We start from the raw sequence: 121,896 nt of genomic DNA, 5'->3' as shown, positions 1-121,896 counted from the left end.
TCCAAAGTGAAATGCGTACCAAGTTTCATTGGAATATATTAATTTCTGCTCGAGTTATCGTGGACGAACAGATATGGCTAAATGGACTCCTCTCATCATTCTGAGTGCGTAAGTATGTATATGTAGGTCTATATCTATCTCGATTCCTTAATGCACACAACAGTTATGTAAGCAAAATTAAAATACCCTTGCGCAAAAGTGCGCGGGCATAACAATAATTATTGTACAAACTAAACTACGCCGCGCTATATAGAGCAATTATTTTGCAATATAGCGAGCCGTATCTTAGTAGCAGTGGGACTAGTTTTGCGCAAACCCAATAAGTGGTTTGCTGTTTACTCCTTCCACGCCGTTTTACAATAATGACCTTGGTCGTAGATTTCCATCAGAAGCCACAACTATGTATGTACATAGAAAATATTTACATTTATAAGTTCGTCCAAATTTGTAGTTTAAAATACTGATTCTAATTTTTTTATTGTGAGAATTTGTGTTCTGTTTTGTACAACCCACAACAACACGGTGCGCATGCACACATATTCATCAATAAATATATTTGTTTTCATATGCAAGCACAACTGTCGAAAATATTCGAATGGGTCATCAAGCGTTAAGAGTAGCTGAGCGAAGTACTCGCATAAACTGCCCAAACTTCTTTTTGCTTAGGAATTTTCTAAGAGAGCAGTATACGATCACTTGCTGAAAGAACGCATTGGAAATGTAGCCGAGCAGAAATCGAATGAGTGCGGCAATATTGCATTGTGTATTGCAGTGAGCACCTGTAAAGAAAGTAGCCGAAGTGAACGAAATATGCTTTGAGACACCTGAGCGGCTGGTAAAAATAGAGGTAATGTGATGTGAAGCAGTTATTTAGTCAGTGAACGTACCGCTCGGCTATCAAAATGGACGAGCACATTGATCTTTCCAATAGAGAAGCAATAGTACTTTTATTTATTTTAAAGAGCGCTCCGTGCTCTTAGTTTTAGTTAGCGCGCAGTTGACGTGATCCAGTTCCAGTTCCAGTTTGAGAGTTTGAGAATTTTAATCACCAGCTATCCTCTCCGAGTATTGTGAGCTCAATTACTTCACTACTCCAACATTACTGCCGTACCGCATAGCCGACTCTGAAAAGGCGATGAACACATTTGGAAGCAAAGCAGAGTTTAGTGATTTTGGAAGTGTCGATCGTTTTGGTTGTGTACAGCGCGTGAAGACGTTCTTTTGTGTATTTTCATTTATTTTGTGACGTCGTTTGCACTTGCGACTACTTTCCTCAGTAAAGAGCCAAAAGCAAAGCAACAACTTGAAATTATGTACTTGTTGGCCACTTTTCCAATGCAACTATAACCGACAGCAAACGATTGCTATTACAACAAGTGCAAAGTGAGGTGCGTGTTAACTGGCAAAGCCAAAGTGTAATGTACATACATGTACGTAGTATAAGAATGTACACATATATGTATGTATGTATATAAATCTATGTATGGTTATACATGCGCATATTCGAGTTTTACTTGGGAGCAAAGAGTTGCGGAGCAGGTCGTCGATTGCTTGCTTTGTACACACACATACGTAATTCGTATGAATATACACAAACATGTACCCGACATACATATGTATGAGGGGAATTTGACGCGACGGTATATTATTCATGTATTGGAGTTTATGCTGAGTGTTTAAATTGCGATTTTGATCTTTCTTATGTCGCTTTTGGCATTTGTTTTCTCCATTCTTTATCACGTTCTTGGCACTGCGAAAAGCTAAAAGTCGGAATAAATTAAACAATACATAGCGATTTTTAAGTGATCATCCAGAAATGGTCACTTTATAAAAAAGACGAAACGCTTCATTGAGCCGTGAGTGAACTGTTGGTGTTTGCACAGATTTAAATGTTACCATATCAAATTGAAATATGTACATATGTGTTTAACGGTGTGATCTTACAAAGTTCGGAATAAGTACTCAAATATATATACTTACATACATAGATGCATATAGTATATGTATGTATGTATGGTGATAGGTTGCAATAAAAAAGTAATGCATGTTTTGTATTTGTGTTAATCTATTGTACGTGCTTTTCGTTTTGCCTGTATCACTCAGTGTAGCCATACCATACATATGTATGTATGTATGTATGCATGTAGTTTTGTGAAAGTGTTCGTAGCAGAGTTGGTATTATTAAGGCATTATTTTACTGTTTAAATTGAAGTGGCGGGAAAGGGGAGAAATGCAAACTAAAAATTAAAAATTATAAATGAGGAGCAAATCCAAAAAAGTGAGTAAAAACTTGCCAACTCTAAGTGTTTTCACTTTTTCAAACGAAAACGTTGAATGGTGCAAATGACAAATAAGAAGTTGCCAAAAAAACCTTGGTGTCGTGTTAAAACAAAAAACGCTAGGCAATCGACAAAAAAAAAAAACAAGAATAACTCATGTTTGTATGGTTTATCATATGTATATGTATGTATGTGTGTATGTATGCATGTGCAAAGCACCTCGACATTCATACATACATATGGTATATGTACATACTGATGTGTGTATGCATTTTTATATAATGAAATAATATTAACAGCAACAGGTATAGCAAGGGAATGAATAATCCGTATGAAAAAATATAAGTACATATGTATGTGCATATGCACATTTACTAGGGCGCCACATGCCTCATAAAAAGGGGCTTTGGTAAGTTAACCCCTTAGCCTACACGATATCTACCAATTGCGCGAGCTATAATACGCAAGAAATTCGTTCGCGCGCCGTGCCATTCAACTGTTCAGCCGTGTACCCGAACTGGCGCAAAGTGTATACTTTTCGTAACATATATATTTCAATGCAACGAAAGGAATTGTGAAATAATAAACAATGTTTAGGTACAAATAGTAATTTTAAGATGTCTAGGAAGTAATCATAATCAATTGATCACAAAGTCTTTACCACGAGTCAGACTCGTGGCTATAGGCTAAAGGGTTAATTCCTGATTACTTTTAGGACCTCCATCGAAATATTTTAGATCTTCAAATATCGTATTTTTATTTTTTTTTTAGTAAAAAGGGAAACTTTTGCTTGCACTGCACCAAAGCTAAAAAACAGTTTTTTTGTTTACAATTAGTTTTATAATTATTTATCGAGGATATATACAATATAACCCTAACTTAATTGGCACACTGGCTACAAGGGCCTTCGGTGCTACTCGTAGTATTTACTTGTCATGTTTCCTTTAAATATAATATTTCGTACACATTGGAAGAATATCGTGTTTTTCGCAGTACTTTTTCGCGTAGATCCAATATCGTCAGTGCAAATAACATTGCAAAGCGGTTATTTCCTGTATCTCTTAGTGATATATTTTTCTTTTGTTTTTGGGAGGAAAAATAATAAATATTTAGTTCAATTTTTTTATGTGGAAAATTCATTTTTTTTGAAGTGAAACTTCTTTTGTCTCGAAGGATGAAACGCTGTGAGGAGTAAAACCATAGCGTTTCATCGATATGTGACGCTACGCCAGCGCCATCTGTTAAAAGCGTGGCGTGGATGAAACGCTGTGAGGAGTAAAACTACGCTAAACTACGTAAAACTCACGCTATGCCAGCGCCATCTGTTACATTCTTATCGAATGTAATTTGTAAATATGACATTTGATTGACGGCCGCCGTAGCCGAGTGGGTTGGTGCGTGATCACCATTCGGAATTCACAGAGAGGTCGTTGGTTCGAATCTCGGTGAAAGCAAAATTAATGAAAACATTTTTCTAATAGCGGTCGCCCCTCGGCAGGCAATGGCAAACCTCCGAGTGTATTTCTGCCATGAAAAAAATCTGCTCATAAACATATCATAAAACAAAATGAAATAAATGCATAAAAAAAAAAAAAAAAAAAATTTTCTTGTGATTCGAACCAAGGATTTCGGATCGGAAGCCCACATTGCTAGCCGCTGGGCTATCGCGCTGTGCTGTCGCCGCAAAATAATGTATCATAAAGCTGTTTACCATACCAAAGACCATACACTTTGCGAACGCATTTCGGTGGAAACAGTTGACAGTTATCCCAAACACAATATTATATTAGTAACGCGAGACGCGTCATAGAGTGTGTGTGTAGTTTTGAGCAAATCTTACAAACATATTTTGTTTTGTTGATTGATTTCTGTTAAATATGGCATCAAATCAACAAAAACGGAAACCGAAAACAGGTGCTGAACGGCAACGTGAGTATTTGGAGCGTAAAAAATTAAGAGCTACTGTTGAACACCGTGACAGTGAATCCTCCGGTTGTACGATAAGTGATAATTTGTAGTACCAACAACAAGATGCGGAACTACCATTGATGCAGTATTTCATCGATACCTTGATAGATTAGAATGTAGATCATTTTTTACGTATTTCAGTTACCATAAAGCCCTTGTTTCATTTTTGGAAAACGAATCCAATAATGATAATGACAATGCCGAGAACCAAATGTAATTGAGTACAATAAATTCATTTCTTTTTATATTAAAATAAATAAATAATTCTGTTTAATAAAATTCCATTCCATGCTTTCCATGACTTCTGCATGCATTATATTGAAATAATAGTTAAATTATTGATTTGTTGATAAAAGAAGTTTCACTTCAATCGTGCGGGTTCCGTGAACTACCACACACTTTCTTTTTTTTTAAGCACGGTTTTACCTGATCTAACCAAAACTACTACTTTGAAATTACCTGGGCAAAAATTGTTTTAAAGATTACTTCAAGGATATTCAAGACGTGAAAGATTAAGCTAGAAACTAAAATAATTTTTTTTAGAAATTGCCTTTCAGAGACAGGCGTCAGGCATATAAAATTACTTTCGAAATTTAATCCATAAACTTATAGTTATTACTTTGGTGCTTTCTTCATTGTTGTGCAGAAAGCAAAACAGACGGGATATTGTAGCAGGTTATATTCCTACTTATGCAGAATCGATCCCGACACATTTAAGCCGGGGCTTGTCGCTATATAGGTGTGTAATTAATTAAATATTTATTTTACGTAGGGAGCGCGGCTTCTGTTTCTATGCAGAAAGGTAGTGGAAGCGGCAGGTTACGATATTTTGGGGAAAAAAAGTTAGAAGTGGTTTTATTACCTATGTAGTATTTTTTACATGTCCGCTTAAATCCACTCACCTAACACCTATCTAACTTTGGACCTAGCCGGTCTATTCAGCACGTTTTCTGGGCTTACAGTTTGATAAAATAGAGGATGACTACCGGTGACTACGTCGTACTGGCATGGCTTGAGGAACTGCTACTGCTACTACAACAACAACAGACGAGAAACCATAAACCCTTAAATTCAAACGGGATGTTGATAGGAGACCATACAAATTCTTAGAATCGAATCATCCCTTCCCTTACATTTTCCGTGCACCAAGTAAAGTTTTCTATGTATTATGCGAAGTTTTTATAGAAAAAAAAGAAGTGACATTTCTGACTTTCATTTTATGGACCAAATCTCGATCGCAGCAATAGCGGCTCAATTTAGGAACGTGAATATTTATTTTAATATCCGGACTCCAATGTCACATAGTGGGTAAATTTTCTGTAAAAAAAATATTTCTTAGAGCATTGACAAACGGCGGCGTTAATCCGGATTGCCGCTGATTTGTTTATTGGAAAGTTTAAGCAGTAAAAGATGGACCGCAGGTAACAAATACCCGTATTAGCTGCACTGATACTAAAAAATAATTATTTATTAAAAAAGATCTTAAATTGCAATTTCTCCTACTGCTCCGAAATATAGAAATATTCAACGTTATTTCTTATGTGTTAGTCCAAACTGGCCTTCGTCTTTCTTGTTATTCTTTTTAATGTTTTTGTTTTTCGTTCACAAACTAACTGCCGTTTTTCGGCTATGTTGCCATCGAAAATTCCCCTAATCCGCCTAAATTATGGGATTTAGGTCTAGTAGTTACTCCGGAGTAGTTGCACTTAATTCCTGAAATAGTTTCGAATTAAGTCGTTAATCGCGTTTAACGTCTATGCAATTAGATGCCCGACTCAAATCTCGTGTTAAATTGAACCATGAATCCGATTTCTACTTCTGCGCCACCTAGTGGACCTTTTTATCGCAAAAATATTGACTTAAATTTAATATTTATTTCATGCATTCTGAAATGAACGAAATCAGCCTAAGTAGACTGTTACTAATAACTGGACTCCAGCGCCACTAGCGCGTCAAAATAGACTTATAAACTGCCTCTGTAATACCTGTACCAATACACCAAAATTTTATCAAAATCCGTTTAGAGGTTTCGGAATTCATAGGTAACGCACAAAAATGGATCCTCCCATGCTTTAGCGAACTTTTCTATCTCTTGACAACGTCCACACGTCATTCTGTTCCCAGCTTGTTGAGGCCTTTTTATTGGCTATTTATTAATTTGCGGCTTGGTTGTCGTTAATCCGCAGAAAAAACGTCGCTACTCGCACCCATCTATAAATAATTATAAATACCATCTCGCATTTGTTGAATGCATAAATTTGATCATTTATTTACATATAAGTAAAGTCGCATACATACATACATACATACATGCATACACACACCTCGTATGTAAACAACAACAGAGTTTATTTATTATTGATTGTCACTTCTATGCGAATCAGGCTGGACTGTTTGGTCATCGAAGCGGGTGCTTGGGCTATGCCGCCACTTAGCATTAAGTATTGGCGGCGACGATATCACAAATGTGGTTTGCATATAAATATAAAATGATATATACAAACTCTTGAAACTTGATGGTGCTCATATGTGGGCAATGAGATAGACAACATACGGACTTTATGTACGCAAATAAATACATGAATAAATTTTATAAACTCTGTACCAGGGTTGCCAGAAGGTATGTATATTGTAGGTGTGTATGCTGCAAATAAAATTGTCAACAAAACCTGATAGGCTCAATTTTACTTACAAAACATAAAAATATGTTTTTTATCTACACCAAGCTCGATGTGCGATACCTCGAATGCTTCACAAGCGATGCAGGGACATTTTGTTCATAAAGGTTTCAAGTTCCATACAAGCCCGAATAAAACAATAATTCATAAAAATGAATACATTTCCACTTTTTTTTAGAGCAACACACTTTCTTGATCGAGTGCAAGAGCTCTATGAATATGCTAAGCCCCGATTTAAACACAGATACTGGAAATTCTTTTTTGATGTTTCATTCGCGGTTACATTGGCAAAATTGATTTCGACAAGTTTCGTTGCTTTTGACGTTTACTTCTTATGCTTGACAATACGAATTAGAAGCACAAAACGTGTCGCCAGTACGGGCAACAAAAACGTCTCCCTCTTCCCCGTCCGAACTGCTCTCACGAACAAAATGTTTCTTTCTAATGTTTCCCTGTGTAAATCGGGACTAAGCAGAATATGGCATTATTATAAGCAGCCGCCGTAGCCGAATGGGGTGGTGTGTGACTAACATTCGGGAGGTTTGAATCTCCGTACATGAAACAGTAAAATAATAGGAAAAGTTATTCCTAATAGCGGCCGCCCCTCGGGAGGCAATGGCAAACCTCCGAGTGTATTTTTGCCATGAAAAAGTTGCTTATAAAAAATATCTGCCGTTCAGGGTCGGCTTAAAACTGTAGGTGCCTCCACTTGTGGAATAACATCAAGACGCACATCACAAATAGAAGTGGAGATCGGGTAAACCCCTAACAGAAGGGAACGCGTCAATTATTTAAACCTGTGTAAAAAACGCAAAAAATTGTTTTTTTTTTTGGAAACGGTGACCATCCATAGTTTCATGCACGCGGTGATTTTCGAACCCTGGTCCTACCGAATGGTGGCCATGCGCTACGGATGCCTATCAATTTGAATAAAACATAGAAATAAGTGGAGAAAACTTTTAATGCTCACTGTACATGCATATGTACATATGTAAATTCATTAATATCCACTTCAAAATACAAGTATACGCATAAAATTGATATAGCACAAATGTGAATATTATTTATATATCTTCAATTAAATTGGATTACCTTCTGTCTTTGTAAGCCTCAACTCAATAGAGGCTACCCTACCTACCCTATTTTATATACAAAATCAACGAAATAAAGCTGCTGCATGAATTCAAAAAAATGATTAATTCAAATGCTTTCGCTTACCATTTCTCTGTTTGTATACGATAACAACAAAAAAATAAGCCAGCAGGAGCTTAGCTCGCAAGCAACTTGCTTAGATCGATGCTTCCAATCACTTATCTACGTATGTTCTTATTGTAAAAGCCTATGTATGTTTGTATATACTTATATATTCACAATCGAAAATAAAAATTTGGTTTCTTAGCGAAGTTTGTCTATTTTTGGTATTAATTTTGTTATGTTCACTTTTATTGCTCGCAACGAGAAACTCGTAATTCTTTTCTTTGCCAACTGTCAACGAAATAGTTCAGTGCTGCCAAATACATACATATATACTCGTATGTGTGTATATGCAAATATATAGGCGATTTATTGGTTTATTTGCAAGTCGCTAAGTGGTTGGCAAATGAAATGCAGATTTTTTTTTGATAAATCATTGTCTGGAGTTAAGCTTTTTGCACCTCATATTTTAATGTGCGCTTGCACGCAGATGGACTTACATACCTATGTATGTATGTATGTATGTATGTATGTATGTGCGTGAAGCAGCAGATTGTAAATATTCTTAATAAACTGGCGGTGATAAGAACTCAAGTGGTTAGTTTTGGTCTCAAATGAACCGATAATACTAAAACCTCATGAAAACTTGCAAATGCGTGGCAAAAGTACAATATTTGCATCTAACACATTCACTCTCAAGAGTGCATATATGTATGCATATGGTCGCACAGTATTGTGCATAACATAAGCAACTTTTTATTATTTATATATTAATATAATATTATATTTGCGTCTACACTCGTATACATATATATTGCATATATTTGTACATAATTGACATTCATATTTGGATTGATTTCGCCCACATTTTTAATGTGTCGCTTAATTATTATATTTTTGAATATCTAAATAAGTTACACTACTCTATGTTACACTAGCCAACGGATTTTACCATTCCAGTGTAGGTAGAAAACAAATTGTATTATCCTGCGAGTATTAAAATAGGCCAACATTACACAAAATTAGAATTTGTTCAATCATTCATATGGATCATAATCAATTTGTTACCAGATGTGCTTCGTCGATTTAAAAAAAAAAAATTGTAGATGGTAATGTGCATTTTCTTCCTTATAAAACACAAGCAAAACAAAAATATTGTCAGAAACCAATGCGATTTTGAGAGATACCTTGAAAGGCAACTCCAATCTTTACTTTTTTATACTGAAATTCAATGGGCTATAAAACAGAATGCTCAAAATTTTTCTAAGATTCCGATTAAAAGGAAGGAATTTTTATGAAAATTAGCTTTGGAAACGCAGTCGATGTGGCAACACTCAACCTCATACATAACTGCCAAAATTATGCTAAGGACTTGGAATACGAAAACTATAAACCTTATTTTATCACTCTCTAGAAAAGACTGTAAAATATTGGTTGGAATACTAATGGGATACTGTCTCACCCCCATCAAGCAGCAAAAATGGGATTGGTCCAGATCGATGCGTGTAACACATGCAACGAAGTGTATACTAGGGGTACTTTTGAATACCTACTCTGCCACTGTCCTGATCTTTGTCGGACTCGACAAATGTGCCTAGGATCAGCATATTTTTCATCCTTGAGGGATATTGCTGACAAAGGGCTGAACAGCTTGTTAAAACTCGCGAAGGCGTGCATTAAGAATTACATAAAATAATTCTTCGAGTCCAAATACATAGCACTGGCAACCCAATGGACCCTAGAACGCTAAGTGAGTTCTTTTGATAGATCAGCCAGCACTACCTAATCTAATCTTGATTATTATGACTTTTGTATTTTTATTAAAATTAAGTGAAAAAAACTAAATGTCAAAATTTATATTCGCAAGGGGTGTGTGGGTTTTTGTTTTTAATAAAATAACAAAAATTCGTCCAATAGTTTTCTTATTCCGACTTACGTAAGTTGAAAGAGTTGTTCAAAACAAAGCTAGGCATTGACGGGATACAATTCAAAATTCCACTTATATTCAAAAAATCGATCGAACGCAGAATCAAAGTAATTTAATAAAATATTTTCACAGTTAAATTGAATGTTTGAACGAAAATATATATGTATAGAGTATATTCTTTTAATTTCACAATAAGAGTATTTCACGTGAATTTCGGACCTGGGAATAATTTATGCTCAGCCGAAGAAGTTGCTCTTATTTTCCACAATACTGTATATTTATAAGAGCGCCGTGATTGTAAGAGAAACACCAATCGCCACGCCACCAACAACCAGCTATTCGAGGCGTTGAAGGAAATACATAAATACAAATTGCAAACAAACAATAAAATCATAAGGGCAAACGAAGAGTGAACAAAGCCAAAGAAAAAGTGTGATATTGTTGTTTGGCTATGGTCCCAGGTGCTGCGACTAATAATGGATCAAGTAGGACAAAGAGGTAGGGGGGCAAAAGTGAACCCATTTGGAGGCGAACGCGAAACGGTTGCAAATGGGGAAAACTTCTAGCTGCATGCACCTTGCCAACTCGCCATAATCCAAGCCAGACTTATGATTGCCATTGTAAGATGGAATGATTGATTGATGGACAGATGGTCTAACAGGTTGATTGGCGAAACCATCGATCAGCCGGCTGATCTAGCGGGCACGCAATGTCGTCATAGCTGTTTAATCATTATTCTTAAAACAATATAAAGTCACATAATTGTATGTTCAAGCATACATACATACATCAATACATATATGTGTGTGTGTGCATATTAGATATACTCGCATGTAGGCATATAGTAAGAAGGGAAGCAACAGGGACATATTAAAATGCTGCTCATGGAATCTATTGCCATTGTCGTAAGGTTTCATTGGTTTCAAATGGAGTCAATTTTATTTTTCGCAGTTCGCTACTCTATGTGACTTGTGCATACTAATCTAAATACGAATAAAGTCCAATTATTTTAAGAACAAAAAAAATTGAACAAAAACAACCAGAATAGCGAGAAGTGTAAAACAGCAAATCAGCAAATCTTGTCGCGAATTCCTTTAGCTGCATTTTCCTAGAAAGACTAAACGTGTGCAACGACAAACACTGCAAATCAGTGGAATAAACGCGATTTCTGTGCTGCTAGTTTTGCCTGTGGGATACACTAAATCCTGAATTGTGGGCATTGAAAGAGTGGACTCGTAGGTAAGTGAATGCTAATGAAATATAAATGAAAATAATGGGTAAATGGATTTGATACATATGTGTATATACAAGAATGTAGGCACATAACACAATTGGTGAGACATACGGACTAAAGTTTGTTATATATACCCAGTGCAAACGCATACATTAGGGGCATTCCCTAAGTTTTGCATAATTAAATAAATAATTGGCACGTACATATATTAATTCCAAATATTAAAATAAGTGAGCAAAATGGTAGCAAGATTAAGGGGTTACATGGGTTTCGTCGGGTAAAAAAGGCCTATTTTCAATATATTTTTTTTTCTGTGTGAAAAATTATTTATTTAATTCAAACTTTTTTCTGTCTTATAGATACATATTTAAAAAATAATTTCTGAAATTTTCAAAAAAAAAAAAAATTAAAACTCCTCCATTGTGACGTCATTTCCGGTGACCCCTCGAAAAAAAGGTGCGTCCGCGTTGTCCGCATAACTCCTGACAGGCTCATCAAAAATGAAAAAACAAAAATAGGTGTTTTAGCTAAGACCATAAATTCGTGCTTGAACGAAGGAAAGAAAAAAAGTAAAAATTGGAATTTTGGCAGACATTTTTCCAAAAAAAATGAAAATTTCGGTCAAATTTGCTTGACATTTTGTTTTTTTTAAATAGTTGTAATTGAAAAAAAAAAAACAAAATCCTTCATTCAAGCACGAGTAAATTGTATTTCGAACACCTGTGTAAAATTTCATCAAGATCGGTTGAGTAGTTTTCGAGAACATTTGACAATCGACTTTGAAAACACCGTTCCGAGAAAAACGCGCTTAAAGTTTTGAGTAACAATAAAAGTGGCTTGGAGCGCACACATTCCAAAGGCTGTATCTCCGAATTTATTATTCGGATCGACTTGAAAATTTAGGATAATATTCCTGAGATGTTGTAGAAATTAATAAGCCAAAAAAAAAAAAATAAATCGATTTTTTGAACCAACGAAACCCATGTAACCCCTTAAAAGAAACAACAGTAAACAGCTAGCGCAGAGTCGCATTTGTCTGCCCAGAATTTGGAATATTGCAAATATTTTCCCTCATATTTTATGCTGTTGTGTCATTGCACGTAATGAAAACTTTACAATCTTTGCACCTCCTATTATGTTTGGGAAAAAGGAATATTTTTTCGGTAGATGGCTGTAGGGATCTCCTAGATATATCGTAAAGTATCTACCATAAAACTTTAAATTATTTGCGCAAAGCTGGATTCAAAAAGAAGCTTGATGTTTGGGCGCCACACCAATTAACACCAAAAAAAAACATGATGGATCGAATTTCCATCTGCGAAGCCTAAGCCAAACGGAATGAAATCGACTCATTTCTTAAACGGTTGGTGACTGAGGATAAGAAAGGGGGTTACATAAGAAGGTTCTACTGTATATTTGGTGGGGCTTGAAATGAATAATTAATTATGGGTTGCATCCGTATGGATGCTGGACCGTTTGAAGCTAGTTGGCTCTCAGAAGAGGTGTTGTGTTTCATCAGAACAACGCAAGGCCACACACGTCTGTAGTGAACTCTGGGAGCTTGCCTGGAAAGCTTTATGCATCCATCATATAGTCTAGATCTGCCATCAAGCGATTACCAAATTTTTCTCCCACTTTAAAACTTCCTGGGTGATACGAAATTGGTATCAAGAGAAGATTCTGAAAATCCATTTCTGGAGCTTTTCGCCAATAAGGAAGCTACCTTTAAAATGGCAACAAATTATGCAACAAAAAGGTGCATTTTTTGACCCAAATTGGACAAGCCGAAACATCTTAAATGAGGATTTTATATATTTGACACTTGTCAACTAGACAGCTGCAGCATATAAACAGACAAGCAACGGAGCGCTGGAAGTCCAAATCGAGATTTTCATCACTCAAAATCATTTTCTTTTATTTATTGAAGTAAAAAGTTTTTCAGGTTTCCAACTTTTACACATCAAATTTGTGGTTTTTCTCATTTGATGTGAATATCATCCGTGACATCTTTTTCTTTTACGTTAATTAGCTGGAGAAATTGGAATCGAATCACTCGGAAAAGGCTTGATCCGTTATTTTCTTTGCACTCTAGTGATAATAACCCCGCTTCCCAGGTAATTTAGTTTGCGTCGTGCCACTGTTGGCCAGTCGCATAGAAAATGTTCTGTTGTTTCTTGTGTTTCAGAATCTACAAGAATCATTTTTTGCCACACCAATTTTTTCATGTGGTGATTAAGTTTACAATGCCCTGCTAGTAGTTCAATGTAGAGCTGTATGTTTTTTCTGCTGAGGTTTAGGATTGCCTCCACCTTTACACGTTGTGGATCAATGATTATTTTCGATCGTCGCATGCCCATTTGGGCATAGAGATTGTTGATATTGGCGCCACACGTAACTCTACGAAGACATTCTCTGGCACATAGCTTCCGTCTGAAAAATGGACGCCGTTTTTCCATTGCAAATGCCTTGTTGAAATGCGGGCCGAAAATTCCAGTCCCAGCACTGCTGTCTTCCATTTCGGACCTATCAGTATGGGACACCTGTGCGCCCTGTTTCGAAGATATTTCATTATTTCTCACTGCTGTTTTTTGTAGACAAGTATAAATTTTGGTTGCAGTTTTCAAAAATTCTGAAACTTTCCTACTAAATAAAAGACTGATTCGTAATTTTGCAGCTGCTCAGATAAACATAATCGCTTATATTCTCTCCACGCAAGCACAATTAATTTAACTCTGTTCTCATCAAGTGCAAGTGACTTGCAACATCTTTTATTGAACCACTATTGTTATGTAAACAAACGTCAAAACTTGATAGCTTTGGAAACCTTTGCCTACATATAAATACATACATATGTATATATAGATTCATATAAATAGATGCATGTATTGTATTTCTGACTGGAACGTACGCTGGCGTACATACATACATATACGCCACCCAACTGTAGAAAACCAATTTGTTCGTGTGTATGTATGTATAAATGGAAACATGTGTACCTATGTAATTTTGCTCTTGAAGACAAGGTATGTGCACTTATATATGTACAGTATAGGTGTACACACACCCCTTTTTGCCAGACAGACAGACATAAAAACATTTTTTACAGATATTGCGCGAGAAATTCGAGTTTTTAATTACACAAAACAAATCCACAGAGCAAGTCGCACAGACAGTTTCGTATGTATGTATGTGTGTGTGTGTGATCACAAATATTTGTGATCGAGCATGCACCCATACACATGTAAGCAAGCATATAATGATTTTCATCGAAAGTACATGAAAATTCAAAACAAAATGTTCAAGTCACACCCAATAGTTTTTATACTTATCTCATTAGCTTGGGGAAATTTTTGAAAAATGTGATTGTACTAAACTTATTGAATTTATGTACATTATGGAGTAATTAGCCCTCTGATTAGTGATATTTGTCCGCTAAAAGTAGTAGTAAAGTCCACCGTTGTCTATAAGCAATTGGGACACTCAAATAATGCTAGAGAAGAGAAATACGACACAAATAGAGAGAACGATATATTAGAGATGCTGTCTACTCCAGTCTGGCAACTACTCCAAAACTCTCCATAGTTTTTCGTAGGTGAGAAAAGCGTGTTGAACGAGCGTTCATAACATGATTTTGCATGGAGTTGTCAATTAGGAGTTGAACAAATACAGGAAGGCAAGCCACTTATCCATTTTTTGACCGGAATCCAATCTTATTTATAAAAGTTTGTTTATAGTTTATAGACTCTTAAAAACTGTTCATCTTATTTTGCTGAGTCATTGTGAGTATGTCTAGAAAAGTTAAGGAGTTTGTGTAGATTCGCTATAAGGTACTGAGACCGATATAGTCATAGAAATCGTATTTACGGTTCGATTTGGTTCATAAGTCATAAAATTTGAAATCATATCAAGATTTCCTCTGGGAGACTAGGAAAAACTATTTTCTGCGTTTTAGCTCGCTCTTTACAGAAATGTTGGATATAGAAAAGGTGTATGTGTTTAACATATTTGATTGCTTTTGTTTTTCTTTTCCCTTTTGCCCACAAAAAGCATTGAAAATATGATTTGCAGATTGATTTTATGAATATCAGCTGAAACCATCTTCCAGAAACCAATCATTTGAGGTGACGGGCTTTAGTTAGAGAGCAGCGCATTAAACAGCCCAATAATGTTTTATAATAAAAAATATTTGCAGACGATGTAGTAACTAGTCAGGAACACAATGTACAAAATGCAGAGGTGTGGCGAATATCAGACCGTTAGCCGGCTCTCAGCGATTTTGAAGGAATTAGCTGATTGGCTAACAAAAAAATGAGAGTGTGTTGATGATACACAAAAAAAAAAATTAACGCATTCTCGCTCATGTTACTTCTTTGTCGTCTAAACGACTGATTGGACGAGTGTGTGGATACGTGTGAAATAAGCGGAGAGGATTCTGCTGCCGCGTTCTCGGTGACGAATCGAAGTTACTCTCACAATTTTGGTTCGGAGGGCCTGGTAATCTATCTTCCTTGAGTCGGAAAGCTCCTCTTATGACAGTGCATTTCCGGAACGACCCGGGTTTATAGTTGACCAATATTTATTGGAAATATTTATGCTGTTAGAATAATAGCAACAACAACGGGACAACACTATTTTGAGTAAAAAATCTTAAATTTTTAGTCACTTTTATTTACATATATACAAAATTATGCAAAACTCTTATTTTCATACGATTGTGGCACGGTACAAAAGTACACCTAGTTTTAAAATTCATAGATTTCGTGTACACAACGCACCAAAACAAGAAAGGAAGCTTGAGAGCAAAGTGCTATTTAAATTTGAAAGAAAGCTGATAGTTTCTGTTGGATAAATTTTTACCAGAAATAAAAGCAGCTGGTTGAACACGGCTCACTATAATTTCGTGGATCAAACTACTTTTAATTTGATGTTGGAAAAAGTAAATATGAAGAAAGCGCCTTCGATTCGCCACTTTTCTGTTCGCTATCTCTACTCAGTTATGCAACAAGAAAGTTATCGAGCAAGATTCGCCGCTAGCGAGTACGATTATACCTCATAAAACTGGTATAACTCACTATTTTCACAAGCAAATGTAATTTTTGGCAGCTCTATTCCAGGGCTGCTAAGACACGTTTACTTATACTAGTTGCTTCATCTATTCGCCACTTGCTAACGTTTGGCAAAACGAAGAGATCTAGAACTTTGATATGGAAGAAGTAAGTCAATCTATTTGTGGCTCTACGGAATGTGAAAACAAATTATGTTGTGCTTTCGCATGACCGCTCGAAATGCGCGATGTGCTCAAAAATCCGGCGAAAGGTACAAAAGACGATCAGCTCGGGCCAGTCCATAATACCTTGCGTGGGCAAGACGTTTACTATTTAATCTAATGAAAAGAAATGTTACAGGCTAACCAAAATTGTTATTTTTCTCAAACTTTAACAAAAAATTATTTAATTCAAAAATTATAAAATCAAAGTATTCATTTTTATGCAGTATTTTGGTGGAGTTTTTGTTCACGGATTATTCCGTCCAACGATGCAGAAAGGTTAATTAGGTGCAGAGGGTAGAAATAATTGCGCCTTTAAATATCTAGCGGAACGAATTCTTCAATTAGTACACAATGATTTGTATGCGAAAACGTAGCGAGGACAAATAAATTATAGTGATGAATAAAAGTTGGACCCAAAACCTAATTTAAGTTTCTAATTTCGACTTTTTTTATAATCCTGGAAATATAATTTTTCCTTTACCGTATCTTATTAGCGTAGTTTATTCTGAGATTTGTTTTTATTTCGCAGACGTATATGCAGAAAATTTTCCTAACTGACAAAGCTTCAACAATAAAGATTAAATTGCGGAATATTGAAATTAGCAAAAACACATATCCGCACGTACTGTTGTTTTTATCTCCATTAAGAAATATATGCAATATTCTTATTCTATATGCATACATGCATATGCAGGCAGTGTAGACATATGCATCTTAACTTGTATAAGTACATATGCAGCCATGCATACACACGTGCATATATGGACATTAGGGTGCCTCACCAAAAAAAGTTGCGGCTTTTCCACCAGATCTATAAAACTTATTGTGTTCTAAGACCGCCGTAAAATTTCGGAAAAATATTATGATTTATTTCTTTATTTATATTTATTTAAGTCTATGAATTGCAAACCTTACAGACTATAAGCTGCTGGATCGATTTGAAAATAAAATAAGTTTTTAAAAATATGTTTCCCAAAAAATCATCTCAGATTATCGAGGAGTTTAATCCTAAGAGGCCTGCATAAAAATGTTCCAACGGAATCTAAATAAAGAAATTTTTTGTTTTTGATATTTCAGACCTTTTTTGAATGTAGTTTTAATGAAAAGTTGAATACATAATTCAGCCAGATCTTGGTCGTTTTAGATTTCTAAGGTACCGTTGGAAACGTTTTTTGTCATTATTTTCATGTTCCATTATTACTATTTTCATTCTTGAAGCTTAATTTTTTTATAATATAAGAATTTTTGGGGAAACGTATTTAAATCTTACATTATTTATAGAAAAATCCGGCCAGTTCACGCAAATGTAAATATATTTCCTAAATAATTTGGTTCAAGTTTGAAAATATAATGAATTTTATAATTTCAATGGAAAAACAATACCGATATTTTTTGTATGTGGAGTGCACTCTAATGTACATATGTATATGGGCATATGTGTGTATATATTTACTAAACTTATTATAAAATATTAACATACTCGTAATAAGGCTGCTTTGCCATATAATTTAGTTTAATGCTGACACCGATCAACATGTTGGCGCGGGCCGCCTGGCACTTCCGTTCTTATCGAACAAATAGAGAATGTGGATTGTCGGCAGCAATATCAGCTAATCAACACCATGCAACTTGCATCCACACTCTGATTTCGCGTCCTCTCGCCGCATCTACCAACCCTTTCGAGTGCTATTATATATTTTAACGATAATATTCTGTTGTCATATCCCGCCGTTGATTTGTGCTGAACATCAACGAGAATAGTTGCTTGTGATAGCGGGTTTATAAACTTACAGCAAAGTTCGAGACAACAACCGATTCCTTCCTTTACGAGCTGCAATCAAACACAACGCAAAATGCGATTAGCTACGCGTTAAGTCGGCATCTGCTCTGCATCTCAATGCCATTGAGGAGGTTGTTGGCGTCGCAACATCCGCTACATCTCCCACTGCAGTTGCCCTGCCACCGCCCTGCATATGCACATACATACAAGTAAGTACTTACTAGTCGACCACGCACGCCTAACGTAGTTCAGTGCGCAGTACAGGCTGATATACCCATTGCCCAGAAGATAGGAAAGCAACAACATAATTATACATTCGATCGATAGTTCCTCAGATGCTGTATGTCGCCAGTGCGATTACAGGATGCTGTTGCAGTAGCAGTGCAACAACAAGAACAAATATGTGTGCAGTAACATTCAAATTATTTGTTGATAGTACGTACGAGCCGAAGATTGCAGGAACTGGAGGCGGGGATCAGGAGCTGTTACAGGTCTACTTAATGGCAAGTTGATGACTTTGAAATCGACGTGTCGTTACCCACGGGAGGGACGGTAGCGGCGTCAACATTGTGAAACCACGCAGAAGTCTTAAAAGCTTGTTTAACATTGATTAAGTTAGGAGTTGATTGCGACATTTAACTGGTTGCTTTTCGCCTGCGCTTGTAGCGTTAGCTGATCAAGGCGCTGCCAGTTGGTATGGACGCAAAAAGCTTCAATTACTCCAACAGGATGTTGGACCGTGAAAATTATGATAACTAACAATAATGCCAGCGCTGATGGGTAGATTTAGTCGATCGGTGTCTTGACCGGTTGATTGCTGCATAATTGGAAATGCATTTACACATACATACACATGAATTTACTTACATATGTGCAAAAGGGAAAAGTGAATGATTTGAATATCAATGGCATTACGATGTATTTACAGAAAAGGAAGCTGTCTCTGCTGAAAGCAATGCATAAGTTTAGGTTATAGAAAGGTCCGGTTCACTTGATTAGAGGCAATACACAAATGGAATAAAATGGTTATTAAAGCCCCCGTATTTGATCTAGTAGCACAAGGTTTTCTGATAATTCAAGTGAAGACTGTACCTTGCTCGAAAATAAATATGTCTCAAAATATTATTCCATCTAACGGTATTTCAGAGCAGTAAAACTTCAGTACTGTGCTTGATTTATTGGTTCGCTTGATTAGAGGCGCCCAGTTTGCCTACATTATTGGCGCATTACAGCTGTGAAAAGATATCGGTTTTTGTGTTTGGTCAAAAACTTATTAATTCTAATAAATTGGAAAAGCTGAGAGGTTTAACAGATCGCAAAAAGGACAAATCGATATCTTGTTCGCAGAGGGGCTTTCAAATCGCCAAATTGCCAAAAATATTGGTCGAAGCCCAAACGTTGGAGATCTTTACATAAAGCATGGTGGCTCCTATGGTAAGAACTACAAAGACATAACTTCGATGATTCTATAATAACATCGAAGGAAACCCGCAAAATCGTTAGGATGGCATCGAACTCCGCCCTGCCAACAGCAAAAATTAAAGAAATGGCAAATGTTGTAACCAGCAAATCTATCGTTCGCAGGTTTATTCCAAGAGTGCTACATTTGAAGCATATAAAATTACAAAAAACCACTTTTGAGTAATTTTCACAAAGAACGCCGCTTCGATTGGGCAAGGGACCACATGGTTCAGAGTTCTGTTACAAATAACGATTCCGGTGAATGGAAAAAGTATCATTTAATTACGAAAAGAAGTTTAGTTTGGATGGGCCGGATGGATACAATTACTATTTTCATGACTGAAGAACCGAGGAAAGGTACTTGAGTTGACATCACAGCCGTGAAGGTTATGGTGATGATATGAATTGAAAATCGTACACAACAAAATGACGGGAAACAGTTATAAAGCTCTATTGGAATCATCTTTTCCCGAGGTTCTTGAAACATTTGCACCTATTAATTGGGTATTTCAACAGCATAATGCACCTGTGCACACTTCAAGTCTGGTCAAACCTTGGAATGCGTCCCAAAATGTTGAAACTTTAGCATGGCCACCGTATTCCCTAGATCTGAATATTATTGAAAATCTATGGGGATGGTTTGCTCGTAAGGTTTATGAAAATGGGCAGCAATTCGAAGATAAAAGTGTTTTAATTCGAATCATTAAAACGGTCCGGTCTGAAATTTCAGTAGGCTATTTGTGCACATCCATTCATCAACGTATTTACGAAGTAATTTATAAACAAGGTGGCAGCACAAACTATTCAGCTTTAAATAAGAAATGTAAAAAAAAAAATCTTCCTACATATATTTGTTATTTTTTTTCTTATTTGGTTAGTGCCTCTGTTCAAATGAACCAATAAATTAAACGCTTTTTAAAAACCTCGAAGAGTTTAGATACAATTTTTTTGAAATTTTTTCAATTTTGCACAAAGTTTGATTTATATGGTTCTTGGTTAAAGAATGAACAATATTAAAACAAAGGCATTCTGTTATGCTCGCTAGTGTATATATATACATGTGTAAGTATGTAATTATATAAGAATACGTATACAATATATATGATTGTACAGGGTGGGCCATATAGGTTTGCTTTTTGAACCACCTATTTTTTTGAGAATGGTAACACAAATGACATGTCAAATGTGTTCATAATTTACTTAAAGGTTTGACATTTACGAAATGGGACGCTATACGCTTGAACAAAATTGGGAAATATTGAAAACCTATTTCCAAAGTGGTGAGTCTTCTTTTTCTTTTCTGATTTTCACATCGGTGGCTACGTCAATAAGCAAAATTGTCGGATTTGAGGCTCAGAAAATCCAGACGTTACCGTAGAGAAGCAAATGCATCCACAACGAGTCACTGTTTTGTGCGGTTTTTGGTCTGGCGGCATCACCTTTTTTCGAAAATGAGCGAGGAGCCGCGGTTACAGTAAATGGCGAGCGTTACCGTGACATGCTCAACGAGTTGTTTCCAAAAATTGAAGAGGATGACATGGACGACATTTGGTTTCAGCAGGACGGTGCAACTTCTCTCACTGCCAAAGTTACACTCGAAGTTTTGGCTACCGTTTTTGAAAACCGAATAATCAGCCGAAATTCGGATATCAATTGGCCGCCTCGGAGCTGTGAATTAAGCCCGTTGGACTATTTTTTGTGGGGAGCCTTTAAGGACAAATGCTATGTGAACCATGCAGAGACGATTGATGCTTTAAAACACGAAATCGAAGTTGCCATTCATGAAATTGGAGCCCAAACAATCGAAAATGTGCTTAAAAATTGGGTTGATCGAATGGCCTACTGTAAAGCCAGTCGTGGCAGTCATTTGAACGATATTATTTTTTATTCATAAATGACAATGTTCAATTTTCAAAATAAAAAAAAGTTTGAAAAAATATTGAACAGTTTTTTTTTTTTATAGCCGATTCAAAAAGCAAATTTTATATGGCCCACCCTATATTTATAGATAAAAATTTGTAAAACTATAATCGAATTGCCTTGTACGGTTGTGTGGTAGTTAAAGCCAAATTCCTATTGATCAATTCATCCACTTTTATTTGTCGGCAATTTTTTTTTTTTTTTATTTCTTGTTGTTGCATATGCGCCATATTTGTAGTAGTATTTTCAATACCAATACCACACAAAATATACACTTCTGCGCATATCTACAGCTTTATAAACCGCCATATCTGCGGTCTGACTGACTGGTGCTGCGCAAACCGGTCACCGAAATAATCGATCGTAGCTAACCGATCAGCAAAGTCATGTTCTACTTTTCTGTAACACACTCGCCACACACATACATTCTCAATTTGCTCATACTCTGCAGAAAAAAAAAGATAATTTGACGTAAGGACTAGTTCAATAATTTATGAATATGCCATTGTTTTCAAACTAGTACAAAATGGATGCACACCGCAAATGGTCAAACACCTATCAAAGAGTGAATGTGAGAGTCACATGCATATACAAGCATATTAGGTATGTAGGTAGTGTATATTTCTTAATCATATTTATTTTGTTGTTATTAGAAATATTTGCTGATTGTGATACATATTTTCACAGCTATCGCAACAAATGGGCCAGTTTTGCGCTAATCAGGAAACAGTTCGATTTCTTGGAGGGTATAAATAATAAATCAATACTAATGCACCCAGCCGGTTGAAATAAATAAATGAGCAATAAATGCTAATATAAAAAGGATTATAAAAAAACAAACAAACACGCATCGGGTCAATTAGAAAAGGTAATACGAATAAACAACAAAAAGCGGCAACTCGGAATGCGACATAACAACAGCAACTACAAATGAGCCAATTTATGAAGGACCTTGACAAGTATTTCTGTTGCTACAGTATTTAGTATTTCCTTTTGTTATTTTAACATCACGACTGATTATTTAATAAAAAATAACTTTAACGTATATGAGAGCAGATATTGGTTACACACATACACATACAAAGTAGGTGTGTTGATTTTTCGCAGCTGGCTTCTGAAATGTGCACAATAGGTTAAGAAAAGTCTGTTAATTGCTGATTTACATGGGCAACGGTTTTTGATATTTTTTGTGGGAATGTGCGATGCGATACCCACCGACTGTATCGGAGGAAAGGAGTGCGAAAAAATAAATGAAGTAATACTTAGAGTTTCTAATTGGCATATATTTGCATGTGCAAATAAATAAAGTCTGCCGCGCATTATAAAAGTTTATTTGGCATGAAAATATCAATTATTATTATTAATTTTCTAATTAAAGTTGAAAAAGTATATAGAATATGTTCATATTAACCACAAAAGAGACACTTAGTAGGTGTTTCATGTTTCAGCAAACCTTTTTTGTGGTTGTATTTCAGTGCAATTTTCAGTTACTTGGAAAATTGTTAAATTATCGAATAATTCAAGTATTAATATTCAACATTTCCATTTTTTAAAGAAAAGTGCGAGTGCTTTGGTATTTGTAATTGTGAATCTGGAAATAACCAGTTTCTTGCTCTTTGAGTAGTGGCAAAGTGAGTGTTGGTATGTGGAATAATACATAAATGGAACCAAGTAATTGCTTACACGCACTCTTTTTTGCATGAGAATCATCGATATCGATAACTTTGGTTTGATAGGTGAGAATGGAAAACTGTTTTGACATTTCTGTTCAGTAAGGCTGGGAAAGTCATTATGAATTGTTTAACGCCAGAACAACGTTTCCAAATTGTGGAAATTTATTTTGAAACAAAAAACAAATCTGTTCGCGAAGCTCATAGAGTGAAGTGTTGAAGAAGATACCGAAATGACGATTCGTTCTCAACTTGTTGGCCTTTGCCCTTCGACTATGTGGAAAATTTTACATAAGGATTTGGACTAAGGTGCCTATATACAGGGTCCGGCAGGGTCCAGAGTATTGTTTACAAGCGCGCGGAAGCATTTTGCCGAGAGAAAATGCGAAAAAAGAAAATCGGTAATGCATTTCAAATGTAATAGTGTGATTGCATTATATTTGGCTGGAAAATCACAAACAGCGATTGGTCGTGAGCTCGAACAGCTTAAAGTAAATAAAGTTTTTATTTATCGCATCATTACTCGTTACAGTGATACTGGTAGCATAGCGAAAGGTCATGGAGGTGGTCATCAAAAGACTGCAACGTCACGTGAAATGGTTCAAAAAGTGAAGAAGCGACTTGAGCAAAATCCCCAACGAAAGGCTAATCAAATGGCGAAAGAACTGAAAATATCTGACTTTAGCATCAGCCACATACTGAAAAATGATCTCAAAGTCAAACCTTACGACTTCCAAAAGTCGCATGATCTCACACCAAATCAGTAACAAGTCAGACTTGAGAGAGCGAAGGAGTTGCATCGCTTGGCCGAAAGCGGTCAATTTCCGAACACTGTGTTTTCTGACGAGACAACTTTTCAAATTGAGCAATTCGTAAACTCCCAAAACGATAGGGTTTATTTGACCGACCGTCCATACGAGAATTTAAGTCATCGATTGGCAGCACCCGCCACAGGTAATGGTTTGGGCCGCTGTGTCCGCAGATGGGCGCTCTCCATTCGTTTTCTTCGAGCCTGGCGTCAAGGTAAATGCGAAATATTATCGGGAAAGTATTTTGGAGGTTGCTTTGAATCCGTGGGCAGACAAAAATTTCGGTGGCAGACCATGGACGTTTCAACAGGACTTGGCACCGTCTCACAAAGCTCGAGTGAACTAAGAATGGCTAAAAAACAACGTTCGGAACTTCATAACGCTCTCAAATTCACCAGATGCGAATCCGATGAATTATTCTATTTGGGCCATTTTGGGGAGCAAGGTCCGAACTAAAAGATTCACCAGTCTCGAGGCGTTGAAAAAAAACATTGTCCCCGAGTGGGCCAAAATACCTGCAAGTCACATTCGGGCAGCTTACGATTCGTTTCTGGTACGTCTCAAGGCCATAATCAAAGCAAAAGGTGGTCATATCGAGCAAAAGTAAATTTATTCTTAATTTTGTGTTATTTTTACAAATTTTTTGCTTTGAATTGAATAAAAGTAATTTTCCAAATTAAATTTATGGCCTTTTTAATTACACTCGAGTACCGGACCCTGTATTTGTGAAATTCAACGAAATATAATATTAGGTCCAACTTTGTATTTGCAAACTTTTTTAATGCAATTTTTCTAAATAATTTGTACAAACTGCGTTAAAAATTAAATTTAAATTTTTATTAAATGCGTTACTTATATCTCCACTGCTATGACCACTTATATGACCCTGAATCTCTATTTTCTGTTATACATTTTTTTGTTTTTCGTTATAGAATTTATTTAAATATATGTTCAGTTAAAGGAATGCTATCCTTAGTTATTAGTTTTGGAGGAAAGAAATCCAATAATTTCTGTAGTGATTGATATCTCGTAAAGTATCTATAAAACAATTTTGTGATCGTTGTTAAGGCGACATTTCACACTAAAAAAAAATCTTTCTTTTTCTCCAACCTAACATTTCCAAATAATAATAAAAACTTTCTAATCACATCGTAGATTAAAAATGGATTTTTGGAAAAATCTAAAATTAAATTTTTTGGCACTTCTATTTTCCTGCTCGCTACTGTATACTTGAATTTAACGTCAATACCGAAATCCTACTATGCTTTTTAATTATGTCTCCAATTCGTTATCGTCAAACGTTTATGTAATCAATATCAAATTTATGGTTTTACGATATGATTATGAGCAAACAATAATTAATTCTTGAAATACTTCTAACTTTAAAGCAGAATTCCTCTACAAAAAAATTGTGTCATAAAAGGCGATAAAAATACGACGGAGTTAAAACTCTCCAGTTATGGTACAAATTACAAAATTAAGTAAAGAAAGATATTATTTTCGTTTAGCGTTCAAATATAGTAAGAAAGCACATAGAGGCACTGAGCATTGATTGTCATTGCATATTAGTTTTACTTGTTTCGGTGAAAGTTTTTCCTCATAAGCAATGTTTGTATGTACATATGTAAGTATTATTTTTGTCAAAAATCAGCTTATCGCATACAACATAACAGAAGAAATTGCGCTTTTTCCATTTCCAAGATTATCGAGTTAACGAACACATATACATATACATAAACGTATACAGCGAAAATTTATGACAAGAGAATTTTGCTAAAGCAAGAATTAATTGATATGAGTATCGTGGAATTTGGGTATTGATGGCATACTTCACGCTTTTCTGCCGAGCCCTTTATTCACCCAAGCTCCAGTGTTTGTGCATACATACTGACGATACACACATAGGTGCCAAATTCCAAGATTTTAGCCTTTGCGATCTCGAATGCGGAGATAAAAGCATACAATTTTGTATCCGAAATGGCGTCATTGCACCGCAGTTTGGTTAGTACGAAATTAATTATTTCTCGTGAATACGAAGAAGCTTAATAATTTTTTATTGTTTTTGTTTTTTGTGATAGGCAATAAAACCGAAATTCCATTTGTTGTCAGAGGGGACATTGAAGGAAGAATTCCAAGATAAGATAAAAATAAATAAAGCTTAAGGAATGAGCAAATAACGGCGCGCATATAAAAAATTTGCATCATTTCTCAGATTACTGTTGGGATCGCTTTGTTCGGCGACTAGGTTTCGACAGCAGTGTGTGCGGCAAAAACACACATACATATGCGTGCATGACTTATACACGAATGTATGACACACCCAAAAACGAATAAAATTTGCTTTTTATCTCTTTTTTTGTATCGGATTTTTAGCAAATTTCTAGGTAGTTTAGTTTCTTTTGATTTATTACAAGCAATCTTACAGTGAGGATCAATGCAACTATCTTTTTACAAATTGAAAGTAATAGACAAAATTCAGTTGCTGGTAATAAATTAACGCGCTAAAATAAGGCAAATATTTATATTTATGTATGTAATAATAAAATAATAATTAATTAATAGTTTAATAAAAAATATGGAAATACATATAATGTAAAAATATTAGTTTGGGGAAAAAGAAATTCATTATTTCTGTGGAAAATTTTTGCGCAAATGGCTTAAAACTGTTTTATGGTCGATGCCGGTCAACTTCCATTATTTCTGTGATTTTATCGACTTTTCCATTTTTAACACCCTGTAACTCACAACTGAATGAAACAAACAAAAAGCAGCAATCGAATATTTTTAGTGTGAAATGTCAGCTTGACAACGAGCATAAACTTCAAATTGTTAAATCTATACATCGATCACTATAGCCATTTACAGAGAAAATAAGGCCCCAACCGTCGACCCAACTTTGAACCCAACCTGTCAAAGCAGCACTTTCTGGCTCTACCGTTAGATGAGTTAGACGAAAACGACAGGTGACTGGTGCCTGCATAACACAGACAGGGTTTAGTAAGCTGCTACAACAACAACAATAATTGAGAAAATAATGGTTTCCTTTTATCCAACAGAAAAAGATACCTGAATTTGGCTCACCCTGCACTTTGAAACAATAATTCGTTAAGATATTCATTTAGATCAGCTAAGGCTATAGGAATGTTTTGGTACTCACACACATTTCTAAAGTATGTGAGAAAATCTCCCAAAAAGGTTTTGGCCTTAACGCATCGCATTCTGTGTTATTAATAATGTACACTTTGATCTTGACTTTGATTTCCCCTCCAGTGATTGTGTCGTTGTATATTGACTCTAACGACTTGAGACGAACTCGACTCATACTACAACAATACTATACAACTATAAACAAACTGTTTCCAACTACACAGGTACATCATTTTTCAAAATTTCATCAAAACTCTCCGCTTTTTAGCCAGGTGCTAAGCTTTTTCTTCAAAAAAAAAATATTAAACAAGTATTTTGTACACCTGCAGAGAAAAAAATCGTCAAAAGTTAACAGTATTTTGTAGTCACTCGAAACTTCCACATTGTTAGACTAAACTTCAATGGGCTATAAAGCCGCATATCCAGATCTAAGAATTCTGGTTAAAAAGGAAAACAAAAAAGTATTGCGCATTTTCGAAGAAAATTCAGGTAGTCGATTTTTTTGTTTTTTTTTTTTTGCTTAAAGCTTTAGTCTGAAGAAATTAAGTCAAGAATGGTAAGTGCTTTAGTTTTTGCCTCAATTTCTATTATTTATTTATTCAAAATGTTTTTTACTATATACATATATGTACAGGCATAATAATATAATATTGTGATATAATATATATAATAAAAATGTAATAAACAGCAATTAAAAAATTGTGGCTCGTATCAGTGCCTATCAGTTAATTTCAACTATTTTATTGAATTGCAAAATATTACTACCCCATTTCCCCATTTAAAAATACAAAAGTACGCCACCACCTTCTAATTGTGCCATTGGTTTTTGCAAACAACTTTTGTGTGGACTAAATTATGAAAATTATGACAACCGTATTTATGTGGTCCAACACACGAACTGCGCGTAAAGCACTTTACTATATATGGCCAGGAATCTAATTAGGTTCCTTATCTTTTTTAATAAATACTCGTACGTGTCTACTATTTTTGTGTATGTATTTGTCAAGTATCTACATAAGGTAATCACATGATAAGGAACGGCCTTCTCAAGAACATTCGGACGATTGCTATATTTTTTTATTTTATTCCGCGTTCTGCGTAACTCGGTAATAAATTTTTATGTACGTTGCCATTTATGTGTGTGTGTGCTAATGTGTTCATAACCATTTACATATTCGTACATACATACTTGGGCGTCGGTGTCTTATCCGGTGCTTTCGTAGGAGTGTTTTGTAGTAGGAGTAGGCTTAGCAAATTAAAATTTTGCTATCCGGCTTTCAATGCTTCGCCTTTGCTAAATATTGTATAAGAATTTTATTGTTTCTATACATTAAGAGGGAGCGACAGTATATGGAGATTTTTTATATTATTTTTTTATGACATAGCAATGAAATGCTGCTTTTATAAGAGGTTATAAACATTACAAAAAATAAAATTTTTAGAATAACCTTTTGAGATGCTTCCAAGCTAAATAAATTTGGAAAAATAAACAAAAATATAAAACAAGTATCAATCTCTTGCACCGGAAATTAATTTCCAAAAGGCGGTGACTGCATCGTATAAACCAACTTATAACAAGCTCTCTTGCTTGGAAAAATTTCTCTTGCTTGAAATAATTTATATGAAAGCTTTTAGCAGAGTGTGTTTAACAAAAACATATTGTCACATTATTTAAATGAATATAAATCAAATTAATAATAACAATAAAGAATTTTATTGTTAGTTTTGTACGTGTGATATATTTGAAAACAATTAGGAATGAGCAGTGAAAGACTGGGTTTTTTCTGTTTCGCGCATACCTAACATCTTCGTTGAGGCTTCTGTTTATGTAAAAGGAAATTTTTCTTCGGAAATGTTCCAACTGTTTTGCCTAAAAACTCAATGGTATGTTATCTAAAGGCATCCTTCCGCGTGTTGGGTATTCAGGAATATTAATATCTTGTAGGATTTCTTCTCCAATGTCCAGCCGAAATTTGGAAAATTAATAATTCTTAGAATTGGAATTTGTTTTGATTTTCATATTTGACTTCCAGCAACATATTTTTTTACAGTTAATTCAGCAGGCGTATATTGCACAATATTGCCAGTCTAGAGCAGATAACAAGCCGACGTGCATTGTACGTTATTCCAGCACAAGAGGTTAATAAACTTCATACAATTCAACTTCAACTAGTTTTTAACTGCAGTGCTAAAGTGAAATAATAATAATTTAAACAGTAACAACAATTTTATTAATAAAAATAATTTAATGAAGAATAGCCTCTGCAACCTAAAGTAACCTAATCTACGTCTTCGAGGTCTACGTGGAATCCAGCGGGACAAAACTGCACTTTGCTCTTGGAATGTAAGCATCTGTGTTTCAACTGGAGGTGTATGCTGTTCAAGAAGCAATGAACTTTGTTGTGGAAAACAGCATCCAAGCTGCGCTCATGACCTTAGACAGCCCCCCAACCACTTCAAAGTTAGTCGAGTCCTGTAAATCCAGGCTGAACTATGTCGGCAAACATAATAGCCTGATGTTGACATAGGTGAGGGACATGGGGGTATCGTGGGTAACGAGACCTCTGAGTCCTTAGCTAGGATGGGCTCTGAGGCCAAGTTTTTTTGGCCCGGAACCCGTTCTGCTACTCCCTTCTGCAGCCATCAAAGCCACGGTTAGCAAACGGGTTATTCTAACCTGCAAGCGAGCTTGGCAGGCTGAGAGAGGTTGCAGATGGCCAAAACTGATGTTATCTATCATTTCCGACCGACTGTCACAATTCCTCCTGTCACTAAGCAGAGAGGCCTGTAGGAAGCTGGTTGGACTGATGACGGGCCACCTTCTATAGGCAAAGGACATGAAAAAGGTGGGCATCTCAGACAGTGCACTGTGCCCAGCATGTGGAGAGGAGAATGAGACAGCGGACCATTTTCTGTGCGTCTGTCCAGCCTTCGCTCGAATCAGGCTTGAGATCTTTGACACCGATGTGTTAGGAAGCGACCACCTTGACTCCTTTGCACCACAAGATCTACTCAGATTTCTTCGGAGGTGGAGTAGATTTTAAGAGAATTGAAAAGGGAACGAGAGTGCAGTAAAATGGACTTATTTGTATCTGAGTGCTGTACTTGTTAGTCTCTCCCGACAAACACAAAAACCTAATCTAAGTTGCCCTAGAAGACCATGAAAACGTTTTGAAATCAATCTAAATACTAACAAAGTTTTAATTTAAAGTTTTTTCAAAAATTAATGCTACACTTCTTGATGGGACAACATACGTTGGGGTAAAAAATATTTTCAGCCTTACTTCTGGGTTGGGAAGCCAACTTTTTGCAGACCTGGCAAAAGTAACTAAAACAAAATTTCACTCGACTCTAATGTACATATTTACTGCCTTATATTTATGTACGTTTAAATCTATGAATTTCATAAAGTAAATTTTCAGATGACGTGATACGACTCCCTAGTATGTAATATTTTCATGAATATGCTACGTAGCGCAAAATCAAACATAAAATTTTGTTTCTGAGTAACTTTTTTGCTAAATTATTGTAAAAAAACAACCATTTGCAAAAATTGTAAATCTTTCATTAAGGCCATTAATTTTGTGCCACCCTGTATTTTATTTTATTTTAATGATTTTTTTATGAAAATATAGTTAATTCTCCCACAAAAACCACACAAATCCACGTTTCATACTCTGTGCAAGTTTAAAAAAAATTCAACAGTTTTTATCAAACTTTCACACTTTTCAATTCGAACTTTTAAAAAATTTTGGGTGTGCAATTTTAAGGAACATTGAATTTTAGTATAATAAAAAGCAAGTTTGGAGTGACTAACAAATCGCGTTGATTTTTGAGAATTCTCTTTGCCTTTGGTTTTGTGCATTTTCCGTATTTAACGAATGCTAAAAATTATTTACATGCAAGAAAAACCTAACACCGTCAGTACCATAAAGAAAAAAACTGGACTCCAGCAGCATTCCCACTATATGTATGGGAACAACAACAAAACAATTTCCAAGCACGTACCTTATATGGAAGAAAATTCTCTACGACGCATGCAAAAAAATGATTAAAAAAGAGCGAATATTTTGAGCGACTTCAAGCTTACACCTCATTATATTAAAATTATAAGGCTTTTAAAACTTTATATCCAGAAGTTTTCTGAAGATTCTGTTTAAAAATCTTCAAAATTTTGATCAATATTTTTTGATATTTGTTAAACTTTCTGTGAATTTCTTACAGAGATTGCAACTTTGATTTATGAGGATTTTATTAAAAAAAAACATGCTAAGAAATACAATAAAAAATTAGCATTAAAAATGTTACGTACATTGTAAGAAGATAGAGCGACTTAATTAATGTGAATATGTTGTACCAAGTACATATCGCTCATAAGCTGCAAGAGTGTTATAATCCAAAAAACCTAAATGTCGAGAAAGGTTGCTTCAAAGCATTCGATTTACAATGCCTCTGTAAGTAAAAGTGAAAACATATTTTCATCTAATGAGATACTGTTAATTGATATCAGCATGGATTTTTATACAGCATAAAAATAAAAGCTTGTGGCCATTTCTGCATTGTTATCTAAAAATTGTTTTCTTTTTTTCGGGGGGATTATGACACTCTTGCAGCAAATGAGCGATTTGTATTTATTTATGTACGTGCACAGTGAGTTTTCGATTTCTTTGTTGATTTCCCCTGTTACGTTTACATTTTCTTGAAGGTGAGTGTGGAGAAATTATTGCTTACACAACTCTCACATTTCTGTAAGTAACTTACGACTATAATTTTTTATGCGTGCAACATAGATGAACTTTTATATGTACATATTTTTATTCAGCTACATAAATTGTCATTTAAATTGTCGAAATTGAGATGGCTCAGCACAGCGCAGCTTGAACTTTTAACTGATGCGCGGCCTTGACTTTAACACACTACATTGCCGAAGAAAGTCAAATCGTCGATGTGTTAAATACGAAGCGCTCGTTCGGTGTTGGATGCCGTTTACTTTACATTGACATTCACATAATTGCCCATATTTGAATCGTTGTTGCTCCATTTGAGCTCTTTGACACTGCTTTGGCTTTGAAAGGGTTTAATAAACTGTCATGCACATATGCTTCTGTGTGTGTGTGTGTGTAGATGTGTATGAAAGAGTTTCACTTTTCAATTTTTCAACAATACAATTAAATTTATAGTTTTACACAAAGAAAGCAATCAACGGAATCCCGAAAACAAAAATCAATTGACAAACAAAACAGTCTTGCAAAAATTGCATATTTTCAGTTTCCACGTTGTTTGCGTATTCATTGATCAATAGAAACAACTGGAGATGAATTTAAGAACGAAGACGTAATAAAATAAAGCGTAATAAAATAAAATAAAACATAATAAAATATTAAAAAATAAACCTAATAAATAAAAAAAAAATAAAGTGAGTTTGAGAGAAATACCTAAATTAAAATCGCAAAATGTATTCAGTGTTACAAGAATAAACCAAAAACAAGCGCGCCGTTCCCACGAGTAGCAAATTATACAATCCACTCAAAGTGTATGATAGTCTGATCACACTCGTATGCTATGTATCATATGAGCTATGAGCAAACTATGCAAGTTAAGTTTATGTTTTTTTTGCAAGCAAGAAAAAATTGAAAAATTGCAAATCGCCAAAAGTACGAATGAGCTTTAAAAAATAACAAAAAGTCAAAATCATACAAACCAAACTTGTTTTTATCGCGTAGTTTGCAATATGTATATACATACAAACATATATACATATATGCATACCTATCTACATACATACATACTCGTACACACACACTTTTACAACAAACGACATTAATCGGCATATTTAATTAGTTTGTTGGAGCTTAAATTTCAGAGAAGTAGTAGTAGCCTACAAAGCGGTGTAGTGAGTAGGGGTAGGGGTCAGGTGAACGATGGAAAACCTGTTTGGCAAAATGCTTAGCGTTGCTTATAGCACGAATGACAGACGGTTGATGGCTGATACGAGTAGCTGACGGCTGCTGGTTAACAACTAGTGACTAGTTCGAGCACTAAAAAATGAACGACACAAAGAGGCTGATGAATCATCAGTGTACTCGATGGTTTATTGTTTGATAGGCCACCGACAGACTTGTTTGGTAACTAGTTTAGCTCTTTTCAGTTTCAAGTTCAGTGAAACTTGTCAAAGGATTCGATTGTTAAAAGAATCAACAACAAGTGTTTCCGCAGTGTGTTATAGGAACCGACAGTTTGTGATGATATAAGTAGCGTAATTGTATTAACAAGTCAACAATGTCCGTAGAAGTCGTATATTCGCCGATTTAACACAATGCATTGCTGGTTAGTTCTCCAACTGCTAGTACGAATTCTAACCTGTTCCTCGGATTGTGAACGCATGAAAACCAAAAAAGCTTGTGTGTTTATACTTTATTTATCAAGTCCTTTTTGTAAACATATACAATTTTAAACATTTTTATGCAGACCTATTAAGTTTTAACTCTTTTACAAGCTGGCGCAAAATTAATCACTTTATCGGAAGACTTATATTTTTTGCAAATGGCGTTGTACATTGTTGTATTTGACACGTGTGACCTAGACGGCTCTAGTATACAAACAACCAAGCAACGGAGCGTGCAAAGGTCAAAATAAAGATTTCGATCACTAAAAATCATGTTTTTCTTACAATATTTAGTAAAAAAGTTATCATCTGAGTTAATTTTTGAAAAAAGTAATTTTAAAAACTATTTTTTTTTTATTAAAATTTATTTTTGGAGCTACTTTCAAGTCATTCAAGCTCACATACATAAACATTTTGGCGAAAATCTTAAAATCTAATAACTTTTATAATTGAGATGGAAGGTTAGGTTAGGTTAGCCAGGTTGCTTGTCTAAGGCAAGACATTCGGTGATACCTGCATTTGATTTTCAACCCCTAACTAAATTGCTTAAAACACTTAAATCTTTTTAATAAGGTAACTAGTCGCTCCAGTGAGACATATTACAAATTTCCTAGGTCTTCAAAGAAGAAATCGCCTAGATATTTAGCACGGCTTCTTTGAAGTGCAAGGCATTCACAGAGGAGGTGGTGTACCGACTCAATTTCGTCTTCATCTTCCCAACTGCTGCGAAATTCATTATGAGGTACACTGGCTTGGGTGCCAATAGTGCAGTGACCCGTTATAAAACCTGTGAGGACGCTGGTAGTTGATCTGTTGAATCCAAGCAGACATTTCGTTTTGCCCAGAGCGCTTTGGAGATCCTGCAGTTAGTAGTCAGAGATCTAGTAGTCCGCAATTAAGCTCAGGCCAATCGCAGTGTATAATTCGTTTAGGGGAACGCTAATATCCTCGCCCACTCGCCGAAAGTCAAGCTCAGAGTCTTTCCTTGCACACTCCTCTGCTCTTTCATTCCCCTCCACTCCAGCGAAGCCGGGGACCCAACAAAGTGTAGTGTTGTGTTGTTGGATAAGCGAGAGTAACCTCCTGCAGTCTTTAACACATCTTGAGTTGATGCGCAATGTGGTCAGTGCCTTCGCATGAAAAAAACAGTACCAATTTTTTTATATGCAGAATGATGCACCCTAATGCACATGTTTACGCATGACGGTGTGGGATTTTTTTTCACGCATTTTGACGTCTTTTAACTACAATTTTTTTGAGAATAACTTTCGCAAGATTTCAATACTGAATCACATTTTGTACACTATAGTAAAAAATTATTGGTTTATATAAGTGGAGAATATGACATTTTGACACCATTTTTATTTGGTCGATTTAAAATGGCTTAAGAGCCCCTGTGGTTTTTGCCATTGACGTTGCTGTTGCGGTCAGCGCCACAATTCAGTTTCTCAATACCAACTTCAGCAGAGTGTTGAGAAACTTTGCGTTATATATGTAGTTTTACACTAAATCTATTTAAAACCAAAATAATGGTCTTCTATTCATGTTTTTAAAGAAATATTGCCAGGACGTTTTTTAAATGTTTCTGAATTAGGTGAATTCCTATGCCGAAAATTTACATAATTCATTCCAATTTTGTTTTTGTCAATCGTTTGTTTGTTTATATACTCCAGCTGTTTAGTTCACAAGTGTCAAATATGAGTGACGTATGACACAATTTGCAAAAAGTCTAAATCTTTCGATAGGCTGATTAATTTTGTGCCACTCTGTATATGTTGCCATTGCTCTTTAATTAATTTTACATGTAATTTCATATTTTTTTATCATCAGTTAAAAATAACCCAGTTTTTTCAACAAAAAAAATTGAAAATGTTTGGTGCCATATTTGTATCAAAAATAGGTTTCGCTGTGGCGCCTTAATGTGAGCGAATTGTAAATAATAAAAAATATGAAGCGTTAGAAACTCTAATTAATATTGAAATACATATCACCAAACGAACGTAAATAGTGTACGAATAACTATTTGGAGTATCTAAAATTTCAATTCAGCTGGAAATACCGTAAGTTGCATGCCACACGCGCCAACAATAAAAGTTCCAATTAAATGCTGCACGCTGTCTGCCGCAAGTTGGTCAAGAGCGTACAACTTATCATGAACACACAAACACCCATACACACACCTTTGCGCACATGCATGTATGTATGTATGTATGTGTTTCTGCATTTATGTATTTAAAATGTGTAAGATTAATGAATGTGTTTTTTTCTAATGCTTCTCTAAAAATATAAGCACTGTTATTTATTTACTCGTATTTTTACGCGGGTGGCTGGTTTTATGCTTAAACTTTAATTAACCAAATACTTGCGGAAACTGCAGAAGTTGGCGAGAAGTGAGAAGTCCATTGTGACTTCAAATTCTAGGAAGCTGTGTTCAAATATTTACAGTAATTAAACTTGGCGTATGTGCGTACATGCGTACATGCGCACATACATACGCTTGAAATCGCGAATCACTTGATTTGAAATTTTTTGGAGTGTCGATGTTCGAGGCACCTGCAAAAGTTCTTTAATTTCTAGTTTATTTTCAAAATAGCTACCACCTCCCGATTGACAAAATTATTTTGTAGTTTCTGCCTGATTAACAATTCTGGTCAGGAACATGGCTGACCCAAACCCAAATAACCAAAACAAATCAATTTGGAGAAAAGGAAAGTGTTGAAATTTTGGAGTTAACTGACTTTCCACAATACTTCAAAAATGCGTTTATGTACTGGAAGTATGTATGAACGTGTGTAGGTCTCTTCTGCCAGCAAATACATCACTGAGTGGATTATTCAAACAAAACTGCTAGCCCGTCGTCAGAAAGCAGTTGAATCCAATGCAGGTTAAACTTTTTAATCACTTCACCTACTTTTTTGATTTTGTTGACAAATAAGTGAATTTTATAAAATAACTTCGCAAAGTCTCTGTTGTAGAGAGCTAAATCAAAAATTATCTCATTTCGATCAGTAAAATTAGTTTAGTTATATAAATTTGCGAAATTGCTAAACTATGTTAGGCATCTTAGATTTGAAGGCTCAGGGTGGGGCGGGCAAATAATCAACCGAGTGTCAACTAGAAAGTACTTGTAACGGCCTGTGACCAACAATTACAATTAAGCGGAAAAATGTATACCTTGCAAGGCTGAAAGTAGAAAATGGACAGCGGGCAGTTGGCAATTGGCAAAACTTTGGCGGTAGCATTAATAATGAAGAAAGTGGGAAGGGCACCCGTAGCACACGGGAGAAAAACAAGGGGAAAATAGCACGTAAATAAATGTATGTATGTACTTAAATACATACATACACATACACACATACATATGTTTGCAAACTTTTTTAGCCTCACCTTCTTCGCCTTGCCAACTTTTCCTCATGACTTCCAATTCCGTTGTGTTTTCATGTACTCAAATGTAATTTTAGTTAGGAAAGGTAAAGAAGCGGTCCGCAACTACTTTGCGCTAAAATTTTACTGTTGCACGAATGCAAACTTGAATTGAAGTGCGAAGACGAGCTTCAGTGGTGGCGGCCAATACTTTCTGGGTGACTGGGCCAATAGCCAACTGGATGTGGTATTGTTAAGACGACCATTACATAGCCACATTGCAAAAAAAAAAGAACGAAAAAGTGTATAACTACCGTCTCGTCCCGCTGTTGATTTTAAACACAAATGTCTACCTTGCCCAAACCCAAACCCAAACATACACATTTTATTTACCAAGGTGCAAATACATACACACCTGTATGTGCGAGAGTTCGTTTACAGAGCTCACTTGTACAGCCAACAGCGACGGTTTTTGCTAGTCGCGAGGCGTTTGTCTGGCTGTGGCACCTCAAAAAATTGCTAAAGCGTACGGGTATGCAAGTATATGTGTGTATGTATATCGAGGTGTGTGTTAATGGGTTTGCTTTTTTTATCGATCTTCATTCGACAAAAGACATTTCTAGCTACTAGGCATGTCGATCCCGGCACACCTCAATATTAATCCCGATTTCTTGTAACAGACTAATCATTAAAAATATTATATTTATATTCATTAATACCTATTTCCAATATGCACTTGATATATGTGTGTATCGCATTATGTTCACAACTATGTGTCGTAAAATAGATATAAAAAAATCCTTTAGAAACTGAAACATAAACATTTGTTTAAATTTAAATAAATTAAAAAAAAATGTGTTAGGTTTAAGGTAAAATTACGGAATTTGCTTTTCTATAAATCGTGTATCGCTTTTTGTTACGAAAATACTAAAGACGAAAACGGGAGTTCCGTTCTAATTCTAGATTTTGAGCGCATATTTAGAATTTCCAGTATACAAATTTTTATTACTAGAGTAGATCCATAACTTTCATGTGGGGGAGCCGTAAACTGACAGACACGTAATGTCGCTATAGGCCGAAAGATGAGCATTAACGTACCATTTATAATGTCCTAAGTTTTTCTGTGCGAGAGGAGCTTTTTTTTTGCAGTTTTATTTATTTTATTTTCATTTTGGACGACTGTTGCTCTACTTATAAATCCGCGACTGCCCGCACCAAACAAAACCCAACAATCCCTAACGAAATGCTTCCTATGTGGCGAAAATACCCAACACCGTGAGGGGAAAAATTATCAAAAATCAACTCTCGTAGTCGCTCCGAATTTGCACTTTATTATAATATACAAAAATTTATGTGCAATAAAATTGGGTAGTAAATTTTTTTTTTTTTTAATTCTGATTAGAAAGTTTGAAATTTTGTTGTTGGTTGAAATAATTGAAATTAAAATAGTAAATAAATAAATAGTAAAAACTTGGCAATAAGTGTTGCTTGTATAGCTTTGCAATCGAACCCACAAAATACTTAATTTTTTTCAATGAATTTAATTATAATAAATATTACACATACATATCTACATAATTAATTACCTTATGCTTATGATATTAATATAGCTATGAAAGTATGAAATCTTCAGGTTGAAATTGGGTTTAAACATAAGCTATTATTGAACAAATAAAGAAAAAAATAAAATAAACGAAAGAGCTTTGAATTACTGAAATTTTAAATTAATTTTGCTGATTTCCATTAGAGCTTCAAGGCCATTTATTTTTTTGAAGTATGGAAAGCAACAAAAGCAGTTGAAACTAAAGTTACTATCCAAAATTTAAATACAAAAACAAGCTCAAGGTGGTCGGTTAGGAATTTTCGCCATCAATTAGTACAGTAGAAAGTTGGCTTGTTGAATTTAAACGTGATCGTACATGTCTTGCGGACAGACGCTCCTCGTCAAGGATGTCCAAAAACAGCAACAACGCCAAAAATCGTAGAAAAAATACAGGAAATCGTTTTGGACAACCGTCGATTGACAGAAAGAGATTTAGTAGAAGCCTTAGGCATCCCATGGGGCAGTGTAAGCAATATTTTGATTGAAGTATTGGGTTTCAGAAAGCTGTGTGCGCGATAGGTGCCGCATTCGCTAACAATGGAACAAGAACACATTCGAATGCGACTTTCTTAGCAACATTTAGAGCGTTTTCGAAAGGAAAAAGTGGATTTTGTACGTCGATCATCACTATGGATGAGACTTGGATCTATCACCATGATCCTAAATCAAAACAGGAGGGCAAAGAGAGGTGTGAACCTGGTGCTTCGGCGCCCAGAAAACAGCAGAGAAGTTTTTTGTGTTGCGAAGGGAATTTTGTTTGTGGATTACTTAGAAACTTGTAAAACAATTAATTCAGAATATTATTGTAACCATTTGTACCAGCTGAAAGAAAAAAATCATGAAAAAATAACAGTTGGCAAAAAAAAATATTTTTTTCATCACAACAATGCACCGTGTCACCAGAACATTTTCACACTAGTTAAAGATCCATGAATTAAAGTTGGAATTGTTGGAGCATCCACCGTATTCACGAAATTTGGCCCCTAGCGACGTCCATCTGTTTCCAGACCTCAGAAAAACATGCTTGGAAAGCGTTTTTCATCCAATGATGGGGCCATAACAGCTGTGGAAGCGTATTTTGCAGCCCTTCATGATTCTCACTTTACAGATGGAATTTATAAATTGGAATCTCGTTGAAACAAGTGTATTGATATTCAGGGAAACTATACTGAATAATATAGTGCATTTCAAACCATAAAATTGTGTCTTTGCTATCGAAAAACAAACTTATTGAACAACCGAGAACATAGATACTACAGTTCTTGTAGATATAAAGAAAGACCTACATATAAATGCATACAAACATATTTGCGTACAAGTCTATTGATCAATCGATGTCGCTGCTGTTATAAATGCGAATAAAATCGCTAACGGTCCTATTGAATTTTTGAATTCCTTAAACTTACCAGGAATGCCAGAACATATGGAAACACAAAAAATATGGCCTATCTTTACATGTACGAAACAAAATGAGCATGCATGATAAAGGTATAAATACATGGAGAACGGACAACTGAAATATTAAATATTTGGAAACTGTAGCGGGGGTCTAGTTGATTTATAAAAAACGCATTGTCATTTGAATATTTCTAATCGGAATAAGGAGACAAAGAGCGAATTAAAGTGAAAGATAGAAAGCATTGATCACTTCCCAATTTTGTAAATGAACAAATAATGGCTCACAGTTAATTTGTCATTTACAGCGGCATTGTGTCTAGAAAAAGTTACGGTATCGAATAGAGAAGAAAAGATGTTCTTAAAAAATTTGAATGCTTAGAACGTGCATTCGAGTATTAGCACTTCGTTACCACCTAAGAATTCATGAAAAGAAGGTTTGGGCGCATATATTTTACTTCTTTTATTTCCTTTAAGCTGCTCTGCCTTTAAAAAAACACTAATAATTATTTTTGTTTTGCTTTTCAGATAAAAATTGTAACTTTGCAGTCACGAGAATCGATAGGGTGAGTTTGATTGAGATCTTTTATTTTTCAATTACAGGGTCCGGCACTCGAAATGTAACCAACTTCAGACCGCTTGTGCAGCTGATGCATGGGTATCAGCTGTCTGTTAGTTGGCTAAATTACAGTCCAGAGTAGTGTTTATGTACATCTATTTTATAATCTCATAGTTTCACAACGTTAACCTTGAAAGGCTAAAGAATTATAGAGGTACTTTTGCAAAGAAAGCAAGTGCTTTTGAAACAACAAAATGTAAAATTTGACTCTGGCAATAATAAATACTTTTGATTTCATATGAGTTCCATGATACACATTTTTACGAGCATTCATATTCGTAGATTTTGTAAGACGGTCTTAAGAACAGACCTGATTCTTGGTGCTACAAAATAAGGTGATGTCAGTAGATTGGTGTTTGTCACAATTCTGACATATTCGGAATATTGCCAACTTGAAAATAAAGCTCCAAAAGTGGTACCCAAAGGCCCCTTTGGAATACGCAGCAAACATTGGTGATTTTAGTACATAGCTTTTTTGGGATGACACTTGAGTATTCAGTACTCAAATATTTGTTTCTGCGTTATTACTTGCCTTTTCATGCACTGTGAAAGGTATAATTTTGTGGTGAATGAATTGAGGTTATGAGCTTTGATTTTTGGTGGGCAACTGGGGTCATTTTGACTCCACGAATACATTGTACACAAGAATGATACATTACCAGGTTTGGCCAATCTGATATGGTGTAAAACAAAAATTGTCGAGCAACTTTGGCTGTCACCAAGGATGATAGATTTACGAGTTTTGTTATTTCACAATGGTGAAAAAAATTCTGAGGAGAAAATCGGCTGCTACGTCACAAAGGAGCTTCTCCAGCCAAATTCTGCATAATCATTTCACACATATTCACACACTCGTGCACTTAGTCGTTGTTCAGACGGCAACAAAATGACATTAGGCCCCTTCTTTTCGCCAAGCCTTAGCAAAACTTGTAAAATCGTGAGTTATATCAGTTTTATGAGGTGTAACTATACTCGCTGGCGGCAAATCTTACTTGGTCACGCGGCAAAATAACGAAGAGAAGAGGCCTATTGGGTTGATTTTTTCATATATCACCAACACAATCTCAGTTTTTTTGTAAAGATATCCCTCGTCTCGTCTGTGTTAAATTTGGTTAAAGTCGAATAACGGTCTGTTAAAGAGCACACCTCTAAAAATCTTTTCACCATAGGCTGCCACGTCACCGGGTATTCGGCAGCCGAATTCTGTTCGCTCATATCACACGTTTTCATACACTCGTCCAATTAGTCGTTATTCAGACCACAACAAAGCAACATGAGTGGGGACTGTGTTGAATTTTTTTTTTTTTTTTGTTTTTGTATATTACCGGCACAATTTTAGTTTTTTGTAAACATGACGTCGTGTAAATCAGCCAATTCTCTCAAACTCGCTTCGTGTCGGTTAACGGCCTGATCTTGGCTACACCTTCTGAATTCTTTACACCATATATTTTAGGGAAGCTTGTAATTCACCAAAATACTGTTGTTGTCATAGTGGCCTTAAAATTAAAGGCTCGGTATAAACATCTGTGCTCAACAGGTGGAACTAATGAGAAATAGTAGTAACGCACAAACCCATTCGGCAGTCCCCTAATACGTACATCGATATAAGATATAAATCCATCCCAAAAATGCCAAGTTTTTGTATTTGGGAAAATGTTTGAGATGATAATTTGCAAAATATCAGCAAACATTTTTGTAGTCAAATGTGGCAGTAGCGATACGATGGAATTGCGGATTAAAAAAGTTTACGTAACTGATTTGAAAGCATGCAAAATCATAGTTTTTAGCTGAACAGTAAGACGAACAATCGTAGAGGAAAACAAATAACGCACAATTGCAAAGATAGGAAGATTGTATAGATTTGTTGAAACTCCATTGCAGTTTGTTTTATAGCAGCCGTTGTTGATATTGCGACAAATTGCGAACCAAATGCATGTTTTAATGGTGTTTAATGTTGAAAACAAAGCTGAGTTAAACTCGGAATGCATTTCAACGATATTGCTATTTTTTAATTAAAATCCGATTCGTAATTCACACTCGAATGATGATTAGGCATTATCAGAAAGTAAATAGCAATAATTAAAGGAAAGCTTTCTGGCAGTAAAAGTCGAAAAGGTTGTAGAAATAGATTGTCCTAGCTCAAAAATAGACGAGAGATCGGACACAGATATATATGGACCTATACTGAGAAACGCGGTCGCCGTAGTCGAATGGGTTGGTGCGTGACTACCATTCACAGAGAGAACGTAGGTTCGAATCTCGGTGAAACAGCAAAATTAAGAAACACATTTTTCTAATAGCTGTCAGCCCTCGGCAGGCAATGGCAAACCTCCAAGTGTATTTCTGCCATGAAAAACTACTCGTAAAAAATATCTGCCGTTCGGAATCGGCTTGAAACTGTAGGTCCCTCCATTTGTGCAACAACATCAAGACGTACGCCACAAATAGGAGGAGGAGCTCGGCCAAACACCCAAAACGGGTGTACGCGCCAATTATATATATATATATATATATATATATATATACTGCGGAGTGATATACCCTCTTTCAGTTTTTGGAAAAACACAGCAATACTTTGTTGGTTATTTGGCCAAAGAGGTGAGGTATTCCAGAGATCGTGCCCGCTTCAAATTTACTTTAATCACTGCTTAGAAAACTCTCGGCATTTGTAAATACTTCTTATGACGGGAATTAAATATAGGAAGCTTAATTACGGAGGCAAAGTGTTGTGTGACACAGCATTCAATTGCTCGTAAATCGGACTCTCATCGAATCGCTTATTCAATTACTAAATGACAGAGACGTTTATTTCAAAATGAAAACGTTTCAATTAAGACTCATTATTACCACATAAACAATATTGACTCATTTAATCGCCAAGAGATTGGAAGTGCATCAAAATCTGCACTCCACCCAATAGACTGCTCATCACAGCAGCTTTTTGTTATTTGACAGTCACATTCGAGTTCCGCCTTTGCGAAATAAGCGAATAGTTCAAATCAGGTGATTGATCTCGGCAACTGAAAGCCTGTATAATGCAACACACAACAGATACCGATGATGAACAGTCAAACAAAATGCGACTTAAAATGTTTGGACATTTTAGCTCGAATACAATTTAAAGAAAAAATGCGCAGTCTTAAAAATGGTTAGCACAGATGCTTTTGAGGAGCGAACGAAACGAGGAGAAATTTCAAAACAAAACAAAAAATGCATTAGGTTCTACCTAACCTTGGCTTTGAATTGAAATTGTCGGGACAATTTCTAGAGTGCTCAGTATACCCCTTGAGCCGCCTAACAACATCCCTATCACTAAGCCATGCGTCACATCGTAAAGAATGCGTCATTTGTTAGCACAATAATTAGCCAAAATATAAATTTATTTTTAAACCAGTTAATGTATTTACAACTGCTTACGAGGAGGCTCGTACGCAAATGAATAACTTTAAGCCAAATATTAAAACCCCAATTACTTAGTCGCAGTTGATTTACATATCAGTTATGCAAGCCTTTAATATAAACTTACAAAGCTTTCGAATAACGGTTTCGAGAGTAAACTTGCAAGTGAAATGCATTATGACTTACTTCGAGGGCTCGCTAATTTTACCAACATCTACAGATATACAATATATACATACATACATATATACAGGCATCACGCATGCAAAAAAAAAATTTAGAATTTTACGCGATTTTTCAGCGACTTCAATCTTACACTTTATTATATTAAAATTTCTAAAATTGAATGGGCTATAAAACTGCATACCCAGAAGTTTAATAAAAATTCAGTTTAGAATGTTCAAAATTTTGATGAATATTTTTTGAAAATATTTATAAACTTTATATACTTCTTGCGCTGAGTAGAATGGGAGTTCCCGCTAAGATAATCCGCCTCATCAGAGCCCTTTACGAGAACTCCGAACTGGCAGTGCTTTACAACGGCAACACCAGCGACTTATTCACAACCAACGCAGACGTAAAGCAAGGTTGTCCCCTGTCGCCTCTTCGCCATCGTCCTAGACAACGTCCCTGCACAAAACAGGCATCGTATGGAGTTTCAATAGACATCTCGAGGAGCTGGACTTCTCCGATGGCATCCGAATGCAAGCGAAGGCGGACAGACTAGTCCCGCTGGCACGCACTGTCGGACTGAAAGTGAACGTCGCCAAGACAAAGGCTATGAGAGTGAACCACAACAAAATAAGACGTGTAATGGTTGACGGGTGTCCAGTGGAATTTGTCGAAAGCTTCTGCTGAAGTGAAGATGTCAACTGCAGGCTAAATAAAGCAAGGGCGGCGTTCGGGCGAATGCTTACAATATGTGCGAATTTGCAAATATCCAGGCGAACTAAACTGCGCATATTCAGCTCATATGTGAAGTCGGTGTTCTTGTATGGAAGCAAAACATGGCTGGTCTCCAACACCATCACACTGAGGCTACAATCTTTCGTCAACAAATGCCTCCGCATCATCCTTAAAATATTTTGGCCGAATACTATCAGCAACGGAGATCAACGAATAAGGAGCCCATCCTATGGCAAATTAAACGGTAGAAAACAAAACGCAGTGGCGATAGATAAATCACAGGCTTAGAAAATTACCAGATAGCATCACGAGAAAGGCACTTGACTGGAAGCCGCAAAGGAGCAGAGGTCGCGGTCGGCCAAAGGAAACTTGGAGAAGGTCGATGTTGCGGGAAATAGAAGCTCTCGAACGGAATGAAAAAGCATATAAAAAAATAGTTTTATGCAAAGTTTGGAACTCTGATTTATGACGTGTTGAACTACATTTTTTATAAAAAATCAACTTTAACATGAAAAATGTTGCGAATATTGTAAAGAGAGCTAATTATGTACAAGTATACATACTTACATGTGTGTTCACAATAATACCAGTACGACATATTGTAATCTTTTGACTATTTATTTTTGCTATTTTTTTTTTGCGTACAAGAAAGGGGGTGCTAACACGGACAAATGCAGAGAGGATGTTGAGGAACTTTAGAACACCTTCTGTGCGTCTGTCCGGCATTATTAAAAACGCGTTTGAAATGCCTGGGAGCCCCATCGTTTGAGGTTCTGGAGGACGTCTCAAAAGCGGATCTCACAGCTCTGCTTAGATTCGCCAAAAGCGCTGGCAGTATTCATAGAAGTCGGTCTTCATCTGGTATCGCTAGGGGCCAAAAGGTCTATGTGTGGCTTATGGCCAACCAGGCTAACCTAACCGATTACATCTGGAAAGTTATCGAAAAGAATTAATGTTATTTTATTTTCGGAGATTATTGGGAGTGCAATTTTGACGGTTTATCTGCTTTACTAAATACCGCTTAGAGTTTTAACTCGAAAATGCTCATACCCCAGCGCACGCTAACATACTCTATTAGCTATAGATAACTTTCTTCGCCAATGCTAAGAGGCTGACTTTTCAAGTGAGAAAATCGATTACGGCATCAATAACAAGGTGACTTTTCTCATTAAGTACAAAAGTATCAGACAAGCATGTATTTAAATTTTAGTGTAACAACACAGCGAAACCAAACTGATTAGTTATTTTTTTTTTAATTTTTTATATATTGTATATATATTTTTTTTACTTTTTATTTATTTTTTCATTTTTCTATTGTATATGCATACATACATATTTCTTGTGTAGAGTTCTACTTTTCAGGAAGCTTAATTAAACTCAATTTGGTTTCAGTAACATGACTTGTAAAAAGTTCAGCCACTCCCTAAATAGAAATCCATTAGCCATTAGCTATTAGCTCTTAAGGGATTTTCCGTGATTATATTTATGTGCATGCATTTCCATGATTCCATGTAGTGTAATGTATGTATGTATGATATAACGAGTGCTTCGAACTCCACACTTTGGCACAGGAATATCTTCTGTTTAGTTGCATACACATTTACATAAATCATGCATACATACATACATATGTGTAGATATGTTCGGCTTTACTTATTCAATAAACAAATATGTCTATGGATTAAGTACATACGCACATACATACATACCTACAAAACATGTAAACTTTGGGGTCACTAAAATTTCACTTGATTAAATTCATTCGTAATTTCATAATCGGTTAACATGAAAGCGGCATTAGCATAGATATGTATATGTGTAGCGCCCTGAAAATGAATAATGTACTACCTACTACTTACCACAAAAAATTAAAAAAAAAAAAATTATAAAGCAACTGAAAAATATTCAAAACTGTAGAAAGGTAAAAAGCAGATAATATAACGTATGCGTGTGTGTGTGTTAGTAACACTAAGCCATAAATTCGGAATATCTATATTCATTAACGTAATTTATACATGTACGAGTATATGTATATGTATGTATGTAAATATGTATGCGTGTGCATAACCATGTGAAATATCGAACATATTGATCAAGGTAATGTTCGGAGTTTCGATAAAAGGTTGAGTGAGCGTGCGCATATCATCAGTTCGGCCAAGAAACTATTTGAACCAACTCACCGAGTCTGGATTTAGCTATGGACATACATATGCACGCGTGCATTGCTTATTATTTGGTTGGCCGGTCGATTGGCCTCACTTGCCCAGTGCACGCGTGTTTTTATTTGTGGGTAATTAAGTCAGGTAGATGCCCGTAAGGTGCTATCGTATGACAAACCAGCACGGCTCAAGCTTTTTTCTCACTCATTTTGGTCTTTAGTTTTTTTACCGCATTCTTGCATCACCCATGCATGTGAACTTTCAAAAAGATTTCGAATAATTTTGCATTAAATTAGGTGCATATTTTATTTTCTTAGATACATATGAAATATACAAAATAATTAAAAATGAGCATCTAAAACTTGAATATTTTTTACAATATATAATATATTATTTCGTTTATATTTAATTTCGTTATACGTTTTTTTTATGAATTTTTGCATTAACTCTCGACTACCGTTTTTAAACTTGAAAGGTTTATTGACCTACTTCATTGAGGCGAGCAAGACTGTGTGTGAATGCTTGATGGTTTTTTTCTATTATTTTGACAATGTTTAGGGAGTAAAGGTTTTTGTAATTTTTTTTTAAACTGTTCATTCTTCAACCAAAACCGTAGAAAACAAACTTCCTACAAAATTTAGAAAAAATAAATTTCAACTAATTTGTTATACAAAATTAAATTAAAATTATTCCTTATTTTGCCCGTGTGACCGCGAATGAAACATCAAAAGAGAATTTCCAGTGTCTCCCTTCCAGATTTTTGTATAAAGTTTCAAAGTATTATTTAGATGATTTTGGTTAATAAAAGAAAAACAATATTAATATAAAAAAAAAACAAAAAAAAAACTAGAGAAACATTTTAACTATTAAGAAAAAATCACCTTATACACAGTTATGCTCATCACCGTAAATACCATTCGCCTAGTTTTTGACAAATTATTCGAATAGCAATGAAGTATTTAGGAACATTGTCTCAAACATTTTTGGCCTTTCAATTCATATTTTAAGATAGCATATTTTCCACACCTGTGAAACTGTTTTTATTTTGAAAAATATCCCTGCTGTTGTTGTACAGAAAACCCTGCCAGACCCAGTACAACCACCACTGTCGTTCCGGTAACGTAGAATCAGTCGTGGTAACGAGGTGGTTAGTGATCTTCACATGCCGCATGGAAAGATGTCCTTATCATGGCAGTCGATTCTACATTCGTACCGGAATGAATCGAATTTTTCCCCACCAAAGCCTGTCTCCCAGTAAACTAATACTGCTGTGTCTGCTGGGAAACCTTGCGCCATCGGCGTCTGTCGAAAAATAAATGGAATAAATTGAAATGAAAGCTAGAGTGAGATGTACGCTTGTAAAATTTCAAATCATAAAAAAATCAATTGTATTTAGTAAATTTTAATCCGTTCTTACATAAAAGTTAAGAAATTTTTGTGAATATTTGTGATGGCTAAAACTTAAACAAAACTGGGAATAAAAGTTATAAGTATAAAAATGTAAGTTCAATTATTTGTGATGCAAGGCAATATGAAACTTTTCGATGAATGCTGTGTTTGGCTCATTGAACAGGTAGTAGCGGTAGAGCACAAATAACCAGAGTAATGCATTTTGTTTTTGCATTTGGTCCCTAGAATGTCTATAAAGAAATTACTCTTAAACATATTTTGACAATTTCGAGACCGAATAAATAGAAAAAAATCAAATCAGCTGTTCGACTGATACTACCTTTTCAATGTACATTGGATATATCTAAACTTTGAAAGATTTCTATGTTTGATTTTGACGCTGAACCCCATAAATATTAGCTTAAGTAAAGATTTGTAGACCAAAATTGTGCTATCCAATGATAATGCAGATTTTTGATTGAGTAGCCAGTTAAGTGAGCAAAATTTCAACCCCAGTTGCTTACGCTTCTTGAAGGGCACCATGTTGACCTTCTATCGAGTTGAGTACCCAGACATATTTTGCCTGATCAGCTTGAGGTATTTGGCAGTGATTTAAAGTTATTGGAGGACATGAGTCTTTGCGGAGTGTAAAAGTTATCTGTACTGATTTTATTTGGCCGGCTTTTATACACCACTTGTTCAGCCAGGTACTGACTTTGTCGAGGTTGTGCTACCGTGGAGATGAAGCAGTGGAGGCAAGATCATTTTTATCATTTGGTGATGTGTGTGCTTTTTGTCAAGGGTAGATCAGCAGTAAAGAAAATGTAAAGGACCGGTCCCAGCACATTACCTTGAGGCACACCTGCTTCAATTTCATGAAGACTGGTAACTTCATTGCTAATTTTCACAATCTATTCTCTAGGTGTGATTTAAGCACCCTGTAATAGCAGTGAGGCAGATTGATTTTGAGCTGGTAAAACAGCCCTGCTAGCCAGACGTTATTAAATGCTTGTGTTGTGTCTAAAAAGGCAGCTGCGCAGTAGTCTCTTTTTTCTAGCGATCCTCTAGCGAAGTTATAGAGAGAATTGACTTCTTCAACGGTCGATTGGTGTTGACGAAATCCAAACTGGTGTGGGAATTAGTTTCTCCTGTGCAATAATCGGCTTGAGCCCTTTTAAGAACAGTTTTTCAAAAGATTTTGATAGCAAAATATATAATAACAATTATAATACACAAGTATAAGATAATAATTAATAAACCACACATCGTCGCTTCCAGAAATATTTCTAGTCGCATTTGTTATGACACATTCACAGTTCTCAGAGGTTATTTGATCGCTTCCGGATGCGTGAAAGCCCATTTTAAATTAATGACAATCGACTTAGTAAAAGTTGCTCGGTGGCATAATAAAAATACAACACACAGATGCATAACAACGAAGGCATTCCCCTGTACACCTGTGTAGTAGAAACATTTATTCAGAGAATTTCACCGCATTAAGATTAGCTCAAATTGTATTTTTATTGATTTGTCTTTTCTGTATGAAACGCGTTAATACTCGTATTATTATTTTTTTTTTTTCTTTTTTCTTTTTTTTTGTGGAGACCTCGGCGCCGATAAAATATCACAAACGAAAATAAAAATTGAAAAATTTTACATTCAAAAGATTCTTATACGTTTACCACAATGACCAGGGGCTACATGATGCCTTGTGTTATTTCATTGGCATTGATTACGCTTTTGTTGCATATGTAGTGGTGATTATTGTGGTTTTTTTTTGTGTTGGCTGCTCAATAGTGGACAACAATAAGAAATCAAAAAAGTAGTTGACGACAAAAATGGCGCTCCCATCAGCGCGACGAACTGAGTACGCCAGCAAAACCAGCATTGATGGTGATGGAGATGATGGTGAGCCGATGCCATGGGTTGATCAGTCATTTTGCTTTAGGTCTCAAATGCCGTTACATACATATTTACATATATTTATATACATTTAGACACAATCATATGGATGTTTATAATATTTATTTGTTTTTGGAAATGGATAAGTACTGTGTGCGTAGGGTCGATAGCAGCAGCTATGGGAGAAACTTGAATGGAAATGCAAAAGCAACTATTTTTTAAAAAACATGTACTATTTGCTTATAATACAGACACATGTACCTGTATGTATGTAAGTTTTTTTCTGTGCAAAGTATGACCTAAAAATTCACTGGCTTTAACGCAAAATAAAAAAATGCCCCTTTACGACTGCAGTTTCTGTGTTTATAGGGAAGGGTGTCACTCCCATTTTATAATAGCTAACATTTTGCGTATTGGGAAAAAATGTTGAATTGATTTTAAATTTATGACCGAATTCAAGAGACAATGTATCTAAGATCTTGAAAAACTTTTAATTTTCCTATTATTAGACCTGTTCGTAGGATTAAAATGGAGAACAGATGGACTTGCTTATTTTGGGTATACTGAAAATCTCTGCTGAATACTCTCAAACAAAAAAAGCAAATGGAATAATTGCATCATAGATTATTACTTTTTTCCTCACGTTAATGAAAATCGTGTGCTTCTCGATGGATAAAAAAAAACACTAAAATTTAGTTGTAATCGAAAAACTCGATAGTCGACTGTGTATGAATTCGGCCAGTTTTTTTTTATTTTACTTTGGGGCAGTAGATATTATGGATATGTTGTCATAGAAAAATACGTACAGCTCATAAGCAATCAGAACCATCGGACTCGTCGGTGGGGTGTCCACACAAAAAATAGGACTAAACCAAATAAATTTCCGAAGGGAATCATTTTACACATAAATTCCGGTGTTTGGCCGAGCTCCTCCTATTTGTGGCGTGCGTCTTGATATTGTTCCCAAAATGGAGGGACCTACAGTTTTAATTCGACTCCGAACGGCAGATGGTTTTATTATGTGGAATATTGTTGGTTTTTTTGTGTGGAAGATTGTTGGTTTATTTTCATGTTCTTGGTTATCGCTTTTCAGTTTCGGTTTTAGAGCAGCTCGAATTGTATGTTGAATGCGGTCGGAAAGATAGTATTTTCACATCAGCTTCAAAAAATTGCTCATCCGGTTATCGGAAATTTCGCACTTCTTTATTGAGAAGTGACTGTATCAGGAGTAAATGCATACTGTTTATTTTTATTTGATTTCTTTTTTTTTGTTTTTGTTTTTTTGTTTTTTTTTTTGGAAATGTTGTTTGAAACATTCTTTCGACAAAGTGAATTTTACAAAACCAATATTGTCGACATTTTGGTGGCTAGAATTGAAGGCATAGACTGGGACGATCTTTAATTTAATAATATGTCCCGATTTACACAGGGAAAGCTCTTGTTCGTGGGAGAAGGACGGATGGGGAAGAGAGAGGTGTTTTTTTTTCGTACTGGCAACACGCTTTGAGCTTCTTAGTCGTATTGTCAGCGTATTCGTAGCCGAATGGGTTGATGCGTGACTAACATTCGGAATCCACAGAGAGAATGTAAGTTCGAATCTCTCACCAAAATTAAGAAAAACATTTTTCTAATAGCGGTCGCCCCTCGGTAGGCAACGGCAAACCTCCGAGTGTATTTCTGCCAAGGAAAAGCTCCTAATAAAAATATATGCCGTTCGGAGTCGGCTTGAAACTGTAGGTCCCTCCATTTGCGGAACAACATCAAGACGCACGGCACAAATAGGAGGAGGAACTCGGCCAAACACCCAAAAATGGTGTACGCGCCAATTAAATATGTATGTATATATATCGGCACCATGTACGTGGATCGACTCGTCAGCCTGTATTAAAACATTCTGTTTCCACTTTTCCCTTGAAGGTGGGAGCATTGTGGTGGTATTTGGAGGCGGAAGTAAATAGTCCACCAGTATGGGAAGTTCCGAAATACCGATTAGAATCCTACCGTGACCGTAACTACTGTTAAACCACTTTCTTCAAATAGTGAATCCTAATGGTGCACCGATGGCGAGATATCTTGCATGCCAATCTACTGGAACGGGTTGTACTGCTGTTGTTGTTGTGGCAGCATAAATATTCCCCACACATATACGGAATATACTGTTGAAGTGATAGTCCTTTGCCGGATATAAATCCGGGTCATTCAAGTAACAGAATCGACTAGCATGGGAAGTTTAATGTAGCATATATCTTTTTCAGTGGTGTAGTTGACACCGAAGTGGCTATGGGAACAGATAACAGTTTTTGAACCTTGTAAATTTTCTTAATGTTTACACTTTACACACACTACGGATTCACACGTATTTCTCGACTTATTACACCGAAGAGACCATCTGTTGATCTGCTAATCAGTTCTGGAGATTTGCTCATTCAGCCCAGGTAGCCGAATGGGGTGATGCGTGACTACGATTAGGGAATCTCCATGCATGACACAGCAAATGATAGAAAACGTTTTTTCTAATTGCGGGCAATGGCAAACCTCCGAGTATATATACGTTCCGCAGGAAACAGCATAAAAAAAGCTACCAGTTCTATAGTAAAACAATAGATACGTTTCAAAACCGCATAAATCTAAAATAATTAAATAAAATCGCATAAACAAAAAATTGTATTTTTGAGTATTTAAGAAACGTCAAAATCGAAAAATAAATTTACATCGTCAAAAATAGAATCAGACAATATCCGCATGTTGCGCATTCGTTTAGGATTTGGCGTAAAATCAACCCCGTCACTTGAGGAAATGTACACGTCTGATCAGGATGGTGATGCATGGTGTGATGATGATGCGGTTCCATACTTGTAGGGTTAGCATTTTTGATGTAATCTGTGATGAGTTTTTGATTAGCTGGTTTAGAATCTTGTTTATATGTACAATTCCCGATAATGCAGTTTTAGTTTTTTTAAAAACTGCACTATTTCAAAACCGTATAAAAACAGAATCTACTGTATTTTTTTTTATTGCAAAATAAATTGAATAATCCGGTTTATATACATGCAATATAAATATGTATGAATATTTCATCCCTATTTCTCTTAGTTGTTCACGTTATTCAAAAATTGTATCGTGTTTAACCCTTCAAAGCGCACTTTTACATAAGTAGGCCAATAAGTAGGAGTACAACTAGCAATAATTTTTAGGAATTGCAACAAGTGAATAAAATAAAACTAGACAAAGCAACGAGGCAAGCGAATGTGCAAATAATTACTCAGTCAACCATGGCAGACGTTGCAGTGCAGTTGAATGAATTGCAGATCTGGACTTACAAATGCACACCGATGCTAGCGGTGTAATACGTATTGTATATGTGTATGTGCATATGCGCATATGCGCATATGCGCACATACATGTACAGAGTCCACCGCGGCATAAGCGGCATGTGCACACATAACTCTGTAACCTCTCATTTGTCTATGGAACAAAATAAGTGAATTGATTATTAAAACTGAGTAAAAATCACATTAGAGGGCAAAAGTGACAGTTACAATGGCAAAGCATTACAACAAGATTTAATGTGCAACCAAACTAATGCCGCTTTTAAATCAAACTCGGAACTAATTGCTTCAATTAGTGATTTTATTTTCAATCCACTCCACCGCATCTTTGCCTTGGCCGAATTCGAAATTCGTGTGTGAAAATTTTTTGGTGTTGCTACGGATATTAAAATCGTTGAGGTTGTAAATAATATTCAATAGTGCACTTGTATATGGATGTGTGTATGTTACAATACAACAAATGTAAAGTATTTTCTTACCCAACATTTGATGTACACTTTCATTTTATATTAATGCTAGTCGCTACAAAAGTATACGGTGTGAATATCAGATATAAAACCACTTGTAAATACTATACACACACATTTATGTATGTACATATACTTACCCTGTAGAAAATGCAACTAAATTTTAGTTCACTTTAAGGGAAGTATTTCTCATTATTACTTGCTTTTTGCTGATATTTCGATTACTTTACCTGTTGGACACACCAAGTGAAACCAAGTTCTTCTCCACCTCATCTTTCTAACGCAGGGCATTAATATTGTATCTATACTTATTTATCATACATTAATTAATTCATTAATTAATTTATTTAGTGATTCAATCCCACCAGGACTAAACCTATATTTCTGTATGAATTGGTTAGGTGCTAACGCGTGAACTTCCAAAGCACTATTCGTTATCAAACTACCTTATAATATTTGATATGGGACTAGTAGCAGTAAACCAGAAATTAGTCAGTTTTCCCTATAGGGTATCAAATGTCTGTATAAAAACCCGCTGTATAAGAACACTAATTAGCCATTACGACGGTGCGATTGCGCATTGTTTCTCCGCAATTATGCACTTACACAAATATGTACACACAAACTGCGTAACATTGTCACACGTTGCCGCAAAACGGAAATGCAACCTAAAGACACACTTTAAGCGCCGCATCTTTTTTAGCTGTCTTATTGATCGTATTGGTATTGGGCCGTCTTGCAGTTGTGTTTTTTGTTGATTTTATTTGTTGTTTTCATTGGCCTCAAATCATTTAACTGTTCATTACTGATATTTACCTCTCATTACTTCAATTCTACCACACTCATAATGTCTCAATTTATACACTTTACTGTTTAAATTTAATTTTAGACACCATTCATACTTTGCTCATACTTGCTATATCTATACATATGTATATACACATACATACATACATGCATGCAATAATTATTTTGGTGTTTCAGTTTTCTCTTGCAGCAGTAACTCATTCAAACGTCTAAAAGCAGCCACATTGAACACAACAATTGCAATATGGAGTAGTGTGAAGAAACGAAAGCAATAGCAACAAATTCACAGCAACGGTGCAGGAAGACATAAAAATCTGTCCATTGTGCAATATTTCTATCGTCTCAAAATTTTACTCGTTAATTCGTGTCAAATTCCTTTCTTCGCCTAAAGTGATTAGAGCAACAATATGCCATATTTTCCAAATATCAATAAAAGCCAACATGTCAAAATGACAAGCAGCAACACGTCTTTAGACAACACATCCGACCAGGATTACAGTGAATTTCTAAATGAATATCAAACCAATTCGCCAAATAATGAACCTGAAACACAATATGAAGGTGAGTGAAAATAGGTGAAATTAAATTTTTTTTATAATATTGATTATAATTATTATTAATTTTATTACAGAGGGTGAATTGGAAGCTGAATGGCTGGTTGCTGCTGGATTTCCACAACTCACCAAACCATTTGAGCAGGTAAAATAATTCAGTGCTTAGGAGTATTTTATAAGTTAATCTCTTGATACCTTTTGCTATTCCGCTAGGAATTTTTTTTTTAGCCTTACTTACAGATATAAAATAAAAACTTTAATAACTTTACACCCTCTTCGTCTTCCTCACGAGCGCAGGTTTCCAAAAATTAAACTCACTTAACAAATTCTACGTAAATTGAAAGGGTTGTCAATAGCAAATGTTAAATATAAAATTTCTAATTTTGTTCAGAACTCTTCTCGTATAAATGACGTACCAAACGTAGCAAAAAGGGATCCCTAAAATAACAAATGGATTTTCCACTTATACGATTTATGCTGGTATACATACACATCGTTATTGAGAAGGTGTGGCCAATAACATACCGTTATCCGGATCTCTGCGAATCTGGCAGAATCAGCTGATATGCTTACATAACTGGAGTCACGGAGCGGTTTGTTTACGAAAAAACTAAGATTGTGTTAGTGATTTACGAAAATATTCAACACAATGCCACTTCATTGCCGTCTGAACAATTACTGATTGGGCGAGTGTTTCGTTTTTTCTGAGATGACGCCCGTGAAGAGGAAAGTCTCATGAGTACTCCCCAATATCTACCACTCTCCCCGTGGAACTGCCAAAAAGGTATTACCTCACGGGGTTGGTTAACTCAAAGGCTAGAAGTATGGTACACTAGAATAGTTTACTGGGGCGGCAGTTCTTAGTCGGGGAAAAACCCGAGTCATTCCGGTAACGTAGAACCGTGTGTCATGGGAATGAATACTCTTTTTAAAAGAGACGGTAGATTAACTCAAAGGCTTCTAATTATTGTAGACGCCTGCGAAACTCTACGCGTCGACATGAATCTGCGTTACATGCGCCCAAATTTTCTTCCAGTTATTAGCTGATTTCAGCAAACAATCCATAATATTTTCCCCGCTTAAAATTTTTAGAGGTTTAAGGAACATAGCGTGGGCATTATAACAAGACGTTTTCAGCATCTGGTGAACTTTCACGACCAAATCTACGGAGATATTTTCTAAATATCCCGTGCCCTAAAAGGAATGGAGTTAGGTGGTAGTTTGATCCCCAGTGGTTCCTTGCTAGCGATGTTGTAAGGATCTGTATTAACTCATACATCCATTTACACTTGGCCGACCTGTTCCATCGGTCCTGCCAGTGGGCGATAGAGCGACGCCTCTCTTCTTCAGCGATTTCTTTACACATTGCTCTATTGTCGAGTTCGGCTAGCCTTCCAAATTCGTCGTGCCGTAAGAGCCCAAGAATGATAGTGGGCGAAAGCAAGAGAAACTAGTAAACACAAGAAGTTAGAGGCACACACACACATTTTCTTGCTGCGGCTTTGCCCGCATAAAAACACAAAAAACGGCATTTGGACACATACAGTTTAACACACGGCACTTCGTTTTCATTATTTTGTTTAGTTTAAATCTAACAAATCACAATAATACCAATTCATTCACTTAATTTTCAAAAACATGTAATTTCTCCTCCTTTTGATTTTTTGCTCGATTGTTTTGTATTGTCAATATCACAAAAATTAAAGTAACTGTTTTGAGAAGAGGCCACCTTCAGTACTCAATTCGCCTTGCTACCAGGCGAATTTATTATAATAAATAATAAATAATTGTTGTAATATATCTGCTCACGGCGCCATCGGTAGAAAAACTCCATTGAGGTATTTTTATAATTCTTGCACTCACAATTTAACACGCGGCACTTAGTTTTCATTAGTTTGTTTAATTTAAAGGCACAAATCTTCGAATTGCAATAATAACAAGCCATTCGCCAAATATTTATATATATATATAATTGGCGCGTATACCCTTTTTTTGGGTGTTTGGCCGAGCTCCTCCTATTTGTGGTGTTCCACAAATGGAGGGACCTACAGTTTCAAGCCGACTCCGAACAGCAGATATTTTTATGAGGAGCTTTTTCATGGCAGAAATACACTCGGAGGCTTGCCATTGCCTGCCAAGGGGCGACCGCTATTAGAAAAATGTTTTGCTTAATTTTGGTGTTTCACCGAGACTCGAACCGACGTTCTCTCTGTGAATTGTGAGTGGTAGTCATACACCACGTTTCCACAACAGTCGGTTCTACGTTACCGAAACGACCCGGATTTATATCCGGCCAAGGACTGTCACTCCAGCAGCATTCCCCGTATGTAAGTATGGGGAATGTTTATGCTGCTACAACAACAACAACCAACCCATTCGGCTACGGCGGCCGCAAACCAACCAAGTAATTTCTCTTCCTTTTGTTTATTTGTTTTGTATTATTATATCCAAATTATATCGCATGAAGCGTCAGCCGGTTGTCAAAATTGCGTAAAATGAAGTAGGTTTTCGGAAACGCCGCCTTTGGTATTCTATACTCCTTGAAAAGTGTATCTCAGCGTTTTTCCCTTACCATATTTTTACTAAACCTGTGATAATTGTATCAGGGTACCTTTTTCCATGGGATTGACAGAATACACAAACACTTTCTCGTAATATTTTTCCTCACGTTTGCTTTCTCGGTGCAGCTTATAGCGTTCCCACATTCCCTTGGCATATATTCCTGACGTGATAGTCTTTCGAAAAAGTATTTATTAAGTTACTCAGATTTGCTTCACATTAAAACAAGTATCTCTGTTTGGTTTTAGGGTTTTGAACTGCGTACATCGGAATTGGAGCCGATCCTTGCTTCACTATCCACGCATCATGCCGAAGCAATCAAACAACGCGTTAGGGCGTTAAATCACACAGTCCGTGGTCGAACAAAAAATCGACAGAAACGCAAACCAGACATTCGAGATGTATTTCGAGATTTTGATGTAAGTAGAACTTGTCACGAGCTGCATTGTTAAGCCTATATTTTACGCATTGTAATTAATTGCAGGAATCGAGTACTGGAACAAGGTCCCGCAGCGCTACGCCTGACTCACTTGACTCCATTCATGGCGATGAAGTTTGGGGAAACGCTTCCATGTAAGTAATATATAAAAATAAATGTAAAAAGTAATGTTCTTTTAAATTATTAATAAAATTAAAAAATATAAATATTTTTTGCGTCGCTTTTTTTTTTTGAATAAATAAAATGCTATCATCTTTGATTTCTTTATGTAGTCCAAGTTTTGTGAGCATTTTCGATCATGGCTCTGCCACGGACCCAGGAAATGGTCATCAGACATTACAGATGGGCAAGAATCAGAAGCAGAGACTTCGACGAACACCAAGCGCGCCACTCAAAGGCTCTCAAGACATTTTTCGGGGATCACACGTTCGCTGTGACATTCCAATGTTTGCTGCTGAAGGAATTGAGTTGTTGGGCTTTTCGCGTATTGGCACCATACACATCCCACGCAATCGTTCCGGCTCTGATCCGTCATGCTCAGTGGGGTTGGTGTCTTGTGATATGTGAAATTGAGTAAATAATCAAACATTTCCATTTCAGACGTGTTCATGGTCGCCTTATACAATATTCGAACAGTGACAACAACGCTTCAGGAGATTCAAGTGATGAAAGTCTCTCCAATGCAGCACGCCTGTCAAGCGCCTCGTCGTCGGAGAGTACACCACAAAAAATTATAAACAAAATTAATTTAGACACACCGCCACAAAGTGTGCAGAACTCACCTTCCTCCCGGGATGGTATCAGTTTTGAAAATATGTGCCGTGAGACCTCTAGTCAGGATGGAGTGGTACGTGGTTTATCAGCTTATAACTGCTTTTATACTCGCATTGATTTTCGCTAAAAACTAATTATGTTCTTAAATTTCAGGATGTTGTGGATAGCAGTGACACTTCCTTAGAGTTTTGTACTGATATAGATACTATAAATGAGACGGAGCTGAAGCGACTGCAAACTGTTTTTTGGTTAGAATTAGCGGCAATTTTTGATAGTAATCACGTATCGCTCGACAAGCGGAAACCGTTTAAGCGACGTCGCAAGGAGGAAGGTAACCTCTTCGGCGTTTCTCTGAATGCGCTTATACGTCGCGATCAACAAATAACAGGCAGAGACTCTACGCTGGTGCCGTTGTTCCTAGAAGGGCTTCTGGAAGAACTTACGAAACGTGGTGCTAGAGAAGAAGGTATTCTGCGCGTGGCTGGGCACAAGCAAAAGGTAGATTATCCTCTTTTTCACAACATTTACATCTGACTTATTTTCCTTTAAAATCTTTTCCAGACTGAAATACTTTATAATGAACTGGAGTCAAGCTTCTATCAGAAGCCGAAAAAGTTTACTCAACTATTAAGCTCAGCCATGGTGCACGATCTAAGTGCACTGCTTAAACGATGGTTGCGGGAATTGCCTCAACCGCTACTCACTAATGAACTCATTCAGTTGTTCTACCAATGTCATGCATTATCACTTACGGATCAGGCCAAAGCTTTGGCTATTATCTGTCAGATGTTGCCGCATGAAAATCGCAATACATTGCGGTCACTGCTACGTTTTCTGAATAATGTTATCGAACAGAAGGAATTCAATAAAATGAATATGCATAATGTAGCAACAATAATTGCGCCTTCATTTTTCCCGCCACGTTATATACATCCAACGGACAAGAATAGCATTGAGGAGCAAGTTAAGATGGCTGCTCAGTGCTGTCGCCTTACTAATATGTTGATAACGCGCGGAGAGGCGCTGTTCCATGTGCCAAATAGTCTAATTGAGGAATCCAAATCAAATAAAACACGACAGGTGAACACTTTTGAACTCAATCTTATTTGCGCCATACTAAATCGCATTTTTATAGGGTAAACGCATTTTACATAGACGTGTTAAAGCCACAACTTCGTTACTTCTGCCAAGTAATAGCAATTGCAGTAATATAGAGGACACGAGCCACCATCATATCCACTTGCAATCGAATCATCAGCCAAGTAGTCATGCAGTCAACGTGGTGACTGTGGATGGAAGCAATACCGTTAAGCGTCAACAGTCAATCAATCCAAGTCATGTGCACCGTCTAATCATTTGATCCCTGCGGGGAGTGAATATGGTAGTTGATTCATCTGCCAGCCACTTGTACGCGTATTAAATAATAAGTGAAACTCTTTAAGTTTATGCAATTACAAAACAATATAATTTTATGTTTTTTTTTATTTTTTATCCGGAACAAATATTAAAAATTAGCTTTAGAAGTATAAACATCAGTCTTTGCCACGCTTACTTTCCAATTCTTAGAAATTATATGTTATTTTTAGTAAATGATATTCGAACATCGAGATTTAAAATTGTCAGACATAAAATATTATATACCAAAATTGGAGCTTTTTATACAAAATTTTATGCTACGTTTGTAATTGAAAAATTGTCACAATAAAATTAGTCATCATCGGCGCATGTTGTGCTATGAAAATTAATTTGAGACCCAATATTTGTGCTTTTAATATTTACATACATATAAAAGATATACCTACATACATATATTCCCAAATGCTAATAAATATGTACGTTAACAATAACAAAAATGCGCTTTCACATGTTTTCTTTAATGCAATAAATAATAAGATTATGGTGGGTACACGAATTAAATCAGTTTTTAAATGAGATTTGATTTAAAGCAAATATTTTATGATTTTATATGAATATAAAAATTAAATTTTTGAATATAAACAATTTCAGGGCGAATTTTTTTAAGGAAATAAAATTAGATAAGCAACAGTTCTATTTCTCGCATGATTCAATTATACAAGGTTAAGTAAAGTTTGACAACTGATTTCGGATGCTACTTAATCCATTGATGCAATTTGGAAGCAAGGGGAAAAAGGGCATAAGTTGATCCCCTTTCTGAAAATGTAGTAAAAAATTGAAAAAGGTCGTTGTAAGCCATAGAATAATTTTATGTTATTTTATAAGTGGTACTTAATTATTTATATTTTTAACTTAACTATTCCCATGGATTTGTGTCATATATATATGTATTTTGACCATGCATCGGATTGGAATCTATAGGTGCCATTTGTAAACCTACACTGAAGTAATAAATAAAATAAAACAACTTGAGAATAGTGGAAACTCTTAACGAGGAAAAACCACTTTTATTTCGTCACGTCCGCTAATCATACATTTGATTTTTTAACGAGATTACCTGCAAAGATACAAGTATAAAATCTGTGTTAAAAAAGATAAATTCATATATACGCAGAAACACAAGTAGACGCCCAAAGCATTGCATACTTTACTTACAATTATCTTATCGAATTCTCATTAATTTGAACAATTTTTGTAAAAATGATATCCCACCGTAAAGCTCCCTGCCGTTGAACTGGTTAAACGCTGATTCCAACATTTTAATTTTGTCCAAGAACTCGGTGCTTGGTTTAACTAATCCGCCCTTAGATAAAGTGTCAACCCAAGTAAATGTAAGCTCATTGCATGAACAATTGGTCAACTTTAATTTGCGTATTATGTAACCGGCAATATATTCAAGGGCATCTTCGTGTAAGCTATCAAAGTCAGCGTCCTCATTTAATGAATCGTTGGTATATTGGTTATTACTTCTACATTAAAACAAAACAACAGAAAAATTATTGTTTTTGTTTTAAAGCGAATATAATATTTATTTAGAATATTTTGGATGTTTATCTAACACAAGAGCACTCACAAATATGTGATTTTACTTATGTATGTGTTTTAAGTTAGTTCGCAGTTGTAAAACAAATATTATTTAGATGGGAAACGAGACAAAAGTAAAAAAATGGAGTCTCTAAAGGAGTATTTTCATTACATTAAAATGGAAATGCAACTAGTAAACAAAAATATTTTGGAAAATTATTTCACTCTTATGCATATAAAGCCATGTTTAGTAACCTTTGCATTACGACGTGTTGCAAATTTCCTCATTTCAGTACTGTACGAACGTAAATGTACGTTTCATAACTGTTTTTACAAACTTTTATTCCTGAAATAAATGCTGACTTTTAGCATCCTTCATATGCATTAAGAGAGTAACTTGTTAAACCATTGAATTTGATATAGATTTGGCTGCCATGATATGTTAACGACAGGAATGAGATAAAACAGAAAATTTAATTTCGTATTTCGAGCATAACAATATATGACAATATATGTATGTCCATTTGTTACCGTAAAGACATTGCAAAAGCAGAAGTTCAGTCGATCATTCCTCCACGTAAGAAAAACATTGGAGTTAGAAGAGTTAAAATTGAAAAAATTACAAATTTATTAGTTTATTGTTTATTTATCTTGCAAACGCTCCCTTATCAACTCTGAATTGCTGGTCAACGTTACAAAGGCGCTCCTCTTATCCTCTATCAACTATGGCGTAGAAATATATGGCCAACATGCAAAAATAACATCAAGCTCCTAGCGTCTCCTTACCATACTGCTGTCCGACGATCTTTACGTGCATTTCCTACTTCGCCAATAAAAAACATCTTGGCAGAATCAGGTCTACCATCACTAGTCGACAATGTGGAGGACAATATAAGGAAACTTTATCCTAAGCTTGCTCTCACTTCTAATGCTTTGCTACAAAAATGCTTTCACTCGGCAGCCGTGCGTGCACGGCTCCTAAGATAGCTTCATAAATTTCCAAATGCGCCTCTTTTGCAAAAGACAATGGACTGCCCTTAAGACTATTATCGACGAGACATGGCCATTACCCGCCATAGGTGCTAAAAAAATCATCTTTTATAAACGACTGCGTTATCTTTTTGTTTATTTAGCAATTGTATTGTTATTTAAGCCTTTAAAAAATAAAAAAATAAATAAAATAAATAATTTTCACAGAACTTTCAATAGAATTGAAAGATGCGAAAGTCTAAGAAAATAGAATAGGCAAAACAGTATTGCCTGCTAACTTTTTCAGCAAAAGTTTTAATTTCTAGGCTTTTGAGTACTTTTTCTTTAGAATTTGCTCTGAAATAAAAAGTAGCTTTTCCAAGAGGACAACACGGATTTATTAAGTAGCTTCAAGATGGCTAACACAGGGTGAAAATTGGCTACTTACATCACCTTTAATTATTGCTTCATGTATTTCTCGTGTTGGAATTGTTTTTACAAAAATTAAAAAAAAAGAGGTTGCCTGTAAAGTCGGTTTACTGACGATAGTTTAACGTGATAACGTCATAAGAAAATACTGATTGAATGGTTGCATTTTTCAAAAGAAAATTTTAATTTTATTTGTTTGATAGATATTTTGTATGGATATAGAGAATGAGTTAACATTAACATAACATAACTTAACATAACTTAACATAACATAACATAACATAACATAACATAACACAACATAACATAACATAACATAACATAACATAACATAACATAACATAACATAACATAACATAACATAACATAACATAACGTAACATAACATAACATAACATAACATAACATAACATAACATAACATAACATAACATAACATAACATAACATAACATAACAACATAACATAACATAACATAACATAACATAACATAACATAACATAACATAACATAACATAACATAACATAACATAACATAACATAACATAACATAACATAACATAACATAACATAACATAACAACATTACATAACATAACATAACATATCATAAACCATTCACCAACAGCTTTCATTTGATACCCATATTGTACATACACGTCCGAAGGTTACCCGGGTCCACGTTTTGACCTATATCTCGAGACCCTATCTACCAATAGGTATTCAAACTATACGGAAATCATCTTCAATACCTACTTAACAATGTGTGTAAGTTTGGTTTAATTCGGTTCAAAGACACGGCGGGTCCACGTTTTGGCATATATTTCGAAACCCTAGTCATCAATAGTTATGAAAATTACCCCGTATTAAAGCACTTATCAACAGCTTTCATTTGATATCCATATTGTACAAACACATTCTAGGGTCCACGTTTTGGTCTCTATCTCGAGACCCTAGCCACGGAGCGGATGGAAATACTCTGAACTAAAGCATTCACCAACAGCTTCCATTTGATACCCATATTGTACATACACATCCGAAGGTTACCCGTGTCCACGTTTTGACCTATATCTCGAGACCCTATCTACCAATAGGTATCCAAACTATACGGAAACCATCTTCAATACCTCCTTAACAATGTGTGTAAGTTTGGTTTAATTCGGTGCAAAGACACGGCGGGTCCACGTTTTGGCATATATTTCCAGCCCCTAGTCATCAATAGGTATGAAAATTACCCCGTATTACAGCACTTATCAACAGCTTCCATTTGATACCCATATTGTACATACACATCCGAAGGTTACCCGGGTCCACGTTTTGGCCTATATCTCGAGACCCCAGTCACGGAGTGGCATGAAAAATACTCTGTACTAAAGCATTCACCAACAGCTTCAATTTGATATCCATATTGTACAAACACATTCTAGGGTCTTTGGTCTCTATCTCGAGACCCTAGTCACGGAGCGGCATGAAAAATACTCTGGACTAAAGCATTCACCAACAGCTTCCATTTGATACCCATATTGTACATACACATCCGAAGGTTACCCGGGTCCACGTTTTGACCTATATCTCGAGCCCTATTTCCAAAATAAAATATAATCCATGTTACTCGTGGATGATGTAGATTTCGAATGGTGACAGAATTTTTAAAATCGGTCGAAATACGATCGCGCGAACACGTCCGTAAACGCACGAACGTCCATGTGCGAATAATTCCGAGGTTTGAGTTATTCACATCTGATTAGGAGTTTTGCCATCATCGTAAATTTGAAAAAGCTAAATGGATATCGAAATATTTATTTATTTTCCCACAAATGTAAGTGAGATCGAAGTGGTACAACTATTGATATCCAATTGGATAAGACGTTGATGCCTTTGCCTATAGCCACTTGTAACTTACTAATAGATAGGGAAATCATCAACATGGTAAATACAATTTGAAAAACCTCACTACATGCGAACTAAGCAAGCAGACATGGCCAAAAAGCACTTTGAGATTTAATAGAGAAGTTACAAGGAACACGATAGGTGTATCAACTGGTCATTGTTTAATAGGTAACCACGCCAAAAGGTTAGGACACCCAGCCAGAAGGAGGCTACACACTCTTTGCACTGTATTCTTAACAGATGTAGCGGATATAGCACATCTAAAACCAAGTTCCAGTGGTATCACAATGGATCTACCACAGGTTTAAGTGTATTATTGCGACAACCACCATGCCTACCTACCTAAGGTTTATTTATAAATTTCAAGCGTTGATTTATATCAAGAGTGAAAGACGATAGATAGGTAGGTCGAAGTGGCAAACTGAGTGTTACTTTGCTGCGACGTAATTGTGGATGAGGTATGTGAGAAAACTAGGAGATTTTTAAAATAGTCCGCTTTTGTAAGCAACAATGAGAAGTTCGATTCATGGAAATAGGACGGTAAAGAAAACGTTTTTTGTAGGCAAAACTGCTGAAACACGTTTGCTCAACAACTGATTCTTACTGAATAATCTTCTGCATTCTAACACAATGTATTCTAACAATTGTGTATTCTGTATTCTAACAATGGCATATATCAAATCTTTGCTATTAACTTAATTAATACTACGGGAGAGATAACTTTGGAAGCATCTCCGGCATTATGAGCAACGATCGTTCTTCTGTTCTCTCCAGCACTTGTGCAAAGGGTACTTTGGTCACATAACTGTTGCTTTTTACAGTTCAAAAGAATCGAGATAATAAGATATATGCATAAATATATACACCAAAATACCCAGCACGTTAACTCGAGCAAATATTTGAATAAAAATTGGAAAAAATATTTTTTTTTCGAAAATAGCTTGTTATTGAAAATGACAACTACATAGAACGATAATTTTCAAAAAGTATAAAAACCGTTGTATCTCCGTTATAAATGAATCAAAATTGCTGAAATTTGATATTATATGATCTTTTTTGTATGTTAAGACTAAATTTCCTTCCGCCACTCTGATGTTAAAAGCTCTCATTTTTATTGACTCAGTTTCAATGAGTTTACTTGATTCCAAAAATTAACAGCCAATCCAAATTAAATTTTACTAAAATGTGCATGGGTGTATGTATAAAAGTCGGTCCGGACTGAATTTAGCCTTCTTTAGCCTTCGAACTCCAGGCGATGGAATGGTTGTGGTTGTTGCAGCACTATAAACATTCCCCATATATATACGGGGAATGCTGCTTAAATGAAAGTCTTTGCCGGAAATAAACCTGGGTTCAAACTGGTAGTCATGTTCAACTCACTCGGCTATGGCAAAGAATAATAAATTATTATACTAAAATTTAGTAAATCCTTTACCATAGGCTTCCACATCTATACATTTATAAAGTGTTTTTTTTTTATTTATTGTTTCATTTTATTTCAGTTTCATTTTATATTATTTCAGTACTCTTATCCGTCTCGTAAGTTAAGCGTAACATAAAAATTCACTTAACGTTAAACGCTTCTGGCAGCACTCTTTTTCTACATCGCATTTTTGACTGTTTTTGTTTTGCTCAGTAGGCTTTAATATGGACGTAACAGCTGATTGTAATGTTTTAGTTGTGTTTTGTTGTGAAAAGTTTTAAACGTTCTAAATTGTATCAAATTTGATGAGTTTTTAAGTAATTTGGAATATTTCTAATTGGAAATGCAAAATACTCCCATATATAGAAATCAGTATTGGAGGCTCGCGCGTACTGCGTAAGTTAGCCAAGATTTGCTTTTCACGACCGATACAGTTTAGTAAACATTTTTCTTCATTCACAGATTTGTTCGGTATCATAGTATACAACATGGGGAAACTTATTACGACATACTTAAGGTTCGAAATGACTGCAGTAACCAAGAAATACGGAATGCCTTTGTACAACTCTCAAAAAAGGTACTGTAAAAGTTGGAGGTGCATTTGGAAGAAGTTGGGCTAAGTAATAGCACAAAATATGTATATAATATATAAATAATATAATATATACATAGGTAGGATTGGCCACACAAGTTTCCTTAAAATAAATATAAATAGACAGGGATATTTATAGCATTAAGTATTTTTATTTCAGTTCCACCCCGATGTTAAAGGCGTTAGTCCGGATCCCAAGCAAACTGCACAGTTTGTAAAGATTTCGGAAGCTTATCAAATACTCAGCAAACCTAAAACTCGTTCAGCATATGATCAGCGTCTATGGGATGCGGGGGTATTGCGGCCTGAACAGAGATCTGGATCTGGCGGTGTTAAGAATATGCACTCCTACGAAATACATAAGTGTGTTCAAGTTATTTGATTTTCATGATCGGTTCAAACTAATCCGCGCTTTTTCAGGCCGTGGGAAATTAAGCCAAATTTTGATCCAAACCCAGGACCCTATTATGGAGTTAAAGGATTGGAGCGAATTTCCAATTTGAAGGTGGCGCTGGCGCTGGCACTTTTGGGAATCGCAGGTGCAATATTTGGATTTGTATCCGTGAAGTAAGAGACATTGTACAACTCTTCAAAAGAGAAAATTAAAAAATGCACACCCATTGTTTATATGTAGTACGTATTATTTTTTCAGCCACTCCTTCACATTCAATCGCCAGAAATTGGATGCTAAATCAGCGGAAGCGGGAAATTATCACGCTGCTATACGCGCAGATGCTGAGAAGTATGGCAATGAAGAGCAATTGCGACGGATGCTGAACCGAATTTTAAAAGAAGAAAAAAGAACTGAGTGAAATTAGGTTTGAATAAATTTTAGTTACTTGTTTATATTAAAATCCCTTCTAACAAGAAAAAATGTGATAAATAAATCTTTGTGTAACATTTTATGTGTTCGTTTTCGTTAGTTAGTTTAATAAAAACAAAAAAAAACACATATTTTATTTTTTTTTTGGATATTTTTATAACCTTGTTTTTGAAAATTTCAACGTATCATGCTATTGTTTGCTTATTCGGTTAATAAAAAAGGATTCTGGAAACGAATTGTGACTCCATATGGCATAAGCTTTACCGCAGCTGTCAAGAGAAGCAGTGCAAAATTGGTGTGAGAAGACTTTCCCGATGAGTATATCGCCTCAACCCGAGTCCGGATAATCTCCCTTACAAGCGATTTATGGCGTTCCGCTTTATTTTGGTTAGAGATCGACTGAACTTCGGCTTCGGCGACGTCTTTACGGTAACATATGGACATACTTGTACAAATACAGTAATGCTCGAAATACGAAATTAAATTTTCTGTTTTATCTCATTCCTGTCGTTTGAGTTAAATTTTGAGCTTTGGTGTATTACGATACTTTTTATAGAACTTTATGGCAAATATTTTTTTAATATAGTTAATTTAACTTCTGTTATGCCTATTTAGTTCTTTCCCACAAAAGATACAAAAAATACCCACCTATTAAAAGATTCAATTCTCAAAATGTTCCACGAAAATGTTCCCAGATATTTTTAACATATCATGGAGGTCAGCTTTTCGGGAATCTAATACTTTAAAACTATTTTGAGGACTGCATCGAAATTGTTTGGTAAGTTCTCTCTTCGCTACTTCGTACAAGTAAGTTTTAGAAAATAATAATAATATTTTAATGAAAATACTCTAGGGACTCACTAATCACGACAAATTTTATGAGTTTTGTCAATTTTTGGCTCGTATCAAATCTAACTAGAAGCTTTGTGAACTTATAGCAGTTTCCTTATAATCGGAAGCAATCCAGTTACTTGCAAATTTGTTATATAACTACAAACTAAAAAAATATATATCATACCGTGTTTTTTGTTTTGTTCGATTTTTATCGAAAAAAATGCAAATACATATTACATTTGTTAAAAAAAGAAAACAATGTTTTTCCTGCTGATTCGTTTTAATCAATAGGCTTAATTTTTACTTTCATTTTTATTACATACAGTACTAATTAGCTACTTTACGTACTTTTTCACTCCCTTTCACGCTTAAGAGCTGGACTGAGAGTAGTGGACTCGTTGTAAAGCCCGAAAAAATTAAATAATTCTCTTTACAAGGAAACATATCATTCCTATAATCTCCCGGCTGGTTTTTAAGGGTGTGGAGATTCCTTTGGGAGAGAATGTCAAGTACCTAGGACTCATATTAGACAGGAAACTCACGTGGAAACCTAATATTGAGGAAAGAGTAAAGAAGGCCAACGTTGCATTATATACTTGCAAAAAAGTGGTCGGTGTTAAATGGGGACTAACACCTCGTATTACACATCGGCTCTATACTTCTGCAGTTAGGCCAACCTTAATATATGGATTAGTTGTATGGTGGCCATCTGCTCAAGAGGCGAGTTATGCTAAACTCGTGAGTAAGGCTTTTTTATGCATCTCTGGTGGCTTAAGGACTACCCCAAACAAAGCGCTAGAAGTGCTATTCAATATGCCTGCACTAAATATCGTAGGGAAACACACGGCCACCGCCTCGGCGCTTAGACTCAAAAGTGCTATGGAAAGAAGATTTTGTACACTCTGAATAGTCACAAACAAAAAATAGATTATTCTATTCCTAGACTCCTAGACTAGGATTGGAACTATCCGTTCGACTACCAGACTACTGCATCATCTATCAGGTAGAGGTTCTAGCTCTAAAAGAAGTAGCTATATATCTAAATACGCATGCCGTAAGAAAAACGACTATAAATGTATTCTCGAATCGTCAGGCGGCCATTAAATCAATGAATGCAACTATACTAAGATCGAAGGTTGCACAGGAATGCCGGGCAGCCCTAAATGATATTAGTGTCGCATTCAAGATCAACCTTATTTGGGTTCCCGGGCACAGAGATATTGAGGGAAATTGTAAAGCTAATGAGCTAGCCAGAAAAGGTACTGCTCTTCAACTGTTCAGTGATAAAAGTACCATTGGAATACCCATGGCCACGAGTAAACTAATAATAAAAAACAACATTATCCAAAAGGCCAATAGGTGATGGGGAAATTAAGATACATTTTTAACAGCTAGGCTACTATGGCCGCAAATAAACAAGAAAAATACAAAGGAATTGCTTAACCTCTCAAGAGATGATATCTCGAAGGTCGTGACTTGTTTCACCGGTCATTGGCTATTTGGCAGGCATTCCTTGAGACTAGGAGTATTCTCCCATGAATATTGTAGAATTTGTAGAGATGAGGAAGAGGAAGAAACAGTTGAGTACCTCCTTTGCAATTGTCCAGCCTTAGCTAAAATTATAGCAGGTTGTCTAGGTAAGCACTTTTTCAATTCTCTTACAGAACTGTCTGAAGTGGGAATTGGACCAATCTTGCGTTTCACAAGAGAAATAAACAAGGTTCCCGTGTCGCACAGTGGTATCACAAGTGAGTTGATCGTACGGACCGACTATCACCATAACCTAACCTAACCTAGGCAAGAGGGGGGAAAACATTTTTCCTCTTTCTCCTTAATGTAATCCCAAAATAAGGGAGTGTCAAAGCGCCCTTGTCACTACTTATCTAACTTTTTATAATTAAATCATTTCCGTCGCTGTTTTAAAGCGAGGAAAGTCAAAATTAATCATCCAATTTTGTTTGTCATAAAGCTTTTTTACTAAAACGATAACGTCATAAGAAAATACTGATTTTTCAAAAGAAAATTTTAATTTTGTTTGTTCGATAGATATTTTGTATGGATATAGAGAATGAGTTAACATTAACATGACATAATATAACATAACATAACATAACATAACATAACATAACATAACATAACATAACATAACATAACATAACATAACATAACATAACATAACATAACATAACATAACATAACATAACATAACATAACATAACATAACATAACATAACATAACATAACAACATAACATAACATAACATAACATAACATAACATAACATAACATAACATAACATAACATAACATAACATAACATAACATAACATAACATAACATAACATAACATAACATAACATAACATAACATAACATAACATAACATAACATAACATAACATAACATAACATAACATAACATAACATAACATAACATAACATAACATAACATAACAAAACATAACAAAACATAACAAAACATAACATAACATAACATAACATAACATAACATAACATAACATAACAAAACATAACAAAACATAACAAAACATAACATAACATAACATAACATAACATAACATAACATAACATAACATAACATAACATAACATAACATAACATAACATAACATAACATAACATAACATAACATAACATAACATAACATAACATAACATAACATAACATAACATAACATAACATAACATAACACAACATAACATAACATAACATAACATAACATAACATAACATAACATAACATAACATAACATAACATAACATAACATAACATAACATAACATAACATAAAATAACATAACATAACATAACATAACATAACATAACATAACATAACATAACATAACATAAAATAACATAACATAACATATAACATAACATTATATGCTGTTCAAGCAAGGTAACGACGCATGCGCAAGATAACAACGCATTTTTTGGTGCGTGCAGCCGGCTACATAGAATTATAAGACGTTATCACGTCAAAAAATAATAATAACATTAAAACAACAGGTATTATTAACAAACTTGGTTTTATTTTAAATTCTTCAAGAAAATCAAATTAATAAAAATCAATAAGAAGGCATATGCAAATACAAATACGTGAATTTATATATGTACATATGCGCATATACATACACATATACGCTCACTTAAGTAGGAGAGAGCAAGATGTCGAACGTTGCCGTTCGTTTGCTTTGTCGTTCGTTCCGCGCTTTCGCTTGCAGTTCATTCAATGCAATGAGCAAGGTAACGGCAATGAGCAAGGTAACGACAAATGAGCAAGGTACGACACATTTTTTCGTGCGTGCAGCCTGTTAAATCGAATTATAAGACGTTATCACGTCAAAAAGATTTCCGGTGATGAAATCTGCATTTTGAACTTTATGCGCTCCGTTGCTTGCCTATTTGTATACTGACAAATATGATTTACGTACGGCGCCACTTGCAAAAATTATAAATCACCCGATAGGGGGATTAATTTTACGCCACCTTATACATGTTGAATGTACATTGAGAATAATTCAAGGAAAAACAGCAAATAAATACATTCTCCCGTTGTATTAGTAAGTAAGACGTAAGTTTTTCATTTTTCATGACCATATTCTTAATACTGTGCAGAAAGTTTTCCATAAACATTCAATGTAAGAAACCCACTTAAACTTTTTGAGTCTATTGTACAGTGGAGATTTGACGCCTCCGCTTGACCCCCTTCTAACCCAAAGGACTATTAAAAGAAAACACGATAGTTACACTTTTATTTTCATAATTTCCTTTTAGGCATTTTGGTTTTTATTGTAAAGAATGTGAAGTATGGATATAAAAGTAAATAATTAAGTATTCATACTCGTATAAAATAATTTAAAAAGTAATGCAGTATTTTTATTGCTAAGTGCTTGGCACCGAAAGGATAATTATGTGTATAAGCTATAATTTGAAAATGCTTGACAATCAACTATATCTATATCAATTAAAAATATATCTTCTAGAAAGTTTTGCACTTTGAATCCACAATGAATCGAATGTACTCACATTTTTATTAATCTCTAAAAAGTCATATGATTTACATACACACAATTGAAAAAAAAACACACAAACATATTAACCGATAATTTCTACCAATTATAAATAATACGCAGTTTTACCTGCTGATTTCAGGTTTTCGAAAATAAAACTGATTAAGCAATGCCCTAAAGGCAGCCCCAAAGTGGAATGCTTCTTGCTCTACCACCTGAGGCGGCGTTAGAAAGCCGGTTCTGGTATTCTGCTTTATATTTAAGGTATTTGTAATTAGTAACATTTTGTTATTGTACTTGTATTTACTTATAATTGATTCAACCCCTCACCAAATTGTTAATGCTTACAACTAAACATTCATTCTTCACAACTTGTAATTCTTTACAACCAATTGACATAGTAAATTTCGCCGTTTCCTAAAATCTAGTTTAACTAAATCTGTGTAATTATGGAGCACTTTTAGATTTGTCTTCTGCGAGCTCTTTGACCAAAATACGTGCGGCAACGTGGGGTTCAGCTGGCTTGAACACCACTTCTCCATTAACTTTGTAGTCGGCATAATTGATTTTGTAGACTTCATGAAAACCCAATTTTTCCATGACACGAGCCGAATAGTGGCTGGAACACAGCACATGCATAACGGGAATGTTGTGCTGTTTCATATAGTCCAGAGTGCTTTCCGTCAAACGACCGGCAATACCCATACCGCGATAATCCGAATTTACTGACAGTATTTTGCCGTCGAGTATAGTGTCGGTATTTGGATACAAATCGAAAATATTGAAATTCTCTTCAATCCTGTCAAAGAAGTTTAAGATTTTCTTGAACTTCTGATGCTGGCAGGAATCAGCTGGTTTATCCGGAACTGCAGCATCTGGAGGCTAAAAGGGAAAATAAATACATAAATTATTATTTTCAATTTGTTAAATTTTTATAAAATGTAAATGCAAATAAGATTTTATAGCTTCATATTGAAATTTTGATTTGAAATTTTATTTCAGTAAGAAGTGGGTGATTCTCTGCGTAGCGCAGAATTCCATGTCCCAGACGTTTTTTATTAAATAAATAGCATTTACAGTAATGAATCCAACGTGAACAAGTATTTCGGCGTTTACAAACAAAAACCAATAGTTATATTTATTAAAAAAATACAATTTTCTTCAAGAGTGCAGTTTAAGGTGCCAAAACGTCACGGTGAAGCCTGCCCCCAGCATCACTTATAAAATAAAAACCAATATTTTAGTGAAGTATATATAATAATCAGTATAACTGTTATTGACATTTTGGTATTGTGCAAGGTAGTAGAATTGAGAAATATGAAACACTTATTGAAAAAAAATAATTTTAATGATTTTTTGGATGAAATTTCTTGTCCCCAGTTTTTTGCGTCTCGGTGAAGCCTATCAATAAAATTGGATTATTTACATAAAAATAAAATGTCACATTAGTTTTACTCTAGTAAAAGCAACATTTAACTTTGCTAACTTGATCCATTACGGCAGAAATTAATCTCATGATTGAATTTTTTGGTTTTTATACCTTGGAAGTAACAAACTTGTTTTGAAAATAACAGAATCGTCACGGTGAAGCTTCCATATATTTTGGAATAAAATTAATAATTATTTATAATTAATCTTAAATAATTTGTAGTACTATTAGTCTAGTGAATATATGTAAATGGTCTCAACATGAAACAAATTGAAAACCGCCGACAATTTGTTTCAAAATCAGTATTACTTATGTCATGTGAAGCCTCTGCGTATGCGTAATTGTTTAAAAAAACATTTTGTCCGGCCCACTATGCATATTTCATTCTTGACCCGTAACCTTGAAGATTACGTTTTGATTTTTATTTTATTAAAAAAAAAAAAAACTACAAATAATAATATATAAACCGAATTCCGCGCTACGCGGAGAATCACCCAAGTGTAAATATTTGTTTAAACCTTTAACTCTTCAATTTTGTTTCGAACAACTTTTTCTGCCTGCTTAATTATTTTCCAGCAAGGATGAGTACACGTATTTTTTGTCCTTGTTCACTCCTCTAGGGAGCATAGGGCCTCGACAAGACTTGTCTTGCGTTGGTTTCGTTAATCCATTTAATTTCTGACAGGGTAGGTGATTAGCCTGCCGCTACATGAAGTACTCGTATAATCGGCATAAACAGAGTAAAATATTTCTGTCTATAAAAGTAGGCAATCATGACTAAAAATCAAACGTTGCGTGTTGGTTTTTTAGAAAAAAAATATTTTTATTCGTTTTTAATGAACAAAAATTTTTTCATTCATAAAAATAGCCAGCCAAGTGACGACCACTATTAAAAAAAAACTTTTTCTAACATTTCGTGTTTTATGTTTTACTGTTAAGTGTTTTCAATAGAATACTTTTGAATAATATGACTATGTGACAGTCAAGATGCCCTTGCTAACCAACGATGCTCTTGCAAATTTGTAGATGAATATAAGACAAAGCTGAACAGTGTTGCAAAACATAACAAAGTTTATCTTATTTGGGTGCCTGGACATTGTGATATTACAGGGAACGAGTTGGCTAACAAACTGGCAAATGAGGCTCTGCAAAAATACCACTAGGCCCTGAACCTTTTCTAGATGTCAATTCTGCAACAATTTAACGATTGATTGACGAATTCATGAGGTATACCCATATCAGGCGTTGGGCTAAGTTGGACTCCTGCAGAGTAGCCAAGTGCTTTGTTTTGTGAAAAAAACATATAGGAAATTAACCACCTTTCTCTTAAAACTTAGTAGGAAGGACCTGAGAGTACTGCTAATCATAGGACCCAATGCCTGTGGTCAGCATATGGCTAACATGGAAATCATTGGCAACCAATACGCCTATCTTGTCGTGAGAATGAGGACAGGGCGGAGCATTTTCTCTGTAGCTGTGCGGCGTTTTCTAGAATTAAACTTAGTCTGTTGGGATGCGATGCACTGAGTATGATAAGGTTTATACTCTTCCTCAATGAATCCAAAAAATGTGCGGAAGAGTGACTTCAAAACAAAATTTTCCGTCTTTCCATATAGCATCTATCCTGTGTCTCTATTCTTTCTACTGTAGTCTATTCGGGTGTAGTACAATGATCTTCCTAACTGCGTGCTGGACTTCTCCAACTCCTCACAAACCTAGTTTTATAGCTCGAATAATCTTCTGCGACATCAGATTGAAAAAGGCACATATATCTCTCTCTGACTCATTGATATTCTTCCAAATTCGATAGAGATATAGTGCCATATTCAGCATAAAAGTTGAATCATTTGTTTAGTCAACTCCCTGTCTACGTAATTAAATAGGTTTGGTTAGGTTGACCTGGCTGGCTGAAAACCATCATATAGGCCTATTGATTCTTACTAGCACCAGATGGAACTTGACCCTTCTTTGTAATCGACTTCTTGTAATAAGCCTGCGTCCTTTGCAAATCTGAGTAAGCTCTGAAGCTCAAACGCCGAGAGACATTATAACTTCTCATATTGCAGAGCTACTAGGAACTTCATTCGGGTTCTAGCTAATGCAGGGCAAGAACATAGAAGGTGTTCTAGAGTTCCCCCTCTTACTGTCGGCCTGCATCACAAATTATTTTCACTCACGATTGTTTTTCTCAAAAAAGGTGTCTCTATTCCCCTCTTCAACTCCCAATAGCTTCCACATATAACGATATTATTTCTGCAGTTGCGCGGAACTTCTCGTCGTATCGTTTTAGAATCGCTTAAGACTCGCTAAAATACAGCGACTAAGTATTTGAGCAGCGCTACGGTACGGGATATGTGCTCATGTTGATCACTTAAGTCGCGATGCACGCAAACAGATCTTTGCTCCGAGATGACAATCACCCAAGTCGATATTCGCTTTTCGCATACTACGTACATCTGAAACAGTGGACAACATGGCTTATGTGTACTAAAGCATTATCAATTTGGTTTTTCGAATTCAGAATACGGCGATGTTCATCAAATACCTACTTAAGTTGATGTTTAAGGTTTGGGTCGAATTCAAAGCCTAATTTGCGGCATTTTACATGCCAGCTGTAGTTGGTGTCGCATTGCCTGAACCTTTTCCATTAAACAAATAAGCATTCCAGGTGCATGGGCTATGCGTAGTCATTTATATATTTGCGCGGCCGGCAATTATTTTTATTGGAAACATTGTTTATGTGGCGAACCCCAGCACCACATCACCCACTTCGCCTATTCAGATTTAATCTGCGGGGATAGATTTACATGGCGAGTGGCTTTAACTAAATGCTTCAGCGAATTAGGATAAACGTACATACATACACCTGCACTTCATTTCTAACTAAAATCACAAGTCGAATTGAATACCGCTCATTCTTGCTAAAATCGCGCAAATGTCATTTCGTTTCGCTTTTTTCGCATTCTTGTGCATCGACTTATTTGGGAAATAAAAAGCTAAGATGTTATATCAAACAAATATACATACGAGAATGAATATGATATATACCTGTATGTGTAGGTATACATATATGCATACATGAATTCATGGGAAAAGGAAGTGAAAGTCTGCTCGTGATTAATGCCTTAAAAAGCTCTCCTTCGTGTTCGTTTATCTAACATAAAAAGTAAATAAAAGTGTATGGCACTCACAATCATTCACATTTTATTGCTCTCTAAACAAACTAATAGTGTAATCAAAAAACTACCGAAATAAGTTGGGAGTGGCAAGCATGAATGCAATTGAAATAATTCTAGTAAAATTAAGTAATTTGTGATACAACTTGAACATAATTTTAGTCATCTTTCTGTTGTCTTCATGATTCCGCGCGCGCTTACTATACAATTTTTGATTCCTCGCAGTAAAAATGAATGATGAAAATGATCGGAGACCATCATACCTCATATAGACCACAAGCAATCCCAGTACTTATACGAGATCTTAATGGTTTGGGGATTAGATGAGATTAGATTTGTGAGAGGTTGGACATGTCCAAGCACTCAGTCAGGAGACCATTGTACTATACCCGGATAGATTTTAGTAGAAAGAATAGAGAGATAGGAAAGATAAAAAGTGGGTGGTAAAACGGAATTTTTTTTTTTTTAAAGCTTAAATAACAATAGAATTGCTAAATAAACAAAAAGATAACGCAGCGCAAGCAACGGAGGCTTTCAGCTGAACGGAAAAATTAGTTTCAGGTCACTCTTCCACAAATCTCTTGGATTCATTGATAAATCTTAAGAGATCCGGAAGAGGAAGATTATGAACTTTATCCATGCTCAGTATATCGCAATAACCTAAGTCTGATTCTGGACAGCTACAGAGAAGATGCTCCGCAGTGTCGTCAGCTTCAAGACAGGAGTGGCATATCGGACTGTCGACGACGACCAAGGCAGCCATATGCTGACCACAGGCGTTGTGCCCTGTGATTTCACCAACCAGTACTCTCAGGTCCTTTATGCTGAGTTTTAGGATAAAGGCTGCTATTTTCCTGTTTGATTCTTTCATAAAGCACTTGGCTCTGCACGAGTTTGACCCAGACCAACGTTCTTTATGGCTGGACTTCATGAAGTCGTCAATCCATTGTTGAATCGATGCAGAATTGATTTCAGGGCCTAGTGGCATATTTGCAGAGCCTTCATTAGCCAGTTTATCAGCTTACTCATTCCCAGCAGCAGATCCGCTACCATTACTGGTTTTGAGTTCGTCGGTGTAAAAAGTGTGCTGATATCCCGTTAATAGGTTCTTTTGGCTTAACCATTGATCACTATCTGGGATCAAAACATCATACCTCCTACCGAAGCTAACGAAAGGCACCCGATTGTCTACTGGCATCGAGAACAGTGTGCACCGCTTCGACAACTGGTGATATATCTGACAGTGGCCAGTGCTTTCTTTATTTCCCCAGACTCCGTTTAACTTGAGCCTGTAAGCCGCCTATATCGCTTCCTTTCGAATTTGAGGATCTAGAGTTGCAATTTAAGAATGGCATTAAGGGCATCACCCCATGTCGTACTCATGGCATCTGTGATACCCTGTTTAGTCTGCTTAGATGTTTTACTCTGGAATTAACCATTGTAGCCTTCCACCGTACTACAGAGGGGTATGTAATAATGGGTCTAATCAGAGTGATATACAACCAATGTTAGGTTAGGTTAGGTTGGTATGGTTTCCCAAGGAATGAGCACACTTGGACGAAGAAAAATGGATTCGTCCTTTGTGATACCATTATGAAGGAGGTGAGGTGAAAAGGAAAGACCGATGGGATACAGGGAGAGGGCGGGGAGTGGTAGTGCTGGGATGGTTAGGAGCGTGTGGATTACGAACGATGACTATGCTATGTTTGCGTCAACCGCCTTGTGCTGCTGATGGAATTCATCATATTTGTAATGTCAGCGCCAGCTATATCAGCAGGCGTAGCAAAGAAGTAAGAGCCAAGATGCCTGAATCTTAGCCCCGCCGGAGCAGACAGCTAAGGAGAAGGTGCTGAGATGATATCACCTCATCTTCCATACATCCAGCGCAAAAAGGATTCGAGGTGATTCCAAGTCTCACAGCATGCATTCCTTGCGGATAGGGACCTGTGAGAAAACCCACGAGATTCGAGAGCTATATTAATATTTTGTCAACCTCAAAAGCTTGCCCGAGTGCCCCCGGTCGACACGTGGCCTGAAGGATTTCGCGACCTTAAAAGTTTGTGTACTTGCCCAACGCTCGCTGGCGCGATGCCCATTTTTCCAGGAGCAGACCGCAGGTAGTCAGGGGGATCCCAATTCTCTCCCTTCGCGGGGAACTCATCTCACATGTCCCTTGTCTGGCCAGCTCATCCGCCTCACAGTTCCCCATAAAGACGCTGTGACCAGGAACCCAGATGAGGCTTATGTCAAAGAATTCGGACGCAGTGGAAAGTGAGGTCAAGCATTCCTTGACCAGTTTTGAATGCACCGTCACTAACCCGAAGGCCCTTATTGTCGCTTGGCTGTCGGAGTAAATATTTACTCCTTGATTGAGGCTACCTCTGCCTGGAACACACTGCAGTGGTCCGGTAACCTGAATTTGAGTCTGATGGAGAGCTCTTCGCAAAAGACTCTTCCGCCGACCTTTCCTTCTAAGAACCAGTGTCCTATCGCCGGCCTTAGACCTCATGTCTTGCCAAAGGTTCTCTAACACTTCCAGAAGACTTTTAGTGTCCGAGAGACCTTTTTCCAGGTAAGCTTACTATCTAGGATTATTCCTAAGGATTTAACCTCAGAAGACAGTTGCAGCCTTTCAATGTGGGCAGTAACAGGCCTTCCATATTGCGTTTCCTAGTGAAAAGCACTAAGATACTTTTTATAGGATTCCCCGAAAGATCATGCAATTCGCACCAAAGAAATGGGGAAAAAGAAATCCATTATTTTTGCGTACACAACTGAAAATTCACCTTACGACGAGCATAAACTTTAAATTGTTTGATCGATACTTTAGGAGATATCGATCACTATAGCCATCTATCGAGAAAATAAAGGATTTCTTTCTCCAAGAACAATTTATGAACGCCAAGAATGACAAACATGATGAAATAAAAAAATAATAATTTCGACAAACTTTGTTATGTTTTATTTACAAAAGAAAATCTGCAGATATTGGAAAATTTGGCTTTAATGCTTACCATTCACCCTGTGCTAAGTACTTGACTACCCTCAGCAGTTATTGTATAGTTCTTGGAACATAATATAAAAAATGAATACTTACGGGTCGCTTTAAAAGCCCATTGAGGAAAACACCAATCAATTCACCGTTATTGTGGACAGCTTTGAATGAACAATTATCCTTAACACACTTCAAAGTGTATTCCTCCAGCTCCGGACAATCACCCAAATTCAAAAATTTATTTAGTGGCTCATCCTAGAAAGATAATTTTAATTATTATAATATTAACTGTCAACCATAAAATTATAAATTTTTAAGTATGTACATGATTTTGACAGAATATATGTAAGTGCATTTCCTTGAAAATTTTGAGAAAAATATTTTTCTTGTGAGGAATAAGTGTTAAAACGTTTTACTGAAATGTTATTTGCAAGCCCAGGGGATGGGCGTACAAACAAATGACTTCTGCAGAAATTGTCTAGATGCGCAAGAGGAAGAGACGATCTTCGCACGCATTTTTTAATGAGTTGGACGATTTCAATACTGTGGAAATCAAAGATCTTCTAAATTTTTTGAAAATTTCACACGGGTTTTATGAGAGATAATGACAAGTTGTCCATGCGACATCATAATGGGCTATGAGCCTGATTGTGTTCTATAGGTGACAACCGGTACAACCAAGGATAAACGCGCCAATTTAATTTAATTTTTTTTTTTTTTTTGTGGTACTTATCCGTACGGCAACCATATTTTGAAATCAATGGCTGAGCCGAACGGCTAATCGGCTCATATTTTTTAGATTAACTTTAACAAAATAAAATATCTACGATCTAGCGAAATTGTGAATTGTTACAATACTAACAAGGAAAATATTAAAGGACGTAACAACATAGAAAATAATATAACGGTATCGTGAAATAAAAGTCCAACTCATCGAACCCGACGAAAAAACGTGTGTTAAACTCCTAAGATTTCGACCATTCAATTATTAACGCTAACCAACTATTAGTTAAGATCTAAATAAATAAATAAAAGTTAATGTCGGACAGATACCAAAAAGTTTGACCAATTTAGTAGCGAAATCTCTCATCATTAGTGAAATTCTTGTTAGGTGGATGTCATTATTTGTACAAAATTTGGTATAAAGTTTCAAAATATGTCCATATAAGCTTTTAATTTTGAGATAAAGTTACGTACAAGGTGGCATAAAATTAATCACCCCATCAGAAGATTTACAGTTTTTTCAAATGGCGTCGAGCCTTAATCATATTTATACAAACAGACAAGCAATGTAGTGCGTAAAGGTAATAAATATATAAGAAATAAAGTTTTCCGTCACTCAAAATCACATTTTTATGTAAAAGAAATTTATTCAAAGACAAAATTGGACGATAATAATGCGCCACCTCGTACAATGTATGTGATTTTTTTAAATCCACCAGACTTTTTTTACCATACACTGAAATGTCTGTTTAAGTTCTTGTATTTATGCGACTTTAAAACGTAACTTATGTGAAATGTTCAGAAATGAGATGTGATGTAAATTTATTTTCTGCGTGAATTAATTTAATATTTTTCTACACCACATATTAACAAGTTTTTGTTTTAATTTATATATTTTTTTATAAAAACAAGTTCATACTACAAAAAAAACATTAACGCAAAGTTTCAAGCTATGCACAAAAAATATGAAAATTTGCAAAATTTTCCTCAAATTTCAAGTTTGCAGTTTTGTAGTCTATTGAATAAAGTGCAAGTGGGAAGTTTCAAGAGGTTCAAAAATCGCGTTGATTTTTGACCATTTTTGTGCTACTGGTGTTGGATATAATATTTTCTCCCATATAAAAAGAAATCGAATATTCGTCACGCTGCCTGTATATAATTAACGCGCATATCTTTGTGGTCTGTTTGGCCGGGCTCCTACTCCAGTTTGTGGTGGACGTCTGTGAGCGTCAAAATAAAGTGTACAAAGCATTTTGTTATAATATGGATTTTATTTCAGTCTTTTATAACAAAATAATATATTTTAATTTTATGTTTTTTAAATAAGTATTTGATTCTCTACTAATTACTAGAAAACAACAAAAAATAAATTAGAACAACAAAAGTTGTAAGACAAAAAACAAAATTTAGTGCATATTTTACGCGTCAAAATAAAGTGTACAACGTACATCAGTAGCATTTTAGCGATGTTTAACCGTAAAAAATAGCGTTAGATTTGGTTGTTTACTTCCTTTTTCGAAGCATTGAAACTTTTTTCATATTGTATTTTAATTGGTTGCGATCGGCAGAGTGAAAAGTTTTTGTCTACAGTAAATTAAATTCTATTATTTATTTTTTTTTGTAAACAAACTTCGTCTGATGTTAGAGAACTGGTACTAAAGCTTCGCAATGAAGGTAAAACCTTTCGTGAAATTCGCTCTATTGTCAACAGAAGCCATAATACTGTGAAAAAAATAGTTGACAAATACAAAAAGTTCAGCAAAGTAGAAAATCGTCCAGGTGCAGGCCGTCCAAAAATTTTAAATGAGACTGAAGTAAGATCTATAGTGCGTGATGTGAAGAAAAATCTCTTTAAAAGTGCGGTCAAAATATCACAAGAAGTTGCAACTGCATCAGATACTAGCGTAAGTGCCAGTACAATACGTCGATCGTTGCACGCAAATGGGTTACATGGTCGTCTCCCACGAAAAAAGCCGCTAATATCGACAGTTAATCAAAAAAACGTCTTGATTATGCAAAAAAATATGAAAATCGGGATGTTTCTTTCTGGAATAATGTCCTGTTTACCGATGAAAGTAAGTTCGAGGTACTTGGGCAGAAAAAACCGGTTAAAGTCTGGAGAACCAAAAATAAAGAGTATGCCGACCAAAATTTGATAACCACAGTTAAGCACGGTGGGGGTTCGGTGATGGTGTCGGGATGTATGGCGGCAAGCGGAGTTGGCAATTCGGTTTTTATTGAAAGTACCATGAACAAAACAGATTATCTGAATATTTTACAAAATAATTTACTAACCAGTGTGCAGAAATTCGACTTGTAGGGATCTTGGATCTTTCAACAAGATAATGATCCCACACAGCAAAAATAGTAAAAGAATAGCTGCTTTATCGTACTCCTAAGACATTGGATCATCCTCCACAGTCACCGGACTTAAACCCTATTGAACATTTGTGTGAGCATTTATAGTAGACCACCAAATCCGGAAAAGGACAATCACCAATATGGATATGCTGAAACTCGCTATAAAGGAAGAGTGGGATAAAATTTCATCTAACGTGACAAAAAAACTAGTTGAGTCGATGCCCCGAAGACTGTATTCCGCTATGAAAGCAAAAGGGAAATCAACAAAATACTAAATCGATATCATTTTTGTAAAATATGTCTCTGTACACTTTATTTTGACGCGTAAAATATGCACTAAATTTTGTTTTTGTCTTACAACTTTTGTTGTTGTAATTTATTTTTTCGTTGTTTTCTAGTAATGAGTAGAGAATCAAATTCTAATTTAAAAAACATGAAATTAAAATATATTGTTTTGTTTTAAAAGACTGAAATAAAATCCATATTGTAACAAAGTGCTTTGCACAATTAATTTTGACGCTCACAGTATATGGTTAGAGTAAATAAATAATATAATAATATTTTCAATTTGGTGCAATTTTTTCCATCGGTGATGTAAATTGGTTTAGTTTTGGAGAACTACACTAAGGCACAAACTTTACGTCATTTGCACTTAACGTGGTAGCAGAGCGGTAGATAGCGGCGCACATTAAATCAGTTTTGTTCATTTAATCAACTTGTAATTTTTAGTCCTAATTCTCTAATAAACTAAATATTTACCATTTATATATTGTAAAATAGTCGGAGAGTATTTATTTCAAACGGGTCTGACAGTAACATTTGATTCAGTTGACGCAAATTTTGAAGCCAATGGACTATGCACAGTGCTAACAGAATGACTCCTCCGATAACAAAGCGAACGAAGCAGTGAAATGTTAGACGAAAAAATGTGAAAAAAGAGTTATCTCGCACCGCGGCGCTATGAACCAGGTACCAAGCAATAAAACACAATAACTTTTGAAATTAATTACTGCATTTGTTTCGCCAATTTCAAAATAACCAGTATTAATGCATACGAGTATATGCAAAAAACGTTGTTAAATTACAAATCGCACCTCATGCAGTAATTAAACTGCCATCTAAGCGAGGCTTGCACCTTAAGCACCTTGATTTTTTACGGCTCAACATTAGGGCAAGTAAATCTGTCATCAGCAGATAGCAATTCTCAATCTCTCAAATGACACAGCACCATCAGTAAAATTGCACCTTGATTATTTTCATATGTTGATACATAAATCAAACGATGTACTCGCATTCCCTGTATTATAGGGCTAGGTGATTTGAGTTTCGATTTAGCAGTAAGTATACATTAAGGCATGCAGAACCCAATAGCAATTCAATTTGCGTTGGAAATTGTGATTCCATTTTAGAATATGTACTGCCAATACGCTCTGTCACATTCTCATTTGTATGCAGCGTAAGTTTTTTTTATTTTCCATGGCGTAAATACATAGCATTCGTATGACTTCGAACTAATCGCCCTTTCTTTTTTAGGCACGTGGCTAAATGGTATGTGTCCGTTTATGTATGCAAATGTATGCAATAAGAAGCAAGTAAAGAATGTTTTTGTTTTTGGTATTTCTATAAAAAACATGACGCACTTGCCGTGATTGGCATCAATACTTAATGCGGGCATAAAATGAACAAAAATATAGAAGAGCTGTTTTTCAATAGCAAACGGCGTTCGGCAGGCAGTGGCAATCCTGCGAATGCACTTTTGCCATGAGAACGCTTCAAGAATATCAGTCAGCAGCACAGGTGTGTTTGGCAGTAATTCTCACTTCATTCTCACGTAGATAAATTAAATTTTGAAAACTTAATTTTATGTGCATGAGTACGTATAGATAGAAAAAGAAAAAAATCACCGTACACTGAATCTAACTTGGCGTTTACACGGACAGTTTAGCAGATGCAATTGCCATACATTCATACTTTTTTACTAATACATTCACAATTTTCTCACTGTTTTCATCACTATCTATGATTTTTCCAATCCAGTAAATTTGACAAATAATTTGACGTTAGTCAATTACGGCGACTTTTCGTTGCATACTGGCCTCGATACACTATTTTGTGCGACCTAAAAGCTTTTCAAAAGAGTGTTTCAAGCCTTTTGAATGACCTCTACGGACGCAAAACGTTTTCCTTTCATGGCCAAATGCAATTTCTCGAATAGGTAGAAGTCACAGGGAGCATCAAGGGCATCCAAACTTTTATTATTGCTTAAAGCATAATAATTGCCAAATAAGAAAAAATTGGGTAAAAAATATTTCATGTTCTTTCTTGCCATAAAGGATTGATAGAAGAAAAATAAAGAAAATTTGAAGTTCAAATTATTAGTTTAACCACTTCATTTTCAGCAGATTTTCATTAGTATAATATGCCACCTATTAATTTAAATGAAAACTTTAATGGTTCATATGTAATTCCTAGGTAAGGTTAGGTGGTCCCTAAGAATATCTAATATGTAGAAGCAAATTGTATTTTACTGTAAGTTTAAATTAAATTTAATTATAATAAATTTTGAAAAGCAAACATTCGAAAATAAATTTAAGAAATCAAAATTTTTCGTCGAACACATGAACAAATGAAGGGTATTCAAGGCATTCAAATATTATTGCAGGTTAAAATTTTTATTAGAACTTACTTTGAAGAAAAATCTTCTGAGCATAGCCAATACAGCGTCCTTGTCCTCATCTGTAACTGGTTGCACCTTATAAGGGCTAACTTCAGCAGCTGCTGGGTTAGATTGTGTGACGCCAGACACATTTAATACATTATCCATCTTCTGTGTTAATCTCCTTATCGGGTAAAGGTCCGACAACTGAAACATGTTTAAGAAGAAACAAAAGCTTGTGTAAGTATTTGCTTGTGCACTATTATGCGAGTTAATACCTATGTATGTATGTATATATGTATGTATGTATTTAATAGCTAATTAGTTCGTATTTTCTGGTTGAATTAACTTAAGTTATTATTATTTGTGAAAACATTTTTTGGCTTACGTTCTAAAATTTATTTCTCAACATTTCACAGCTCGTTCGGATATCTTATATGTACATACGTGCATCTTATACACGTTTTCGTTTTATTTATGGGCACTTAAAAAGTTTTCAAGTTCAAAAATATTATATTTTCAAATAAAAATTCACGCACAATTTCACTCTCGCTAATTTCATCACATGGCCAACAAAATATTTTACTGGTAATGTCCCAAATCTACAAAATTAATTCTTTAAAATTCCTATACTTGTACATAAGCACATGTACATATGTATGTATGTATTTAGACATATCAGCAAATAATCTAAATAATTTTCATTAAATATTGGCCTACATTTTGAAGACTTTTGGTCGGCTTTTAAAGTTCATAAAAATGACATTACTAAGACAAATATAAGGCAACACAAAGGCTTACGATAAGCAATTTAATGCTGGAGAGGAGACCAAGTAGGCAAAATTTTCAGAAGGTGGAAATCTCGGTGAAAGCACTAGGAACAAAAGAATATAAGTGAGTCCCGCTGTCACGAATCAGTCGAAAAAAAACGCGAATATTCCGAACAAACTCTGGATGATTACCAATTAGGTTTCAGAGCCATCTAGTCTACAATAGATAAAGGTTCATAGCGACACAAAATTTTGAGAAGCGATACAAACATGACATTGGCGTCTACTATGTACTTATTCGTGGACTTCAAACAAGCATTCGACAGCATAAATATAAGGCAAATTAAATTTTTCCTGCAGTCTATTGGCATCCCACTAAAGCTTAGTGAGCTTGCTACTCTGTCGCTAACAAATACCACGACGAAGGCGCATTGTGCAAGGAGAGTGCTCAGAGTCATTTTCCATTAATCGGGAGTTAAATAAGGAGACGCTTTATCAACATTGATTTACAACCTAGAACTACAAGCAGCAATAACCGAAATAAATCCAAATGGGATGTACAGATGATATACTTATTATGGAATTAATGAGTGCGTTTATAAAACTAGAAAAAAGAATACGAAATACTGGGCTAAGAATTCGCACAGTGTAAATGAAGTTTATGGTCCAATCCAGCTCCGGTTTAAGGCATGATGGTCTGCTGATTGGAGACTATGCATTGGAGTGTGTACAAGGATTTAATTACCTATCTGGGTATCAAAATACCTGGCAATAAGAATACATTATTAACAATAAATGAGAGAGTTTTAGCAGCAAATAAGTCTTAATTTTCTAATTTGAAGCTGCTCAAGTCTAAATTATTATCTCGTGACCAAAAGTTAAGAATATACAAAACGTTGATCTGCCCGTGCTTACCTAAGGTTGCAAACTATGGACACTACAAACCACTGACATTAATCAGCTAATGGTATTTGAAAGAAAAATATTGCGCAAAATATATAGACCTGTCAGACTGCAAGACGGTACCTATCGAATTAGATAAAATAATGAGCAGGAACTATTAGCAAAACGAAAACTGTGAAAGTTGAAAGCTAAACGTGCGGCAGTCGAAGGAGGAAGTCTTAGATAGAGACAGTTGGCGTAAGGTTGTGAATGAAACAATCGTTTACTAGGACTGTGATGCTAAGAAGAAGAATAAGAGAAGACCAATATAGACCAACAGACCTAAGATTGATGTAGATGAATTTCATGCAAGTCTCATCCCCAAAATTTGGTAATAAAATACATTAAGTTATTTCCTATAAAAGCCGTTGTATCGTTTGGAGGTGGTATAGAACAGTGTGGATAACATCACAGCGCAGAACAATACCATTTTTATAGAATATGCAAGGTGTGCCTATAATGAGACTGACTACTATAGAAGTACGCTTCGCCACACGCCAGCAATCGCAAGATTTTTAGCGCGAAACCTTCTTTTTCGAATGTAGCAGCTATCGCCGCTGAAGAAATGAGTATGGATATAGCCTTTGCTTGCTCTAGAGTTGTTTTTTTTTTGGTGCGCCTGAAGAATGTTAAGTTAATTAAAGTTAAGTCAATTCAAGACAATGCGCCGGCTCTTATCGCATTATCTGTCGAGAGGTTTTAGACAAGTGCATTAATCTTCAAGTGCCCTTTGGAACTGTAGAAGTAAATTCGACACGTCTCCCGAGGGAGCTGGCAGAAAACGCCTTCTGACGTTGTAGCTTTGGTGAAGATTTTTATTTGAAATCTATCATTCTTGCTTGTGGCTGTATAGAGGGGTGCATATTGAAGTTTTTAATATTAAAAAATCTATACAATCAGAATAAAAAGTTTTACAACGTCGGTCTCGCTTAGATGAATCTCCCGTATATTTTCTCAAAGTTGAATTCACAAATGTTTCACGAAAAAAATGTATTTGTTAGGGAGTAAGAAGCCAAAAATTTAAGTTCAAGAATATTTAAGGGTTCCTTCGGAAGTTGGGAAACTTGTGTATCACTAAGAAAATATGCATATGCAAAAAATGCTAGCAAAAGCTGTTTCAGTTCATGACTTTTCAATAAAGAAATAACATAACTTTTGTGCTTTACATGATCAAGCAATGCAATCTGCTTGAATGAATTTGATCTTGTAAAGAGGTCGTAGCCGAATGGTAGCGTGACTACCATTCGGAAGTGCGAAGGCTCGAATTTCTGCAGCCGAAACTCCAAAATGAAAACGTTTTTTCTAATATGTTAGCGGTCGCCTCTTGGCAAGCAAAATCTAAAATATATCTGGCGTTCTGAGTCGGTCTTGCATTTGTGGAACAACATCAGGACGCACACCACAAATAGAGGAGGAGCTCGGCCAAACTCCCAAAAAGGGTGTACGGCCCATAAAAAAAATGCAAAAGAGATTCCAATTGTCTGTGAAGAGCCTGAAGACCACTAGCTCGGCTTATTTCAAACGATTTTATTTTCGACATTGGGGAATACCACATTTTGGTGCTAGTTTATCCATCACAGCATTTTGAACATGGTTTACATGTCAGAGCCATTCTTACTTGTTCGCAACTAAAGGAGATGGAGCACCTTGGCACGTGTTACTTGCAACAATGAGCGCTGCAATAAAACTCGTTAGTCAGATAAGAGCGATTTGCTTTAAATTCAGTTGAAGTCGGTTTGCGTGTTTTTGGAAAGCAACTCGCAAAAAATGAGTATTTTACTACAAGCAAAGTGTTGTCAATTTGGAAGTATTTTTGGATACTCAAGGTCGAGGTCTATAAACGAAGTCCGTAATGTGTAGAAAAGATCAGGGAGCGGTTAAAAAAAAACGAGGATATTAAATCACAACTGAATGCAATACCTACTATACATTTTTTTCGAAATCTATGGCATCGTTCAGACAGTAAGTGACTGGACTGTTGTATGTAGGCGTCTTGCAGCGGTTCAGGGTACGCTTTTTTCGCGCGCGGCGCTGTGAGAATGGTTGCATCTTGCCCTACGACGAGACGCCGGTCCATTGTGGGCACATTAAATGTCTGCCCTCACTTTAAAGACCCGGGAGCGCCAACTGCGATTTTTTTATATTTTTTCTAAAATAAAGTTCCATTGCATCGTAAGGGAAGATTCGGAAGATTATTAAGTGAGTGATTATTAAGTGAGATTCCAATCGTGGTAGTAGCCATTGTGTAGTGTTAGAAGGAGAATGTGTTAAAGGCCGTAGCTTACTTGCTTGTTTTTGAAGTGAAAACTTCTTTAGAATCGTTGGGAGTGATTTGGGAAAAAGTGAAACGAAAAAAGCGACCAACTTGGCTACGAAGCGTTATATTATATGTTGATATAAACGTAGCGACGAACTAAATAAAAATAACTTTTATTTTTATTTTTTCTTTTTCTTGTGATTCGAACCAAGGATTTTGGATCGGAAGCTCACATTGCTAGTCGCTCGGCTACCGCGCTATGCTGTCGTCGCTGGCCTAAAAGTTATTTAGTTACGAAGCGTTATATTATATGTTGATATAAATAATTTTTGTGAGCGTGTAATTCTCAAAAGTTTTATTAGGTTTATTATTTAAAATGTATTGACTAGGTAGTGTTGTTATCAGCTTAACATCTGATAGATGCTCCATCGGAGGACAACAAATGTTAAACTGATTTTTGGAAATGGGCGGAGTGTTTTTAGGGGCTTGCTCCTCCTCTGCCACGGGTTGACCCGGTATTGCAGTACCGCCGGGACTTCGGCTTTAAATAAATACAAGAAAAAATATACTAATACATTTAGCTTTGGTGGGAAGAGCCATAAATTTTTATATGAATACATGTAGACGAAAATGGAATTTTGTTTTTTTTTTGAAATTTGCATTGTAGGACATTTCTGATTATTTATTGAAAACAGTTTTTTGTTTTAGATCAGTGCTGTCCAAAATGAAAAATGTGAGTGTATAAGTGAGAACGAGAGAATGGGAGCAGCCCAGTGGGAAATTTAAACCAAAATAAATAAATATTGGATTGGAGTAGAAAATTTTTGTGGGAGAATCGAAATGCCTTTTGATATTATATCTATAGCTTCCTTTGAACGACTTGTAACATAACATAAAAGGCATTGCAAGTCGTCGCCAAAGGCATTTTCTAGCATAAAAAAGTTCTCACAGGGCATTGTATTGCATACATTAAGCGTCGCGGACAAACGTGATGTTTATTCGTTGCTGGTTTGCTAACGACTGAACGATGGAGAGTAAGAATACGTGTCATCAATTGATGTATGGGTATGGGATGGACAGCACTGGTTTAGATACTGAAAGTCAGTTTAAGTGAATCGGTATAAACATTTCGTACATTAACTTTTGTGAGAGTGTAATTCTCAAAAGGTTTATTAGGTTTATTATTTAAAATGTATTGACTAGGTAGTGTGGTTATCAGCTTAACATCTGATAGATCCTCCATCGGAGGACAACAAATGTTAAACTAATTTTTTAAATGGGCGGAGTGTTTTAGGGGCTTGCTCTCCACCTCTGCCACGGGTTGACCCGGTATTGCAGTACCTCCGGGATTTCAGCCTTGAATAAATACAAGAAAAAATATACTAATACATTTAGCTTTGGTGGGAAGAGACATAATTTTTTATATGAATACAAGTAGACGAAAATGGAAGAAATTTGTAAGTCTGTTTCTTCGGTCCGTTTGGGTATTTTTTTTGACAACATCGAAACCAAAGCATTTGTATCATATTTTATCTATCATAAGCCACTGTATCATTTGTTGAAATTGAAAACATTGAGGATAAATAATATAGCAATATTATAATGAACCTATAATTATCCCGTTCCTAATGCTGCTTTCGTCTCATTCTCTCTCAGTTTGTTTTACGGAAGGTTTCACTTCTATCAAGTCTAACCGTTAGACTGGTATTTTTTTTATTTTTTTTTGTTTTTAAACTGACGCAATATAATTGGCGAATCCCGTATTTATAGTCGCTATTAGAACATCTGAGGATTTTATGTGCAAATTAGATAAAAGTGTATGGTTGGGCGAAAATTGTTCGTATCAGAAATATTTTTTTGCCAAAGAAGACTCCAACTTACCTTACCCTCAATATTTTGCTCAACTTTGTTTAAAAAAATCAAAAAAATCTTAGAGAGGTAAGGCAAGTCGGAGAAGTTTAAGTGCTTCACTTTTGTTCGGCACAAGTATCAAAACTATAGCTCTTCCACACTGTATTGTTTCGATCGGACGTCCTGTCATAGCTCAATCATTCTTTAACCGAGTTTTCGATAAACTTCGCTTTTCTTTAATTTCTATATTTATTAAATTTAGAAATGATTGCATTTAATCTAAATATAAATGTGATTTCCTACATTCATATGTGGCTCTTCTCAACGATTATTATTTGTTAACTGAATAAATGTTTTAGAAGCAATACTTAAATGTACGCAATACGTAAGCCATATATGTTGTACATAAATTATAGTCACCATTGAGTAACTATTTTTCACTAAATTATGGTTTTTAAAGTTAATTAATTTTTCGCTAATAATCGATCTGTTTAGCAGTAATATTTTGTAGTTTATAGAGTTAATGAATTCAACAAATAATTAACTCTGGGCAAATAATTACCACGAAGCAAGAAAATGGATATGGTTAAATCAATTCTACTCGCTGCTATTAACATTTCGATGCACCTACTCATTATTTCTTAAGGGTGGCATGTGCAGTCAGGGTTAATACTTATGATGAATTGATTACATTAGTTTCGATAAAAAGGTGTAACCAAAACATTATAATTTCATTAGAAAGAAAAAGCTTAAAATATATAGAAAAATGCTTATAAATCAGGGAGATTATCTGTGCTTATGACTAGCAAGCAGGGTTGAGTATTTTGCGCTACCACTAATTTTTAATGGTAGTTAAAATAAGGGTTCAATTATTACTAAACCTTCAGTTTTTCAGTGTTCTAACTATTCATTTACTGAATTAATTATTTAGTGCACTATGCCCAACCGGGCTAGCAAGATTGCACAATAGTATGAAAGGTATGTAGCAAGATTGCACAATAGTATGTAGTATGTATTCGTACACTCACAGTTTATAAACAGATATACCTGATACTTTGCAAAATTTATACAAAAGAAGAAAATTTTTACATATTCGTAAAAAATATTTAACATTTTTATTCAATATTGAAGGAACAAAAACTTCCAAGTTCATTTCTGGAATTAGTGAACTTAAAGTAATAACGAAATAAGGCACAATTTCATGCAAAAATATTATTCGTACATAGCCATATAAAGAATATTTTATTTAAAAAAATAATAGAAAAAACGAGTATTCAGTACTTTATTGGGCTTTTACAGCTTTACTAACTGCTTCCAAACGTCGATGCATACTTTTTACCAATACCTGGGTTTCGTTAGCTGCAATTTTCTCCCACTCAACACTTACCATAAAGCTGTCTTTAATGATGCCTTTGCTGTTATTTTGTGCTTTCTGATTCTCCTTTCTAAGAGCTCCCAGACATACTCAATTAGGTTCAGATCCGGTGATTGAGGTGGAGTTTTAAGCTGCTTACAGTGGTAAATAAGCCATTCTTGGACGAGATAAGATGCGTGTTTTGGGTCATTGTCTTGTTGAAATAAGAACTCTTTAGCATCCACTCCAAGTTTAATGGCACTATCATGCAAATTATTTTTCAAAATATTTAAATACAGATGTTTGTTCATTTTATCATCAATAAAAACCATTTTTCCTACTCCAAATGCAACAATGCACTCCCAAACTATTGCATTTTCTCCTCCATGCTTATCAGAATGAATACGATTTTTTCCATTCTGTTCTGTATTTTCTTTTTTGGCCGAACTTTTGGAAGGCCATCTGATCCGGAAACATTAAAATTTCGACTCATCGCCGAATATGACGTTTTCCCAAAAAGAATCTGGCTCATTTATATAGCGTTTGGCGAACTTCAATCTCTTCTTTCTGTTAATATCTGGAATGTTCTATAGGGCTAGCGGTGTGCCATTCTGCTATGATAACCATCGTTATGCAGACAATTAAGGACTGTTTGTGGACTTATTTTTTTTATGCAAAGACTCTTGAATATTTCGGCATAGTATCGTGGAGGTTATTTTTGGTGCACGACTGATGCTACTATATTGCGTTCCTCAAATGTAGTCAATATTTTTCGCATTCCGGCTGGGAGTACCAGTCTTAACGTAATCAGCAGAAACACTTTGGACCGTAAAATGCGATTTGCCAATTGTTTTACCGATTTCGCGCCAATACTTGTTTTTCAAGTACAATTTAATAACAATTTTGCGCATTTTCAATGGTAAATCCTCACTTCGTCCCATTTTGCCACTTTTAATCGAGATATAATATTACAATTTTTACCGTTACTTTTGCAAAAACAATATCATGAGCTGAAAGTGTACGAATAAATGTTTTGCGGCATTTTGCTACATCTGCCTGCTTTTCTTGAACCTCTTCAGTGTGAATTGAAATAACGAGAGCTTTATTTGCGGCATCTCTAAGGAGTGTAACATTCTTGCATTCTTACAGTGACCCAAAAGAAATATATTGTCACACCAAATATTTTGGGCAAAGCTAGCGTTTTTTACGTCCTACTCAGGATGAACGAATAAATTGTGTGCCCACTGTATATTAAATAAGCAAGAGTACGAGAGTTACAATACAATAATAACAACAACTACTGGTAGAGGATCGCAATTATCAAGATACAATTCGCAGTCTGGAAATATTCATTTACATAGATTTCGCAGTTGCAAAAAAAAAAAAACAGATAATCATAGATTACCAGGTCACATGTGGACTCGGCAGCAGAATCAATCAACCTTTATTCAGACGGCATAGATGATAAAATGCGAAACTCGCACATTTTATGTGAGAGCGCGCCCAGGAACTTGTGTGAGTACTTATCAGTACTGCTAATTCCTGAGCTGATGAACAGCTGATAGACGAAATGGCGGGCTGCCAGAAATTAGGCGCCAAAAATAAGTGAATAAAACAGTTCGTTTTTGTGTCAATGTCACGAGACACGTATTTTGCAGAAATTTATATTCAAATAAGAGAGGGGAAAAATGTATACACCCGCACACATTTAATTAATTCGCATACAATAATATAAAAATTAATAAAACTAATATACTTAAACAATTCTACTGAAGATTGGGTGCTGTTTTTTGTAAATGTGTAATAATAAAGAAATGTTTATTGTATACTTTGCTGTTCTGTTTATCAATGATATTTGCTCGTGCTTCTCGTCAGCAAGATTCTAGTTTTATACAGATGTCCTTAGGATTTATTCGGCGACCACTGCCTCTCTCGATTCTGAATTGATGTGAATTGATTTGGATAATTTCAGTAGGAATGAGTGTTTCCAAATTAATTTTTCTAAGCCTGCCACTGACACCTCTTATCACATATCTAGCACGCTCCTGTCATGTGTCAGTGACATACGTCACATAGTCATATAAATTTTATTATAACCAAATCTTGCTTTTGTTAGGCGTTATAGCTCTGATTCCCCAGACCCTTATACGTTGAATACTTTGTATACGGCGTTTGTACGTTCCAAACATGGGTATGGATCCTCTATTTGGTCTCTGTATTCGAATTGAACGAATCCAGGAAGTATTCTTACATTTCGCGTTGCGTAATTTACGCTTTGCGGATTTCATACCTACCTATCAAGCGCGATGCTTATTGATTAAAAAATTTAATGTTATCTTTGTCTTTCATTTTTGATTACACATTTCATCAGTAGTGCTATCGGCCGGTGCTTTTTGCGAGGACTTTGTTTAATATTCCGGCCAGAGTCTTCGTAGTTTGGAGTTTTGCATATTGGTCTCTCAAAATATCTTTATGCTCGAAATGGTCCCACTATTAGAGCCTTAATTGAGTTAAACAAGTTGCCATGACCCATGTGACGACAGCCCATCAGCGGATTCTTTCAAATTTTCTGAGAGCCGGTCAAAGGTTTGATTTTAGTTACACCCCTATACATTTTGTTCACCATAACAAACAAAAACGGTTGTTTGCAGGACTAAAGAGTTTCAGTAGCCTGGGAAATGCCACGCAAACCATTTTGACTGATCTATACAGCCAAATATTCAAAAATTAGTTCCTCTCGAAAATCAAAAAACACATAACTAATAATCACTTTTCGCCATCAATTAGTACAGTAGGAAAATAAGCTGCTGAATGTACAGGTGGTCGTCCAAGACTTGAAGACGGAAGGAGTTTTGCTTGTGGAATACTTGAAAACTGGTAAAACAATAAATTCAGCTGAAAGAAAAAATTCGTGAAAAAATACCCAGTTTGCAGGTAATGCACTATATGAAGGGAATTGGGGGAAAAACCTTAATACAACTGTTAAATATAAAGATAATAATGATCTACGTCCAATTTTTATTTTTTTACAAAATTTGTGGTAATATCCACTCTGAAATATATTTTAATATTTCGAAGCTCCCCCTGAGCCTACATCACCTTACAGAGTGATCAATTATTTATATACGTTTGAAGGCCTCTGATAAGGGAAAATCAGTTTGGCCCATTTGGATTTTAATGTGCTTTAATTGCGGACAATAAAATATTTCATCACATGAAATTTTCGTATTTATTTGCCGAAATCCGGCAGGTAGGGCTCTTCTTTAGTATAAACAAACTAATTTCGCCTGATTTTAAACTTGACGAAATTAACTGAAAATTGACGTGAAATTAAAAAAATGCCAAATTATAAGATAATGACCGATTGTGATGAGCACCAAATTTTAAAGTTGAATTAAGAAAAATGGGTTTTAAGCAATATTAGTGCTTAACTTAGATTTAACAGAAGAGCCATCAGGAATTGGTTGAGAAAAATATGAAAGCGCCAGGTCAATACAGCAGAAATCAAGTTCAGAGCTTTCAAGAAAGAACACTCCAGCAGAAGATTGGATTATCAAGGGCAAAGTAAGTATATAAGTCAGTACAACAACTGTTCGTCGCCAACTTCAAGAAGCCGGTTTAGTTCTTAAGTGGTCCCGGTGGTCTAGAATTTTCAAAAAATTGATTTTGTTTTCTGATATTTCGAAAGTATAGGCTTTTAAGAATATATTGTCAAGTTTTTGGAAGGATATTCCTAGTATTTTCGATTCTACAGCCGTTTTGGCAATTAGAGTAAGATTCGTCACGCGGCGGCATCAATGGAAAATATCACTTTCAAAACTTTAAACTCAATTATCTCAAAACTACTTTTTTCGCCCTGGTGTTGTCAAAAAAAAAACTTTATTCAACCGAATCGTCTGAAATTCCAATACGTTATTCACAAAATCAATGGCTATCGCCCGTACTAGAATCATATTATTATTTCAATTATTTCGTTTTTTTTTTTTGACTAAAAAACTAAAAAAAACCCGATTTTTAGAGCATCAAATTCAAAATCGCGCCATTTAGTCAATTGTTTTCTTATTCTAGTACGGGACATAGCTACAGTCATACTGATTAATAATTAAAATTAAAAAATTTTTTTTTTGTATGTAAAAGAAGTTAAAAAAAGCTTAAAAAATTTAAATACCGTTTTTCATTTTTTTTTATTGTAAAAAAAATCGTGAAAATACCCTAAATTTTCAAGCTCTAGACCACCGTGACCCCTTAAATTCTTGTTTTTATACAAAAAAAACTCGAAAATATCATAGGAATCGCATTTCTGAATAGGCTATTACCATAATCAAATAGCCTTATATCGACTAACAACAACAAAATGTTAAAAAAACTGTTTTTACAAGCCGTCGAAAAGTTCGATTCACATATTACCCCATATTGTGGGAAAATTTCATGCCATTCCAGTACCACCACAAAACAGGTATTCAATAACATTCGATTTTCAGCTGTGTAATCAAAATACTATAACGTGCAGTTCTAAATATTTTGAATGAAAATTATTTTTTGATCTTGAAACGATCGCCGACAGCTGCCGTGTGCCGCATTGGCCAATTAATTTGAATTGTTTACATCTCGTCTACGACTCGGAAAAATAAACACTTTGCATACCAAACCAAAAATCGAAGTAAAAGCACTGCGAACACATACACATGTACATATGTATGCATGTAGCACATACTAATCTACCTAAAAAATTATGTACGTACTCGTACATATGTATGTATGTTTTTTTTTTTAATTCTTCTACAACACTTACCGTGTACCGCGCCTCAAGGATAATCGCGTCGTTTTTCGCGATATCCCGCTTATTCCTCAGCATCGCTTGTTCGTGCAAATTCTGTATTTCCATTTTGTATAAATATATGTATTTATTCTTTGCTTGAATTTTGCAAATTTCGATGTCAGCACGATTTGTTTTGCTTGCCTTTTTCTTAGTTATTTTCCTATTTTTTTTTTCTGGCTTTAGCGCCGACTGCTGAAGAGAAACACTGTGTACGTGTTTTGATACGTGTAAAGGGGGAAATCACTAAATCACTGTCTCACAGCACTCAGAAAGTATTGCGAAAGTTTTATTTCTATGGGAGATTTGTTTATTTATTTTATAATTAAGCGATTAGCATTGGCGCAAGTTGATAAATCGCTTGTCACATAAATTTATGCGCGAACGCATCCAACCCGATTATACCGGCATTTATTTACACTGCGATCATTCAATTATTCTTAGCGTACAAGTTTGTGAATGTCCTTTTAATTTAAAAAAATGATTGCCGTAATTACTTTTTTGTAAATATTATTGGTCGCATTGCCTCAAGAATTTCCAATAAAGCTTTCAATTATAAATTGATTTTAACCGACTGCCGATTATTTAATATACTCGGTTCACTCACAACGATCAACGACTGGGCAAATATTTGCGGCTGCTGGTTTTATATTCGTTTAGCGCAAAAATTTGCGTAGATCAGCTCTGTTACCGGTCCCTGCTGCCTGCAGTTGATAGCCTGTTGTTAACATTTTCATTTTGCAATTCAACTATAGAACCGCTCTCAACTGCCAACTCTGCTTAACAGTGGCAGGTGAATACGAATAACTTTTACACTCTACACTGCAGATGCTAACTAAATTTTGGAGCTATACATATGTACATACATACATATTTATGCTTGCTATTTGCTATTTTTTTAATAATCTGATATTAGACCTGCTCAATTGTTACAAATTATAAGTTTTGGTGTTCATGTAACCAAGAAACTTATAAAGTAGGGGAAAGTGCGAGTAAAACGGCATTTCATTGTGAGGGGAAGCTACAGGCTTTTACTGGATAAATTTTTACTTGTACGAATTTGCAAATTGCCCAAAATGGCTGCCCGACTAGAAGGTCGCGTAGACCTACCGGGTACAATAAAAATAAGCAACTACATATACATACAAGTCAACTAAAAAAAAACTACACGAATAGAAAACAAAAAAATAAAATAACAAGAAAATTCCTCTGAAATTAATATACTTCCAAGACAACATAAAAACATACCGAAAATCAAACGAAATTTAATTAACAAATGAAAACGAAATACATCAAAAGAAGTATGAAAAAAGAAATAGAAAACAGTTTGTTCTCACAAATGGTTGAATACCCTGACGTTTTGTGGATTTTCATTAAAAAAATTAAAAATAAAATTGCATGTGAGAAAAGCAACTGATGGGTAACTAAAAATAAACATGAATTCTAATCAGCGAATTGAATCGGAGTTCTAAATTTACATAAAAAATTATCATTAAAATACAGAATGTAAGTAAATATATTTTAGATACAAATTATAAAGTTTTTTGGAGTCTTAAATTTAATAGGAATCGGCCAATAATACAGAGGCAACACATTGGGCAGAAAAGTCAGGGGCCTAATAAAGAAAACACTTTTTTTTTGCTCAAAATTAGCTTTATTCATCAACGTAAATTCCATAAAGAACAGCGCAATGATTCCAGCATCACTCTAACATTTCAATACCACTTTTGTAGAACGATGTATCTTTTGCCTCAGTTTCAGCGATAACCTCTTCATTCGAGCGAAATTTCTTACAGCCAAGCATTATTTTAGGTCTACGAACAGAAGTATCGCTGGGAGCCAAATCTAGCGAATACGGTGGAATACGAAGTTCAATTCATATAGTTTTGCCATTGTTTTAATTGTTTTTGGTCAATAGTGAGCAAACGCGGCAGTCGTTTTGAGCAGAGGTTTCTCATAGTAAAATGCTCATGCAATATAAACACTTTCTTTTGATATCTATAAGACGTCAGCTAACTCACGCAATTTTACTTTTCGATAATTCAAAACGATTTTTTGGATTTCTTTGATGTGTTTTGGTGTTACCGCCTCATTTGAACGTCCACTGCGTTGTGCATCATATAGGTCTCTACGCCCACGTTTGAAGCCAGCAAACCATCGTTTTATTGTTGTTTTTGATGAAGCGGATTCCCAGTAACACTTTTCAAGCCATTGCTTCGGTTGAAGGGTATTTTCCCTCATCAAGAAACAGTGTAAAATTTTAACACGAAATTACATTAGATCAATTGTTTTCAAATAACAAATTTAGCGTCGCTCTCAGCTCAATAACCCACGAACTAATGAATAAAATGTCATGAACTCTTAACAGCTGTCTTTTTAAGGTTAGTACTAACTAAAAAAGAGGTGAATGCAATAAAACTAGTGCCATCTCTGTGTTAGGACCGGGACTTTTCAACCAATCTGCTGTGTACTTCTGAAGCACAACGTCCAGGCACCATTGCTGCAGTTTCCGGAATACAAATCGGAAGCATTGAAGGTATCTTTTATGTTTTATGATTGTACTTCCTGGTTATTAACTAATTTGGCAATATATATACATAGACGGAAGCAGGGAAAATATGAAGGAAGCCGTAATTGTCAGCGATGATTAAATATACCAAATTATTGTATGAAAAATAAAATAATGTGATGCCAAGCTCAATATTTTGCCATATATTTGTTAAACTTTTTTTTTTCAATTTAATACGAGGTAACTCAACTAAAGATTTTTTCGCTTTTTGTGATTTTTCCCGCCAACAATTTACTCAGTTATTCGTAAAACTTGCAAATTGTAACTGATTTTGCACTTTTTTGAAGTCTCGGAAATTAAGTTACTGGCAAGTTACTGGATAAATTTTACTTGTGATAGAAAATAATGTACTAGTAGGCAAGAACTTTTCATAACTTGCACCTCCTGTTTACGCCTTTGGCGAAAATCCTTAAAAGTAATAAAAAAAAAACATTGCTGGAGCATTTTTATATGAGCTTAGCAGAATTGCGAAAATGCTCCTATTTCTCTTACATACAGGCAATACATACATACATATGTAGAAGGACGTTATATATGGTATGCACCCTTGGGGCGTAGGGTACATACAACGTCTTACTTGTACGTATTATTGATTGTTTATTTTTTGCCACTTTGTTTTGATTTTGAATTGTTTTCTATGTATGTATGTAGATAGGCCAGCTTGTATACCTGTTTGTGTGATATGCTAATAGAGTGTAACATCTGTAGCGATCTCGCTGCGCGAGTGAGAACTGTCGTGGGTGAGAGGTACTTAACAATCGCTTTTATGTACATAATTTTGACTTTTGGGCTGTAGGCTGAGAAAAGTATTATTGGCTGTATAGCTATGTATGTATATATACATATATGTATGTAGATATGCCCTTTCATGTGATTGAATTTACCTCACACACAGAAGCAGAAGCAGAAACACTTTCAACTTTCTTGCGTTTTCATGCGTTGCTTTATTAGAGCTGTACAAACATACATGAGAGGTATAAATGTACAAATGTAAACGCATATGTATGCAGGTTCAGCTTTACTCTGTTTGCTAAATGGCTTTGATAACAATTGTCTTTAATATATTTTAAATGTTGCTCGAGTTATTCGCTTCACAGACAAACGAACGTACTGAAATCGAAGTGTTCATTGAGTAAGCGGTGGTTGTGGCTTATTTCAATAATTTCCTACCTAGACTTTGATGGAGTGGCTTCGGAGTGTATTTACTTAAAAGTGGGCCGTGTCATGCCCGTTTGCCAATACGTTTATAGAATTGAATTTGCCTATTTTCAATAACTCCCGCAATGTAACATTTGGCATTTTCAAAAAATACCGTTATATGGAAACCTTAGAATAACGATGAGGTACTCGTTTGTTCTGAGTTGCGTTGAGATATCGATTCCGTATTATTGACTAAAATACGTTGATGGTCGGCGAATGAAACGAACCAAGCAAAGAAACTCAGGATGTGCATTTAAGTTATTGCTTTACAGCCACACGAAAACGAAAAATTTGTCCATCTAAAATATAGCAAATATACTAAACGCGCAAATTTTTGATATGCAACTGAATTTAAATATTTATTATAATAAAAAATTGAATTTTTTGTAATTGACAAAAAAAGCTTTGGCAAATAACTTGAATCATATTTAAGCACATTACATTGTAATATACTTATATAGTATAGTAGTATGTACAGCCATGGACAGATAAATAACACAAATGTGAACCTTACATATACCTTACCTTACATACCTTACCGTTATTAAGCTTACATTTATGAGAGGAATTTACCGGTTTTTTCATGCTTATTGCTGTTTTGAAGTGGACATAAAAATGCACATTTTAACTTGTGCAGCGGAGAGTAAAACTTTAATATTGTTTCAGCAATTTTTAGTATAATTTTTTGTTTCTTAAATAAAATTTTAAAGTAATTACTAAAAATGGGACGTGGAAAACATTGCACGTCGGAGAAAAGAGCTTTTATATACCGTATGAGTCAAAACGGAAAAAGCTATACAGAAATAGCTGAAATGATGATGTGCTCTCGGAAAATGGTTTATAATGCTCTTATTTTAATTAAGAAAGATTCATCCTATCTAAGCAAAAAACGGAAAGAAAACCAAAGCCGCGAAAAACTGATGTTAATGTGGATAGAGTTATAATATGCAAGAGCAAAGCAGAAAAAAACCACTCCTCTCAAAAAGACAAATCAAACACCGACTTGCCTTTGCAAAAGCCCAAAAGACAAATCTATTCAGTTTTAGAAAAACGTACTTTGGACCGACGAAACCAAAACAAGCAGGATGGGATCAGATGGGAAAACTATTCTACGTCGTCCAAATAATCAAGCGCTAAATCTAGGTTCACAAAAAAAGACGATTAAACACGGTGGCGGAAGCATCATGGTTTGGGGAGCTTTTTCCTGGCTTGAAGAAGAAGAAGAAGTAGTCAAAAACGGTGGATATACCTGTAGTACAAAATACTAATCTGGTAAATCAATATTATTACTTAACTATCTGATTTGTATACTATTTTTACCAAATAAAAGATTTTTTTAGGATGTGCTATTTATGTGTCCAAAAGGTTCGTGAGTTATCAACGTTCTCGTAAATTAAATCAGAACTGAAATTCTTTTTGACCATTTTTTTGTTTTAAAATGGAAGTAAATAAGTTTTTTATTTTATATGTTGCTCTTTTTCAATAAAAAATAATTGATTAAAAACATATTTAACTCTATGCTTTCAGAGTCTAAATGTGCTATTTATATGACCATGGTTGTATGTATGTATGTATATGCCGATTCTGTAAGGCTTTTACAAAAAACCGTGATGTGAGCAAAGTTATAACTCATAATGCCATAATGGGGGCTAGAGCCATGGATATTCATATTTTTTAGCGCCGCAAAGAATGCAGCATTTGTATGCAAATATTTTCACATTAATCATAAATGCATAAATAAAAAAAATTAAATGCGAAATATAGTTATTGCAATTGAAAATATGCTGCATTGCATATTCATTCAAACTCATTCTCTTTAATTATTTTTTATTACGTAGTATAAAAATCGTGAAATAATCGGCATGCAGTACTTAGAAATAATTGGTCACGAACTTATTTAGTCCTTTTTAAAGAGTACTATGGATGTATTGTACAAGGTGGCACAAAATTAGGTAATCACACTGCCGGAATTATTTTGAATTTTTGCAATTGGCGTTGTACCTCAATCATAGTTGAAGCTTGCGAATTAAACAGCAGAATAAAAGCAGACAAGCAACGGAATGCATAAAAAATAAAGATTTCTATCACTCAAAATAATTTTTTTATTTAGTAAAAAAGTTATTCCAAGTTAAAATTAGTTTAGTAGGTACGTGAAATGGTTGAAATACCAGTCTGGCACTGCCCAAGTAGCACTAACTCGCCGAGACACTATGAGACCTCCAATCAGCCGATATCTATAGCCAACCAGAGCTGTTGATGTAACGGAGAAGGTTAATGGCATTTATGTTGGAGCACTGCCGTAAGCTGTCGTAAGCAGAGAAAGTGCTTAAAAGTGCTCTCCTTCTCTGAAAGGTCCCCACAGCTTCTGCAATGGGGATTAAATGGTAAACTCAGTTTTTCTCATCGCCAGCTCATCCGCTGATCCTGTCAAATTTGCTGAGAGTTGGCAAATGGTCTGATATTGGCCACACCATTAAAGATATGTAAACACAGAGTTTGGAAATTGAGTGGCGTGGATTCTGCAGCACTTTTTGCGTCCTGCGTCTATTCTCTTCTTCTTTTTTATTACGGGACTTGCGTCTATTGTATTGGAGACAAAAGGTTTTAGAAATAGCACACGAAGAAATGGAGCTCCACTTGTTCTGCGCTTTTCTGAGAAATAAGCTGTGTAATTCCCCTTTTACAACAGTCAGGGGGATTCCGAATGGTAGAGATATTATCAGTTTAAAATTTCAAAATATTACATTCGTTTTCTTATAGATAAATAAGGGAGTTTGTGGAACAATTTATGGTAATTCTTTTGTTTGATTACTGAACTCAATCGCTCTTAAAGGATTACTTCCATAGATAGGCAGTCACGTCATGGGTTTAACATTCTGCTGAATGGCAAAATTAGTGCAATTGACTTTTCCTTTCTAAAGGCATTTTAGGTATGTATAGATGTGCAAGCATATAAAAGTATATATCAGCACGGCAAATACGAGATTATATGTTTTAAAAAAATTTGATTACCTGCAGCTGTTAAAGTCGAAGAAATGGCATAACGGTTATATGGCGATAAATTTCATATTAGGATAGCATACACACACATACAGGCACAAGCATGCAATAACAGCGCCTGCTACGCGCGCATTTAATTTTGTTTATTCTTCATGACAATCAATTGCCAAGTTTTAGTTCTAGTGCCTTTACCTAAAAAAATTAATTAATTCCTTCAACTGTTTATTTCGCACTTCAAATGAGAGTTGTTTGTCAATAACTTCTTACCATTTTTTTGTAATTATTTTCACGTTCTACTCTGTGATTTATTTTTGGTATTGTATCAATAGATCTGTATGTATGTACCGATACGTATTTGCTTTTGACATGTGGCAGTACCTAGCAGAAAATGTCTCAGCAGTGATACCAAGTGGGCGCTCATTCTTAAGTGAATATTCCTCAAAACGCAATCAATAAATTTTTTGTTGGGAAAGTTCAGCGCTTACTTTTGCAATGGTTCAGTTTTTATTACCATCCGCATCTTATTTATGATTCGTTTAAGAGCCATATCCAACGCACCATTTGAACGAGGATGATAAATTAGTAAATGACAAGCAACGCCTTTTTAATTTTTTTACATTTTATATCTAAATTTAAATTCTGTAAATATTTATTTTCGTACATAAAACTGCAAATGTGTTGGGAAAACCCTTTGCAAAAAAAATTTATTGGAACCACGAAGTGCACGTTCATATATTTTCTTCAATTAGGGCTAGAAAACATTAAAATATAATTTTTTATTCGCTGCATGGTTGTACAGTTTGTAGTTTGTTAATTTATAAATACGAAATTTATTGAATTTTCAATACAGTTTATATAAAGTGTTTAAACTTACAATTTTTATGCGGAGAAAAGAAGTTTTTTATTTTTAATAAATAGAAAACGATAGAGCACCGATTTTTAGGGCTGAACCGAACATTTTAAGCACACAAATAATAAACCAGGATATACTCTTTAAAAGCCCGGTAATTTTAATAATGAAAAGGGGGAAAATGGTGCATAAGTCTCAATGATAATAATTTCAGCTTATAAATAAAAAAAAATAAAAAATAAAAAATTACAAAAAAATGTATTTTTGCTTGTTGACATCTAGTAATTTATTAAGAGTGACCAGATTGGGAGTACTTTTTCCAAAAGGAGTTTTTTGATAGATCACGCGTGACTACTGTCAAACTAAATACATAATTTTTTTAGTATTCACTGACATTTCAACATGAAAAGACTTGCGCCTCAACAACGTTTACATGTCGTACAAATCTATTACGAAAATCGACGATCTGTGAAAAGTGTTCATTGCGCGCTCAGGCCAACTTATAAAGACTAGCAATAAGGGCCATTTTCGGCTGAATGGCTACGTCAATAAGAAAAATTACTATACTTCGGCTGAAGAACAACCCAAAGCCATTTAAGAACCGCCATTACATCCATCGAAAACAACCGTTTGGTGCGTCTTATGGGCTGGAGGAATCATCGGTCCATATACATACATACATATCTTCAAAGGCGAGGCTGTCGCAAATGTAACAGTGAATGGCGAACGTTATCACGCCAAGATAAACGACTTTTTGATGCCGGAAATTGAAGCCCACAACATTTGATTCCCACAAGACAACAATGGGTTTACTGTGTTATAGTTTCGGTGAGCAATTAATCTCTCGCCTCGGACCAGTGGATTGATCACCAAGATCGTTTGATACTTTTGGACACCTTTGGATTTTATTTGTGGGGGTATAAAAAGTCTAAATGCTTTGTGGGTAAACCAGCTTCGAATGAGGCATTGGAGTCAACATTACTAAAGTTATTCACAAGATACCGACCGAAGTCCTCCAGCGGGTCATTCAAAACTATTGTTTTCAGATGGCCGAATTACGGCGCAGTTGCGGCCCTTTCAAATGGATAATTTAAAAAAAAATAAATGTCATGGAATGGTTCTACACAAAAATAATAAATATTGCCTAATCAATTTGAATTTTTGTTGTTCTCTCTATTCTATAAACTCTACCATGGGGTAACTTGCCCAGTTTTCTGCTGGGGATACACGTACAAACATGCATAGCTGGCACTCAGTGATGCTGCGTAGGTGTGGATAATGTTTGGACAACTCATGACTGACAGTTCAGCTCACCGCAGACAGCCAGTCAAAAGGCTAACAACCCCGACAGGTTGGGGCCCAGCTTCCTCTTTAATATGTGAAGTCTGCTGTGATATTATCTTTCCCCAGAACGAAAGAAAAATATATATGAGACATTATTTGCAAGTTAAGAATGCACTGGGAAGCTCCTTATGGTCTGGACTTTTTCTATAATTTGCTATGACTCATTTAATCGTAGATGGATAGAGCGAGATTCGGCACAAGTTCTTTGGACCAGCAGCCGGCATGCAACACACAAGCGCACTCGGCTTTGACTTCCGACATTTGTCATCATTCGATTATTGGCTGCTTGATGATCGTTTATTTACTTAGACATTACGTAGTATATGCTCATACGTGCGTATGTGTATGTATGTGTGTGTGTGCTGTGATGTGTAAACTAAAAGACAAAATAAACAAACTGAATGTTTACAGACAGCGAGTGATGCTGGCACGAGTCTGCTGCCAGCACATGTGAATTGGTGTATTGATCTTAACGGACGCAATTGTGGCCAAATAAAACGAATAATTCTTCAGGTTGTTAATCTGTTGCCAAAGAAGTGCTGGAATACTTGATAGGGATTTCAAGGGATTTTGATTGTATCTTTCCGTATAGTATGTATGTATGTGTGTATGTATATCTATGTGGTCTATGCTAATTTTTTTATTATTCCTTTGTTTGTGTGGTTTTTGGAGCTGTCATCGTTTGAAATATTTATAAACAAGTTTGTTTTTGTTGTGCGAAAAAGAAATTAATAAAAACTTAAAAAAAAAAAAACAGTCGCAGCTTAAAGCATACAAACAATTTGCATAAAAACCGCGTTAATGAATTGGATGGGTAGAAAATTTATGTAAATTCGTATGTATAATACAATGCACGGGCAAACACAAGCATATGATTTGTGACGTTATTTCGCTGTCAAATGTATTACGCATTGCTCAGTCATATGAGAAATATATTAAAATGTGAAAACAAAATTTTTTCAAAAGTGTTAAGGAAAATTCCCCTTTTAATAAATGACTCTTATTAAAAGTATAAGGTCTCTTCGATTTGACAAGCCTTAGCGAGTGGCGAATAGATGAAGCAACTGGCATAATTAAACATATTGCGGCAGCGCTGGAATAGAGCTGCCAAAAATTACATTTGTTTTTAAGGGGACAGATACCTGTAAAATTTTTTCATAAAATGTTAATATAATCCTTTAAGAATATGTCAAACAATTTTTAGAACGTAAATTTAAGTATTTCTTATATTATAGATCGTCAACCGTGTCGACTCTATTCTTTGCGTTCGAGCGCTGGGAGAGGTATAGTTACGTTGCCGACATTAGACGCGTTTTTCTCAAAACTATATTTTTCGAATTGGCGTACACGATAACTCGAAAACTTATTGACCGATCTCCCTGAAATTTTGCACACATCCTTTTTATGATATTACTTTCTATGTGAATTTACAAGTCGAAAATTTTTCGAAAAATAATTTTTTTGAAGCAAAAATAGTAGGAAAATTCGCCACCAAAATTCATTTTTTTTTTTGAGCATTTTATTCCGCGACTTTTTTTTCATTTTTGTTTAATTCATATAGAAATTATGGCATTAAGGGGTTATATACCCTGTGAGCCCGAAAAAATGAACGATTGTCATAATTTTATATGTTTTAGAACTTTTCTTCAAATGAGACATATGTATTATATATCATACTGAAGGGTAACTCTCGAAGAATACATTGTGGTTTTTTTATTTTAAAAAATGGTATTAGTTATTGTTGATATCGCCTCTCCCCTGAAACGCCGTTTTTTAGAAGAGGCTTGCGGTGATCACGGTAGCGCATGAGCAGCTCAACTGAAATCAAAAAAATTAAATGATTATCGTAGAAAAATGTTCTTTAGTGAGTTCTAAACGGTCTGTTTACCCAAAAAAAATGTTTTTCGATATGAAAACCGCTTTGCACCAAAAAACCGATTTTTGAAGGGTTGAAAAATTCAAAAAAAATTAATTCCAGCGAACTATGCAAATATTTATAAAAAGTGAACCGTTCAGATTCACGAGGTTGTAACTTCGAATAATTAAAAAAAAAAGTTTATGCAAATCGGTCAAATAGTTTTTGATAAATAATGATCACCGTGACGGTAATTTTCAAGAAACACGACTTCGAGATAATCGCGTTTAAAGTTTTGCGTGCACTTCACTTATGGATAATTTGCGCGCTTTGTCTTACGGTAACTTTCGTTCTAGTGCTCCGATATTTATGATTTTTTTAATTTATATTTTTAAGATGATGTACTTTTAGAATAGGTATGCCATAAAAAATGTTTTTAGTCCAACACAGGTATATACCCCTTAATAAGCAAACAAATTTTTGGTTTTTTGTTTCAGTTCACTGACGCCGATGCTACAATGCCCGCCGATTGAGAAGCCCCGCTGCGACCTTACTGGAAGAATTGAGTGTACCATACATCCGCCATTTTAAATGATAAAAATATAAAAAATAATGTTTAAATAAACTGTATTCCAATATTTATTATTATTTTTTTTTTATTTTAATTATTAATAAGACTGCGCTCATACAGGTAAACATTTGTTGCTTCAACTCGTTGCCTGTGATGCGCGTGCTCTTTCAACACCGTTTGTGTTCTCCTTCTTTTCAATGTTGTTATTGACTTTAGACTAAAATCTAACAACTGCAAGGGGTGTGAACACGACCGGCAACACCAAAAGAGAATTCGGAAATTAGAAGCAACAAAATACTCCTTATACGAATGCACTATTGAAAATAGTGAGTTACATCATACCAGTTTTATGAGGTATAACCAAGAGTGATAGAAACAAGCATGCGCCTATCAGTCTTGTCACATTGGTGCAGTTATAGGAGAGAGATGTGAAAATTCGAACAAAAATGCAAGAAGAAGAAGAAATTACACAAACACCACACAAATAAATTGCACAAGTAACGGTACCACGATCGGCTCCACCTTAGTACTTTCTCCATCATGAGGTATACCATACTCGCTAACGGTGCATCTTGCACTATAACTTTGTTATTGCTTTCACATGCAATTTTTTCGTCAAATGAGCAGAGCCCAGGGATAGCGTAAAAGATGTGGCGCATCGAAGACGCCTACAGTAATATTCACGTGGTAGTGAGTCCAAAAAAATATTATTTATATCTGTATTTTGTAGGTTTTTAACCAGTAAAATCATTTTGACTGAAATATGACATAAATTAGACATTTAATACACTAAATTTCGATTTCAACATCAAAAACATCACCAATCAAACTCGGCACTACTTAGATGAGACATATTATAAAATTTTATTCCTTCTTTCTAGAGCGTCATAAATTAATGGCTGTGCTTTATTAACACCATTAAAATATTTTGTTATTATATCACATCTGTATATATTTATATTAACATAATAATTTTTTTTTTGTTTTTGCTCGAATCGCTTACGATTGGATTTTGCGTTATGCCGTTTTAGAAGTTGATGGATGATTTGTCGCTGTGCTCATCAGCGTTGTTTTTATACTTAGTATAATAAATATATAAACTAAAATTACCGCAATAGCGATGATAAAAGGTTGGAAATAACAGTGTAAATAAGTAATGTCATGGTTCTTTGGTTTTATTTTGATGAGGTTTTTTCTTGCGTTAGCGACTGTTATTAAAATGTCGAAATTTCGTATGTCACCACAACCGCATTTAAGTAGAACAACGCAATACTATATACATACATACATACATATGTATATGAATTAGTTGTGGTCGGAAGAACCAAGAATTAATTTAAGATATTCCATTGATGTGATAAAAAAAATATTTTAGTATTTGCTTATATCTGAAAGTAGAAATATTAAACTCGTGCATGTTGTATTCCATTATAAAAACGTATAAATTCGTCAGACCTAAGTATGTAAGATATTTTCTGAACATACCCTGCAAGAAAAAGTCTCATAAGAGGATGAGTTTTTAGTAAACATTTTATTACTGCCTTTAAACTGATGGGAAACAGAGAAATGCATGAAACTCAGTATTTTTCGGTACGCTATGACACTTCTGGTTCCATTTCACTGGACTTAATCGCTTTTGGATTATTTGCTTAACCTTGATCTTTACAAAAATGTCATCAAGTCAGATGTTAATGCGATTATCGAACGCAATGCGCGATAAATTGAATGCTCGATGAACGGTGTAACATTCCGCTATATCAGCTTGTTTAGGCGAACGGTTCTCTATACTTAGTGTTGCCATAAATCCTGTGATAAATTTTTCAGTGCATACAGCGAGATCCAAAATCGCAGAGAAAAGTTCCGTTATTTTTGCTTTTGTTCGTATGCATTGTCTGCTTATAAATTATACTCAGATTCGTGGTCAAAGTCGCTTGCTAACAATGAAGCGAGGAGCTAAGGAAAATCGCATTGCATTTCATAAATGGAGTGCGAAAGTGCAAGTGCGATTTACGAATTGCTGAAAAAACTTAATAATTCGAGAATATTTGTTTACCGCACGATTAATCCTTTTTCCCAAATGTGTGAAGTGACAGACAGAAAAAAAGGGTCGTCCTCGCGTGGTTCGAACCAGTCCAGTCATAAAAGCCGTTCGAGAAAGAGTTCGCAGAATCCCCCTTAGAAAGGGCAACATCATGTCCAGTGAAATGAATGTATCGACCAAATCTATGTCAAGACTATTTAGAGATGATCTCCACATGAAAGCCTTCCGGCGCTCAACTGGTCATCTTTTGACAACGCACTTGAAGAAAATTAGACGCGACAGATGCAAGCAGCTTCTGCAGTGGCACGCGGTCAACGGACATGAAAATATTCTTTTCACAGATGAGAAAATGTTCACTGTTTAAGAAGTTTTTAATATGTAAAACGACAAAATCTATGCTAAAACTTCTAAAGATACAAAAAATATTGTTCCAAGGGTTCAACGTGGCCACCATTCAGCTCCGTAATGGTGTGGTGGGGGATGTCTTCCAAAGGCGTTATATATCTTCATTTATGCGAAAAAGGGGTTAAGACCGGGGCAAAAGTGTACCAAGAGGATGTCTTAGAAGGCGTGTTGAAGCAGTTCAGCAGTACTCTCTTCAATGGAGAGCTTTGGATCTTCCAGCAAGATTCCGCTTCAGCCCATAAGGCAAAAAGAACCCACCAGAGGTTAAAAACAATCTGGAAGTCCAGATCTAAGTCCATTGGACTACAGTTTGTGGTCAGAATTGGAGAACGTGGCCTGCCGAAGACCTCACAGCAATTTGCAGAGTCTCTCAGAGTCTCTTTGGTTCGAGCGGCGACGTCAATACCGATGAAAACCATGCGTGCTGCAATAGCTGAATGGCCTAATCGTTTGAAGGCTTGTGTAAAAGCAATTGGAGATCGTTTCGAATGAAAATTTAAAATTTTTATTTTTTATATTTGCGTGATTAAATAAAACCACATATATATATATATATATATATATATATATATATATATATATATATATAATTGGCGCCTACGCCCTTTTTGGGAGTTTGGCTGAGCTCCTCCTCCTATTTGTGGTGTGCGTCTTGATTTTGTTCCACAACTGGAGGGACCTACAGTCTTAAAACCGACTCCGACCGGCAAAAGGCTTTTATGAGGACCTTTTTCGTGGCAGAAATACACTCAGAGGTTTGCCATTGCCTGCCGAGGGGCGACCGATATTAGAAAAAGTTTTGGTGGTTCAACAAAAATTCGAACCTACGTTCTCTTTGAATTCCGAATGGTAGTCACGCACCAACGCAGTCGGCCACGGCTGCTGAATGTATTCATTTAAAAAGTACCTATTACAATTTTATATCTATAACGTACCTGACTTTTAACAGAACTTATTGCAGGACTGCCACTTTGTTATTGTATTTAATAATATTTTAAATTAATACTCGTACTCAGCTTGAAAAATCATTATCATTTTTCTATTTACTGAACTTCCATCACTTTGTAGGTCGCAAAATTGCCATCAGTGTCAAAATAAAATTTCATTTAAAAATAAGTGAACGCAATGTCCCACCCTGTATATTTACGAGTTGTATATAACTTAATGCAGAGCATTAAAAGACATTTGCATAGATTTGGCTATATGTACAACTATTGCGTTTGCTTTAATTTGTTCGTATGAATATTAAGAATTAACAATGCCCAAAACAATAGATTATTTAAGTATGAATGCATGCATGTGGATTTTTGCAGGTTGCTTGCCGTTTGTGCGGTTTCCCAACCTTGCCAACTCGCGTTATGACACCTTTTTGAAAAGGCCTGTCGTCAATCACTATTGACAGCATTCACCATGCAAGTGACGTTGCGTATAGTTAAAAAATTAATTCACAATGTATGTACCCAAGTGTGTATGTGTACGAGTGTATGTGGATGACGAGGCAAAAGATTTAATTTGTAGCAAAGCACAGTGTGCCATAAAGACTGATAGTTGATAATAAATAGATAAGTGAACCCAACTCAATGGAGTGACAATGACAACTGTGATAACAATGGCAGAGATCACATCGATATACATACATACGCGTGTAATACATATGTACATAGGTCACCTAAATAATTGAAACCGGATATGTGAATTGCACATTATTCGCAAATGCAGAGCTAATGTTGAAAATGACCATAAAATATTTCATATTTGAAAGGAGGAACTGTAGTATTTTAGATTTGTATGCACATAACACAAGTTCCGATGGATCAGATCGATAGGGCAGCAAATATTTACTGTTACCAAGTCTTGCTGTTGCTAATTTAAATTATTTATTTATCGAGGTGACAAGGTAGGTAGGTAGGTAGAAGTGGCAGTCGGTCTCTAAACCAGCTCACTGAGACCGTTGTCGATCCATTGTGATACCACAGCAGCAGTTTATCTGCTACTCCTCGTTAAACCAATTTATTTTTAGGTGCACACCTATTGATTTGACTGACACTTATTATCCCCAAGGCCAACTGCAGCATTCAAGAACGATGAGCCAAAGCATCTAAACCAAGTGGCATGCCACGCTGTCCCGCGGATAGTTGTTTGAGTCTTTCTCCTCCTCATTATCTTTGAGCATATCGACCTAGGATGCAGTAGCCCGTGATCAAAGCAACTAGGTTAGGTTAGATATATATGGCTTATCTGAATAGATCTCACTTAGACCGTGATGTTGTTGGTAGTTACCAGTGTTGTTGGAGTCGTGTTAAACATAGCTCGTGATACATGTATTGGCGAGTTTTAATAAGCAGTTTAAACTTTTGTTAGCACTACCCTTCAGAGATGAAAAGTATACCGATCCCCGGCTGTAACGAGTTCTGCTTAGAGCTGGAAAGTGGCAAAGGAGGTGTGCTAACGTACCTCTATCTTCTTTGCATAAGCTACACGCGTCGTTCTGGACCAATTTCATTTTAGCTACGTGATATGGAGTGAGATAATGTCTCGTCTCCAATCAATATTTTGCATTCCTTCCTTGGGAGTGATAAAATAAAGTAGGTTGTTTTTGTGTTTTAAGTTTGTAGCATTATTTTGGCAATCCTGTGGAAGGTTGAGACTTTCCATACAAACTGTGCTTCCAGAGTTAGTTCCTCGTCTTGTCGTTTGATGTATTCATCCTAGGCAAGCGGTTGCCTGCCTTAGCAAGTCCATCAACTCCCTCATTTCCTTCTATTCCTTTATGCCCTGGTACCCAGTTAATTGTGACCTGATTAAGGAACTCAATGTACAAGAAATATTATTTTTCCCTTGGATTTTGGAAAAGGCAGATTTTATACATATTTATATGTATATGTACATATATAAAGGGGATCAGATTAGGTACTTTTTCCAAAAGGGGTTTTTGACATATCATTCGAAAGTGGTGTTTACGGATGGCCGAATTACGGCGCAGTTGCGGCCAATATTTGAAAGGGATTATCTTAAAAAAATTAATGTCATGAATGGTTCTTCTTCTTAATTGGCGCGATAACCTCTCACGCGATTTTGGTCGAGTTTAACAAAGCGCGCCAGTCGTTTCTTTCCCGTGCTAACCGGCGCCAGTTGGACACATCAAGTGAAGCTGTATGAGCTTTGACGTTGTCAACGTGCAAAGGTCCAAAACTCTTGCGCAAAATCTTTCTCTCAAACACTTCAAGCGACGCTTCATCGGATGTTGTCATCGTCCACGGTTCTGCGGGCGGGCATGACGAGAGCGTTGTACAGTGTTTGTTTTGTTCGTCGAGAGAGGACTTTACTACTCATTTGCCTACTTAGTCCAAGGTAGGCTGTAGGTAGGCAAAGTAGTGAATGGTTCTATACAAAAATAATAAAGATTCCCAAGCAATTTGAATTTTCGTGGCCTTATTTCACTTTAAAATCCGATACCTCTAAAATCATCACCCTTCAGTACAGCCAGTGATCCTCATTCTCTGAAGCCCATTCGCCATGTTTCCCGATAATATATTTTTGTAATTTATTTGCGAATATGTCTGTATGTATAGTAATATTGTTTGAAAGTCTAACTTACAGATCAGCGATTACAGAAAGTTGCGCATATCGCGGTAATCTCTACTCGTCTTTCCGTGAATATGACAGAATCAGGTGTTGAATCTAATTAATCTTTTATTAGCGAAGACAATCAAAATCAAATTATCAAATTAAACTTTTACTTTTATAAAAGATTTATTAGCGTTTGTGTTACTGGTTTGAATTAGTTTTGCCGCCTTTGTCGGTTTGCTTTCACTTGGCTATAAGAATGCATACCATCTTGATCAAAAAGTTCCCGGAACAAACGCCAAGTGGCGCTGTAAGTCAATTGATTTAAGTTCGGTTTTATGTTGTTTTTTTTTTTTTGTTAGGTTACTGCACCTGTAATCCACATTCCGAACAAAATTTTATCATCATAGCTTGTCATTTGTGAGAGTCAAAAAATTCTTGAGAAAATCTACCGCTGCACGGGTTTTCGAGTGGATCAATTAACCATCAGAGAGCTGAATTTCATGCATAAAAGGGACTGTGTTGATATCACCAAAAACATGATTTCCACAGTTGAATTCATCAAACGCATCATTACTGGAGACATCATTATGAGTACGACACGCAATTCAGACATCAAACGACTGAGTGAAGAGCTCCGAGAGAACCAAGACCAAAACAAACCACATCGCTTTCAGTTAGAAAAGAAAGTGATGCTCCTGGTTTTTATGGACTATAACGGTGTTGTACACAACGTATATTATTTTTGCCAGAAGGTCAAACAGTTAATAACAACTATTATTTGGGCGTTATGAGACGTATACGTGAAGGAATTCACCAATCGCCAAAAAAAAAAGAAATTTGTGGGAAAACAACTTGTGGATTTTACACCATGATAACGCACCGTCGCACAATGCCACGATTATCTGGGAATGTTTGACCAAGAACATCCATCAACCAGACATCGCATTCACCTGATATGGCTTCCTGCGATTTTCTTCTATTTGATGGAGTCAAAAAACGAATACAAGGAACGCGTTTGAGAGATGCTGTACGTCGCAAACGGCAGGAAATGTGGGTAAACAATTCTTGGTTTTTGCATGATGATAACGCGCCATCGCACCGAGCCCAAGTTTGTGCTGGATTATTTGACCAAACACCAAGTAAACACCATCGTGCAAGCAACGTATTCACCTGATATGGACCCGTGTGACTTCTTTTTGTTGAAGTTACCACTTCGTGGAAGGAGATTTCAGTCAATAGAGGAGATCAAATAGAATGCGACGAAGGAGCTGAAGGATATCCCTTCATCGGCCTACCAAGGGTGCATGGAGGACTGGGTTAAATGTTGGCACATGTCTGTTGCTTCAGACGGGTCATATTTTGAATGAGATAAAATAAATTTGCCTGAAATTTAATTCTGGTTTGTTTTATTTAAACATTCCCGGTACTTTCTGATCATAGGGTATTTATAAAAAAACCAATTCATATTATTCAAAAAAAAATTAATTAAAATTATTGTACAGTGAAAATTTAATTCATAAGTGAAAAACATATAAAAATTCAAATTGAAAATAGGAAAAAAACTCAATTTTGCAACTATTCATCGCTACTTGATAACAAGCGTGCACTTTTATTACGGACTGGCCCAAAAATGTAATTATCAGTAGATATGTCAGCTATGTCCAGTCCATCTGCCGAGTTTGGTTAAAATTATTAACGAGTTCTGTTGGTTTCTTCGTTGCTATTAGCAAAAATTTTGCTTTCCCGTGTTGTTTATAGAAGTTGGCGCAAAATTAATAAAGCTATTGAAAAATTTATATTTCTTGCAAATGGCGCCGTATGTCAGTCATATTTGACACTTGTGAAGTAGAGAGTCGCAGTATACAAGCAGACAAGCAATGGAGCGCTTACTAAAAATAATTTTTTTATTCATTAAAATTCATTATTCATTAAAAAATAATTTTTTTATTCATTAAAATTCATTATTCATTAAAAAATTATTTTTTTATTCATTAAAAAAAAATTATTTTTAAAAAATTTGATGATTAATTTTGCGGCACCATGTACAATACGTTGAAATTTTAACTTGGTTAGTTCTAAAATCAATTTATCGTATCGTTTCTGAGAATCATACGTATGTATATATCTTTACTTTATCTCACAAAACAAAAAAAAAAATTATTTAATAAGGCATTTTGAGATTTGTAGAAAAATGAAAATTTGGTGTAAAAAAATTTATTAGTGAATCGTGTTATTTCAAAATCGTGTAAAAAAAAGTAGAGGGTATACAAAAACCTTATAAAACAAAGTCCCAAACTTTGTACAAAATTCATAAAAAATTCTTAAACATTTCGAAATATTTAAATTTTTTACAGTCCATTCAATTTTATTATAATAAAGTATAAGTTGAAGGATATCGCATCGATTTTTCACAACACTTTCTTTTTTGACTTTCGGACATGTGCTTAGAAAAGTTGATGGCAATTTTTTTAATTTGCTAGTAATTCCCCACTAAATCGGCAAGTTAAATGCATTGATAAGCTTAGCAGATTAGTACCTTTCTGCGTATCAGGTTACGCGTGAGTGGGAATGCTAACGTCTGTTGTTGTTATTGTTGTTGAAGCGGTTGAGTATTCCCACTGAAATGATCCTAATTAGCGACCAACACCGTTTCACTACCACTGTTCTCGTGTGATAAGGCCTTTTTTTTTTGTTTTTTTTTTTTTTTTTTGTTTTAAAGTCAGATCCATTTTGTGAGATCCAAGTATAGCAGCAAATTGTTTATCTCGATGTCTGAGATCTCATTAATTTGCTGTAAGAAAGGCTTACCGAAAGAGCGATGCCGTGCCCTAGCTAGCCCTGGACATTCACATAAGTAGTGGAAAAGACTTCACCCCTTCCGCTTGACAGTTTTTACAGATGGGATTGAAAGGGAGGTTGAGTCTAGCTGCATGATCCCCTACCTTCCAATGGCCCTACCCTCCAATGGCCTGTAAGGGTTGTAGTGATGCGTGAAATGTTTGGTCGAGATCATCCTAACAGGTAATTCGTCCTTTGGATTTTGTACGACAGCCATGTGTTTTTTGTTGTAATAGGTGCAGTTAATTGCTTCCACCTTCTATCGGATAAAGCATGATTGTTGTGTTGAGTGGGGTGGCTAACGCTAGTTTTTCTTCGTTTGTACACAGAATTGCTTCGTCAGACATGGTAACCCAATTTATCCTGTCTGCTGTTAAATGAGTAGCTGAGACGGCCGAACTCTTGATTAAGCTTTGCTTTCGCTACATCCCATATTTTTCCGGATTTAACTACAAATCAAGTGAACAACTTAAGCAGTTCAACGGGCAATATTTGTGCTCGTACATCTATGCAGTTTCAACAAAAATATTCCATAAAAACCAACTTATTTCAAAATCTAAATTTGTTAAGTGCTTTCATATGCATTTTTTTTAATGTTTTTGCATATTATTTAGGGCCTATACAAGCTCATTAATGCATTGAATGGTATTTAATAGACTATTTCATATGCCACTAAGTCGGAATCTAATTAATTATATTTTTATAACTAGTCGACACCTGGCGTCAATTAAATTACACCTTATGGCAGTTGATTCATAAGGGGCGAGCTGGAGTAATTATACGAGTGAGTTCGTTGCTATTTTCTAATCCGTATGTCTAATGCATAGTTGTCCATAAGCAAACACAAAACTCATAAATTGACAACCAAAGATTGATTGACTCGTAGATCAGTAGAAACCTAACGTCAATTTTATTTCTGCTGTAACAAATTACTTTCCGCACCTTGGTGATTAGTGCGCGTACGTGTTAGTTGAAATCGAACTAGACAAATTGTTATACGCTGTCGAAAGTAATGCATTCTACCCATAGTTCGCGTGATTATCACTCCTTTACAGGTGCGACTTTAAGAACACTAATGAAACAATTTAAAAATACTTCTACATGTCTACAGTATTGTGCAAAAGCTAAGCAACTTTTTCAGCAGCTGATTCATAAATGACAAATTTTGCTCTTTTAAATGCATTACAGATCTCCACAACATATTGAGGTTGTATTATTTGCTGAAAGCCATGCAAATGCTTTGAAATGGAAAATGCCTGTGAAACCTAAAATAAGGAAAATAAGATTTTTTCAAATATATTACAATTTTTTCACTTCGAATTTTTTCATATCTTAGAACAATTAAAATCTGTCTTCTAATAAATATTTGAAATTATACTGCTTAAAATTATATTTATTACGGAAAGGAGTGAATGACTTGAATTTTTCACTCGTAAATGAAGAAAAAAACTTTTTCCTGCAATTAGATACAACTAAAATATGTACTTTAAATTTTTGTAAGTGCGTAAACTTTAGTCAGGAATGAGGGAAATAAGGAAAGTAAAGTTTCCACGCAACATTAATATTCGCTTTTTCATATTGCAGTATCGCTCAACATTTCTTATCGCTAAAGTTGAGAACTTGCAAATAAAAAAGCAATTATTTATATTCGCAAGACGTAGTAGAACGTCATAATTACTTTTTTTATGTTGTGTGAAATTCATAATAGTACAGCAGGGCACGCAAAGCTAAAAATTCGTCAACGGAAATTAAAAGACCCGTTATAAAACATTATGTGCAGCGCAAAACCTACAAGGAAATAGCGGAGGTTTTAAACATGAATTTGGAGATATCATAAGACGATATAGAGACGAAAACAGGCTTGACTACTTTCTACAAAAGGGTCACCCGAAAAAACTATCTTCCCGCGAAAGCAGTATTTTGTGCATGAAATTAAGCATCAACCGAAGTTAAATGCGACAAATCTCGCCGCTGATGTCTTCTCAAAGCAACTGACAATTTAGATTTTATAAACAAAATTATAAATGGGGAAATATATTACGAGGGGTGCCTTTTATATGTCGGGATTAGAGAACAAAAACAAATTTTAATCATCGAAAATCACTTTTTTGTTTTTCAAAATATTCTCCATGAAGATCTATACACTTTTGCATGCATTTGAACCAATTGTCGAAGCAATTTTGCCACTCTGAATGAGGTACCTCCAAAACATGCATTCTGAATGCCGCAACCGCTTCTTCAGGTGTCGAAAAACTTTGACTTCTCAGTTTGTTTTTTACGTCGGGAATAAAAAGAAGTCATTCGGGGCCAACTCAGTACTATACGGCGGATGACCCATTAGTTCGATGTTTTGGGTGCTCAAAAATGCAGTTGTTTGAGCTGATGTGTGAGAGCTCGCATTGTCCTGGTGAAGAGTGATCCGTCTTTGGCGATTGGTTTTCCTAATTTCTTGGAAGACAACTGGCAAACAAATGGTTGTGTACCACTCAGAATTTACTGTTCTGCGTTGTTCTAGTGGTACGGTTGCGACATGTCCAGTTTTTCGGAAAAAACAGGGGACCATTTGCTTGGAGTGCTTCGTGCGCGAACAACTTTTGTTGGATTTGGCTCATCTTGAAACACCCATACAGTCGACTGCTGTTTACTTTCGGGCTCATACGCATAAATCCATGATTCATCACCTGTCACGATGTCATAGACGTGTTTCGAAGCCCCGCGATCGTATTTTTTGAGCATTTCCTTCGACCAATAGACACGAGCCTTTTTTTGAGCGATTGACAAATTGTGTGGGATCCAACGCGAACAAATTTTTTTGACAGTCAAATGTATATGCAATATTGAATGTATGCTGGTCCCACTAATGCCTAAGATTGTGTCAATCTCACGATAGGTCACATGACGATCTTGCAATATCAGTTCGCGCACAGCATCAATGGTTTTCGGAACATCAACTGATTTTGGACAACCTTCACGAAATTCGTCTTGGAGTGAACTACGACCACGATTGAATT

The 121,896-nt window shown here is 35.4% G+C and overlaps 3 protein-coding genes, 1 non-coding gene and 1 pseudogene across 9 annotated transcripts; 4 read left to right on the top strand and 1 right to left on the bottom strand.

Annotated features, from left to right (window-relative positions):
- Positions 1–1,160: 1,160 nt before the first annotated feature.
- On the top strand, positions 1,161–61,238 carry LOC129244574 (rho GTPase-activating protein conundrum). Of its 5 annotated transcripts, XM_054882284.1 has the most exons (12): positions 1,161–1,388; positions 10,998–11,285; positions 40,611–40,648; positions 55,237–55,620; positions 55,691–55,758; positions 58,421–58,591; positions 58,657–58,745; positions 58,884–59,156; positions 59,212–59,458; positions 59,539–59,883; positions 59,947–60,465; positions 60,521–61,238. In XM_054882284.1, the coding sequence occupies exons 4-12, from the start codon at positions 55,467–55,469 to the stop codon at positions 60,743–60,745; spliced, it is 2,091 nt and encodes a 696-aa protein (XP_054738259.1). In that variant the 5' UTR covers positions 1,161–1,388; positions 10,998–11,285; positions 40,611–40,648; positions 55,237–55,466; the 3' UTR covers positions 60,746–61,238. The 5 variants fall into 5 exon arrangements, with proteins under 5 accessions (XP_054738259.1, XP_054738258.1, XP_054738261.1 ...); XM_054882283.1 differs by lacking the exon at positions 10,998–11,285; XM_054882286.1 differs by lacking the exon at positions 40,611–40,648.
- Positions 61,239–67,263: 6,025 nt separating this feature from the next.
- On the top strand, positions 67,264–68,531 carry LOC129244735 (dnaJ-like protein 60). 2 transcript variants are annotated; one of them, XM_054882537.1, is made up of 5 exons: positions 67,264–67,430; positions 67,497–67,611; positions 67,787–67,989; positions 68,047–68,193; positions 68,279–68,531. In XM_054882537.1, the coding sequence occupies exons 1-5, from the start codon at positions 67,378–67,380 to the stop codon at positions 68,436–68,438; spliced, it is 678 nt and encodes a 225-aa protein (XP_054738512.1). In that variant the 5' UTR covers positions 67,264–67,377; the 3' UTR covers positions 68,439–68,531. The 2 variants fall into 2 exon arrangements, with proteins under 2 accessions (XP_054738512.1, XP_054738510.1); XM_054882535.1 differs by having other exon boundaries at positions 68,261–68,531.
- Positions 68,532–73,045: 4,514 nt separating this feature from the next.
- Positions 73,046–99,270, bottom strand: LOC129243499 (arylalkylamine N-acetyltransferase 1). The gene is made up of 4 exons (XM_054880556.1): positions 98,619–99,270; positions 86,683–86,859; positions 81,015–81,167; positions 73,046–74,194 (listed from the first exon to the last, which is right to left on the bottom strand). Exons 1-4 carry the CDS (start codon positions 98,709–98,711, stop codon positions 73,760–73,762), a joined length of 858 nt encoding a protein of 285 aa, XP_054736531.1. The 5' UTR covers positions 98,712–99,270; the 3' UTR covers positions 73,046–73,759.
- LOC129246546 (U2 spliceosomal RNA) lies at positions 90,971–91,172 on the top strand. The gene has a single exon (XR_008582475.1). It is a non-coding gene; the product is annotated as a U2 spliceosomal RNA (small nuclear RNA).
- On the top strand, positions 91,802–91,986 carry LOC129246560 (U2 spliceosomal RNA; annotated as a pseudogene).
- Positions 99,271–121,896: the final 22,626 nt, after the last annotated feature.

Source organism: Anastrepha obliqua, chromosome 4, assembly GCF_027943255.1.
Source record: "Anastrepha obliqua isolate idAnaObli1 chromosome 4, idAnaObli1_1.0, whole genome shotgun sequence".
Classification (NCBI taxonomy): domain Eukaryota; kingdom Metazoa; phylum Arthropoda; class Insecta; order Diptera; family Tephritidae; genus Anastrepha; species Anastrepha obliqua.
The sequence above is the reverse complement of the archived record's forward strand: the minus strand, read 5'-3'. Positions and strand labels throughout refer to the sequence as shown.

What these genes read in the sequence shown, in the direction of transcription:
- LOC129244574 (XM_054882287.1), top strand. Translation starts at nt 55,467, where the DNA reads ATGCCATATTTTCCAAATATCAATAAAAGCCAACATGTCAAAATGACA. An exon ending in TCACCAAACCATTTGAGCAG is followed by an intron (nt 55,759 to 58,420) that starts GTAAAATAATTC and finishes GTTTGGTTTTAG; the next exon opens with GGTTTTGAACTGCGTACATC. An exon ending in CCTCTAGTCAGGATGGAGTG is followed by an intron (nt 59,459 to 59,538) that starts GTACGTGGTTTA and finishes CTTAAATTTCAG; the next exon opens with GATGTTGTGGATAGCAGTGA.
- LOC129244735 (XM_054882535.1), top strand. Translation starts at nt 67,378, where the DNA reads ATGCAAAATACTCCCATATATAGAAATCAGTATTGGAGGCTCGCGCGT. An exon ending in TGGAGGCTCGCGCGTACTGC is followed by an intron (nt 67,431 to 67,496) that starts GTAAGTTAGCCA and finishes CTTCATTCACAG; the next exon opens with ATTTGTTCGGTATCATAGTA. An exon ending in TTGTACAACTCTCAAAAAAG is followed by an intron (nt 67,612 to 67,786) that starts GTACTGTAAAAG and finishes TTTTTATTTCAG; the next exon opens with TTCCACCCCGATGTTAAAGG.
- LOC129243499 (XM_054880556.1), bottom strand. Translation starts at nt 98,711, where the DNA reads ATGGAAATACAGAATTTGCACGAACAAGCGATGCTGAGGAATAAGCGG. An exon ending in TCCTTGAGGCGCGGTACACG is followed by an intron (nt 86,860 to 98,618) that starts GTAAGTGTTGTA and finishes AACATGTTTCAG; the next exon opens with TTGTCGGACCTTTACCCGAT. An exon ending in TCAGAAGATTTTTCTTCAAA is followed by an intron (nt 81,168 to 86,682) that starts GTAAGTTCTAAT and finishes TTATCTTTCTAG; the next exon opens with GATGAGCCACTAAATAAATT.